Source organism: Falco rusticolus, chromosome 1 (genome assembly GCF_015220075.1).
Source record: "Falco rusticolus isolate bFalRus1 chromosome 1, bFalRus1.pri, whole genome shotgun sequence".
NCBI lineage: Eukaryota > Metazoa > Chordata > Aves > Falconiformes > Falconidae > Falco > Falco rusticolus.
Window position 1 is genome coordinate 73,525,405 of NC_051187.1, and position 144,179 is coordinate 73,669,583.

The 144,179-nt window shown below is 38.2% G+C and overlaps 1 protein-coding gene across 2 annotated transcripts; it reads left to right on the forward strand.

Moving 5' to 3' along the window:
• The first annotated feature begins 12,153 nt into the window (after positions 1–12,153).
• Positions 12,154–78,245, forward strand: RAB28 (RAB28, member RAS oncogene family). 2 transcript variants are annotated; one of them, XM_037384674.1, is made up of 8 exons: positions 12,154–12,586; positions 19,904–20,000; positions 25,176–25,264; positions 33,933–34,062; positions 67,267–67,370; positions 70,192–70,269; positions 76,549–76,649; positions 77,542–78,245. In XM_037384674.1, the coding sequence occupies exons 1-7, from the start codon at positions 12,509–12,511 to the stop codon at positions 76,642–76,644; spliced, it is 672 nt and encodes a 223-aa protein (XP_037240571.1). In that variant the 5' UTR covers positions 12,154–12,508; the 3' UTR covers positions 76,645–76,649; positions 77,542–78,245. The 2 variants fall into 2 exon arrangements, with proteins under 2 accessions (XP_037240571.1, XP_037240579.1); XM_037384682.1 differs by lacking the exon at positions 76,549–76,649 and having other exon boundaries at positions 12,156–12,586.
• Positions 78,246–144,179: the final 65,934 nt, after the last annotated feature.

The following is a 144,179-nucleotide window of genomic DNA, read 5'->3' on the forward strand; positions in this document are numbered from 1 at the left end:
TCAAGCGCAATCCAACTGCTGTTCAGTGTTCTAAACTATGAGTTATTCAGCATTTCAAACTGACAGCTTGTAAATGTAAATTTTATTAAATGTAGAGCAATAAAATTTTGTAAGTTTCTGTCATTTTGAATTTTAGTGGCTCACATTGAAGCCTCCAGCCCTTTAAATCACAACTTGTACGAGCACAGCTCTAAAGTATGCACATTCTTAAATGTGTGTTTTTCAAAACTTCATTATTGCCTTTGCTCACAAAATATCCTTGTCAGGATCCAGGTATGCATGTCTCATGTCAAGGATAGGCTGACAGGCTCATGCCCTCTGTTGTGTTTACATTGTATACTGTATAAAGCTTTCTTCTCTTCATTCTCACTAGGCAGAAAATAAAACAGGGTTAACAGTGATATCACCCTTCAGACTAGCCAGATTTTCCCCTTTGATCTCCAAAAAATTTCTTTGCATGTGCATGGCAAGAGTCTGGCTCAAGGATCTTTGTTTTACACTTGAGACAGACATCGAATGATTCAGGACAAATGAAAACATACTAACACCTATCAGTTAAAGCTGAAATCTAGCAGGGATTATTTTGGAAAAATTCCTGCATGACAAAGTGGGATCAGTGGAGATCTCTGGCAACATTTTAATGGATAACAGAGCTTGAGGAGAAGGCAGTTTTGTGTAGGCAAAGGATCACAGCAACTTGGCCAAACAACTCAGACATTTATGAGACCAGTTTTTTTTCCAGAAAATTACAGCTGCCACTGAAGCACCAAAGCAAAGTGACAGAATTGCACAGCATCCAGCAAGTCTGTGTTTGCCAGTGGGGATCTAAAATCCAGCCACTTCACTTGATGTACTCCAGCAGTCACAGATACATACATCAGCGTGTGTGGCTGTGGGTGTGAGTGTACATTTGTCCATTTGAAAGGAACACTATCAACTTGAATATCATATTTTCTTCTAAAAATGCATACTCTAATTACAAGTAAGCATAGAAAATCACTCCAAAATTTCAAATTGTGTTGCACGGTGAGAAAGATCAAAGATCCAGCATCTCTAATTGTAAGTCTGAATCTGGGTTCTCATAGAACTCTACATGTGTATTTTTCATATCATTTCATCAGGTTCATGCAATAAGCCATGAAAACTCTTAATTAATTTAATATATTGCCAAGCTGAACACGAATTTTAGTCTATTATTAACCAGCAAGAATTTTGCCTGAGTGAAGTAAACCCAACAGGATCTGATCCACTATTAGATGCTAAAAGGACATGTCGCGGAATCCTCAAGACACTGCAAATAATACTTAATCTCTTATTAGTAACAGTTGCATTTTCTCAAAACCTTAACTGCAAGGTTTCATCTTGGTGTACTTGAGTACAGATTTAGATATGCAAATTCTGTCACAGTTGTTGCTTTTAAGTTTTCCTGGTATGCTTCTCCAAACCATCTCTTCCTTTCTATTTTCTATATTTACTGGTTTGCTAATACATCTCTACAGTTTGGCTAAACATAGATCTGAGATAATCATGCCATAAAGCTACTCCAGCTCCATCAAGAACGCCTATAGTTTTGGCAGCAGTAAATGAACTGCCCTCAAAGATGTAAAATTTCCTGGGAGGAAATTAGTTTGGGAGCACATAGGCTAGTGTTGAGAAAAGCATTTTGGGTGAGTCATAACTTTTGATACCACATCAGACAAAAATCAGTCCAAAGTAGGGTTTTGAAAATCAGTTATCCCAGATACGTAATTCTGATGGTCATACTCACTTATGGATTATTGGCAGTTAGTTCTGATATTAGTTTGTCATATGCAATTACAGAGATGGACAGGAAAAGTATATGAAATTTTAGCCCTTGTCATTCCAGCTGAGACACATTACCACTGAACTGTGAGCTTTACTGTGTTAAATAATATCAATAATATCCAAGACAGTATGTTTATTAGAGCTATGACGGGCCAGCTGCTGAATCAGACTGTGACGCCCAGCTGCCCTGCCAGGACATCAGCTCTCCACTTCACTGGATGTCACAGTAGCCGAAGCGGCAGTGGGGGTTTGTGCCCGGCCTCACTGCCCTTGTTATGGCTTATGTCACTGATGAAGATGAGTTCATGTGAAGGCATGAGGCTGTGGTGTGGGTGAGGTGTGGGTGCACATCCGTTGCTGCCAGATCTGTCATTGTGGTGGTAACCACGGGCAGAGGTGTGGTAGCAAATAACAGAGGGGGTGGGGATGATAAATAACATCATGAACTGCTGCAGATGTCTGCTCTCTGAATGTGAGTCAGAGCCCTCTGCCACGCTGGGTAGTGACATGAATGCCTGTCGGGCACAATAGACATTTCAAAGCTGATTGAGACATGTTATATTTAATTATTCAAATGGGGATCATTTTCTGGCAGAGTACACTGGGGTAGTTAGTGCTTCAGTCATCTTTGCCATCACTTGCTGACATGTTGCAGTGGAATGGCACAGCTGATGAATGGCTGGATGGTTTGTGACGGTAACGCAAGGCTCCATCCCTTCTTGCCCTGTATCTTATATGAAGTCTAACAGCAGCACATAGCTGAGTAGGAGGCTACTAAATGACACTTTACAGACATTTCAAATTCATTTTGGACTGTAATAGTTGCCTACTCAAGAAAATCATGCCCAGGTATCTGCAGTCAGTGCAAACCCACCTTTCCCATGAAAGTATCACAGGAAAGTGTGCATCCAGCTGACTAATTTCAGACCGAGGGGTGCACCTAACTGTATGGCTCGTATATTCACAGCAGCTAAAATCAGTAGTCAGGCATGATGATCTCAGTTTACTAAGTGATGTACACAGGTATAGCCAATAGATCATATTTGTTCCTTAAAAATTGCAAATTGCAATCTAGGGATAAGGAAAGAAACAGAAACTTGCCACAGTCATGGGGAAGAACCAAGAAACCATGAGACAATTCTATTCAATATGATAGACAACTGTAGTGGATCATCAGTACTTTCCAGCTGCCAAGATACTTATAGACAAGGAGGTCAAGCAGTGAAGGAGCAGAGGAGTAGGCTCTCTTCACACCTGAGTCCTTGTGTAATTGGGCTGGTAATGTTTTTTCCCATGCAGTATGGGAGCTTCTTGAAGAGCTATGCAGACGCATAACCAAAATAATTCGAAGTCTAGAGAAAACTCTTTCTGGAAAAAAAGCTCCTGGAACAGGGATTCAAGTTTTGCCAAGTGATCACAACCCAGAATATTTTTCTATGCTATACAGAGACTAGTAAAATAAAGCCTAGGAGTCTGGGGAACTAATTAGGCTTGAGCACACTGAAAGCATGGTTGGTATGTACTGCAGTGAACACAGAACTGCATGTTTAGGTATAACAGTCATGACTATAACATCTGCGGTTTAGTGTTGGAGATAAATGTATTTTTGTAGAAGTGGAGGTAGGAAACCCTGAGATCTAATCTTGCCTTTGAGGCTGATGTCGTATATAACTTTGAACAGGTCAGCTAGATGTGGCAGAAATGGGATTTCAGTGGGTTTCTCATGTCAGGATTCATTCAGCTTGTGTATGTGCTGTTCCTTGGATGGAGATCAATAGCAAATGATTATTGTTGGAGAGGCTGATCATACAAATGCTGAAAGGGATATATTCACTATCATGGGAGTCCTAAAAATCGTTTGCAATTAATAATTTATTCAGAAAATTGAGTTTGTTTGTCTTCTTGTGAACTGATCACAAATAGATCATATCTCCACAGTTTGATAGATTATATAAGGCATTTACTAATGTACTTCCAATGGATTTCTCTTGGCATAAAGTTCAACGCAAAAAAGAGTATTAATAAGGACCTCCAGGCAAGTGTAAAATAGGATACATTGCAACACAGGTTTACTTCATCTGTCAAATTAATGTGAATTTTCTTTGCTGAAAGATTTTTTAGACAAGGGTGACATGGTAGTATATTCGGTTTGCGTGGCAAGGTTTTGGTAGTGGGGGGGCTACAGGGTGGCTTCTGTGAGAAGTTGCTAGAAGCCTTACCTGTGTCTGACAGAGCCAATGCCAGCTGGCTCCAGGATGGACCCGCCGCTGGGCAAGGCCGAGCCCATCAGTGACAGTGGCAGTGCCTCTGGGATAGCAAATTTAAGAATGGAGGGGGGGGGGCGGAAATTTTGCACAAAAAAAATGCAGTGGAAGAGAGGAGTGAGCAGGTGTGCGAGCAGCAGCCCCGCAGACACCCGGTGGGTGCAGGCAGGGCCGGAGGGGCTCCAGGCGCCGGAGCAGAGGTTCCCCCCCAGCCCGCGGTGAAGGCCGCGGCGAGGCCGGCTGTGCCCTCAGCCCATGGAGCCCGCGGGGAGCAGGGACCCACCGGCCGCCCAGGGAGGGCCCCAGGCCGGGGCAGGGGGTGCCCAAGGAGGCTGCGCCCCCGGGGGGGGGGCGGGCTGGGGCAGGGGCAGCGTGTGGGGACCCTCCCCCTGGGGGGAAGGGGCGGCAGGGGCAGCTGTGAGGGACTGACCCCAGCCCCATTCCCGGTCCCCTGTGCCGCTCGGGGGGAGCAGGGAGAGACATCGGGAGTGAGGCTGAGCCCGGGAAGGAGGGAGGGGTGGGGTGGGGTGTGTGAGGGTGTGAAGGTGTTCTTAAGATTTGGTTTTAGTTCTCATTATCCTATTCTGATTTGATTGGTAATAAATTAATTTCCCTAAGTCAAGTCTGTTTTGCCCATTACTGTAACTGGTGAGTGATGTCTCCCTGTCCTTATCTTGACCCATGAGCTATTCGTTATATTTTCTCTCCCCTGCCCAGCTGAGGAGGGCAGTGATACCAGCAGCTCTGGTGGGGTACCTGGCATCCAGCCAGAGTCAGCCCACCCCAGGCAGGTATCATCTGTGTGGACTTCGATAGAGAGTAGCTACTAAGTCAGAAAGGTACAAATCAGCAGGTAAAGTGAAGATGGGGAGAACTAGCTAAAAAGAAAATCATGATATATACTACTGAAAGAAGTATCAGGTTGCAGGGGATGGGCTACCTCAATGATAAGCTTCAGGTACAATCTTGTGTGATGCATTTCTTAATGAGCTGCCCACTAAGAGCAGCATCAGGCTGATTAACCAGTAAGAGGACGTTGGGAAGCTATATAGGAGGCTCAAGGTATTGGGCCAAAAGAACTGGATAACTCTGTGCTCTGAAACACTTGATGTGGGGTAAGATTCAGCCATATAAAGTGCAAGGTCACACACTTGGACACTACCAACTATATCGTCAGGAGAAGATATTATAGCTAACAATTTAAGAGGAGAATAAGATGGCTACTAGATCTATTGGAAATGTGATTTATTTGTAAAAAAAGCAAATGCAATTGTAGTGCTTAGTAATAAAATATGAGGGAAAGGAGAAGGAGGGACATTTGAGGTTATGGCATTTGTCTTCCCAAGTAACTGTTACGCATGCTGAGGCTCTGCGCTTTCAGGAATCATCTACACATCTACCTGCTGATGGGACACAGTGAATAAATTCCCTTTTTTGCTTTGCTTGTGTGTTTAGCTTTGTTTCACTTATTAAACTGTCATTATTTCAATCTTCATTTCTTGCTTTTGTCCTTCTGATTCTGTCCCCCATCCTGCTGAGGAAGAGTAAGCAAGTGACCAGGTGGAAGTGTATCTGCCAGGTGGGTCAATCCACCACATGGAGTCAAACCACTAGGCTCTAGAACAAGTAAGAGTGGTGGGGGCAAATGACTTCCCTGCTTTTGTGATGGAACTTGATGGTTTCCTTCAGGAATTCAACAACAGGACACCAGTGATTCAGGTGGGTCCTTTCAAACCTGCAGTTCTACATGTTAGAAAATAATCCTAGAATTATTTTCCACATTGTTATAAAAGGAAGAAAAAATTAAGGACTTTTTATTGGATGGGTAACAGGTCAACACTGTGAGAAAGACAGCTTTCTCCGTTATTCTAATGAGCATTGTGGTTTGGAGACAGAACAGTTCACAGTGATCCTCTGTGTTCAGGTGGGAAACTTCAAATTTACACAACCCTCTCGGCAGAAGTTAGTTGTACTTTGTGTAAATTCCAGTTGTCTCTTTTATAAATTAATTCTTGTTCTGAAGATCTTTTTCGCCTCTTTACTTTCTCTAACTTATTTAGACTGGCTATTGCTGGATTTTCTACTTTGAGCTGGTGAGTGTGCTTTCCTTCAACAGTGATAAAAAGTGTTTACCACACTGAAAATGTGGTGTGGCTTTACTAGTAAATTCAGCTAGTGGAAAGACCAGAAAACATGTTTGTGCATTCACACAACTGGGGAGCAAGTTTCCAATGTGGGTTTTTCATGTTAGCTGTGGCCAGAATTACTGTTCATGTCTTTAATATTAGCCAAGTGTCAGCTAGCTACTTCCCTTTCCACAATGCAGGGAAAATTTAGCACCTTACACAAAGAAAAAAGCTACTACTTACTTTACTCTTCTCTCCCCAGCACAGACAGTATAGAAGGAGGTACTTTTTTTGGGACCACATGCCTTGGTCACTCTTGCAGGAGGGAGGATGCGGTTAGCCTTCTCCCAGACACTTAGCTTGGCCTTCATAGCCTCATGCTTGGTGAACCTCACTGGTCCTGTTTTACTGGATAGTTTGTGGGGAACAGCTGGCTAGTGGTTCTTCCCTGTTTTATTAGGCAATGTAGTTCATAAAACTTGTGGCCTTCAGTTTAACCATATTCCTGTGTGGAAAGTCTTGTTCACTGCAGTGTCTGGGCCAGAGACGTTTATATCACTGTAATCAACAAGCACTTAAAGCAGTTATTCCTTAAATGACCTTAGGCTAGCAGGAAGCAAGATGGAGGAATGCCCTTCCAAAAGCAAGGATTTCCAACTTGAGCAGGAACTGTTTTTTACATGTATAAAAACAAGTGATTATTTACCATTTCTACTCAGTCGTCAGTCTAGTCAGCCACATTAATCATTGAGTCTCACTCAGGGCACAGTAATCAAGCAGTGCAAAAGAAAAGACTATCTGGTAAAGACATTAGAGATGACACTGATGAAGAAGAAACAGTTAATTTTTTATTTGCAAATTTCTAATGCAATTAAAAGTAATAGCTGCTTTCTACTCTGCTCCAGAGTTGAGTGGCAAAATCAACACAATAACACAAGTAAATCTCCTATATATTTTTTAAAATGCACATTGCACTTTTTTTGGCAACAACTTTGCTTTTCTTTTCAAGAAGGACACTTCCCTTCTTCAAACATATGTAATGGCAATTTTCACCTTGAAGAAAGGGAGGGTCTGTGGATCCCAGCTATAGAGACCTGAAATAGAAAACCTGATATGAATGAAACACAAAAGAAATTGTGTTTGTATAAGCACAGGAAGAAACAGCAGAACAGAAGTTAAAAGATTGGCTTGTATTGGTAACAGAAGACACAGCTCCCGTTGACCACTGCACAATGTGTTGTTTCCATTAAGTGCTGAAGGCACAGATGACTTGCTAGCTGACGACCCCTGCATTCCTGACGAGGATGGCAAAAAGGTTGCAGGCTCTCACACATGCCGTTCCTTTTTCTGTCAACCCAGAATTCCACCTCATTCAGCTTGATCAGCACCTTTTCTCAGAGCTTGGGAGAAGCATATCGCTATTCCCTATGTAAATAGTAATTTTTGGTTCTTTTGTAGATACTTGCACGTAAGAAATGCAACCTTATACTATAGTTTAAAAAATTCACACCTCCACAAAAGTCTAGTTTGCATTTGTACAATGTGCACTTGCAAATATAGTAGACTGTGTATGCCACAATTATTTAGTCAGGGTAGCTTAAGAGCAAGGGAGCAAAGAAACCAAATCTGAAAGTGTGCTATTTCTCCTTCAAACTGAAACTGATTACCAACAATTGTTTTCTAATTAAACTGGAACAAAATGCTGGAAAAAAGGAGTATTTCTGATTGCCAGCTCAAAACAGGAGCAGAAATGAAAAGCAATGGCTTGCATCAAAAAATGTGACCAGGGGGTGTAGGGAAAGATGTGAAAGAGGGAGCTGGTGGCATCCAAGAGAGGCACAGAAACAAACAGGTGCCAGGAAGGAAAGTTTCTTTGATCCAGATGAGGAGTAAGCTGGGTACGTGACTCTGTCTCCCACGATGGAGGAAGATGTTGCACTGGAAGGGTGGACTGCAGAGGGTGAATAGTAAGACCCCAGCACTTGTCTCTGGCCCTCAGAAATTCCCATAGATCTTTCCCAGCACTAGATTCCTTCAACACCCACTCAACACTTCCAGCCCCACTTCCCCACCTACATAAAACCCAACTCCTCCAGCACTGCCTGTCTCCTCTCCTAAACCTCTCTGGCCCCTCCTGTCACACTTTATTACCTCAGTCACCCCCAAACTCAATTCAGCAGTTATAGTGATTCCACTTAGGGAGAGCTGTCAAGCCTTCAGATACTTGGGCTTTTTCAGCTAAACTGAACTGGAACAATTTTAGTGATAATCTGAAGAACTAAATCAAACGAAAACATTTATTAAACTCGCTGCCCATCTGATAAAGGTGGAAGATTCAGCAGTGGCATACAGCAGCAGCAACCATCAGTCTTACAGACTTAAAAATCCTCAACTGAAAGTGAAAATGCATGTAGGCTAAATATAAGCCTTCTGGGTTTGCTTTTCTCAGCAACCTTCCATGGACTCCTGCGAGGTGTTTTCAAATGCCCAGGGGTCCACTGATCAAGAAGCGTTGGTTCAGGGAATTTATACCAAGTCATATAGCTCTTCCCTCCCTTTTTCTGAAGTATAGAGATAGGAAACTGTCTATACCATTTGGTTTCACATATTAAGAAGTCAATTTAATTCAGTAGAAAATGCTCAGGCCAAGTAATAGGCCAAAACGTGACAGAGAATGGGAATACAATTACTTCCTTATTTGAAGCCTAAATGAAATATGAGAATTTTTAAATTGTTGGCATCTCACTTACCACTTTTTCAATTATATTTTCAATTATCAGTGGATTATCAGTGAAATTTCTTCATAAAGAAATAATATAAAGAATATAGAAAATACAATGAAAAACAAAAGAGCAAATATCAAAATATTGATTCAATGACCACTAAACAATATGCATTTATTTTGTTTCATTGGGTGACCCAGGCATTTTTCAGTGAAAGCTCTGTTCAAAGGCAGTGCTCAAGGACTTTTTTCTTAGTATTCTAAAAATGCAAAAGAGCTTCAAATTATTTGCATACTGCCATCAATGCAAAAAAAAAAAAAGACTGCAGTGCATTTTTTTAAATTTCACTGCTTTTCAACATACTTCACTTATTTCCTTTACCTGTAAAGGATCAAGCAGTTCAAGACTAGTTTCCTTTAATCTATAAAATGTTCTTATTTAGCAAATAGCAAACTATTTAAGATTGCAATGACAAAAACATTTCAGTGGGAAAACCTCCCTAGGGGGGCTGTGCTGGTACCAGCAATCTGTACCACTCCACATAAAATAACCACACCACACCGTTAATGTGTTTGCTGAACATCAACAAATAAGATGTATAAAGATTTGTAGTCTGATTTCTCTGCTATGCTAGAATAAAGTGAAACAATGGTAAATGACACTCCATTGTAATGTTATTGTTAATTAAGGCATTAACTCCACCAAGCAGCTTTAATCTTGAATACCGGGACCGAGTTGCCTGATTACATTACTATGCTGTCTCCTAGGGTAGTTTCCAGTCATCTTGGCACTCAACAGCAAACATGCATGTTTATACATATCAAGTATTCTTTGTATTTCCAAAATTATGCCTTAATATCTAAGTGCTTATTTAAATAGATCAGATACACAGCCTCAAGACATCTTTAAACCCATGAATGACATATTCAAGATGAAACATTGTTTCTATATTGTTCACTCATTTACATGATGATAACTTTTAACAAGCTCTGGTGATTTGTCGAGGAAAAATGAATATATTCTAAGAAGAAATTTTTCTTCTTAGTTTGGGCATGTGTATTATAACACATATTCCTTTATCATATTTTGAATGAGAATACATGGAGACCTAGAGAACCTTCCTTTCTGATCATTCTGCTTTTGCACATGCAGCCCAGACCCTGCTAATTCTCATCTTGAAGGCTGAATAGAACCCTGTTTCTCCCTAAAAGTGCCAGGAGTCTTTGAATTAATAATTTGTGTTTTTTCTTAATGTGACTGAGGCAGGATAGGCAGAATATGAACAGTTGTATCAACAGTGGTTTATCAATCACGTGTATTTGAGATATGGAGCTTTTAAATGTCTAATGCCAACTGTACAACTGTTCAGTATGTCAGAAATCATAAAGGAAAATTCCATGTTTGTCCCTGTGGCTCTTCCTTCCAAGAAATGCTGTTCAGCTGAGTCCTGAAGCTGATCTTGCTGAAGATCGTAGCTGAGAGAGCTTGCAGTATAACTAGGCTAAAAGATGATTTGAAGTGGAAAATAGTTGATGAGTAACATGCTTAATTTGTTTTGAAGTATGAAGAAAGTGAAAAAGATGTGTGTCTGGTTTTCCATCAGAAATTAAGGGGTTTTTTTGCCTTTTTTTGCCTTTTTTCAGAATGTCATTGGGAAAACATTTGGCTTCAGTTCTGCAAACACTTGAACACATGAGTAATAAAGAGTCTTCTTGATCCTGCTGAGGACTGAGCGAAATGGTGCATTTTTAATATTGGAAATTTCTGACATACTTTTCAAAAAGAAAAACTGAAAGACTGAAACAGCAGTGATTTCTATTCAGGCATTACATAAAGTTGTTTTAGAAATTCTTAGCTTGATATTGAATCCATTAAAATACATCTACACTTTAAACAGTTCTAGCTGTCTCTCTTTTGTTCAAATTGTGTAAACTACTACGCCCCAAGAATTGCTATCAGTTGTCATATGGGAAGGATATGTCAAATAGGGGCTTGCTGAGTTGTGGTACTATTGGTTACCATTATCAGAGACTTTGGAATAGAGAATGTGATTCTTAAGGTGGCAGATACAGCCAAGCTAGAAGGGACGGCATGCATTTTGGAGGACAGTATTATAAATAAAATTATAGTGACAGATTGTGCAAGTATCCTGAAATATAGGATGAAATTCAACAGGGACAAGCAGAAAGCACTACAGTTGAACAGGAATAAAACCTCAGAGTGCCTGAAGTTCTGATAACAGGAGGGGATTCAGAAGTTTTTTAGTAAATCAGAAACAGTATGAGTCAGCAATGTCATACCGTGACAAAACCAAACATCATACTGGGATATAAAAACAGAGGTCTTGTATATAAGACACATGAACTAATACTTACACCCTGCTCAGCAAGGCCTCAACCAAGGTACTGTATCCAGTTTTTGGCACACCACTTCAAGAAAGTGGAGGGAGGCCAAAAGGCAAGCAAGGAGAATAATCAGAAGTCCAGAAAAGACAACCGCGGGGAAAGACTGAATGATGAGTTGTTTAGTTTACAGAAGAGGACAGACCGATGACACCCTAACAGCTTTCAAGTATGTGAAAGACTGCTGCAAAAGATGAACTTACGCTGTCCTCCATGGTCATTGTGCACAATAAAATAATGATTTAAAATTCAGTTAGGGCTATGTCAACAAATTTTCTTACTGCTTGCCGGCATGGGTAGAAAAGTTTGTCGCAGATCACATAAGAAGGCTGTCGCATCCCTGTCTGGTGGGTTTAGGGGAAAGTCAGGCAAAGGGCTGTCAGGGCCATGGGGAAGGTAGGCTGGGCTCGGCTCAGCGCTTGCTGTGCAATCTGCTTGCTGTATTAGCAATTTCTTTAAAAATATTAATACATCTTGTTGCAGCGCAGAAGCCCAGCCAAGAAAGGGACTCGCCACGGACGTAGCGAGAACGCACGCAACTCCTTGGCAGACGCGGCCCGCCTCCGCCAGGCAGCACGGCTGCGCGCGGGTTTTCTGCTCGCAGGGGAAACCTCCTCAGGAAATTGCCCGGCCTCTCCTCTCCCCCGTAAGCCTCCCGGTCGCCTGCCGCAGCTGCCCTGCCCAGGAGGCCTGCGGCCAGCGCCGGCAGCAGGGCGAGAGCCCCGCGCAGGCCGCCCCGCCCCGCGCCGCCACCAGCCCCGCCCCCCCCACCTCTGACCCCACGTTCCTTAGTTACCGCGCGGGGCGTCACTCCGGGGCTATGCCGCTGCTGCGCGTGGCGGCGAGTCGGGCTGAACCATTCACCCCGCCGCTGGGGGGACAGCGGAAGTGAGGGCGCGGCGGGTACTCCCGGCTTGCGCCGGCAGCGGCGGTTGGACTCGTTGCTGTAACTCCCTCCTGCGAGCTACCCTCTCCCCCTCCTCTCCGCGCTCTCGTTGGTTTCGTCCCGTAGGGGCCATAGCGACGGCGGGCGCGCTCGGGGAAGATGGCGGCTCCGGCCTCTGCGCCGCTGCCCGCTCCGTGAGCACGGCGTTCGCTCCTTTCCCCCTTCCCCTCCTGGCTCCTGCACCCCGTCCCTCCCGGCTGCCCTCCGCCTCTTCTCCTTCCCCTCCGGGGGCGTAGGGATCATGTCGGACTCGGAGGAGGAGGAGAGTCCGGACCGCCAGCTCAAGCTAGTGGTGCTGGGGGATGGCACCACTGGCAAGGTCAGTGCCGGCCCCCGCCGGCGGCACCCCGCTCTTCTCCGTCGCCGCGGTGCCCCGATCCCGTTCCCTGGCCGCCCCCCTCAGCGTTTCCCGCCAGCTCTCCTGCTCAGGAGGGAGCAGCCCGCCGCGGCTTGCAGTCTGTCGCGCAGCCGTTGTCGCGATACCCGGCGGCGTGACGCCGGCTGACCGCTCCCCCTTCACTCCCGGCCCTGCGCTTCTCCCTCTCCGTAGCGTGTGGGGCGGGGGCGTAGCGGAGCGCCGGGACGGGCCCCGCCGCTGCCCGGCCGGCGGGCTGAGGCGGGCGTCTCGCCGGGGAGCTGCGCTGCCGGGCCGCCCGCACCTGCTCCGTGCTCGGCAGCGAACCCCCTGGCAGGGCGTCCGCACCCCCGCGGAACCCGAAGAGGCTTCATCAGCCTTTAGACGTGTACGACTTTAATCCAATTTTCTTGAGCCTTAATAAAAGGAGCGGCTAATAACGTGACTGACGGTGGGGCTGCCTGGTACGGAGTTTCCGGCTGATCCGCGCAGAGCGGGTGCCTGGAGCGGCCGGAGCGGCCCGCGGGTGCTGCCGGTGCCGGCGGGGGCCGAGGCCGGGCCAAGCACGGGAATTCGCGGTTCCCACCGAAGCGAGGAGCCGGGGAGCTTGTTTAGCTGGGTCTCCACGCTCTCCTCATTTGGGTTTCAGAGCTCGTACCCCCCCCCCCCCCCCCGAGGTAGACAGAACAGTTTGCATCGGTTTGAGTTACTGTTTCAAAGTTTGGAAAGGTACTTCAGGGTCAGTTTGCTTTTTTGTTTGTGACTTTATGGTTTTTTCCTATCTATAATAGACATAATTAAGTACTATTCATAAAAGCTTTTTCATAAACAAGTTATACTTGTCTTCTTAAAAGAGAAATTTTGACAGAGACCAAAGAAGGCAAAAGGGAGGCTGCTTTCTTACCCATTTAAATAGCCACTGTACTTTACACGCATGAACATACCTAGTGCCGTATGTAGCCTGAATCCTTTTGTGAGATACACCTGAAAAGAGCAATACTATTGTGTGTGTGAAGGAATACAGTTTTTCTTCCATCATTAACTTTTGAAAACGTGGGGAGACAGAAAGTCTGCCAGCATCACAGTTTATATGAAAAGTAGAGGTATTAGTAGAGGTGGTTTAAATGTACTGCCTGCCATTAATAGAAATAAGCTCTTAGGGAAAGTTCATGCGTGGTTTTGCTCACTTACTTCTGCAGAGCTCTATGAGGAAATAAAACATGTTTTTATCTCCAGTGATTCTAAACCCAGTCTGAGGTGGTACTGTATTCATCTGAGTCAGTAGATGGCAATTCCAAGCAGCTATGTGATCACAGGATTGACAGCTGAAGTGCTGTTTCATTGGTAGCATTCCCCAGGAGTTTTCAGTTCAAACTGAGGAATCCTTTCTCTACTGCTGTTTAGCACCTTGTGACAAGACCTCTCGCCAAACATGGATTTTCAAGCATTCTTGAGTTTTGATGTATATTCCTTCTGGTTCCTACCTCTCTCTTGGGAGCTGCCACTCACTGGATCTCCTACGGGCTCTAAGAATACTGTGCTTCAAGTGCAGTTTATCTTGCATGAGGAGCAGCTGTGCTATGGTGGGCTGCTTTTCCTTCTGTCCCCCCTAGATGATGCTGTAATAGAGGCTTCTTCCAGCCATCCTGATAGCCTAGCAGCAAACACTTGCAGTAATAGATTTATTGTAAGATCTTGTAAAAATACAAGAAGTGATTGGGTCATAGAATGGAAGGGTAAAATGTACCTAGTACTATTTGAAGCACCTCAGAAGATGAAATTGTTGAGGTTCCTCTCCTTTGTTGGCTACCTGCTCTGCTTACCTGTTGAAGTGTGTATGTCTGTATGTCTTCAACAATATAAATAGTCTGCCTCATATCTGGTTCACAGCTGATCTTTACATGGCTGCATACTTAGCCTCGCATTTACTGTGCAAGACATTGGTTTTTCTCTTCTGTCACTGGGATCTTTGAACAGGAGGCGTGTGGGAAACAATGGAATATATCTTAGAAATATGTCTTGTGTTTAGTGGGAGATGTTGATATTTGACTTCTTTCTATTGTTTGCCTTCCTGCCAAGAAAAGAAAAAAAAGTTTTATGTTCTCCCATTTTTCTCCCATTTGGCCATCTGGGGCTGCCTTGTCTTCAGTTCTCCGGGGGTGGGGTGGGGGGGGTGGGGGGGTGGGAAATGTCCTTGTGAGTCAGCTGGCTGAAGGTGTAAACTTGTTTTCTTTTTCCTTGCTCATTGTTTAGACAAAACGTGATTCGGGTTCTATGCAAGGGTTGGTAGCAGTTTAAAAACAAATCGGTGTCAGTTCAAGCTAAGAGTAATGTTTACATTTCCAGTAACTAGGGATTGCTCTATCCATGAGGCAAGGGAGCGGTATCATGCTGCTGTTCATTTGTTTTGTGGTGGCTGAATGGATAATTGGATTCTTCAAATTTTAAGGGTAGGAATAAGCACTGCTGGAGCAAGCTGTAAGAAGAGAAGAGTAAAAAGGGAAGAAGCAATGAAAGGAGTGAGACAGAGTAGAATCTGAATAAGTATTAGGGTAAAAGAGATGGTAAGGGAACAGTAAATTGTTGAAAAGCTGATGAAGGCAAGGTTGGTTAGTAGGAAGATAATAGAGAATGATTTTAATGAACTAGACAAACTAGGAAAAAAATCTGAAATCAGAAGTAGGAAAAATATGAGATGAAAATAAACAGCAGTTATTAATAGCAGTTGGCTTCTTTGATTTTGATTACAGGAAGGAATGTATGCAACACAGCAGCCTTATGCATCTAGATTTTAAATCAACCCACTCTTTCTGAGCCAAAATGCTTTTCCTTTAAAATAAACCAGCAGTACTAGTATGGATTGAAAAAAAATGACATTATGGTCCAGGTATTTCTACTCTTGCTATGAACAGGTTGGCTTAGCATTGTTATATACTTCAGTATTCATTTGAGCTAGAACTACTCTGATTTGCTACTGTTGAAAAAGTTTTGGGCCTCTGGAAACAAATCTTGGAGCTATTCATGGGAAGGGAGGTACTGAAAAATAGGTATGCAGGAGGAGCAAAGCAGCCAAGGTTCTGCCTTTCTGCCATCAGCTGCAGCTGAGACTAAACTATGGTAGCAGAAACATCCTACCTTTTCCTTCTTTTAACAATGGATGGTGAAAATGAAAGAGCAAATGCTTGACCTGGTATGAGAATTTGCAGGAGCAGAAGCATAGGCTGGAATACAGAGTGGTGTCCTGCTTGCTTTAGGATTTTTTAGGATGTCAGATTTTTAAGCATTGAGCCAATTTTGGATCTTGTTGTTGCACATGGTCTCAAAAACTTAATCAGTGTTGACAAAAACATTGTTACTGTTCAGTCTTACAAATGGAAAATTGCAAGTGTCCTGTGCGGATTGGCGTAGCTTCATAGATCCATGTCTAACGTAAAAAAATCTTGGTAATTTTCTCTTTATTCAGTACTTGGGAGTGGGGTGGAAAGACATCAGCTTCAGATGACAGAGCTACTTCCTTTGTTTGCAAGATATTTTGTCCCCCCATAAAGCCAGACTGTTCTCAGTGAGAAGTTCTCTTGTGTTGGACAGTTAATGCGTTTTTATGCTAGTTAAAGCATTGTTACTTAGTCTAGCGTTTCTTTTCATTTTGCTTGTCTTAAAATTCTTGCCAGTAGGGATAGGACATGACTGAGGGATGAATGTTGCTGTTCTTGGAGAACAGCAGTGACATTCTGGAAGGGAGTGAGGGAAGGGATGGATAGATATTTGCTTTTTGGAGAGTGGGTTCTCAAATGGCTGGTAAAGTTGGTATATGAATAGAAATTCATAGCTTTGGAACTATGTGCTTGTATCCCATTGAATTTTGGTTTTAGTTTTCTTTCAACTAAGATGCTGTACTTCGGTGTTGCTTTCTGAAAGCTTTCTTCTGTAGGATTTTACTCTTAAGAATTGTCATTGATGGGGTTTCCTCTACAAGCTTCCCTGTTGACCTGGTGAGTAGTCAGTGTCAGTTAGAACTGGCTGTTATTGCTTGTTCTGTTTGATTTTCAATTTATTTCATAAATACTGTTTGCTATTTTTTTTTCAATTTACTCTGTATGTAGGTGTTTAGGAACAGCGTGTCAGCAGTTTGTACTGTTGATGTTGTAAAATAGAAGCAAGAAATTGTCTTGCCTCACCTGTGAGGTTTAATTGCATCTGTTTCCAAAAGAACCTTCCCAAATATCCCATTGTATTTTGCACATAGAATAGTATAAATGTTATGTACTATTTTTTACAGCTGTCTTGATTGCTGTATGTTAGAACCAAAAGATTATTTTTTTTGTCTGAAAGGAGAGGGTTTGTAATGCCAACCTTCAGTAGTGTATTGCTATTTAGAACAGCATGTGAGTGTTTGCTTTGAAGTATTCAAGACAAATGTGTGAACCTGCCAAACTTGGTCTCATGGAAAGTTTGCTATGAAAGGTGGCGTCCTGTTTGTCTTAGTAGAGATTTGAAGGAGCAAGGTCTTCTTGATATCATGCTGTCCTCTGATCTCTACATTAATGGCTGAAATTTTATGGATAGATGATAATTTTTTTATAAATGGTCAGTGATCACTGATTACTCTTTACAGCTACAGTTCTACTGAAACATTATTTAACTTTAGTTATTTTTTATGTAGATTGTACTCAACATATCCTTACAGGCAAAACTGTCATGCAGAGTCTTTTATGGCAAGCGTGGCAGAGAACAATTTTAGGATTAAAGGGAGTATTTGTATTGTAGGGGTACTTGAATATGCACTGACATAACTTCTTTGCTTACTGTTGTGGAGAAGTTTGAACTGTTGCTCTTAGCTTAGTATTTTGTGGACAAATACTTGTTCTGTGAATAAATAGAGGACTCTACTCTGGTAATTCAACACCTTCCTTGAGCTCTAAGGTTTATTAGAAAAAAAAAATTAAAAAGGAGTTAGTCAATGATTTTCTGCTATAAATTCCTTTGCATTCAAGAGCAGAGGAAAACTGTTTAATAGAACTTTGCCATGCTGTTGATTACTTGCTGCTCTTATTGGTTGGCTGTTAATTGAATGTATGTTGTTTGTTTTTACTAACACCCCTAGAAGCCCTCAGGGAATATTGAGTGTCACAGAGTGATAAAGCTAACATTTACTGAGCCCTTAAAACAAGAAGGGAGTGGTTGCTTATTTAATGGGGATCTAAATTAGTGTGTTGGAGAACGTAGAATTCCATGATATAGTCAGATGACATTTTAATCTGTACTCTGGGTACTGGTTACTTTTCTGAAAAGGATAATTTCAAGAAGACTGGTATACTCCTGCAATGCTTTTATTCTTATCTACATTTTTAAGATCATGATGGATTAAAAATAATGTCTTTGTAATCTTGACATGCTAACTACTGATTAAAAGAATCAGTTCTACTGACTTTTTCAGGGCTACAGTCTAAATCTGTATTGAATTTTATTTTGTGCATGTTGTTAGTATTACTGTCACATAGCTGTAGGCAGAAGAATCTTCTCACGATTCATCCTCTGTGGTCTTCACCCTCTCCACAGTGATCTAAATATATAAGCATACTCATGCTATTTCTAGTTTACTTGCTTTTTTTTCTCTATTTATTTATTTTTTTTTAATCCTCTTGGGGTTTGAGTTCAGTGAAGTAAATGAAAATGTTGCCATAATCTTTAATTGATTTTTTGCATTACTTCCTAAACATATCTTCTCATATCAAAATATATTTTTTTAAATACATATATATATATGACAATGGTAGGAATATAAATGTGAGATAGAAACAAGAAAACAGTAAATCTTATGTTATTTACTTAACAGATAATTTAATAGTTGAATAAATGTTTGCCTATTCGTACTAGAGCTTTAATGCTGGAGCTCTGGTGATCGTGTTTTCATGCAAAAAAAAAGTTACAATTTCTTCCTGTGTACATTTGACATTATCAGTATAATTTAGATCTGTGTTATAACTGTTCTATTAATAGAACTTGCCTATTCTAATTTTTCAGAACTATTGGCATTATTTTGCTATTGCATTTTGAACTAAATGTGCTCCAACAATAATTTTTAATAAAAATTTATGTGACTTATCTCTTTGGATCTTGGTGAATGGAAAGCTGACAAAAAAAATTCCTTCTTGCCCATTTTGAGTTTTCTCTGACAGTGTGGTTTTTTTTGGGATGTTAGGATTTCTTTCCCCTGTTTATATAAATGCATATTTAGATTTTTTTTTCTGCAATTACTTTGTTTTTATAATTTCACATCATGTCAACATGAGATTTTTAAGTGTATGCCACTGATTTGATATAGGATGTATTGTATCTGTGTCATTCATTTTTAATATAGTATTTAATTTTCTCCACAATACAAACCTTTGTATGCTTTAGAATTGCACCTCTCTTCCCCCTTCCCTGCCCCCCCCATCCCTTTTTTTTTTGGCTTTAAACTTTAGATTGTGGGACGCCTTTTTTTCTTTCCTTTTTTTTACCCGCCTACTTAGAGAAGTTAAATTGCTGGTGAAAGAACTAAATGCCTTGCTCCAATACATTGTGTAGGTTAGTTGTGTATCCTTTTAGTAGTATGTAGTAAAAGCTGATTGTTATGTCAACAGTGTATTGTTCTACTTTCATAAATCCACAAATATAAATTGAAGAAATAAGTTTCCAAAGTTCCCCTTAAAGGAATGATTCTGCAAATGTGTGTTCTTAACATGAATTTAGTTTTTCCTGTGTCCAAGAAAGTACTTTTCATATCTTAGATTTCATGTGATCCTGAAATTCTGATGTATTTCTGACATACTTTGGAGCCCCTGTGGGACTCTGCATGATGCAGATCTCTGTTCCCTCCCAGAAAGTTCATCTGGGATCAAGGTGTTCTGTACCAGAGAAGGAGCCTTTTTGCAAATGAATGTTTTTTAAAAATAACAAGCTCTTCATGTATGGATACTGTCACTTTAGATTTGTGTCTGTTTGAGCATACTAATGATACCTCATTCAGTTTTGTGTAGTATTTTGTAATATGACTGTCACAGTACCTTTGAAATACAAAGAAAATATGCACCTTGCTGCTTTGTGCATAAATCAGTAGCCTTTGCCACCTCCTCTTACTGTGTTGAAGCTGGCTGGAATGCTTGTCAATCCAAATCCATGAACGCTGTTACCATGCATTGATGTAAAAAGTGCTTGACTGTATTTCATGCTTCTGGTTTGACATCAAGATTTTTGCTGTTTAAAATGACAATTTAATTTGATATTGTTCTGTTTCAGACGTCCTTAGCTACACGTTTTGCTCAAGAAACGTTTGGAAAACAGTACAAACAAACCATAGGACTGGACTTCTTCTTGAAAAGGATAGTATTGCCAGGTAAGAGAATAAAAACTAACACTGAAAGGTTGGGCAGAGTAAGACTTGCACAAACAGATTCTTCAAAGTAACGTGTACTAAATAAGCTTAGTGCAGTGCTTTTTATGGCAAAATAGCTTATTCAGAGAAAAAGTTGTTAGTATGTTCTTGCCAGGTGACAAAAGGTTATGCATTTACAACATAGATCTTAAAGTAGAACACTGGATTCAAATAAAAGGAATGTTATCTATATTAATGATTTTTATTAGCTTTATTTGAGTGTACTTGCTGTCCATGTGGCTAGTGTAACATACAACAATGAACTGGAACTTTAAAAATACTCATTGAAAAAGTATATGTGTTTTGAAAGAAACATATATATATATTTTTAAATGAAATATACAACTTATATTTGAGTTGTGTGAGAGAAGCATAATGCAGCTATGGAATTGCAGTGCTCTAATATGTGAATGCTGTTTTATGCAAGGCAGCATGAAATTGCTGGCATTTAATAGACCACTAAAATTTAGGGTCCCTCGGCACTCATAAAAATACAGTTTGAGCATTCAAGATGTTTCACTTCACGACGGCAAAGAAACTATTTAGATGCCAGTTGTAGCACACTGCATGGAAAATGCAAAGAAATAATTAAAACAGAATAGTTGCTGGTAGAAATTTGTCTCTGAACAATTGGGGGTTTGAAATAAGTCTTTTCACTGATTTGTGGCTGCTCTAAGTATGAAAGTTTTTCATTAAATGCATTTTCTTCTGGCTTCACAAATGAGAAGAAGTTAGAAAAAGTTTAGGTAATTATTAAAAGTTGTGAGATTTGATGAAGTTGATGCAAATTGGGTTATTCTGTCTTTTTTTCCTTGCGGAGAGCGGAATGGGAAGCAAATCCAGAAATGAAACATTTTAGCTATAACCTGAAGTTCTAAGAAAATATATACAGTTCTTAAACTTATTTTGTTAAAATTATATTGCCAATAATTTCTTGATTATGTTTATATATTTTCTTAAGTGAAACAGAATAATATTTTCAGACTATTCCTGCATTCACTATTTTGGTTTGGCCATTGCTGTACTTTTTTAGTATCTGGTGAGTGATAAAGTACCAAATTTCAGTGCTTATTTATCCTTAAAATCAACAGAGAAATTTGTTATTGTCCTGGTTATGCCTCTAAAAATACCAGTGTACATAATACTTAGCAGCAGTACTTGCAAGTGGAATGTGTACACAAATCATGCAGTGTGCATGCTGAGAACTTGTATTTTGCAAGTTTTTTTCCAGCTGTTAAGCATACAGAAGCTAGTAGTACATTACTGGGATTCTAAATATCCTTGTTGTGTAGAAAATTTGGAAAAATATCAACTATTGATTCATTCAAGTTTTACTTTTTTTCTAGTTTATTTTGTAATAAAATCAGAAAGTAGATGAAAACAGCACCAAACCAGCAACACTGTCTGCACATCTATTTTCCTCATTTATCATTAAAAAAGTAATAACTTTCATGGAATATATTCATATTCAGGAAGAAGCATTTTTGGTAGGCTATCATATTTTTGCCTATGTGTTTAGGTAAATGGATTTCTCTGTTTTATAGGTAAGCTGAACTGGTGGTGGGGAGTGAGAGGGAAGGAAGAGGGAGGGAGTAAAATTTCTAAATACTGGAGTGGGAAGCATTACTTAGGGAAGCGGATTTTTCTAATTTCTTGATTAGTTCTGGGTTTGCAGAGCTGCTGTGTTTACTTGAAAAGTTAATTCATACCGCTGCACAGAAATTATGTGTGTATCAGTAGGAAAAAAAAGTCTCAATTTCTTTTCTTTAGTAGGGGAACTGACAAATAACTATGGTTCAGTAGTTCAATTTTTTTCTCCTTCTTTAAATATCAGCAAAGATTCCAGAAGTTAAAATTACTGATTTCTCAAATTGTACAGAAGTTTACATTAGGCTGCATTAGAAATGCATTTTAGCTTGTAAAATAAAATACTGTTTTTTCTGGGTTTTTTTCTTTTTAAAAATAATACTAGTGTTTTTCTCCAGTTGTTTTAGTAACTGGTGCAGTTTTGCAGTGAAGTAAATATTTTACATGGTAATACCATATGGTTTAATACAAATCATAAATCCTTTGACTAATTTTGAACAATGTAACTTTTAGTGTTCCACTGTTAACAAATTCTCTTCATGCAGCTTGTTCAAAATATGTTTTTCAAATGCAAATCAGTTTCAGTATATTTGTTGATGCAGTATCTTGTATAGTCTGGATGCAAACACGGTGTAGATTTTACTGTTTAAATAGTGTATCTGTTAGTCAGAGGGTCTGCTGATAGAGATTCTTAAGAGCCACAGTTGAATACTTTTAGGAAGGCTGTGCGTTCAGTTCAATAAACGGGATTCTTCTGTTAAAATTCTTTTGTCAGTGCAAAAAGTGAGCAGACTTGTGTTTTTAGTTCCATCTTGACTGTGCAGCACTTGAAGTAAGGTTAACCAGTGCACCAAGTATACTTCTGCAAGATTACTACTGAGTCAGCCCAGTGGCTTCAGTTCATACTAGAAACTGTCTAGGTACTTCCACTGTGTTGCCTCAGTTATTTTAACTTCACACTTGTGTGCATTTTCTACAGAGGAAGGTGCTAGTATTCTACAGAGCGCTAGTGTTTTCTTGTTCCTTATCAATATATTACTTATTATTTTTATGCCATTCTTCAGAATTGTGTATGTTAACCTTATTTCTAAGAACTGTCTTATTATTATGTTGTCATTCTCCAGTTTCTGTGTTCCTCTTAAAACTGTGGAAAAATAGATTCCAATTTTTTTGCAGAAAACTTTATGTGGTAATATCACAGTTGTTAATTATATATTTGCTAGGGAAATTGTCCAGAGTTTTTCCTCCTGTCAGAATAATCCTAACATCCTTCTTTCTCTCCCAAAATCAATTTGAGCACAAAGCAGATATTACAGGACCCAACTGGACAAAAGGAAAAATGAAACATTTTGCACTGGAGAGGATCAGCATGGATTTCAGTAGTTAGCGAAGTCTTAATTAACAACCATGTCACCTTAAATGAACATTGCAACCCTTTTTTCCCAATTTCTTGTTTCTGTTGTTAGTGAAGTAAATCATTCGTAATGGTAGATTTTTAAGTTGAACAGTCACTGTTACACAATTTAATTTAACTTCCTGCATGAAAGTTTCTCAGATAATTTCATGGAGTTATCCAGATACTAAGCCCAGTATGCTGTGCATGATTGCTGCTCTTAAGAGCAGATGGAAGTTAGAAACTTCCTAAACCATTTGAACACAAAATTAGGCATCTAAAAATTGTTGAGTTTGAAAGTGATAGTATTTATAAAGCGAGAATATTTATAAAGCTTTTTTTCCAAGTAGCTGGCATGAATGACATAATAAATTTCCAGTAGAATACATACAACCAAATTAAGGGTAGAATACTGCAGCACAGTGAGCTTTTGTGCATGTTTAGTTTGTTTACCCACTAAGGATGCATAGTCATTTCAGACTGCGGATTCACCAGTTTATCCATGCCAGATGCTTTATGGAAGGCTTTCCTGCATTATTTGCAGTCACTTATGTGCTAAGCTTTAGAAGTAATTAATATATAATACATACACTGTCAAAGCAAGTAAGATTTTTATTCTATGAAAGGTTGCCTTTATCAAACTGGAGTGTTTATGATGTAACTACTAAGCTCCATGTAGAAATTCTTTATCTTAAGTATCAGATAAAACTCAGTGTAGCTTAAAGGTACTGTGAATAGGTTGTCTTGCATTCATCTCTATATATTTGAGACCAAAGTAGCAGTTTAGGAAATCTGCACTTTTAACTAGATTAAAGCAAGATTCATCATAAAAATATAATGTGGTATATTTAATATCACAAGTAGTGTATTCAGCTATATAGTTCTAACTTGCTGTTTATATTCACCTAGTGCTGGGATATATTTCCACAGAGCACACTTCCTTGCATAACCAATGTGTGTTAGTTATAAATTGATGGCAGAATAGATCACATTCTGTAAAATAAGGTTGTTAATAACATAAAATAGTTGAATTAAGAGTGTATCTTTCTTAGCAACTCAAAATAATGTGTTCTTTTTCACTCAAATATTGTGATATGGAATATGTTGCATTTTTTTCCCTAAATCCAGGAATAAAATTAACAGGCAGTTATAATTATTTGTGAGTACGTAGAATTGTTATTAACATGTAAGTCATGTGAGTTGTATGTAGATTAGAAAATTCGTCATCAGCCCTTAGTGTATTAGAGTTTGGTGCTTCCAGGTAGTCATACAATTTTGAAAACAGTTCTCTCCATGCAAAATGAGCCAAATCCTATTAATATGTTTGTATGCATGTGGTGACAAACTTTGTTGTGTGTATGTTTAGGCTGTGAGTTTGAGTTGTTAGCTGGCAGAGTATGTATTTAGACTGATTTCTTGTTACTTTGTTTTTTAAAACCTGTTAACAGTTTCAACATAGCTTGACTGTTTAGAGTAGAAAGGAAGATGTTTTCTTGATGTAGATTCTTTGAAGATGAAGTTATGCAGATTGTGTCCAATTTAGTTGTCTGCTTTGGGGTGGTGCCTGGAGGAAGTAATCATGCTTTGCATCTCAACTTGTATGTGTGTCAGTATTTCCATTTTTTAATCTGTGAACTATATAATTCTTTATAGTACTAAGAGCATCACTACCAAAATGCAATTAGTGTGAAGTTTTTCTCTGCTTCGAGATTTGTAAAGAAAATTTGTAGGGGTGTGTATGATACGGTATGAAATAATGTGGTCAAATTGACATTTATTGTGTTGCCTTTCAATTTAAAGTACTGTGCTATAGAGCTTTGTCCAAGTTTTACATATTTCTCTGGTGCAATATCTTATATAATTTCTGGTCAGAATGTTATACTTTATATGATTCCAATTCTTTTAATATTCAGCATGTTGATATCTAGCTATAGTTTTACTGCATCTTAATGACTTAACTGGACACAAGTGACTTTTTTCCAAATAATACGTTCATCTTTGTGTTGAAATTTAGTTACTATTTATTGAATACTGGTAAAAAGCTATTGTTATTGATAAGCTAGAGCTGTATTACCTGCTGTGATAATATATCTTTAATTTTATTAGGATCTAAACTTTCCAGGTTACACTATATCTGTATCATTTCTTTTTCCCAGGAAATCTGAATGTTACTCTTCAAGTGTGGGATGTAGGGGGACAAACGATAGGAGGCAAAATGCTGGATAAATATATTTATGGAGCTCAGGTACAGTATAACTGCTACTAATAATTGTATCTATAGTAGTTATATAAAATTCACTGAAACATTTTTCTTAAAATTATATGTATCTTACAGGTTGTTTTTTTTTTTTTTTTAAATCTCAAAAATGTTGAATCTCTGCTTAGGCTAAACGTAATTTATATTCACATGCAAGTCTAATTTTGGTGTGTGGTTAGTTTTTTAGAGTTGACTTAAAAAGCAATGCAAGAGTGCATTTGTAGATCTGTGTAACTCTCAAGAAAATATGTATGTTTTCGGTGCTTTGTGTCCTGAGTTAAGAAAAGCACTCACAGTAAAGAGTAAAGTCTATTTGGATATCCACATGGTAGATAGAGTGGCTGCTTTAGAACAGATGCCCCCTGGGGGGAAAAAGTAGAAGGAGGAAATTAAGAGCAATCCTACACCGTTAAACTCATACATGCAACTGGGGTTATAAGAGGGCAAACAAAAGGAGGCAACCAGGTAGCTAAATATTTTTGCAGAACTTCTACCAATGAGAATTAATTTTATCTTGAGGCTAACTAAGCAACTTAAAGTGAAGGATTAAGTAAGAGCTAAAGATTATAACAGTATCTTGGGTTATGATATGATTTAGGAGGATGTACTATATGCCAAATTTCTTAACGTGAGTGATCCTAGAATGTACTCAGTTCTTTAATTTGGAGTTTGTAACAAGAACAATAGCCATAACATGTTTTATTATGTATTGTTGTATTTGTCTGAAAAGAAAACAAACACACTTATTTTTTCCTCCCAATATTTCAAGCAATAGGAATGAGGAATCCTAAAACTTTTGTTGGACAGAAACTTTGTACTAGTAAGTACAGCACAGGAATGGCTAATTAAGGAGATTAGGATTTATTAGTTAAAGGGATAAACCCAAACTTGTCTATTTAACATTTTTTCACTTTCAAAATACGTCTGAATGTTTTAGCTGTTGCATCTGTTTTATAGCCTTTTCTTATTTTTTAATAAAAAATGTTGTGCTGTCCTGTTAAAGACCTACCAAGCAACAGGAGAAAGTGGCTTCTGTGACAGAGGGAATTTGATTAATCACAAATTGTTGCCATATGCCCAAAGTAAACTCAATGAAAGAAATAAAAGGCTATTAACTTTTTCTGTATTGAATTTGGTGATAAACTTAGAAGTTTCTTATCAGCAATAGCAGGTCAAAAAGTTAATAGCAATGCCCCAAAGTAGTGAAAAAGTTGGTATCAGCAAGTTTAAAGTTACAAAAGTTTGATTTTTTGATCATTCCAAACGAATTATCAAGAAAACCCCCTACATCTAATCTCTTCTCCTTTAATCCTCCCCCAGCCCTCATTGTAACCCTAATTTTTTTTAATGAACTAATGGCTATTCTGTCTCCCATTGTTGGCATGTGTTGCCAGTGTCTGTAATAGGCTTCTTACCATCAAAGCTGGTTTGTAACACACTCTTCTGCTAGCTTTTTAACAGCACCTGTTAAAGACACATAAAACTATCTTCATTTTCCTCTATTCATGAAACAGCATCAATAGTTCAGAAAGGCACTGCTTTCAGTTTATTTCTAGGCAGGAGCTTATTTCATGTTGAACATCTGTAGCTTTTTAGAAGAAAGTTTTTTTTAAAGTATGTATAAAAATTCCTGTGAATGGGCAGCAAAGCAGCAAGAAAGTAATTGGGAAGAGCTAGCATGGAATTAGCAAGGGTAAATTGTGCCCAACCAACTTGATTGCCTTCTGTTGTCAGATGATTGTCTCTGTGGAGAGGAGAGCAGTGGATGTTATTTACTTTGACTAAAGCAAGGCCTTTGACATTATCTTCCACAGTATTATTACAGAGAAAATGTAAAGATAACAGACTGAATGGGTGGGTCTTAACGTGACTGAAAACCTGAATGGACAGCTGGACTTAAAGATGGCCCATGGCTGAATGTCTGATTGGTGCCTGGTTATAGTTATATTCCTTAGGGGCTGGTACTGGAGTTGTGTCTTTTTGTTAATTCTTTGAAAAATGGAACAAAACATTATTTGTAAGTTTGCAAATGGCACCAGACTGGGGAGAAATGGTCATTGTGCTGAAGAGTAGAACTGTTATTGAGAGAGACTATGACCAGCTGAAGGAGTGGACCAACAGAAAACTTGTGAAGTACACTGAAGACAAATGCCAAGTCCCCTGTACCTGGAACAGAGTAACCTTGTGTAGGCTGGAAGTCAACTGTCAAGTGTCCAGCGAAGGGCCATAAAGCTGAGTAATGGACTGGAACATCTCTGCTATGAGGAAAGGCTGAGAAATCTGGATTCTCAACCTGGAGAAGAGAAGGCTTATCTGGGGAAGGGTGCAAAGAAGATGGAGTCAATCTCTTTTCAGTGATGCGCAGTGACAGGACAAGAAGCAGTGGGCACAAACTGATACAACAGGAGGTTTTGTCTGAACATCAGGAAACACTTTTTCACTGTGAGCATTACCAAGCACTGGCATAAGTGGCCCAGAGAGGTTGTAGAACCTCTGTCCTCAGAGATATTCAAAAGCCATCTGGACATTGTCCTGGGCAGCTGGCTTTACGTGACACTGCTTGAACAGGGGCATTAGACCAAATGAGCTCTAAAGGTCCTTTCCAACCTCAGTCATTCTATGAAATGGCTTTGAAGAAAAGAAAGCAGAGGTCCTACTGGAAAAAAAACCACCCAACAGTTGATGAGTCAGCAATGCACCCCTGCAACAGTAAAAGCTAACTGAATACTGGGCTGCATTAGTAAGAATGCAGTAGGCAAATCAAATAAAATTATTATCATCCTGCCTGATATATTTGAGGCTATATTTGGAGCACTGTGTTCAGTTTTGGGTTCTCCGGTACAAGAAAGCCTTTAAAATACTAAAGTAACTGTAGCGAAAGTTGCTATAAAAGAAGTATGCATACCTATGGTGTGTTGCACTTGGTCAGCATGTGTGGTGCAACTGGGATTTTAAACATCTTGTTTGTAAAGTACATAAGCTGTACATACATAGAGTGGATGATTTGGACCTGTTGCAGAAATGGTGTTCATCTGTATGTATTTTCCAAATCTCAATCATTCAGAGTTAAAGTACGTGGGTAGAATAACTTGTAGCATGTCTACAGTATGCATCATGCTTTTATCCCGTATCTGCTGATGTCCATAGTCTTGTATAGACTCATCTGGTTGATCATTGTAAGGTTCAGAAATCACAAGTGGCTGAATTCTTGGTTTTGTACTCAGAAATCCAAATGTATGATAGACCTACTTATAAAATACTATGATCAACTAGAGATGGAAGTTTTGAGAATCTACAGTAACTGAAAGGGTTATCTACAGTCTACAGTTCACTTGATCTCTGCTGAAATTTGATCTAATAGTGGAGCATCCATCTATACTTTGCTGCAAACCTTGGCACTGGAGGTTTCCTTCTTTTTGAATGGGAGCTGAATCAATTATGTAGGGTTGATCTTTTGGCTTAAGTTACTGTTAAGGTGCCATTTTTTGACTGAGATCCCTGATTTCTTGTGGCATGTTTTAAATAAGAGTGCTAGATTTGAGAATGAGAACCTACTTAATTTGCTTGCATGGTTGCAGTTGGAGAAATTGCAGTTCACTTGCTGTCTTGAAGCAGTTGTTCTTCTGCCTCCCCCCCCCCCCGTTTTTTTCTGTCTGGTGTTGCTCATCCAGAACAATGTAGTTGCCACATCCCGTCTTGGTAGCTGAATTTCGCTGGTGGGTCAGAACAACTCTGCAAGTTGTGGGGTAAAGGAGCTCTTTGATCTTTATAAACAAAAAATGCTAATAAACAGCTTTCTGTCAGTGTTGATTAAAACTGATATCTCAGAATTGAGAGAGGCTAAGAGTAGTTTCATAGTCCGTTACCACAGCTGAACCGATAGTCAGTAGCTTATTCCATTATGGCAACTCAATTGCGTGTAGTTGCGTGACCATATCCTCAATATCAGCAAAGACAACAGTGGTTAAGTATATGTAGACTGTAAACTGTTTTCACTTGTAAAAATAGCATTTCTGCAGATGGGCAAGATATTGTAATGAAGTTACTCTTTGCTAAATAGACTATTTTGTGACTAGAAAATGTATTTTAGAGTTTTGGTCTGATATTTAATGAATATTAATAAAAATTTGAAAGTTAATCTAGTTCCTTCATACTAAAGTCAGTCATAGAATGAGGGCAACTGAGGATAAGCCTGAAGAAGAAAACATGGTTTCTGTAGCTTTCTTTTATTGTGACAAATCTTGACATAAACTTGACACCTGTTAAATGTTGATTGCCTAGTGTGAATATATTGCCTAGGTGCAACACTTCTGTAATAGCAGTTCTGCTGTATAGTAGCGCTGCTGCTGTTTGTGTGGTAAATATTCCAGAACAAGTCCCATCTCTTACCTGTAACTGCTGCCCCTACCCGCATATCTAGTTTAAAGTATCCTTAAGAGGTGGCATATGCTACTTGATAAATTGGCTTGTTAATAGAGAAAGAGTACTGCAGACTCTACCTTCTCCAGAGACCAGCAAATAATTTCTGCAATATTCTCAGTTTCCAGTGACCTATTTTTGAAAATGCTGTATAATTCCAAAACAAAAAGCACTCGCATATACACTAATGTAGGCAAAACTCCTCTTACTAGAGGAGTGCAATTATGTAAGCAGGGACTATTTGCCACGTCGCTGGAGACTAGAGAATTAACGTGCTGTTCTTGGCATGTTGTCTGCCATGTGTTGCAAACCTTTTTCAGGGCAGGGAAATGTGCTACTTTTGTGTAAAAAGGCCAGTGTTCATTTTCTGTCTTAATTCCTCATACATAATAGGGAAACAACAGCTTTAATCCCCTCTACCCATTCTGTACTCCATATACTGTAAGTGTGAAAAATATGTTGTATTTTTGTGAAAGCAATGATGGAATTTGTGTTAAAAAAAGGTAAAATAAATTTTACTTATGGATCCATTAATTTTCTGTATCATACTAAGTTGCTTATAGAGTGCTGTTGTGGCAAAAATCTAAGCAAGGAGTATTCTTTATGACCTGGATGCCAAGCTGCCTTTTTTTTTCCCCACATCTCTAAGATGTCATACCTGCTGTCTGTGTTTCTTAAGTATAACAAATATTAGTAAGATTCAAAACCAAGATGGTTAAGGAAAGAATATGCTTTAGAGGCAGTATTTTAGATCATGGAGAAGTGGGGGGACCAGAAGGAAGTTAGGTGAAGCTTTAGTTGTGAACTTTGTTCGGTGATTTCTTTCATGATAAATCCACTGTAAATGCCCTCTCTTTTTTTCTTCCAAAGGTGCAGGTAGGCTGCAGTTGGCTACAGGACGTGTAGCAGAGTAGCATTTTGATGAAGAATTAGTTACAGATAGAGTTGGCCAACATTAAATGCTCAGCTTTTGTTAACTTTATCTTACATTTAATGCTGATTAAACCCTTCAGTGCTGAAGATGGTTTAGATAGTCTGCTTTGCTTTTCTGCAAGTTGGTAAGAGAACTTGACTACTGGTGAAAGCAGCATGCCATGCACTTTTTCGTTTACAGCTTTCAGCCTAACATTTGTTTGGGTTTTTTTAACCTTTACAATACCTGTCCCTCAGTTTGAGTTTCATCTTTTCCACTGAGCATTCAATAACATCAGTATGTTCTGCCTAGAGCAAGGCTTATATTATGAAAGGCAAATATATACATGCACAGGCATTTGGGTAGTTAGGAAAATAGGTAGGAGAAGTTAACTGAGATGTACAATTTATTCCTTAGTATCTTGCAACAGTTGGAAGAGTGAAGTGTATGTTTAATACTAGATTTGATTAGTAAAGTGAAGGAGGAAAGATAGCAAGAGAAAAGATAGGTGTCATAATTCTTAATTTTCTTGAAGGAACTGGTGAAAGCTGTTCCTCAGAAATTAATAGCAGCCATATAAATATAAGGAAGAAAAACTAATTTTGCCAAGGAGTTGATGGCATCAAAGGAGAAGAGATAGATTTTTATTGCTGTCAAGGGGAAGTAGGACTTGAAGGGATCTCAATAGGATCTCTTATACCTGTATAATATCTATTTCATTTTTATCAGCCTTCAGAAATCCTCCAATGTTGGTGACTCTGCTGTCCCTGAAGGTGTATATCAGAGCTTTGCGATTCTTACTGTCTAAGTGTTTGTGTTTTTTTTTTTTTTTTTCCCCTAGTATGTACCCTTGCTATAATCTTCTTGTTGTAAGTTAAACCTATTGCTACATGCTGTATTGAACACAGAATAGTAAGAGAGGTTCAGGATGGAGGGGATCTTAGGAGGTCTCTAATGAAACCTTGTGCTCAAAGTAGGGTCAGCTATGAGGTGAGACTAGGTTGTTCAAGGCTTTATCCAGTCCATTCCTGTAAAGCGTTAAGGATGGAGACTAAGCAATGTCTTTGGCGTCCCTATTCCACTGCATGATTCTCCTCATGGTGAAGAAGCTTTTCCTTTTATATCTAGTTTGAATTTCTCTAGTTTCAACTTAGGTCTGTTGTGTTTCATACTCCTGCCATGCACTACTGTGAAGAGCCTGGCTCCATCTTCTTCATAGCTTCCCCATGAGTATGGGAAAGCTGCTTTTAGGTCCTCCCAGGGCCATCTCATCTCCAGGTTGAGGAATCCTCATCTTTTCCTCACAGGACAAGTGCTTCAGTCTCTCTTCATCTTGGTGGCCTTCTGCCGAACTTACTCCACTTTACTGATGCCTTGAGGGGCCTAGGCTGGGTGTATTACTTTGGATATGCTCTAACAAGTGCTGGAATAGATACCTTGGTCTAGTGGCTGTGCTTCTGCTAATACAGCCCAGGCTCATGTTGTCTATCCTTGCTGCAAGGGAACATTGCTAGCTCATATTTGGCTTGCTCTCTACCAAGACCTGAGGTAATTTTCAGTTGCTCCCCAGCCTGTGTTGTTTATTCCTGCCAAGCTGCAGAGCTTTGCATTTGTCCTTGTTGAATGATGAAAGATTCCTGTTTGCCCATTCCTTGAGTATGTGTACATACCTCTGAATGGCAGCCTCATGCATGTTGGCTGGTTCTCCCAGTTTAGTGTCAGCTGCAAACTATATATGAGCATTTAAAAAGAAAATTTCTGTTATCTTCTTCTGAAACTTTTGACAGCATCATCATGCCTGCTATCAGTCTTGTGTTTGTTGAAACAGTCCATTTTTTTCAATTTTCTGATGTCAGTCATGGTTTCTAAACCTCTGATGTTACTACTGGTCTCTTCTAGTCTACCCTTTTTTTGACTTTCAGTGTCCAAAGCTGGATGCATTATTTCACCTGGAATGTTTCATGCCAGTGTGAAATTTTCCTTTTTGCTACAAAATAAGCTTGACATATTCAACTGTGATCTATTTTAACTCCTTGATCCTATGATATGGAACCTGTTCCAAAGCCAGATGTTTCCTATTGTGCAGTTGATTATTGCTTCCTTTGAACTTCATGGTACTTATTGAATTGCATCCTATTATTTTTATTTCTCATCATATAATGTAAACTCTCCTCAAATAATCTTGCAGTCTCTACTAGTTTGTTGTCATCTGTGAAATTAATAAGCTTCCACTATGTTCTGTGATCTAAGACACTCCACATGAAACTATCAAGTAAAACTGGGCCCAGACAAATACCTGAAAAAAAATTTACTTGAAAAATCTTTTCTCTTCACAGTGGGTCATTGAACCAGCTGATTTTGTATGCATTGTATTGTTTTTTTAGAATATTTGTGAAAATTTCATGTGAGGAGCAGTGCAGCTGCAGGGATTTCCACCCCTCCCCGCCATGTGAACTCCATGAGAACAAGTGCAACGGAAGATAATTCTGACATTATTCCTTATTTACGAGATACTGCCTTTAGTCTAGTGGAAGGCAGGGCAGAAGACTCAATAATTGAGAGGAGAGTGATTTGTGATTGCTGATCTTAGAATTATGGAGGGAGAAGGTGGATATTTGGGCTGTGCTTTATAGTAATGGATGTTAGCTTTGAGGAATCCCCAGTAAAGCCTGTTTTGAGTATTTGTTACTCATACCCTGGCCCCAAAACCTATGAAATACTACCTTCTTTTTGACTTCTGACCATATCTTTAGTTTATCCTTTGAAAATGTAAAGCTTGCCAGCACTTCTTGCTTGTCTTCTGCAACAGTGAAGGAAGGGATCTGGCCTTTCTCCCTCAAGGAGAGCAGAGACATGACAGCTGGGCAGTGTGCAGAAATGTATGATTTAACTGCTTTTATTTTTATTTTTTCAAAAAGGGAATAGTGAAAGTACAAGTAATATTGGCTAAAATAAAAGTCCTTCTCTAGTGTGATTTTTATCTTACTATTAATGTGAAGTGCTTTTTGGGTTTTTCATAAAGTATATGCAGTTTGGATTATTTCTAATATAACTAACTGTGCTCTTTACTAAATTGCTATTTCTTTCTGCCCTTGTAGTTCAATTAGTATCTGAATTTGGAACATATGGAATGCAGGAGAAATACTGTAATAATATCTGTTTATTACAGAAACTTATAATTCCTTTAATATTTCCCGAAAAGATACAATGCCATTATTTCTCAGTGCTATATTTTATGATGATAATGATTTAGACTGAAACAAATTTTACCATGTTAATATGTTTTTACAGTCTGTTACACTTTAAATATATCTTTTTATTTAGGGTATTCTCTTGGTTTATGATATTACCAATGGCCAGAGTTTTGACAATTTAGAAGACTGGTATAATGTGGTAAAAAAAGTGAATGAAGAATCAGAAACACAGCCACTTGTGGCCTTGGTTGGAAATAAAAGTAAGTTATTCATATTTAAAAATTAATTGAAATACTCTGAATGTTGCTCTATTGAAGAAATGGCACAGGTCATATACCTTTAGTAAAATGAAACTGAATATTGTCTTGTGTGTTGTTGTGTACAGATGATATTTGGGTGTACCTTGGGATTCTTGTTGTGGGTGGTTAGGTTGAGGGGCTTGCTGCATCATGCTTTGCCTAGCCTGCCTCCCTGTTTTCTTTTCTTGAAGAGATTTCTCTCACCCGTGTTTGAATTTGATAGGGCCTCAGGATATAGCCATAGCATGCATCTAGAACACAGAACTAGGAAACATTCCTGGATCTAATGACAGGTATATTTCATGGTTCTGTATGTCCAGACACTGCTAAATTCACTGCTGGTATATATTATTTAACTAAACTACGCACTATGCATAGTACTTATGAGTTGCTTATTAGGCTTTTTTTGCCTGTTATCTGTAGTTCTGCATGTGAGGTTACTTAATTCCTGTTGTTTTGGGATTTTTTTTTTTAACCTGTCCTCTTTTTGATCATGTAAGTATCATATAACTGTTTTCTTCCGGCCACCAGAATATGCCACTTTAAGTAACCATCACCTAGTTAGTTTCCTAATTAGATGGTTTCCAATTTCCCTCATTTCCAGCTAAGAAATCTTATAGAAACATCTTTATTAGTATACCTGAGGTCTTGATCCTAGCTCTTTTACCCTTTTTCTATTGAAGATGATAAAAGCAACATAAAGCCATTTCAGAAAGTGGTGGAAACAGATACAGAATCTTTTAAAAATGTATATATATTTACTTGAACAACAAAAAACAAATATTTTTTTTGACTTTCCAAGTAATTTGTGTTTGTATCACAATGTCTGAATCATGAAGAAACCTGAAAAAAAGACCTCATTCAGCCAGTTAGTGTTGTTTAAAAGCATTTGAAAACAATGTAGAGACATCACTTTGATTCAGAACCATTAACTGTAATGTTGCTACTGTGATGCTGCAGAATTTTATGATATTAATTATGAAAGATTACTTATTTTCTGGGAAGAAAGCAGAGAAGCTCTTGGAGTAAAATAGCACTTCTGAAAGTATAACTTAAACAGTGTTGTACTCTAGCAGACCAGAGTTAATAGTACGGATTCTGTTGAAATTAAAATGAGAAATATTTTTCACTGATTTATATTTTGCCCCAAAATTGGACTTCCTAGCTGAAATTCTGCAAATCTTAGGTAGTATTTATGGTAAGATGCACTTTAACATAGGAATAAATAACATTCTTTTGCTGGAATGACACCATAGAAGTAGAAAATCAGACACTAGTTTCCATTTGAAAGAGTTTTATTTCTGTTATATACCTTAAATATATATCTTTTTCTCATATACATACCTGCAGTTCTTTAATATCAAGTATTTTCTTGGGAGCATCTGCAAACAGATTCTAGTTTTGTAGGTGAGTTTTCAATTAAAGACTGACAAAGGGCTTTAATTTTATGAAAATAGCAGTTGAAGGAACAGTGTGTTTGCTAGCTTGTTTTCCTTCAGAAGCTGCATGTAAAGAAAAATTACAAACTGTTGCTTTCATGTGATCCTAAGGATGTTTGTTGTTATTGTTGCACATGTTGAGCATGCAGGGGTTGCTGTTTCCAGAGGTCTTTTTTCACTTTATTTTTATTTCAGCATGATAAAAATTGAGCCTTTAGAAGTGTATTGCTTTTCTGAATTCTATAATAGGAGAAGAATATCTAGGAGGGCTTCTACCCCAATACCTTAATGGCCTGCGAGAGGTAACTGTAGTCAGGCTTCTATTGTTACATAAATAGAAAACAAGGTAAGTATTCATATAGAAGCATGGTGTTGACTCTTGCATATTATGAAAGGATAAAGCTACCAGTAATAGCAAGTTCTTCAGCTGGAATCACTGTGTTCAGAATAGCTCAACTTCTTTGCTCAGTAAGTGACAAGACACTTGTATGCAACGCAAGAGCAATAATAGGTTTAAAGCCAAGAAAAGCCATTTGATGAACTTACTTGACCTCATGCATCGTACAGGAGAAATACTACAGTCAGTAGTTTCTGTCTCAGGATTGTACTTGGCTTTTGAGCTATACATGTCTTTTAGGAAAATACCTGAGTGTGCTCTATTAAAGACTAGAAACATCTATATCATGGCAAGTTATTCTAACACTTTTTCTGATAAAAAATTGCCAGGAATGCAGTTATTTTCATTCATAGCAACTGGGAAGCATTGGACCAGTATTTAGACAACTGGGTAAGAATTTGGAAGTCCAGCTGAAACCATCCATTTTACAACCTTGGCCTGAATTTAGTGCTGCTCTCTTAAGTAGACTTTGCTTGAGCTTAGGCATTCATTTGCCCATTTTCACTTCCTAATACTGAATAAAATGTGTACTTTTCCGTTTTGGGGTACATACACCTGGGATCTCTGCTGTAATGCTTTAGAGCACAGCTACTAGCTGTTAAATTATCTATAAAACTGCATGATTTATTAGTGGTTTTTTTGTATCAATTTGTAGTCATTCTATTAAATGTGTTGTTTGCAGGAATTTCTTCAGTATTCCACCAAACTTGAAGAAATTGTTCGGTGCCGTTTTAAATGAATCAGTGCTAGTTTTGACTACTCTATTTTATTGTACATTGCAATAGATTAGAAGCATGAACACAGTAAGCTACTGTGTCTGTTTAAAGCATGATAATGAACTTTACAGTGGGGGCAATTTATTAAAGTGTCCTGTTCTGATTTTAAGAGTTTTAAGATTTAGTCATGAAACACTGGAAAGGTAATTTCTACATAGAAAGCTTCCATCAGTCTCTAGTCTTTCATCCATCAGAAATTTATTTGAAAATAATAAGAATAGTATGAATTGAGATCTCCTAAATTCCGGACCTTCCCACCCCTCCTTTTTTTTTTTTTTTTTCCCCCCTCCCATCTTTTTTTTCTTTTTTTTTTTTTTTTCTTCAGGACTAGCTAAAATGAAGGACTGTCATTGACCACTAATTTATTAAAAATAATTGGGAGAACAAGAGCTTCAGAGATGTAGTCTTCCTTTGTGAAAGCAGTACTTTATTTAAGGTGACTGTCTTCTTCCTGGGTGCTTAGTTTTATTTTTCATTCTTTCCATACATTTTTTTTTTTTTTGTACATAGTCTGACCTACACATTTGGTCAGAGAGAGTAGAAAACTGATTTGAGCCAAGATCTTGCCAGATCTGCCTCATGCACTCAAGTTTGACTATCAGTTAATTCTCTGTCTTTTCCCATATATTTTTGTCTGTGCATTTGGTAAACAGTAAAAGGAATTGTAAAATTGAATGTAGAATTTTTCTTTTTCATATTAATTGTAAGTCATAAGGTCTTAATAATCCTAAAATTTACAGTTGGTGTTGAATCTTAAATTTAGTTTCTTTGTAACTTTGTGGTATTTTAATCTTATTTTAGACAAAGTATATTTGAAATGTGCTTATTTCTCTGTTGTTAACACCGCTTCATTTGCACCAAAAATAGGAGAGTAAACCTTATGAAGATTGACAAAGACTTTTGAATTTCATTGCAGTAACTTAAAACTTGTATAGATATGTTGCTGTCAAATACTTTGACTTATATTGTATAGTATAAATGAAACTATAGTTACCAAGTGAATGAATTGTGTTTTGTGCACTTAGTATCTTTGCTTAAATTTGGTGTTGACAAAGTTCAGTAATTGCAATGGATCACACTAGTTGTTAGTGTGAATTAGAGAGGTTTTACTGTGTTTTGTATGACTGATGTGTTTTTTTTCCTTTCTACCTTGACTACTTTATATATTTTCCTCTGCACTAATCCGTAAGTATGCTCCTCAAGTGTCGTACCAACATTTTCAGTGGATATATTGCAAACAAAAATTAACCCAGATTGCATGGGAGCTACACTTACTTTGATTTATAGCTACCAAGATGGTCTTAGGGCGGTGGTTATCTGTAGCTTATATAGGGGGTAGGAATTATCAGGTACCAGTGTATAGTGGATGGATGAATGATTGTTCTTAGAGATATTAACCAGATCCACTCTTCAATAAAGACTAATAACTCAGATTGTTAAACAGTATTCATGACAGATGAGGGCACAGAGGAGAATGCATCAACACTAATTAAGAATGTTGACTGTTTGTTCGTCTTAGCTGTGATTAATTGATCTTGGAGTGCTATCTCTGAACAGGAAGTGGTGTGCTGTTACATTGTGAAGTTTAAAGGTTACATTTTAGTGTACCCTTTAACTTGCCTTTACATACAACATAAAATGTTTTTACCTATCTTATCTGAACACAGAAAGAAACATTTTCCAGCCCAGATGCGAATGAATGTTTGGCGTACTGTGTACTAATGTGAATCTGGCTGGTAACAGGACATACCCAGTCTGCTTTTGGACTCTGTTACTGCCTTATATACTTAGTCTCCCCAGTTGTACTCAGAAAATATCTTCATTAATACTGGTTTTGAGATTCTGGCTTATTAAAATTCAGAACTACATGTTCATTCTCTTGTCCCTCCCAACCTTCCCCAGCTGTTTTCTCTTCTTGTTCCCTGTGGGCTTGCACTTGTTAGGTCCTTCACCTGTAATTAAGACAAGTGTTGAGCAGCAAATGCAAAGACCCCTGTTCTTTTGAGTCTTATTGATTAATCTAAGGTTCCTGCATGCCTGACAGCAGATCCAGTCACCTGAGCCTCACACAAGCTCCTGGGATGGGAGGGTAAACTACATGTAGAGACTCCTTTAAAAAGAAAACCTTGTCCTGTGCTACGGTCAATTTACCAACTAATTTGAATAAATGTAGAATGCTACCCTGTTTTAAAATATGTATAGAATGTTTGTTTCAACAAACTTGTAAGATTAATAGAAAATAGCAGTCTTATGGATTTGTGTGTTTCAATGGTCGGGTAACTTTTTTTAATAATTATTTTTAACAAATGTAAATTAATGAAAGGGAAAATCACAGGTGAAAATGATCTTTTATTTACCATAATAATATATTTCAAACCTAGTGTCTGAATGTGCTCTGTATTATTTTAGGGATGGAAGCAACGTAGAAACATACATTTTTGAGTGAGAAAATTACCTTGCTTGTCTGAGAAAGCATCTGTCTGGCAAGGTTTTGATCCTAAATCATGCTTGGCTTAATATTGATGGTGCTGGCTATGATCACTGCCAAAGTGACCTATTTATGTCTGTTAAATTGCCACGTGGGTAGGTCTATTAAGCTATGATATATGCCACACAGAGATATGTAAATGGAGTCTGAGCCTCAAGTATTGTTCTTTATAAAGTAGCTGAGCTCACAGAAGATTATACGGAACAAAAGAAGGAAGATTTATTGCTGTTGTGTAATATTTACTTAAACATATTCCATTGGCTGAGAAGGGAAAACACCTGGCAGGATAGATCACAAGGATACGGGCATATGTACTCCATTCAGGCCCCAACCTTCATTTAGTCTTGCTGTGATAAATGTATCTGTTGCATCTGGTTGCAAATCAGCCCATGTTTTACTTGGACCTTTCTTTCAGAATCCTTCATAAAATGATCTCTTGGATGGCAAGTCACAGTGGACACAGCGCTTGCTAAATCACCTGGTTAAAAGCAGACTTTTAGACTTCTGATTTCCTTCCAGTGCTGCAGCCATTAGTGGAGCATGTATACAGGATAGGTTTTGATGGTGGCTCTCAAAAGCCAAGTATCCAGTGCCAGAGTACTAAATAAAAATAAAATAAAAAGAAGAGGAAATTTTTTCTGTCCTGCTGAAAAGATAATTAATAATCGTTATCAAAATTGCTGCCCTGCCTGTCTTAAGACCAGTTTCTGATACTCAGCACAGATAGGATTAACTATTAGTGAGCTTGCTTTTTGATTTGTGTTCTGCTGCAGTATGGGATTGAGTACAGGGGTGAAGCTGAATAATATATACGTCTTGCACACAGAAGATATATTACTGTTACACCACTTGTCTGAGTTTGAGATTTGTGCAGCTAGACGAGACCTGATATAAAGAGGTGTAATTCTGTGAAAATCAATGAATTTGCATTCATTTGAACCAGGGCAGATTAGATACTGTACAAACTGTTTGCTGAAATTAATGTTTTCTTATGCAGATCATATGGTGCTTTAAACAGAAATTGAGGATAGTTATGAACTAGTCCAACTGATAAGTAGTTTTTATGTTAGGCTTTTTTATTTTAGTGACGATGAGTAACCTGGTTTCTTCTTCCTGCACTTAAAATCTTGAGGCTGGACTTCAGTTTTTTATTTGCACACATAAGTTTTGCCTGTTAAGACCAAGTTCAAGGACCTGACAGAATACTGTTAGTGTAGTTGAACTCAAATGCCAATATGACAGAGGTGCCAGTAAATAATATATTCTCATTCACTACCGGTTATGCTTATATTCACAAAAATCTTTAAAGATGTCATTGAAAAATTGAAGTAGAAGTAAACCATTTAAATACAAAGGTTAGAACAGCGTATGTATCCTATTTTAATAATAATCCCCAAATGAAATGCTGAGAGATCTCTTAATGTTTCCATGGATTTTGTCTGTAGTTTATTTAGCAATGTAGACATACGTCTAATAAAAAAGATGCTGCATAAACCATAGTCCAGGCTGAATGTGCTTCTGTTTTTGGTTTAGGTAGAAATGTTTTTTCTGGCTGCGTCCTTCATACTTGGGTCTTCTTACAACAAATGGAAAGCCCTTAATTGTGCCTAAGGGAATAGTTAATCTACGGTGGACATATGGTGGACAAAAGCTGAGTCTAGTAAATGAAAAAAATTATAAACAGAGAATGTGTGAATGTCTGCACAGTCTGAGTCATGGGAGATATGGTACTGTTGGATTGTAGCTTATTTTAAATTAATTTTCTGTTCTTTTCTATTAGTATATTAATAGAAGTCAGTGCAGCATAATATATATAGTTTTAAAAACCAATCAATTTTGTGTCTATTTTATTGGATTGAAAAAATAAAAACAAAAACCCAACACATTTTTAAGACAGGACAAAATTTCTTTGCAAGTTGTCCTGCTCCCACCTTTGCCATATGACATAAATGCAATCTGATTTCATTAGTGAAGTGCTCTGAAATTTTTAAAAGTTAAAACATTTGATTGGGGGCAGTTAATCAGTGTTAACCCTGAGCAGCTCTTGGGCTTTATGGATTCAAGCATTATATGTGGTTGCACTGCTCCAGCAAAAGGTTAAGTATTAATGGAAAATGTTCACAGCTCTTTTACTCAAAGAAAACATGTTACTTGTAAGTTTTCTTTTGATTTTACTTTTACAGTTACATTGAATGTCTTCATTCATTTAGCCATCCATAAAGCAAATATTGTTGCACATGCAGTGGATAATAAGTCTTTTTAGGACTACTTGTGTGGTATGTCACAGATCATTAACTGCAAGTAACCACCTGACTTGAGGGAAGTCTGGAAGCATCATTACAGTGAAATAAGCTTTTATTTCTGTATCACTGCAGCACATTGATTTGTAGGAATGTCTCCATTAGCTACTGTGGAAATATATTCTCATATATTATTATTGAAGTTGATGAGAGAGGATAACCAAATTTCAAGTGTGAATAGGGCATTAGTATTAGGATTTTGGACAAAGTGGGGAAAAAGAGAAGTGCTATTGTAGCATTATTTTCTATTTAAAAACTAGGTAAGTCAGTAGATTAATCTTTTTGTAATGCTTCACAGTTTGAGTCAGACACATAGTAACAGTTATGCAGTATTTATGTGTACACTGCAACTTCAACTGAAATGCATGTAGTAATTGAGTATGTTTACAGGCAGAAAGCGTAGAAGTTTCTTCCTAATCAGCAGGGAAAACTTAAGCTTTTTCTATTTATTTCAATGAACCAGAAACGTTAAAGATTTTTATTGGAAGTAGCCGGTAATTATTTCAGCTCAATTTAGAGGATGGATGATAGCCCGTGTTAATATGGGGAATAATCATAATAGATGACCTCCATTAATATGATTAATAGGAGTTTGTAGTATGAAAAGTGCAATTTGAAACATTGTCCTGAAAATATTTTAGAAAATTTGAAGTTCTTACAGAGATTCAAGTTAGGATAATACTGTAGGATTATCTTGCTATGTTGTTGTCAGATCCTGTAGGAGTAAAATACAATAGAAGATGGATAAATGAGTAGAGTGTTCAAATCAGCCTCTCTTAGTGGTATACTATGAACTGTGTGCATGCAGACTTAAGAATGAAGAGGAAAAAATATGGGGAATGCATTATATGTATATTTTAAAATTGTGTAATTGTAGGACATTATAATGTTTATTGAGGATTTGCAAGAGAAGCAGAAATTAATGGTGCTTTTTCAAGTTTAGTCCACAATTGTAGCTTCATATACTTGATGTAATGAGACATTCTGAGTTTATGATTCCCATTTCAATATAAGAGCATGTATACTCTGCTAAATGTGTGGCACTTTTGATAGATCTTTAAGCATATTAATGTCTTAATGACATTAGCACCTCTCGTTATGAATTCTTCATTGTTCCAATATTTGAGGTGGTACATCTTGAGGTTCTGAAAGAGCTGCCATTTCTTTCTGCTGTCTACTTTGGTTTATTTTATAGCTCAGGGTTTTTTGAGGGGGGGAAAAAAAGATATTTGAAAAAAGGTATTTAATTATTTGTCTGTGTAATACGAGACTGTGAAGATGTTACTATGGGAGTAACTGCTAGACCAGTATCAAACTTTGTTTGATCTTAATAGTTCACTGAGATAAATCAGGTAGTTTAAATGCAGACAGCGTTGTTATTGCTGTTATTTACACTCTGTGCTTTCAGCCCTAATGATATGGAGGATAGCCTTAAAATACGTTTGTTGTTTTCAAGAGACAGATCTAAGATTATCTAGTACCAAAAAATGAATGTTAAAAATCAATTAAGATTTGCTGAAACATGTTGCTTAAGGAGGTGGACGACAGTGGTGATGAATGGTAAATTAGAAATCTACTTGCATTATTTAAAATAAGGTCTTACAAGAGGAGGGCTTTATGTGCATTGTACATAGTTTCTATTTAAAAACCACTGAGTTCCCTATGAAATTTTCATGATATATTTTAGGTTTTTAAATATTTTTTTTTTTCAGAAGTAGTGCTTTCAGAGTTTTCTTTCCCTTGTTTAACAATGCACCATATAGTTTTCTGGATATGAGAAGGGAATTATAAGTATGTAACTTCTGCTGAACCTTTTCAGGTTTCATTTCATTCCATCCATTTGTCCTTTGACGCTCTGACCAGAAGGAGTAACCATCCCATCTCATCCACATTAGTATTTTTAACAAAATTTTTTACAACTGTAAAATGAGTTATATCACATTTGCCATACCACATTCTTTTGTTTAGTGTGGGGAATCACTGACCATAAGATAAAAATTTTGGCTGTTTACACAGGTGTAAATCTAGAGCACATTTAGTGATTTCAGATGAGCTGCTCCAAGTTTACTCTGTTGTTTTCATGACTAGCCCCTGAATTAGAATATTCTTTTGGATTACTTTTTTTATATATATATGTACCATGTGGTCTTTCTTTTGTGGTGAGTGTTGTCCAATATGTTTATTTAAATATGTGTGATAATATGAATATATCGTACTCATATAATATTAGTATATCATGGTAGAATTCATTAAAGTTTTGAAATATGTGTATGGAAAGAGGAACATTACCTTTTTCTGACTTTGACTAGAGAACTCATTCCCAAGTTTTCTGACATAATGCCATTTGGAAACTGCCATCAGGATCATTGTCCTTTTGATTGAGGTGCTAAATAAACACAAATTAAAAAAAAAAAAAAGCTGCAGACTAAATGGTTGAATGGAACACAGAGAACAGTAAAATGTCTTCAGACTTGCTTTTGAAAAATACTGGGATATAATCATTATATTTATTGAGGGCATCTTCAAGTTTAAAATGGTAGATTTTGCAACCTTAAGCATTTTTTGTGGTAGATACTTTAAAATGGAGGCTGGAATGAGTAAGTTTTTTACAGATGTACCTTTTATACTGTGGAAAGAGATACTCTCAGATACTAAGAACTTACTTTATACATTTACAGGAGAAGTTTGAAAAGTAATTTTCTGTAGGCATGCAGAAGGAAGAAAGCAGTGTGTAGGAGTTGGTCAGGCTGTTAAGTTGAACTGTTTCAAAAATACTTTTATGTTCTGCTGCCCACATAGAAAATGGTGGTGTTTTGGAGTCTACTTCTCAGTCCCCCTTCAAAACCATTACAGAAAAGCTTGAAGTATTTTAGTTTGTATAGGTGCCACTGCTGTGTCTCATGGGAAATGTAGTGCTGATGCTTCTCTTCCCATTATCCTATGGTCTGCTCCTGATGCTATGGATATAAAGGCTGGTTTTGTTTTACTTTTCCCTTTATGTCTTCCCTGATGTATCATATCCTCTTAGGTATGACAGAACTTTGAGAGTAATGCGTTATGGATACTGTCCAACTTGCAAATCCAAACTTGTGAGAAAATAACAGTATAAGACAAATAACCCCCCTTGTCATTAGGCACCATACTGATCTTTCTGAATCAAATTGTTCTGTTCTCTTGGTTGGAATTTTTTTAGGGATTTAGTTCTATGTGGAAAAAGGAACCTTTTTGAGCAGAAAAAGCAGTTTTCAGTGTAATTAAAAAAACCTTGGTAGTTCTGACTGATGATTCTGGACTAGCCAACAGTAGAGAGTTTCCAGAGTTTTTGGTTTTGATCCACTGTTCAATTCTAAGAATACTGTTGTGGTAGCTTATTTTAATAAATTACCTTGTACTTGCAGATAGTAGAGGCAAAAAAGCCTAGTCTGGTTATGTTGCAATTCTGTGAGGTTAAAAATGGTTCTGGATGAAGAATATTGAGAATTCTTTCACAACAATATTCAGTAAACAATGCTGTAAAGAAATTTTCTAGAAAGCACTTCATAAAGTTGTGAAATATGGAATACAAGTTCAGGCTGTAGAAAGGTTCTGAGTTTTCCTAAAAGTTACTTGTTATATTCTTTACTCAGTTCTTGTCACGCTACAGTAAATGTAATTTTCTACAGCACTAGTGATGTCTATCAGGAAGAATTACTGAAAATATATGTAGACTTGGTAATGTTTGAGTTTACATGTTTTTATTTTTAATGTGAAGGGGTTTTATTTCTGAATTTTCTCAAGCTACACATAGAAATACAGGAAATGAGGTAATGAAAGAATAAAGAACAGTTGTTGCAGAGATCTCTATTGCCAGCTATTGCATTGCCCAATTAATAATTAACAGTTTTCTTAGGCTGGCTTTTAAAAGTACATATGTTACGATGACCTCCTCTTACACTGTAAGTTTTGCAGTTTCATTCTGGGAATGGTGTATCTGAAAGGTTTTTAGAGAATAGTTACTGGTGTAGTTGCATGTTTAAGTGGTTGATCACTAGGGCAATAATGCTGGTTTCTGAGCACAGCCAGTACTTTTTCCAGCTGCTTTATAGTGATATCTTGAAGCTTAAAATGTAATCTATATGGGTAAGCCACAAAAGCCACTATATATTAAAGCAGACTCTGACAGTAAATCAAAATTGAACAGCTGGCAACACTACTAAAGTCATAAACTTATTTATTAAAAAAACTAAACAGAATTATATTAAAAAGAGAGGAATATGCTCTACAGACCAGTGGATATAGCTTAAAACCTGGAAAGTGCTGCAGATTAAGGGCCCAATTTATGAACATCTGTTCTGGCAGTTTCTGTGAGATTCTCATGTTCTTTACAATAAAAGTGTGAAACATGTTTTTCCCCCCATACTAATCATGCTTTTCTGCAGTTCATAAAACTTGCATTGAGCCTTACGCAACTGGACCTGTCTGCTTTACACACTTGCTAGAGTAATTACTATTCATGAAAGAGCGAGTACTATAGCAACGTCACAGTCCCACGGTATATACTTATCCTGACTTGTTCCAGGTAGTCTCATTGGCTTCAAAAGCAGAGAAAGAACACTGAAGTTTCCTTCACATATTTAGCTTAGAGAATGGCAATGAACTAATAATGGAAGCAGGTCACTAGAGAGCAAAATGGAGAGAAAAATGTCTTGTACGTGTTTTCTCTGAAATTCAAGCATACTTACAAATCTGCTGTTTTGCTTGTTAACAGTCAAAAGTTAAGAATCCTCAGGACAGGAGAATCTCTGTTCTCCTTTTGGGAGATGGCTTCTCATGCATTTAGGGTCATACTGACAGCAGGGAAAAGAGAGAGGTGCTCCGGTATCCTTTGGACAAAGAAATATCATAATTTTAAAATGAATGATCATAGAATCATTATTTTAGTTGTGATGTTTACACTGAGTAGCACCCTACGGTTTTGCTGTATTGACAAGAATATGAGGATAATCTTTAGAATATTCTTGATCTGCTTTGGGAGGGAACTGAAAAATCACAAATTTAAAACCAAGTGTCTAGTTCCACTGCCAGTGGCACTGTTTTGCCTTTGGTGTCAGTGTGACCAAGATTTTAGCTACAGGCCTTGTTTTATAATCAGGCTTGATCTGCATGGCACAGGTGGTAATATTTTGCTCTCTAACTCTTGCTTCAATCAGACTGAACTAGAATAGATCATTGTGAGAGGAAAGGCCGTCAGTTTTTCTCTCAGGCAGCGCAGACTCTACTTATATCCCAAGCCCTTGCTGCCATTACAAGACAAAGTCAGTCTCTCAACAGTCAGAGATTAGGAAACCAAGGTGCAAAGGGAACACTGAGCAAACATGTAATAAACCCACTTTCCTTGTCCTGAGCAGAGTATATTGCTTTATTGATGAAAATGGTTATGCTTTCTTTCCATTTGAAATTGATTAGTTTCACTGTTTTATGCCTTTATTTATTAGCTTGCAGAACCACATGCTTTTATAGTTGTTTAACCCGAGGAGAACACGTCCAGCTAAGAATCCTCAAGACAGGAAGATCTCTGTGCTCCTTATGAGAGAAGGCTTCTCATATGTTTCGGGTCATACACAGCAGGGAAGAGAAAGAGGATTTCTGGTATCCTTTGGATAAAGAAATATCTTACAGGAACAAGGCATTTTCTGTTTCCATGCCATCCATTTTTGAGCGTTTTATGGTGCGGGTGCATCTCTGTGGTCTTATTTGTAGCGTGTATCCATTTCTGAGGTTGCTTAGCCAACTTTTTTTTCAGCTATCTTGTGGAATATTAAGGAACTGTGTTTCTGCCAAATGTATATTGGTCATTGATAGTTCCTCTTGTCTTTTCATTTAGCGTTAACTTTTATAATTGATTTATGTATATTTGTAGTGCTGAGGGCAGTACTGTTAGGGAACTAAACAAAAAGTGACTTATAACCACTCCATAATTATAGAAGTTGAATTTTCTTTCTGTTACGTCTAATATGAAACGTTTTGTTAATTGGTGCACCAATTAGTGCAATATAAAAAATCATTTTATCTGTCAGTGGCATGTAGTATATTAATCTCAGTTCTTAAAGCATGGTTTTATTTGTAGAAGGTTCAGAAACATTAATGCTATATTTGCTTTATTGGTGTGTTTACCAGTGGTGAACTTTCATTTGTTATGTTTGATGTGTAAAAGTGCACAAATGTAACTTATATGCACCTGCATAAAATGTTTTACTTGTGACCTGGGTTTCATTTGTCAAACTGTGCTTTGGATTCAGCAAGGAACTAACCCAACAGAAATCAAGGCTTCATATCATCAAAGACAATATCAAGTTATGTCCCAGAGGAACCCTAGGCAGGGATCCAGGTTGTAGTGTTTTTTATTGGAACTGACTAGAATATTCTGGATTCCTGGTTTTGATTAGCTCAGATTTTCATATTTGTTATGAGTGCTTTGTTTCTCATCCTTGAGTCTCTTATGTGTGGGTGGACAAGAGAGGCAAACAATGTCTGCATCACTAAATTTTCCACTTGCCTCCTGCTATTAGGCTCTGCTGTCCAGGCTGTATTACGTGTGTCTTGCACTTTTTTATCCTCTCCATTCTCTGTACGCCTAGTCCCGTGTGCTGGGTGGAAAGGGAGTGCTTTTAATGTTGTTGGTTTTCTTTTTCATTCATAGATCTCTGGGAGTGGTGCTTCATCAGCCCACATAACCCGATATGGACACCAAGTTTTTGTTCTTTTTTAAAAAAAGTTATGTTTTGAGAAGAGTGCGTTACTTTGCATACTTTTTTACTATATTAGGCATCTTATAAAAATGCTAGCATTTTCTTTGACTGAATAAATTTGATGGATGAACTACTAAGGTCTTTTGGTTTGAATAGTAGCTGTACTAGGGCACTGGAAAAGATTTCTTTTGGAGCTGTTAGTCTACAGGGTATATAATCTACATGGATTATTGTGGCATTTCCTTCATAATCCTGTGAATTTTCTGCCTTAAAAATACTTTTATGTGTTTCTTAAGAGTTTTAGTCGAAGAGACCATTTAAATATGTGGCAATATCTAGAATTATTATATTGGCATTGTGTGCTTTTGTGTGTAAGGTATACAAGTAGAAATAAATAGTGGCATTTATATTCTCCTGTTTTTTCCGTGGGTTTTTTGTTTGTTTGAACTTGGTATCTAGTGCTATGTATTAAGTAATTAGGCCAAGAGGGCAGAACTTTTGTGAGTATGCTGGTGCTTAAAAATGTAGACTGCTGTCTGGTGGGCTTTTCAAACATGGTTAAACCATTGCCAAGTTGCCCAGTAGTTACTTGGTACTTTAAAAAGTCCCACTAGGAATGCCTACTTGCATCTTTCAGTGTCTTAGTACCATTGCAAATCTGATTCTAAAGGTTTAATTATTCCAAGATGATATCTAAATGCAGAGGAAGTTAAATTCTTTGGAGAACCCAAACCAGTAAATTTATGGCAATATCATTGAGCTAGTTCTGAGTTTTGTGTCCGAGTTTTCTGAGTTTCTAGATGTATTCGGGAAAAATATTGGAACCTGTGAAGCCACTTCATTCTGGAATTAATTTTAGGATTGCTCTGAGGGAAAAACATAGTAGGTAGAAAAATTCTATTATATTTCTGAAGAAACATGAAGTTAACTTTCCATTAGCTAATAAAATTACTTAAGTGTGGTGCGCATTTAGTTTTTGAAACTTATTTTGTGTGTTTACTCTACCTCACTTCTTGTTCTGGAATTCTTTTCCCTAGCATCAGCACAGCTGCATCATCCATTTCCATGGTCCTTTTAACCTCCACTTTTAATTAAAAAAAAATTAAATCAGATGCTGTTTAAAGCTTCCCATTTAGTTTTGGGAAAATAAAAGTTCACATCTAGCTTAGGCGTGTGTGAACAGCTGTTAAAAGCCACAAGCAAAACGATACTTATAAAAGTGGTGGGGGGAATTTTAAGAGCAAGCTGCCAGTTTGACTGTACTTTTCAATAGCTCTTCACTTTCAGCCAAATGGTTTTAACAATAATTTTCTTTGAAAAAAACCTGTGTTTTATAGAAGCAGCAGCCCAAGCAGTTAGGCCAGTGGTAATAGGAGGCAACTTGCCATTTCTCTTTAACTTTTTATGAAATTTTTCTTTGAATCTGGGGAAATTGCTCATTAGTGAGGTTGGAGGGGCTGATGTCCACACGTGCCCACCCACCATGTAGGTACATCTGTCCCCATCTGATTCTAATGAGGGATCTTGTTCACTGAAATTCCCAAGTTCCAAGACTAAGTGTAGAAGGATAATACTTCCCTTGTGCCATATTTTGCAGGCATTATAGTCCTGCTCATGACTTAAGCATTTTGAGGTAATCATAATATTTCTTTTTTGGTTCTGAGTTACCAAACCTGACTAATCACTTGGACAGAAACATGCAGGGAATTTATCAGATGTTGAATATTTAAAAGAAAGAGGAAGGATTTAGACTGTTTTTTCTTCAATCCAGTTTCTGTACTGTAAGGAGCTTTTTTATTTTTTTTTTTTTTTGGTGGGGAGTTTCTTCAAGAACACTTTGTCTTTATGGATGTGGGGTGGGGGCTAGAGTATAAATTGGTCTGTGACTTAATAACCGTATATATGTATATCTGGAATTCATTTAGTCAATTTTTTTTGGGCCATTCCATGAGCGAGATGTCATTGCTGCAGTGCCTTCCCAGATCTATGGTGTCAGTGTGTGTGAACAGGCGTGACGTGTCCCACCAGGTTACCCTGTGGTAGGGTGACAAGAAGTTCACATAGCTCAAGCGTACTGTGTCAGTATGCACTGATATTCATTCAGAGCATGCATCTGGATGTGGAATTGTCTTCATACAGTTTGGAAGCCTGGCAGAATCAATGGCTGTAGTACAGGCCTGGGCTACATGTGGCATATAAGGTATAACCTTGTACGTGTGAGTGTGACAGAACAAGTTCTGCATGGTAACTTGTGCTGATTCACTGAGGTGTGATGTCATCTGAGCTGTGCTGTCTACTTAAATCATTTTACTTTTTCATGGGGCAGCAGAATGATAAAAATCATAAATGCTTTTGAAGTTTCTTCAAAGTGGCATTTTTTTTTTTTTCAAATTGAGGTTGTTGAGGTGTCTCTCGTCTTTTAAAATTAGCAGATTATAGCCTGCATTAACTGGTGCCATCACTAAAATAGTCTGTCTTGGTATTTGTTGCTTTGTTACATTTCTAACTGCTGTGTTGGGGTTTCCACGCTGGTGTTATACCTTCAGTATCGCTTTTGTCCCCAGCAGTGTTGCCTGCATTGTGCAGCCTAATTTCAGGTTTGGAGGTTTGGTATAGCTTTCATTTGACACATCTGTCTTTGCAACATGCACATGTTCTCTTTGCATGGGCAACTAGTGAAAATGAGTTGGGTAGCAATGTAAATTCTTGTAAAGCTGTTTTGTTGTTTTTTTCTGCTTATATGTGTAACTTCCAGTTTCTTGGATGTCTCATTTTTGCATTGTTTAGTTAGAATTCCCTAAAATTTTCCCACTATCATTTCTGAAAGGAAAAGAAGAAAGAAGTAGGACAAACAAAATGCCAGATGCCAAATTTTCTTCTGTTACAGTGAGTATCCCTGATGTAACTGTAAAGTTCTTATAGGACTCTGTCTATGCTTATTAGAATTTTGGGTATAAATCACAGAATTGTCCTCAATAGTTGGGAGAAGTTTAGGTGGTTCCAGTCAACACAGCGCAGGGCAATAATGACCATGGGAATGAAAAAACTTTATAGGGAGGTGGGATGAGATAGATTGCATTCCTTAGCAGTAAGAACAAGGCAAATAGTTGCATAAAACCATGGAAAGAGACTACAGAATACACATATAGCATCTTTTCAGTACAAACCTGAGGAAATGTCATGCCTTTTTATTAAACAGCAGGTTTAAAATAAACAGATTAAACTAAACTACTTTTTCACATTGTGATTAATTTGTGGAAGTCCTTTTAATTGACTGTTGTAGAAGCCAAAAGTGCACATGGGTTCAGAAAGGAACTGCAGAGATTTGTGAAGGGCTGGTCTGTCAGTGGCTATGAAACATTTCAGCTGTATTCATGGCAACCTGGAGATGTAGTGTTAGGCTGAGCAACGCAGACTGCATGAAAAGTGAAGTGTGTATTGAGGAGTGATCATTTAGTTTTACTGTTTCTTATTTTCCTGCCTCAATACCTGCTGTTGACTGCTCCTTGAGGCAGGTTACTGGCATGGATTATACCAGACCTTGAAATATCAGATTTAAAATACCAAATTCCTGACCTTGAGCTGTTACAGCTCCTGATCCTCCATTCCACCTCAAACACCCCCCAGCCCCGCCCCCCATAACAGCAAGCAAAACACCTGCCCTTGCCATTTTGCCCCCAGTGCCTTAGGTTGTGTAGCTGTATTTATATATATATATATATATTACTTTGTAGCTTGTTGATGGGAACAGTGCAGGTGAGAGAACGTGACTTGTATTCTGGTGGTTGCTCTAGTCTCATTTATTTTTCAATACAACAGTCATTGGATAAAGCAATTAAGGCATCTGTGGGATAGAGGGAGATACTGAGTATCTGAGTAATCCCTAGTGATTAATTGAAGGCCCTCAAGGTCTTTACAGTATCTGCTCTTAACAAATTCAACTGTGTTAGTCACACAGACCCTTCTGAAAACCCCACTTGCCTAGGCTTAATTTAAACAAGTTTGTTCTGCTGAAATGTTCTAAAAATCTAACGTTGTTCAATATATTTTTATAAATATGTTTTAAATGGAAGTATGGTGGTGACAACATTTTTCAGAGTGCTCAATGATGGCCTAAACAAATGTGTCACCATTAAGTGAAGTCTCTACTATCCTAATTCTGAAAACTTCGTCCATGGAAATTACACCTGTGGAAACTCCATGCCCTCCTAATGTGTATTAGGAGTGTACTAAGTCACAGAGAAACTAGGTCATCATCAGGGCCATGCTGAAATTTTAATAGATAATATCTTGGGATTATTTGCCAGGGACTTGTTAACTTCTTGACGCATATTCTCCCTTTAGTATTCAAACCTAACAAAGGAAGTGCTGCTTATTCTTGAGGACTCCTGACTACAAAAAATACACTGGGTTTGTTTAACTGCTTGAGGTCATGACTGACCAAATTATTTGGCAAGATACACTTTTAACATCTAAACTCTGCTGTAAGTCAGATGTAGCTGATTTCTTTAATGTCAATAAAAATTGAACAAAGCAGGAACTGTTAAAATCATCTTTGGTTATAGGAAGTGTTAGGAAAAAAAAAGTTAATGTTTACAAAAAAAAATCCCAACTGAACCGTAACTTGCTTGCTTAATATTTTCAGATTAAAGTGAATCCTGACAAAAATTCTTAAGAGTGCATACATGTGTCTGAATTCAGCTGTTCTCAGTGTTGCATTCCCAACAACTCTCAGTCCAGTTTCAGGAGGTGGTTTTGCAATTAACTTAAACCAGTTCATCTTTTGTCAACTGTAGTTGTGGTAGCATTGCCCAGAGAGGTGTTTCAGTTCACTGATCCAGCCTAAGCTGAACAGAACAATGGCAAGAGTTCTTGTTTGAATGAACTCCTGGATTCCTTTTATTCTGCAGTGGTACTATCACACGAGAAGGTTTGGAAGTGCTTAACTAGCAGCAAAAGGAAAGCCAGGACCATCTATTTGATTTGCAATTATGGTAGCTTAAGAGCTGCTGAAGAAGCTACCACTTTTCTAACTCTTAATTTCAGGCCAGCCCCTTTCACTGAACTATCTACTTTCTTCAAAAAAGTTATTTTGGTGTGAGGTTTTGTGGGTTTGGTGGTTTTTTGTTATTGTTTTGTTTTTGTTTGTTTGCTTTTTCCTTGTGTGTGTGTGTATGAGGGAGACAAGAAGAAGGTATTAGAGGGAGCTGGATTGCTCTGCACAGCCAGATGGCCATGTTCGCTCTGAGAAGAGTATGGACTCTGCTTTGTTAGATTGCTAACAATCAAATTACGTACAAAGTACTTTTCTTATTCCTTTGGGTCCTTTATGCAATATGTAGCTTTAAGTCTTGGACAAAGTTGTTAATGATTTCTGTTCAGCCCCTTGAGTTTGTTCCTCTTGCTCAGCTGAGACTGGTTAGTACTGTAAGGTTGCAATATTAGTATATTCTGTCTTAGTATATGCGCTATTTGAAGTTTTTAATTTGTTTGGAAAAATAGTAGATACAAATATTGCAGAAGAGCTTTTGTAGCTTTTCCTCAGTATCTGACTCAATTATAGTCTTCTGTTAAATTGATGGCTTGGACCAAAGCGTTCACATCATAGTAGAAATTTATGTCAGGAAGAATGAAGCTATATGCTCATTCTGCTTGGAGACAAGAACAGTTCTTCAGTACAATGGTGAACCAATGATTGATATATTGATTTAAAATCAGGTGGGTTTTTTTGCATGGGTGACTAGTTAGTAATAATGAGATATCTGAGTTGGCAAATTTTACAGTCCCATTTCTGCTGTCTGGTTTGAAATCATATTGTTGAAATATGGTTTGAATTCAGTTCTTTGTAGCCTTTGAAATGTTGTGGCTCAATTTAGGAAATAGCTGATAAATTTACTATCAGTGATCTGAATATGTTTGGTTTTCATTTCTCCTTTTATAGTTAATTGGAGTATGTTACCTTTCTTTACTAAGCAGTCTTAATTTTTTCTTATAAAAAGTAATTTAATATAAAGTTGAGTTGTACAATTAATTTTTTAACTGCCAGTTGAAAACAGTTTGGCTCAGTAGTAGCTAGTTACAAAAGCTTCCAAATGGAAGAAAAATTGGGCTGCTGTCAAACAGATTTGATACACATGGAACAGTTAAGCAGTAATAAATTGCCTAGTAACTGAGTAATTTCACTCAGATATGTGCCAATCTAGCCTCTACATTGAAGAAGTTTGGAAGAAGAACTGATGTTTGAAATTGCTTAATGCTGGAGGTTTATTGTAATAACAATAATACTGACTTGGCCTGATCTTTGAACATTTAAGGTTTGTTTTTATATCCCAGTGAATGATTTCATGTTCATTTATAATTTTTGTTGTGGGAGAGCTCCCAGAGGGGTATGTGGGAGAAGCACTAAGTATCTCCAACTCTTTATTACATCTGCTGGAAGCAACAATGGAATCAGGCATAGAAGGGCCCTGGAGGTGATCTGGGTTGGCTCTGTTAGCAGCAAGTAATTCAGAGTACTGGATAAAAGCATCACACTTGAGATGATAGCCAGTTTTTTAACATGGCTGTTTGACGTCAAGTCAGCAGAAGTATACCTGTGGAAACGGTCTATATAGATGGATGCAACAGTGGCCATCAAGAATGCTAGAGTGGGTCCTGTGTGGAATTGTTATTTATTAAGTGAATGCTTTTTATAGGAAGAAATTTTGTATTAATAGTTCATTTCCATGGCTTCATGAAATATATTGCTCTGGGATATATTCCTATGCATTATTTTGAGAACACTGTTTTAGGAACTGCTATGTAAGGATAAAGCTTTTTGCTTGATGTTATCCTATGTCCAGATTTACTATTTTTGGAAGAAATTACTTGTACAACTGTACCTGGTTTGCAAGGTGCTGTAGAATGTTTGAATTATAGGCAGTGCTGCAAATGTGTCTAACATTTTATGGGGTTTTGGAGCGGGAAGGTAGTTGAGGTTTGTTTTGTATTCTGTCTATAACTACAGACTGCATGTAATTTCTTAATAAGGAGATACCTGCCTTTAATAACATGAAAAATATAGTTTTTCGTATGCAGTAGTGAGACTGACTTGGTTAAATTGCCTGCCCTTTTGAATGCTGACCAGGAATTCAGCCCTTGCGAGCTCACAGAAGCTTCAGTTCCATGATGGCTGGTTTTGTGGTGAAGCCAGTTTACAGCTTGAAGTAAGCACTGCAACCCCATGGGAAATCAGATCTGTGACTTGATCTGGGTTAAGTAGAACATTGCAAAAAAAAAAAAAGAGGCTGTTTTTAATGTATGAGTTGTGTGGCCTCCGAAGTAGGTGAGGAGAGAATAGTGCGCCGTGGCATGAGGGTGGGAACGAGCAACCAGGAGTGGGACAGGTTGGTGAGATTTTCCGAGCTTTGGTGCTGTCATCGGTAGGTCTTGAAACTGTGACTGGAAACTCTTGCTGTTGACTGCAAAAGGGGACAGATGTGAGTGATTAAAGATAGGATCTAAGAAATGTTGTATGAATTTTCATTAAGACCCCAAGACATTGAATTTATGAAATTATAGTAAGCTTTATATTTTATGGCTGTCAATTCACTAAATCTTTGTGAATTTTAGAATGAGAGATCATTTAATAGTGTTCTTCGTATTTAAATGAAGATGACTGTACCTTGTCCTGGGATTGATAAATTCAGTGATGATGTACTAGATACATCAAAATTAGAGAAAATATTTGAGAGATGAAAAAAAGCTGATCTATCCATGGCTTGCAGATATATTGGACTAGCACCATCTTCTGAATGTTTAGTACATTACAGCTTTATGTTTTCACTAAGGTGTTAAAGAATGTTTTAAAAAAATTAATTCAACTTCGAATATCAGTAATCACAGTGCTGTCATATGTTTTTGACACTGTTAAGTTTATGAAATTATTAAATTAAACCAAAACAAAGGATATCTATTGTTGAATTAGTGAGAAATTAAGATATTTTTTAAAAATACTTTTTAAACTTCTGTCCTAAAAAGTAGATTTAATATTACAAGAAGGGGAACTATTGTTTGAAAAAAAGCTATTGAAATCCAGCAATTTGTCACTAGCAGTTCAGATAAATCAATTTAAGCAGCTTTTTGAAAGTTTCAGTTATCCTGATAAAAATTGTTCCATGTTGAATCAAAGAAGAGTCTGTTGTTTTTCTGTCAGCAAGCTTTGTTTCAGAGTGCTTGGGCAGTCATTAAATTTTGATATAGTGAAGTTTGGGAACTACCTGCAAAAATGGTAGGTAATGCGTAATGGAGAAATGTATTTTTTGAAGTCAACTATTATTTGGTCAAAATAATTTGTCCAGAGGAGTTCATATTAACATTTAAAAATATGTATTGCAGTTACTGTGGTGTTAAAAATATTATTACAAGACTGTGAATCAAGTAATTATGTGTTTTTCATGTGTTGCTTTGTAAAGGGTAACGTTATATTGGTGAGAGGTGTAGATTGTAAATGGTGTAACTTTTTTATTTTAGTGACTAAAACATTGGCAATGAGAAAATGACATATCACTTGAAACTTGTTTTTTTCCAATTTGTGTGTTTAATTAGTGTGTTTGAAGTATGCTGGATCCAAAACATGAAATAGTATGTTTATTACTTGTAAAAACTTTTAAGAATGTGAGAAGAAATGCTGCAGCTGGAGTTTCAGATATACAAAATAATTATTACATATGTTTATGCTCTATTGTATTTGACTTATGGTACTTAATTAACAAAATTGTAATTTCTCTGAAATGGTCACTGTAATGCTATTACTGTATCATTTATAATTTCATTAGATATTTCATTATCTAATGCCAGTGTGTTAAACTGTGTGCCTGTGAGGACTGGAATTCCAGCTGTTGTTGGGCATCCTGGGTCATGCTTTGTGTGAGTACAGGTTAGTTTGTTTTGTTTTCTCAGTTCATGTTCAGCTGTGTTCCTGTGCTGTGCTGGTCACTGTGACTGCCCAGTGATTTTTATAATTGAATAAATACAGTGAGAAAAATCCATCTGGGGGGCCCATCCCTGCTATTTTCTCATTTCTCCTTGTCTCCAGGAAGCAGCTATTTATAAAGATGTTTGAGTCCAGATTAACAGCTTTAATTTAATAAAGAAGTAAAACTAATTGCTATCAAATTTCTCATTGGCACAAAGATTAGGAAGGCCGAATAGAAGTGTTGAAGAAGATGAAAGGAAAGATGATTTAGTGCACAAAGCAATGAGTTAATGGTTCAGTGAAACTTCATGTGATCTTAGGCAAGGCTTTAAATTTATCTTTTCATACCATGTTTCATTTTTCCATGTGTAAAAATAAGAATAGTATTTGCCTAATTTACTGGGAAGAGAATTAATCAGCAAATGATCTGTTGGTAATTGCGGGATGCTTTTTGCAGGGAGGTAATTGCAGGCCCATGTGAGTCTGACTGACTGGATAAAAAGCAACAGTGAACAAACTGTCTTCTTTTGAGGAGGAGCTTGTAATCTTAGGATATGTTTCTCTATGGAAAGTAAAAAAAATAACCAAAGGTGTCAAATTAAAGATCATTAAAGTCCTGTGAGATGATGCTTTTCAGAGGCATTAATTTGTGGAAGCTGGGCTGTTCATTCTCCATAAGTTCATTGTCCAGTATGCACAAAAGAGTTTGTTCTTTTGTTCACATCCCCACTTCATTTAACTTACCCTAAGGGTGTGTTTATTTAGGTCTGTACACTGCAGACAGTAAACAGGTAAAATGTAGTAAAATCATCTGCACAGAAGTCTGTGCTGCCACCTCTAAACTCCTAGTGCCCAGATTAATGCATTTCAAGTTGACTTGGTCATCTCTTTGCGATGCCACTGTCCGCTGTCTAGATAAGTCTTCAGTGTACTCAGTCACTTGAGTTGCAGGGTGGGGAGATAACAGTCAAGACATGCCTTTCACCCTCCTCTCTTACTTTCTGTGTCCTTATATACCCTTTTAAAAAGGCAAAAAAGGGCAGAGTTGTTCAAATTATGTTTTAATCCTAAAATAATATTACAAGGTGACTCAGTTGTGTGTATTTGTTTAATAATATGATCTTTTTTGACTATTTGTTTCAAAAAATGCCTGCATTAGGGGTAGGGATAAGGAGTATAGGTACCTAACAGAAGGGATCAGATTCTGTTAGTGTAATCTGAAGTCTGTTTGTCAAATGATGATAAATGCTTACAAGAACTTCTGCCAAGAATTTATTAAAAAATTTAAATGGGAAATGTCTAGCTGAGGGAAAAAATATTCTTATTTTCTCTTTATGTATCTCTTCAAGCTGTGTAAGCCAGTCATCTGTCATCCTAGTTTTGAAAAGAAACTTGGGTGTGTTCTTTTTTTCTTCATAAGAATTTTACTCTCATATGAAAAGATGCCTGCTGTTTGTATTTGTAAAGGTTAACATATCTTCTTAAAAATGACCTGTCATCTACCAAACATACATGCTTGTTATTAGGTGAGAATCTTTTCATGGTATGTCCTCTATATTTAGTTGAACATGTGCTGAGATGGAGGCATTTGCTTCTGGGTGCTCTTGTTTTTTGTTAAAACCTGTTTTAGATCTGGGAAATGTTAACCTCACTAACCTTTTGTCTTCTAAAGATACTCAAGAACCACTGTGTTTTATAGCTTTAGAAAGAAATGCTGTTATTCTTTATTGTTTAATAGTTTTAGAAAGTCTCATTTAAGATGGGCTGTTTTTATCTAGAAAACTTTAATATAAAGACTACAGCTACTTCTATAAATAAAAATCAAAGAGAACCTGTCCTGCTGAAACATTCTTTTTTATTTTCTGTGCTAAAACACTTTTCATCAATGTAATTTTGTGTGAATTACCCTTATTCTAAGAAGCTCATCGCAGATTTTGTCTTCCTTTGTCATTCTGTAAGAGGAAAGAGAATTCCACATAGGCTTTGTAAAAATAAGTGGAGGCCCATAAGAGAGGTATGCATAAACCCAGGCAAACCTCACTTCACAGGCAAAAGATGCCTTTCTGTTTTTAATTGGAGACCTAGGAATTGGTCACCTTTCCTTTCCCATATTAGGCATACACTTTCTTGTTTTGTATCTGTAGGAATTTGTGTTTTGGTTTAGAAGGTGCTCAGATCATAGATTAGGCATTTAGAAAGTTATATTTTTCTTTAATAATTGGGAAGAATATTTGCTGATAAATCTGGGGTTTTTTTTAGGGAAGCGTTAGTGTTTTGTGTAAATTACAAGTCTTTAAGCTATCATTTTTTTTGCTTTCTGAAACCAGTAATTTCCTGTTGTAACTGGAAATGTTAAGTATAGTTTTTAAAGTATTAAAATGCAGCACCAGCTATTATTATTCTGCCTTAACAAGTCTTCTAATACAACATCTGATTTGTTACTGTGTCCTCATAGGGAAGCATCAGGAGTAGTGTGCATGACAGTGAGAAAGTAAACACATGCTTGCAATCAAATTAATGTATTTCATCTGTCTTCAACTAATAACAATCTGTCATGCTATCTATCTGAGAAGAGGCATAAACAGTTTATTTTGTGTTTGGAATAACTTCCTGGAGGTAGTTAATGTGACATGTAGTTTGTCTGACATGAGTATAACCAGATCAACACTCTAGATGTTTTCTTGATAACCTGAAAAAATTACTGAGAAAATCTGTACTGGAACTATATTTATATTTCTGTTTGAGCTTCCTTAAATCAGAGTAGTGGCATAGTTTTCAGGACTTCCATGAAAGAATTTCCTTTTCTTGGTGGTTATACAATTTTAGTGCGAGGAAAAAGATTGAAAGTATTAATAAAAATTTAACTACAAAAAGCTGCAGTTTGCACTCTGACATTGAGGTTTGAGTATTTGAGAAGTGTTTACTGTAGTAATTTAACAGTACCAAGTCAAAACTGATTTTTAAAAAGCTAGGTAATACATAAAGTGTGATAGTACTGCAGACTCAGTAAAGTTTGTTGTCAAATTAATTATGATTTCTGCATAACTCTGGTTATGCTTATGTTATATCAGATAATAATAATTAATATCACTTATTTGTAATGTCAGATTATTTTTTTATTTACACAGAAAGAACCTTTGTGTCTAATTGTGAAAGTGCACTTGCTTGAAGTTCTAAGTAACCCATTCAAATATTCTTTAAAAGCTAAGGCATAGTGAAATAGCTCCATCTTTTAGTGGGAAAGCAGTAGGTTACTGGTAAGCTGAGCAATAAAAATCTGGGGAGGTTTTTTTGTTGCTTTTTTAATCTTATTTTCTTTGGAGTGATGGTAGAATTAGAATTAAAACTGGGTTATATTGCTTATGGCAGAGGAGGCCTGAAAGGGGTCCCTTCTGGCCAGAGCGGTGGGACCGGCTAAGCTGTGCTCTGCTGAGGTGCTGTGGGGCAGAGGTCTGATAAACCAGGCAGTGAAGCCAGTAAAGCCCAGAATGCTGCCTCCAGTCTTCATCCAAATTTCTGGTTTGTCCCTTAGAATAGTAGATATTTGGCACCTCTTAAAGAAGTCCTTCTTTTATTCCACTTTTGCTTGTGCATGGGAGAAGCAGAACCTTCACGCTCTGAAATTAAACTGACTGCAGTTGTTGAGCAGTGTGTACTGCACGAGGGTAATTCTGTGTAACAGTATTGTCGTCTTCAGTTTGTTAGGTTTTCAGCTGTTCAGGCTGGGTTTGTCCTTAAGAAATCATTGTGAAATTATAGCAAAAAATAGGATGAAAAAAAGGTAGTCATATACAGCCCCCTTTTCTATGACCCTGGAGTATTTTCAGAAGAGAAAATGTGTACATAATTTTAAGCACATGTAAATCAAATTAATAAATTATTAAAGCATTTTACTTGTCATGTCTGTGTGGGCTAATTGTGATAGCTCATTATTTAAACATTATGTAATTTTATACCTTGTGTGAACAGCTGCAAATACTTTGCAGAAAGATTTATATTTCATTTTTCACAGCATACTATAAAAGAATATATTTTTGTGTGGTACCATAGATTAATACAGATGTTTACTCATAACTTCAAAACTACCTTTAATGATATTAAAAGATGAAAAAGTTATAAAATGCACGATAACTGCAAAACTAGATAGTTGTAAAGTCATTTATGTGTTAATACCAGTTTTAATGGCAATTACTGTAATTATGAATGAAAAAAAAGTTCAGCTTGGACAGGAGAACTGCCCATTTGTAACGGACTCCCTCGTGGTTACTGCAGTTGCAAGGTTTGAAAGTGAAAGACGGTCAGATCTGGGTGGATAGGTGTCCCTTTACTGAAATTCTCTGAACTGTCTCTTTCATGTTGCTTTTCATACATATGGTTTAGAAAGTGGTTAGGTTAGTTATCACTGGTATAATCATCTAAAATGTCTGCATAGTTTTCAAGTGTAATCTCATGATCCAGGAGAAATACCCACAAACTATTAAACAGTCGGACTTGCTTAACATGCATTATGCATGCCACTCAGCTGTTTAGACCATTCTGAACAAGTACTGTCACTATTTTTTCAGCTGCTTGGAAGTACCTGTACAACTTTTATATTTGTGTTTCTTCCAGAATTACCCGAAAGGAAGATTCATGTAAAATGGATGTTTTCCGACTTAAAAAAACCCTGTAGTTTTACATGGAGTTCTTCTCCACTGATGTTATGAAAGAAGAGACTGGCAGCCCTGTGGGAAAGGGAGATAAATAGCATGAGGAGCAGCCTTTACATTTTGCAAAAATGGTGTTCTGTTGTCTTTTTAGAGTATGTGCAGTTATTTGCTTGTGTGACAATATTTAAATCAAAATATTCTATTATTACATTTTTGGCATTTTGAAAGAATATAAAACTGGAACATTGATCTCTTCTAACTGTTGATACATATTTTAAAATTCTTACTGCCTTTGTGTTTGTGCCAGTTGTATTACTCTGGTAAATTGTTACACATATTTTATTATTGCCTTAATTTGAAGACAATACAGCTGTGGGATTTGATACCACACTTTATTCCTTGAAGCAAACTCTGATGAGCTAATCATATTTGTTCTAGTTCATTTCAATGAAGCAGGTGAGCTAAAGTGGTATTTAAGCTGTTTGTTGGTTTTCCCCGTATATATGGTGTAATGGAATGGAAATGATTGTCCCTGCACAGTGGTGCTATGTGGCTTGTTGCAGGCTTTTTTTATCTTATGGAATGGTACGTATATCTGAATAGCGTAAGAGAAACATATTTGGCATTATTTTATTTACCATTAGTGGTTTCAGAGTCTCAGGTAAAAAGTAGCAGAATCATTCAATCAAGACTGAATTGCTCTTGAAGCACCCATTTGTGTTTTATCCAGCACTTCCTCGTGTTTTTCCCTTGCTCCTACCCAGTAAACTAAAATTTCAGTGACTTACTCTTAATTTCTCAAGAAAAGTTATGTAGAGATTTTTCTTTGAATAACTATTTATACTGTCTCAAGTGTTTGCTCAGAATTTTTCTATTTGATATCTAGCCTTTCAGACAGTCATTGAAAATAGGGTTTCCTTTTCCATTTTGAGTTACCACTATTAGCTTTTCACTGCAAATAAGTAATGTATAGCAGCAGTTCAAAAGATAATGAAAATGTTTTTTGTATAAATCACCTGAAGGTGTGACCTAATCAAATCTCTCTGGTCCTAACTTAAAATGACTGTTTTGTCCTTCTTCCAAATGTCACTTGCTCTCCACAGAGGTGTTTACTTCATGATGGTGTTTACTTCGTTTTCCTTACCTAAATTCTGCAATATTTTTACCTATTTTTCTTCTCACATCTTCAGGAATGCCTTAAAGGGAATATCTTTGGGATTTCTGTGGGAGTTCCATACTTCTCTCATAGGATTCTGTTTTCTTTTTTCACCTCACTAGAACTCTGTTTAGTCTCACCTACAAATCAAAACGGAATTCTCTAGAGTTCATGAGAAGCAAGTATTTTAGTAAGTCTTACCTACTTTTGCTACAGCAGACACTGATCTATGCTGGTTTCATCTTTGAGGGGAGATTTTCACTTGGATCTGTTTGGGTTGGTGGCAGTCGTGTCTGAATTCCTGAGGTTCCTAATCTATTTTTGTTGTGCCAGTATCTTTATGGGATACCTGTACATACAAACGTGTGTAGATCTGTTACTTATGGAGCAGCAATTTGTCTTGCTAGTTTTAATTAAAATTACTCTTCACACTAGACAAGCTTAAAGGTGAATGTTTAATTGTATTCCAGGGAAGCAAAAAGCTGGGCTCTTGACTAGTTGGTTGGAAACAGAGTTGCAGGAGGGGAAACATCCTCCAAAAAAATTCTCCATTCTCTCCATATATCTGTCAACTATGGGTTGCCAATCAGGCGAACAATACTATGACCTATCTCCCCTCACCATTGTTCGTGATGTCTGTCTGCTTCTTCCAATTTCAGTTTTCATGTGGTTCATTTCAGTATTCTATTTAATGCAAATAAACGGAGTGGTTCCTCTATAGTCAAGGAATTAGCAAGGTACTCCTTTTACACTTTAACTATGGCTTTGGTAACTTACACCTTTAACTGCCATTCCTACATGTTGGTCCCATTTTTAAGAGCTTTAGAATATTAGAAGTGCTAGATCAAAGAAATAATCTCACCGCATTCTGTAAGATTTACACATTTTAGGGTTGCTTTAGCTTTTCATGATCAGAAAACATAATTTATTAATGTAGATAGCAGTTTGTGTTCCAGCACTTAACCCAAAGTACTAATTTGTAACATTTGTGTTCTTTAGAGAGTCACCGTTTGCAAATGGTTAAGTCTCTTTTCACTTTTCCAACAAAAATCCTTGTGTCACCTTTAGACATCCCATTGTGAATTTCTAGGCATCAGTTTATATTCTACTTGGTAAAAATGGAGCTATTAAGTTTTCCCCTGCTATTGTAGTCTTTCTCATTCTGTTCAGATGAGGAGGATGACTGTACCATCTGGCATGTAAGCTTCATTTTGGGCCGTTCTCTAAATGTTTGTGTTTGATGTGTATCCAAATCTTACAGATTCTTTCTTTGAGACCTTTGTTAGATATGGCCTATCATAACCATTACCACAGTTCAGATGTTCTTATTTTGCATCTTAATTTCAGTATTTCCTTTTCCTTGGCCAATGCAATGTTATCTAGTCATTTTAGAATATTCTGCAAGATTGTTTTCTTGGTTTGTAAAAATCAAAATGTATTTATGTATCTGATTCTCTTTCTTTTTATCCAGAACTTACTTCTCTTTGCCTTTACACTTTTCATGGGCTTAAGTGCCTTCTAGTACCATCCTTCATCCCAAGATATCTATTCCTGCTGTTAATTGGCTCATCATATGAGCCTGCATTGGCCAGCTGTTAGTTTTCTGTCTATGAAGTCCCTGCATTTCTTCTAAACATCTTTTTAGAAAATCATTTTTCTCCCCCAAATTCCTCCTTAAAGTCTTTTTGCTGCTATGTCTAAATAAAAGCTGGACAAGACTTATCTCCTGGTGTGCTAAGAATTCTGCCTGTCGAGCTGACCAATGTCAGATGTTCAAAAAAAAGGACCACAGCATACCATTCACCCTGTTTTAGCTGATCTTCAGTAACTATGATCGTGCCCTTAGCCTGTAGCAATGCAAAGTAATTTGAACTAGCATAGTCATTGACTGCAAACTGCAGCTTTGTATGGTTAAATATTTATTAATGCTTGAAACCCTTTTCTTGTACTAAAACTGTGCTCTCTTTCATTGAGAGCTAATGTAACATGAATTGCCTTGCATTTACAGAGGACTGAGAGTGTGCACATGCACAGCTATCTGGCAGTTATCTAGCATAACAGTAGCCATACAGTTCATAGCAGGCTGCCCATCATTCAGAAGGCACAAGGTGAAATACTTGTAAGTGGGGAGAGGGACTGAGAATTATGCAAAATTCAGAAACATAATTTAATTTAATTTTCACTTCCAGTCCGTTAGACTTTTAATTTCTCTACTGTAGTAAAGTACATGCTCCACTAACCATCTATTATTATTGATGTTTCTTTGAATAGAACATAGGAGGCGTTTGAGGATATGGTTTCCGGTATGGCAGTGACATTGTCTTCCTGGAAATTCATCAACCTTTTAGAATGCTGTTGTGTTTTTCTACTTCCTTTTCTTTCCTTCCTGGGAAAGAGAGTTTGAGAGACTGTAACTTGTGAGCTTGTGTTTATGGACTTACATAAGCACACCATGGTATTTTAGAGCAATCAGTGTAAATGCTATCTATCTATTTATTTATTTCTGTTGTAATCGTGTGTAGGTTTTTAGAGTTGGGTATAGTTGAAGAAATACAGTGAGTGAAACTTGGAGGTGGGGTTAAGGTTCTTTTAAGAAGCTCATCAAATAAAAATAAAGAAAATATATTTATTTTTCCCAAAAGAGTAATCTCACTGTTGTGCTTTCCAAGCTGCACTTAAAGCTAGTATGTGAAGAGTAAAAATAATGTTAATAATGATATGGTTTAGGCAGTATGCTGTGTTTTATTCTTAAAAGTGTTTTAAGAGGCTCTTTTCTGGTAGTTATTTTTCAGAGAAAAAAGTTAAGTAGCTATTACATAGACTGCTTGAGTTTTTAACAAAATTGTTATTGACTTTGGGGTTTATCTTAGTAGATGTATTTGTTCTTCCTATTTTTTGTGAAACTATATATTCTGCGTTTAGTATTACGAAAAACTGTACTGCAAACATTAGTGTTAATAGCTTAGTATTTTAGTCCTTCACAAATTAATGCCTGTGGTAACTGGATGATTTTAGGCCTGTTCTTATAAACAAGGCTTTACTGATGTGCAAGGAACAGTAATAATTGGCAAAAACTCCACATTAACCAAGGTAAGCAGTATAAATGGGGTGTAGGAATCCCCTGTTAGACTAAAAATCTCCAAGAGAAAATCTCCAGAGCTTACAAATTAAAGACCTCCAGTATCATTGTAAAATAAAGCCTTTTATGTAGTAGGAGAGCATTTTTTCAGCTGATAATCAAATGACACTATTATGCAGACTTACTAGATTTGCAAATTTACAAGTTTTTACAAGTCAGTTGGGTCCCTTCCTCAGGAAATCAGTTTAAGTTTTTTTTTCCTGTATTGACTGAAAGAGCCTGGTTGTCCTTAAATCCTTCTGAATATATTTGCCTTATAATTTGTCAGCATTGAGTCAACACCCTTATAGGAACTGTAATGCAATAAAAGAGAGAAACTGTTCAATATAGTTTCCAGTTACCTTAGGATCAGATTTGGAGAAACTGGAATGTACACAATAAAATCTGTGCAAGATTTGAGTTCCATGTTGTTTTGGAAGCAACTGGTGTTTTTAAACATAAAATACCATTTGAAAGCTTCGCTCTATTTGCAATGGTTGTAAAATGATAAAAATGAAAATGCGTGTGACACGTGAAATTTTACTGTTTTTAATTTTCTGAACCATACCTTTGTGGAATTGAAAGCTTCATGTGCAAGTAACTAAGCATCAGTGTTTTTACTCGGTTAATTTTTATTATAGGGAATGTTTTTGCTCTACCATGTACTACAATAAAGTTCTTTATAACTTGTTTACATTTTTTACTGAGGAAAAAATATGTAGATTCAGATGTGCTTGGTGAACTCTGTTTTGTAAAAGTCTTTAGATTACACTGGAATCTCCAATATGCATCATGCTTGCAAAAAAGAATGTGCAAAATTTAGTTATGTCTCAGATTTTTGCATGTAGTTAGCAGTAAAATTGTTACAAATTGTTTGTGTATCCAGAATTATATTTGTCCTTTATTTCAGATAAGAATTTGTTGCATTTGACTGTACAATTTAAATTGTGGTTTCAATTTAGTTTGCAAATAAAATTAATCTAATGTTTTTACTTATTTTTATTTTAGCAAATGATTATAAAAAGAAAGAAACTTGGATTTGCATACACCTGTGAAGGAACAGATTACATCTCATATGTTTCCAATGAAAAATTTCAAAGACAGGTAACTGAATGGGCTCCACTGTAGTAATTTTTCCTTTCTTCAAATTATTTTTAGTTGACCTGGAGCATATGCGCACAGTGAAAGTTGACAAGCACCAGCGATTTTGTCAGGAAAACAATTTCAGTAGCCATTTTGTGTCGGCCAAGACAGGAGATTCTGTGAGTAAGAAAAATAAAACCCTTGTAGATTTTTTTTGTTTTTGTTTTAAAGATGCTATTTTATTATACTCCACATATCAAACCATTGAGAACTTGGGCTGCTGCAGGTCCTTTTTGCCCTGCCTAGTTCCATGAAAAATAATCTTTGTATGAGTGTATATATTCTTTATTAGTTACAGCGGCTTCTCATCTGATTTGAAGTTTGAAGTATAGATTTTAATATGGAAATGATCTAGTTTATACATCAACAAGATGACTGAGACCAGCTGGATCTCTGTTTGCTATCTGTCTGTAGTTAAATGTATTTCTTCATTTCAGATGGATTCCCGTCTTATAGACTATCAATATAGGAACTTTCAACAGTTGATAACATCACAGGACCCTATTGCAATCAAAGTTTTTATTATGGGTCCTGAGCCATGAGAGACACTCCCTCTGCAGGTCCATTGAAATATGAACATTATGGTATTTATAATCCTTTGCAGAGTATGTTTATGAAGAGTCTTTTGACTCTGAGCTGAGTGGTTTGTTTTAGTTGGAAATGTATGGAAGAAAAGGTTCTTTTTCAGTTGACTGTATCAGTCAAATTAAATGACATCATATTGTTTTGCTAGATATCTGTCATGTGCATAATGTCACATTCCCATAAAACAGTCCTGTATCTATCTCCTTAATGTTACTTATTGACAACATAATTTATTTTTAATGTTATTGAACAGTAAGACCATGTTTAATTGTATGAGGGTATAATCCATAATCCTGTAATAGAAATGGAATCCTTATTATAAGACCTTTGATGAAACTTATACAATGGACTGCCTAATTTTATAATGTAATGTTTTTTCTGTGAAGTCTTAACAATACTGCTATTACAAACACAGTGAGTGCTGATTCTCCTTATAGTTTGTATAAAATCTTCGGCATAATTTTTAGTTTTCAGTGTGAAAAGTTGAGCTTTTTTGTAACTTTATAATACTTCACTCAATGAAATGTGCATCTGATAAAATATCTTCCTTTCTCAAGGAGACAACCTTTTTGTGGGATTTGGTAATAGGAAGAAAAACCAGTTCTTTTTATAAGGTTCAAATCTTTAACATTAAAAATTATGAATGAATCTATCTTTTTAATTGATTCATGAATTACACATCCCACTATATATGCTGATTGTACTTTTTTAAACTGTTTAAAAACAAAAGTGAATGTGAACATACCTAGAAAGCATTAGCCAGAAATCTCTGTTTAAATATCTACTAACAAAAGAAGGTATGAGTTTACAGTCATTCATTTTTAGTTTCAATATAAATTTGAATGAACTCTTTCACTGTTACCGCATAGTGGCCTTTCAAAATCTTCATGTATTTTGGTAGTTATGCAGGAAAGACAGGGTGTTTACCCTAGACAGGACAGAAGAAGAGGCCATCCATTGCTGCTGTGGATATAGTCTAGAAGAGTCTTAAATACTCAGTTAAGACAAATTATTTGTTTTGTTTACCTCAGATCTTTCCAACAAAATTGTTTGCAAAAGATAATTTAATGTACATAGAAAAGCCCGAAAGTCTCCTCAGGGGAGAAAAAAAGTCAGGAAAGATTTAGTATAGCTGTCATACTGTCCATCAAATTTCATAGCTAAAGCACTGAATTTGTGCCTAATGTTTTATGCACAAAGCATCCTTGTGGCAGACGATCTAGCTCAGTACACCTGAGAGCCTGATGCGGGTTAAAGTAGGTGTCTGGAGAAGGGAAGCCTGTTCAGGATTTCCTTTCTTGCTGTGGGGATGCCAGTAGAATAGACCAGGTAGTTCAGAGAAATAGAAATTATTTTGGAATTGACCATGGTTGTGCCATGTTGGTTGGTTGTGCCACTAATCCGTTACTGGTTTCAGTGTCAGGTATAAGGAGACATTGTGTAAATGGTAATTTTTTGATTTTTCATTGAAAATTACTAAAAGCCCTTACACAGGACTTCCCTTTTGGGAGTGGCAGCTGCATGATGAAGAGCAATGTTAGTAGTTCAGATTTTGAGCTCAGTCAAACAACGTGTAGCTTGACAGTAGTGTTCAGCCGCAGTGCAAGCTTAAGCTCCTCTCTTTAACATCTCTTGTGTTCTTTAATCTCATTTAAAATCCAGCTGCCTAAACAGTAAGATTGGTGGACTGGATTGAGATGAAGTAAAGGTGTTATTTAAGATAGTATTGCCACCCAATGTTATCTGTCAAACCGTGTCCAAACTCTAACTCTGCCAGGCTGCTGCATGCCATACAAATCTTGTTTCCTAGATGCTTCTATTCACTGCAACAACCAGAATGTTTTATAAGACTTTTCAGAACAAATGTATTATTGCTTGGCTTTTGTAATGCTAATGTTTTTTAAATGTGTGTAGTAGAGATTTTGGTGAACTTGATGCTCAGTTCTGTTGTTCTCAATTCCAGAAACCTACACCTCTGTTGCACAATATGCTGGTGATATATTTTTGTGCTAAACGTTAGTGAATACCCTTATTCATATTTTATAGCACTGAGAGTAGTATTTGAGAGGTGGGTTGTGTAAAAGCTTGTTTAAACTTCGGTCTCTGGAGGCACAGTAGAAGTTTTGCTTAACAATCCAGCATACTGTTCATTCCTTGTACTATTGTTGAGTTATTTTCTCCAATTTTTAAACAAAATTGAATGTACCAGATGAGGTTATTTTCAGATCTGTTTTGCACAGGTCATAATTTTGTATATCCCATTGTTTACAGTTCAAAAATGGTATGATACATTTGAAAGAACCTCAAGGATGTCTGTTTTTAATCATTTAAATGCAATTTAATTTTTTTCCATAGGTCTTCCTGTGTTTTCAGAGAATTGCTGCTGATATACTTGGCATCAAATTAAACAAAGCAGAATTGGAACAATCACAGGTGATTTTCCACAAATACGTATTTTTTCTTAGTATTTTATTTAGTATTAAAGGACAGTTATTTGCAATGAGTTTTTTTTTAAAGCAGCTGCATTTGTTGGTCTGAAGACAATTATTTACTTTCACAACAGCTTTTAAATAATATAATTCTATATTTATCCATCATGATAAACTTGATGAAAGAAGAAAATATATGTTCAAAAAATTAGAATAAAACCCTTTAGTTTGAGAGCTGTTTCTTTAAAAATAGTGCTTAGAATTGGTTTAGAGGTTAAAACATCTGTATGTATGCATGTAATGTACAGGTAGCATGGAAGATACTCTTATGTATACATTAAATACTGTATATTGATGTCAGATACAGTTTTTATGACAATTGTTCTTTTTTAATTCTTTACGTATTTAAAACCAAATTTCATTTTAGAACACTAAACATGTAAGTGATAGAGCATGTAAGCTTCTGTGAGTAGAAATTTTCCAAATCTATCTTCATTGTAATTATACAGTAAAAATATTAGTTGTCAGAGAGTCAGGAATTAACTATATCAAATCTTACGTTCGATAATCTCAGATTTTAGTCTTCATTGTGTACCTGTATAATACAGGACCTCAGCTGTGACTGTCTGACTCTGGGAAGGGATATTGACTTTGTAAGGTCACTATTTCCCATTTTATCCTGATATGCAAATGAGAAATTAATCCTATTCTGGTTCAGTATACCCATTCTTAGTGGCAGGCAGACCTGTGGAGTCACGCGTTTGGGGAGCTATTATGGCTCCCTGGCATCTGTGATTATTTTTCTCACCCTACCAGTCCCAAATAATTGCCCCCTAAAGGAGCAGCATGATTTCTGCTCTTGCATTTTGTGTTTTGTTCTTTGCATTATGAGTGTTATCTAGGGGATTTTCTGCCATTTCCTCTGCAGTTAGAAAGGACTGAGAGAGGGGAGAACGTTCCACTGCACTAGGTGGGAAGGTCGTCAAGAAGATTGTCTCCCATTCTCTTAGATGGGTTAGCAGTCAGTTAGGGATGTGAATATAGTGATTTCACTGTGAACACATGGCAAAACCCTGCTCCATGTATGTCCTGCTGTGGACTGTAGCAGAGCTTTGCTGCAGTTGATGCTGTTCAGTAATTGCTGTATGCAAAATGGCCCTAATGAAAGCATTGTTTTAGGACCTTACAAATTAATTGGGAAAAGATGGTTTTGCCGTTTTTAAAAATTTGAGCTGTAACTATGTTAATTAAAATGTGAGTCCTTGCTTTACTATGTCTGTCAGAGTTGGAAGTCACTGAGTTTTTACCACGGAAAGTTAGGAGAGCAAAAATGTGTTAATTGTTCAAGAAAGCAAGCAAGCAAGAGCGTTTCTAATATAACCCCCTTTTTCTTACCACCACCTTCTTCTAGTTCCTGCTTCTAAAAATAATTTTCCTGCCAGTAAGACTGTGTGCATAGGTTTAAACCAGAAAGATTTTATGCGAACCCAGTTTCAGAAACCTCAAAACCAGAAGATTGTCCTACTGAGGCAACCCTTACTATAATGACGTTTGAGATTACAATACACTTATTTTAAATTTACTTACTGAACCAAAAAGTAGCTGTTCTAGTGGTATAATATACTGGAACTTCTAGTTTTACCAACATTAAACAAGTACCACAAAATAAGTCAACAAGTTTATTTAAAAAAAAAAAAAAGCAAAACATTTCTTAGGTAAGCTTGGTCTCCTGCTTTTTGAAATGTACAATAAATATGTAATTTCTGAAAGTGTTTTGCCACAGCAGTGTTTACAATCTGTGTTGAAGTGGTTAACTAGAAAACTGTATTGCAAACAGTAAAATGGTAAAATACACTTACAATGCATATCTAACATGCAAAGCTAAGGTGCTTTGAAAAGATGTAATTTATAGGTAGAGAAATATTGAGTGTGTCTTTTCAATAATCCTTTACTACTAAGGCACCATCCATCTATTGTTCTGAGCTCCATGTTTATTTGCATATAAATAATTCAGCACATAAGAGTTCTTTAATTTTTCTTCGGTTGTTTAGCTAGCACTGGAACATTAGTCTTAGACCTCTCTGTGCTGTGTCGTGTTGTGTTCTGGTAACTCAGGTGTAAGCTTGTAGACAGGTATTCAAATACCTTAAAAAGAGAATATAATAAATGGGGTTATACAGAAAATGGTAGCTTTCTAAAGAAAGTGTGTATTTTTACGTTTTTTTTTAAAGTAAGAATCTTAATACAGCCCTGACTCAAGAATACATAGCTACTTATGTCAAATTGGTATCAGCTTTAAGTAGGCTTCCTCTTACCTTAGCATTGTAATTACAGTTTTTAATTTTGTTGAGCGGATCAATGCAATATGCAATACGTGGATCAGACAAAGTTTGTATTATGCAAAATTGCAGTAGCAATAGCCTATGAATAGCTAATATGCATAAATTAAATACTCACTGTGGCCCACATATTGCTGTTAATGCGTTTCCAAGCTATAGTGATAAAACTAAAAAAGATAAAAGAATTCCCAAACCCTAAAGAACCAAGAACAACAAAAGAAGAAAGAAAGAAACAAAGCCAGAAAACGGAGCTGGACAGAAAAACTTCATTGTCGCCATTCAGGTACAGCAGAAGTCTCTACGTGGTGCTACACTGTGCATGCAGCTAGAGAGAGAATGCTGGAAAGCAGCTGCCTGACTTTGCAAAGTTCTGCTAATCGAGCATAGCTTCAATCTACTCCGAACAAGCAACGGTTGTTACCAGTAAAACATTTGCTTCCTTTGAGAGTGCTATTTTGAGTGGGCTGTAAGAATTGCCCCCATTTAACTTAGTGAGAAACCAATGGGAACTGTATTGGAGGGTCTGTTGGTTGTATCTTAAGATTCATTGTTGTATGGAACCAAATACCCTGGTCACTTAAGATAGAAAAGGGAAATCTTTGCATAAAACTGGAGAAGGAAAACTAATCTTCATGTCCTCAGGGAGATGAATAGAGGGATATGTCTTGAGAGAAATTAATTAGTCTAGAGTGGAAAAGCCTAATTGGAGTAATGTGTAGATGCTGTTTCCCAATAGCATGGAGCTGATCTCTTGGCTGGAAGGACGTGGTGTGAGATGATGTTGTCATTACTAGGTTTCTGATTGACCACAGACTTTCCCTCCATCTGTAGAATAGGCATAGGGCTTTCTTAAGTTGTGGAACAGTTATGTGAGTGTGTTCCTTAAAATTTTTAGGCATTTAATACTCTAGCTATTGGACTATAAAAGTGGATAGATGGATACTAGATAAAAGCTATAAAGAAACAAATAAAACCAATACAATAGTAAGTGTGACTCATCCTTAAATCAGTAAGTACGCAAGTGTTGACTTGGATTTAATCTTTAAACAGAGTAAAATACATTTTAGTTTTTACAGATGTGCACTACTTATACGCTGGATTATATCTTTGCATTTTTCATATTTGTGTAACATGAGATTTCCTCATTTTGAAAAATTACAAGGTTGCTGCTTGAATATGCTTGTCAGAGAACATCAGATGTCTTCATTCAGTCTAGGTGGTAACAAAATATAAAATGAAATACTAAGTTTGTGTAAAATGCCAACAATGAAATCCTACATGTCAATTAAGTTTTATTACATATTTCTTCATTGTTACTGATTGTCTAATATTGAGACTACTCTTTAAAACATTGTTTCTAGCACTTTTGATTTTATGCCTGAAAATCATATTTCTTGTGTTTAAAATCAATTATAATTGTCACAGTCACTAGGAAGATCTTAGAAGTGACTTACAGGTGGCTAGAAATGAGTAATAGGAATTACAAACAAATCATTTTAACTTGTATGGATTTGTAGGGCTTGGCTCATGGCTTTTGAGCTTTGATGACTGGCAGAACTGCAGAAGCTCTGTGAAAAGTGGATGGGGTTCTTGGTTCCCTTCAAAGTAACAGTGCAACTTCTGTTAATTAACTGCAAGAACAAGCCTTAGAAACTGAATTATTTACCATGCATTGTTTTAGAAAACAGCTGCAGCAGTTTAAGATATTAATGCAACCCAAGCTATTTGTTACTGCCCTTTTGCTGGAATTTATCACTCCCACAGCAGAATCAGAAAATGGAAGGTGAACATGTGCCTTGGCCACATCAGGGTGAAGTTGTGCAGCTTAGCTTAAACTGCTGCTGAAAGTTGTTTTTAAGTGAAGCTGCCAGACTTTGTGCTGAAGCGGATGAGGTGCAAGTACACGTTACATTCCACCAGCTCTCCTTTGGCAGCAGTGATCTCCAGCAGAGGAATAGGACAGACATTTGGGGGTGGTAAGTTTTTAAACTATCTCAGCTAGAGCTACTAAACCTTGTCTGTTAACATGCTGAGATGACTGTTAATCAAACCTTTATTTGGACAAAACTGTGGTGAAACAAAGAACTAGGTTACTTTTTATGCGTGACTGGAAAGTAGAGCATGTTTTTGAAATGGAGCAGTTCCAAAGTAAAAAATTTGCAGATTCTGACTTTCAGTCCTCAAAATACTCTCCCTTTTAAATCACAAGGATCTGATGAAATTTAAGGAAATAGCTCCTTCACTATAATGAAATGGTTTTTTTCTATATTTTGTACTTTCAACCGTACTATAAAAACTGCATGGGGTATAGCTTTGTTCCTTGGCATTGTCAAGAGCTCGCATTTTTGTAAGTGATGTGTAGTTTTCTGTTTAACTAAATGCCAGTTAAGCAAACTAGGGTGTGTGTGCCAGCTTTTTACAATAAAATATTTGGCAGAGAAGTCAGATCTGGAATTCAGAGAACCTGCACCAAGAAAGGTTATTTCTCGTTATTGACAGTGCTTTGAACCATGGCAATTATATGCTTGACATAGAAACTGATACAAAGACGACAAAATTTTTAGTTACCATGACGTTAATAAAAGAAATATTGCAGCAGTATTTTTTTACTCTTATTTAGATGAAATTCCTTTAGAAAATCCAAGTCATTTATGATAGTCAGTTTCTTGCTACAGCATGCCTAAGCATGGGTCACTAACCTGCCTGTGTTTACAGGATGGGATTTAGACCAATGTTTCAAGGAACAATTAATTGCCTATTGATTGCAAGACTTCCCTCCCGCACCCACCCCCACCCCAGCTCCAGTCAAAAGATTGGTATGAAGAAACTAGGTCTTGTGAGGTCGGATAACACTGTTTAATGCTAAAACTCCTACTACTGCCTTACATGGGATTTAGCAACCTTTGCCTTGAAAACATCAGGCCAGGAGTCCAGTAAATCATGAGTGTGTCCCCTAGATAAGATAATATGAATGTGATCAATTAAACTCAAGAAGAATACATCAGCAGCTAATAAATCCAGATCCCTTACCAGTCAGTTCACTCTTGCTTGACGGATGGGTTTTATTTGCAGAGGTATCTTTAACATACGTGGTTTATATATTCATATAATCCGGTTTATATATTGTTTCCTTTAAAAAAACAGTATTTCTGCATTTCTCCATTCAGTTTATGCTGGAAAATATGTTGTGTAAAAGTTGAAGTATTTAAAAAAAAAACCACTAAACTGGTTTAGGATATCTATCATAGCAGACCTACCTGTTCTGTGACTTCTTTGCTGAAATTGTTCTGAGAATTTTTCTCCCCTTTGCATGAATACTACTAATAGCGACAAAACTTTCAACAGTTTTGTTTGTCTTTAAGGGGAAAAATGAGAGCCTTTTATTTTTATGTGAAGTAAAGAAAAACCAAAGCTTGCAGCACTCAGATGTGAGGTTGTTAGTTTGTTACTGTTTTTTATTCTATATTTGGTTATAACGTGATAGTTAATGTGATGGAAAAGATCCATGTGTACATCTAATGCACTTGTAACAATTGTTGCTAGGAAGCTAACTGATGTAATATTTAGATACCCTAGACTGAAAAGATTAGGCCATTGTCATCTTTTCTTCCACTGAGTTGCCTTCCTTTTTATTCCCTTCCTTCTCTTGCTTTAATACACTTTCATTGGTTGCACGTTTGAACGTTTCCCTTCAGTGCTTTGAAAGGGCATGTCCTTGAAGAAGCTTGAGAAGCAGCCCTGATGCTGGTAGTGACGCTTTCGGCTAGACACACTGCTCTTGTATCATATGGCCTGAAAACAAATGTGCTTTTGTTTTGCTTTGCGTAGTCTTATATCATTCATTCATTCTTTGCAACTACTGATGAATATCTCCATTTTTTTTCCTTCTCTTTTAACATTCTTCTCCTTGCTCGCTATCCATTACGTTGATACATGATTAACAGCATGTTGTCAGGGCAGAACTAGTGAAATATCCTGAAGAAGATAATCAACAGCACAACACTTCCAACTGCCAGAGCAAAGTCTGCTCAATGCAGTAGTTCAGGTATTGATGGAAAACTTGGGGTTTTGTTTTGTTCTTGTTTTTTCTAAGCTGCATTACTTTTACCTGTTGCAATACGTTTGATTGGAAAAATATATTTTGTATTTGTAAGCACTTGTAATACTTAACATATTAATTTGGAACTCTGTGTACAATTACATGGTGTTTCTGAGAGAAACCATGAGAGTTCATAGCAAATTTGAAATACTTCATGTTACTGTATTAGGAAGGTCCTTCAGTGCTGTATATTCAAAATGTTAGATAGCTGCCTCAAATGGACACTAAATTGGAATCTCATTTCCTTCTTATATAGGAGAGACCAACAGTCTTATCAAATGCTTTGTAAATAGAATGGGTAGTATCTGTTGGTTCTGTATTAGAAAAGAAACATTAGTCAGTTTGACTATCAAAACTTGTTTGAAATATAGTTATGTTTGGAATTTACTTTGAATTCTGTCCATATTTTCCTGTGAAGTGTTTGGAGTAAAGATGGAAAGACAAACTTACATACAATTTCCAGTTACAATTTAGGCAGTTATTCTTAAAGAATGCATACCATAGTCTTTGCAAACAAATACTGCTTTATTGTTTCCATACAGAACAACTTTCATGGAAGTAAAACTGTATTTGTTGCTTTTGCAAAAAAGTCATGTTCCATTTGTAGTGTTGTGAAAACCTACCAAGGCATTTCCTTCTGCTTAGTGTGGATTAACTGGTATTTAGAATGAGAATTAGCATCTGATAAGGGTTTCTGTGAAGTAATGAAAAAAAACCCCAAAGCAGTGGCTGTTTTGCCCAGTTTTTCCCCCCTCATATTTTATAGTAAAATATCTGTTGAATGCTTTGTCAGCATGAGGATATTATCTGATTGTTACTGTGTTTTCTTTTATGACAGAGGGTGGTGAAGGCAGATATTGTCAACTACAGTCAAGAGCCTGTGACAAGAACCGTTAATCCTCCTAGAAGCTCAATGTGTGCAGTTCAGTGACTGTGCTATTCTTCTCTGGTTTGGTACTTTTGGTGGTCCTCCTACCTTAAGCAGGCTCTGGAATTACCAGAAAGAAACTTTGTTTTAACAGTGACCATTGCAACAATGCAACTAGAGGTTTCAAAAACATATTGCACCACCGTACGTTGAGAAGCAGCAGGCAGTTTTTTGACCGGCTGAAATTCAAACGTGAGACCACACACTTTGAAAAATTAAGACCTGTATTCTTTAAAATTATATTTAAATAAAGCAGTATAACTGTATTATATATGCTTCCTCCTATCTATTTGACAGATACTGGAATAAAAATGGATGAAGAAGTCCTGCATTAAAAATACTTTTAAAGACATCAGCATGGAAGGGTATTTTACCAAAGCAGTTTTAAATTTTTTTTCTCTTTCTTTTTATTTTTTTTCCTCCTGTGATCTGAACTAGCACTCCGCAAAATGTAACTTGGAAGAGCCATTGCTGGAATAATTTTAAGCACGTAATATATTTTATCTAGGGATGATTTTTTTAAGTATTCTGTTAATATATATACATAGTGGAAAATGTGTAAATTGTATCCAGTAAGAAACAGTGCTTGAAATAAAGCTGTAATATAAAAATAATTACTTTTCTGAAGTCTCAAGTTGTCTCCATGGATGCTCTGAAGTATGCTCGTGTGTTTGTGTATTTTTATTACTACATCAGCTTTACTTCTTGCAGTAGTTGTTACGCTCATATATCTTCATGAATATGGATGAAGCTCAGTCAACAGTTTGGGGTGTAAATGTTGAGTGATATATTCAGCATGCATTAGAAACTGTTGATAGATCAGTTAGCATCAGTCATTTTTAATAACTAACTGAATGACTTTTGGCCTGGTACTCTTTTCTTTCTAGTTCAGAGTAAATGACAAATAAAAAGCTGCCTGCTCTGTGACCATCACATTTCTCCTCTGTTCCTTTTCTAGCAGTCTCTTTCAGACATGCAGTTCTTTGCTGGCACATCTGAATAGAAAGCTAAAGAGAGAAAATTTAAGCAAACTTGATTCCGAACTAGAAATATTTTCCTATTCTAACTCTAGAATCTATTTTCCTAAAAATTCCAGCAAAACATTTGGAGATTTAGAAAATGAATGAGGCTGAGTGAAGGAAGCTTGTATATTAAGTGAAAATGATAAGGTCCTTCAAGTGAGTGTTCCTATTAAGCTGTTCAAGTAAGCACTTAATAGTTGGACTATTAACCTATTAGTAGTTAATAACATAGTTAAACTATTTTAGCACGTTAAATAAAAAAAGATTGCAGATGGTAAAATGTGCTATTTGTTATTATTTTGGTATATTCCCAAGTTCATTGAAAAAGCTAAGTTTGTTTTTAAACTATTCCACATGCAACTTGACACATAATGTTATAACTACATGATAATGACAGTGTTGTAATATTTTGTCATTCAAATGTGGGAAATTTTAAGAAACAAGCTGAGATATTGAGAAATTTTTCTACACTAAGGTAGGTGTGAATTTTTCATTCTAGGGTTACAGTCTGTGTTCTTGCTCCTGTCCCATGGAGTTTGTGCCCTACTGCATATCTTTACTTTATGGTTAAATGCAAACTGAAAGGTGAACTATCTCCACTAGCAGCAGATGAGAACTTCTGTTCGAACAGTTTTTCTGAAGTAGCTGGTAAGTTTACAAGTTCATGCCCTCCAAAGCATGTGGTAAGTTCTCTTGAAACCTCAGGTTTCTTGGTGTATGTGTGTCCCAAACTCAGCTTACATATTCAAATATCCATGAGAACTGCCCCCTCTTGGAGGAGCGGAGCAGGCCCTGGCTCAACTTGGTGGCCAGAGCCATCTTTCTCTAGTGCGTGTGAGTCGACTTCATAAACCTGCTTCCCAAGTAATATGTTGCATGATCTTAGAAACAAAACAGTGTTTTTCTCTAAAAAAATTATGTAATCTTACTTTTCAGAAGAAAATCTTTTTTCATAGTTTGATATGCAAAGCCCATTGTTGCTCTGAATAATGAAAAAAATATTATTTTAACATTTGGGGTAATCTTGCAGTATGAAGGCTGTGATACATGTCCCAGTCCAAGCTATTTTACAGATGGATTTTTATGTCTGTCTCATCACAATCTTTTATTGTCAGTGCCTGTTTTTCTAGCTGTCTTTGACTTGTACAGCCCTTTGTGCTTTGTTCCCATTGATCTTTTCACCATTTTCTATGTTAAAGCCCTACCTCCCCTGAAGAGATTTTTGTTTACATTTCCAAGCTGCTTTCATTCTTTCTCCCTAACATACATGTATATTATTTATGCTAACTGGGAATCTCTTGTCTTCTGTGCCCCCAGCCCCTCCTTTTGCTGCCCCTCTTAACCTTCTCAGATTTTCTGTATTGTATACTGACTTCCACTCTCCCTGCCTTTCCCTACCCTTCTTGCCCCATTTAGATCCATTACCTGTCCACCTTTTAATCCTTACAAATGAGCTTTGCTCTTTCTGCTTGGCCCTGGGGACCCCACCTTGAGCCTTTGGATTCCAGCTGCAGCCTAAATCCTTGGCTGTGGTGGCTGCCTTGGAAGTGAGGCAGCAGCTGTGGCTGAAGGTGTAGGGGCGCCTTTGCCATCGCCATGGCCTGAGTTCCACCAGGCTAGAGCAGAAAGGTCAGAGGGAGTTCTGGAGGACTGCGTGACACGGAGCGAGGGAATAGGCACTGTTTGCAGGGAAGGCAAGGGCTCTCAGGAGACTAGAGGGATAGAAACAAGTCCAGTGAGAGAGGTGTTTTAGGGGAGGCAGGCAAGCCACCGCCCAGTGCCTGTGCTCCCTCCCTAAGTCATGTCCCTCTCCTGATCCACACGATTCACATATGGTGGAGTTTAAGCATGTGCCATATTAATGCACTTAAAAGTTTTTTGCAAGATGAGAACTGGTTGAAAGCAGTTCAGCAAACAGTAATGAAGTTAAATAAGGCAACACTTTCCAAAAGTGAGGCAACATATGCTTAATGTCCATTGACATGGGGAGAGGGGGAAGCATGTTTTTTCCTGAAGCTGAGGCCAGATGAAGGGAAGAAATGTGTTCAGGCCCTGATCTTACACAGATCCACGCTGGTGAAGTGATGTGCCTGCTTAGAGCTGTTGTAACTAATCATTTCAGCAACAGCTCCACACCTAAAAATTGTTTCTAAGTTCAGCTCCTTGCTAGGGTCAGTCTGCTGTGATGTGGTGGATGCCGATAGGTATGTCGTGTCTGGCTGTACATTAGATCACCAGTGCTTTTAAAACATGTGTTTGATGCGTTACTAGATTCATGCAGCTTGTCTTTTGTGATTCTGAAACTTGGTGGGGTCAAGTTGAGTCTTTCACAAACAGAAGTGTAAAGGCATTTTATTTTCCCTTATTAATGGCTGCTGTGAGTGCCAGAACCTGCAATGAGTTCATGATCTCCTCTCTGAATACATCATTATTTTGACAGTTCATAAAAGTTATGAAAACATGAGGCTTCTTTTTTAACCAGAATAACTTTAAAAAAAATTAAAGGACACATACAAAATCACTAGAAAAATTAATGCGGTGTGCTCTTTTGAGGGATTTGAAAATTGTCTGTGCCATCTACCTGCAAACACGAGGTGTCTATTTACCAAAAAAAAACCTGATCCATAAAGCACTGTTTGGGTTTCATTGGAACTAAAGGTCTTTTCCATCAAGTGGCTTCTTTTAAATGCAGAACTAATTTGCTTGTCAGAGTAAACACTGGCAAATGCACCTGATAATGAATGTGGTAGCCAGAATTTATTATAATTTTCTAATGAAAAATATTGTAGCAATATTTAAAGCTGGCTGTTCTTTTGGGTTTGATTATGATGGCAATTCAAATAGTTGAAATAACATTTTCCTTTTTACATTTATTTTTATATAGGAATATGGCTGCTTTTCACAAAGAAGGTTTGTTATCTTTGTTTCATGACAATCATGACCTTTTCTTACAAGCTGTAGTAGAGAGTACTGCTTAGAAGATGTCTGTATTCCATGTGTTGATCTGAGACCAAAGATGTAGGTGTCGCAGGGAAGACGAAGTGGCGCCGAAGCCCTGTCAGGATGTCCCTGTGCCATGCCGGGAGCACTGCTCCGAGCTGGCCTGGCCGCTGTAACTGACTGCAAGCAAAACAAAATCCCCCATAACTTGTTGTCTTCAGTGCTTTCAAATTAAATCTTGGTACAGCTGACTAGAACCGTACTATCCCATGTATCTTTTGTCATTGACAGAAGACTAAATTGCTGCTCCTTAACATAATTAACAATTTTCTAATAATGGGAAATTTTCTGCAGAAGATTTTTTTCCTCTTTAGAATACTTGCATTCATTTCTGATGCAGCTTAAGAGTTTGTATGAGGGGCCTGATAGATGTATTTAAAGCAGCATTGACTTTTATAGAAATTGTATTTACAAAGCTGACGTTGTTAACTACTTTTCCTTCTGGAATTTGAGCATTATTTCCTAAGCAAAGAGGTTATTCTACAATGTTGTATTCTTTTCTTTCTCAGTTCAAGTACTACTGCTCAACATGTTATCTGATTTCTTTAGGCTGTCTTTATTTAAAAGCAACTCATAACCACTTAAAATGTCAAAATAGCTGAATGCTGTTGAAAAGAAAAAGCCAAAATTTATCCATGTTTGCATAGGGGTAATGGCATACATGTGAGATTAAAACTCTCAGTCCAGGTAATTATCCATAGGAAGCAAATTTATACTCTTGATTTCAGATGCTATGAATAGAATGAGATTAGAATTTAATGTGTTACAGTTTTATTTGCAAAATACACAGGTCCTATATAAAACCTCTTTTTATAAAGTACTCTCTAGAAGCCTTGGGGATCCCTGTTTAACTTGCAAATGCCGAAGTTTGATCTTCCCCAAATAGAAGATAGTGAAGCTCCTGAGTTCCATGAACTGATTTCTATTTTCAGCTTCCCATAGAGAGCTGACTGTTCAGCCAATTTAAACTTTTTTTTTTTTAACTCCACTTCATCTTCGTTCATTTTGGCACTATTTTGAACTGGAAAACTTCCAGTTAGCTAATTGGCCATTTGCCTTGTTTTATGTGGGGGTGATGTCAAGTGCTGAAATAACCAATTGACTGAAAGCAATCTTGTTTCAAAGGCTGGTCAGGACCAAACCTCAGAAGGTACCAATTTCAGGTTTGTTTTGTATTTAACTGTTACACAGCATTCCTTATCCTAGTGGACGAACCTCGGAGAAGAATATAGATTTGAGGTCAAGAGCTTGTGTTTGCTCAGATACCACATTTAGAGCACAGAATTCTGGAGGAAATAGGAATCCAGATCTTTTTTTAATTTCACTTTCAAGACTTTTTCTGCCTCTGCTCTCTAATGTCATATTGGCAATCAATGCTTTTATAAAAATATTAATTCAAGTCCCCATTTAAAAAACAAGATGTGGTAATTGTGCTTTGGTTCAAGAAAGTTTTTCTTTTAAGGATGAGTGGAAAAAACTGTTTGTTGTATGAGGTATCACTGGCATGGATGAAGGTGTTTAATACACGTTAATAGTAATCTTCATGTCTTATGGTCTGCAAAATATCCTATATTCTGCTTTCTACTTTACTTATTTAAAATAGTCTTTAGAATGATAACGATTATAAATACAAAATAAACCACCGAACTGCTTTAAACTAATCTGTGCCTCAGAAAACTAGTCCTGTAGACTGCTCCAGGCAAACATTTTTTCTTTGCTAGCTAAACTCCATTTCTGCCCTTTCCTGGGCTGATCCATACCAGGTAGCTTGCAGGATCATGACCTACTAATCCTTTTTGATTTCTGGTGAGCTTTTAAAAACAAAGTAGACTAAGCAACATCAAAGGAGGATTGAAAGACACACACCGTGCTTTGGAAAGCATTCTCTCCTCTACAAAGAGGTGAATGCTGTGGTTCAATACTATTCACTAAAAGCACTTAAGCGTATCTCAAAATTAAGCATGTATTTAAGTTCCCTTGAAGTCTACATGGTTTAAGTACACACTTGAAGCTAAATACATTCTGGCATACTTTGCTGACACAGAAATTCTGGCTCCATTGAAATAATGCCTTTGAGGCTAAAGTTCTTCCAGGAATTTCAGTGTTGTTCTTAAATTTTCTACCCATTATGAAGGGTATAAACTAAAGCCACTCCCAAGTTAAAAAGAAAAAAAAATGAAAGGAGGTGCTTCTCATATATTGAGTTGTTTTTCTGATACTCTTGCCTAGCATGAATGATATAGAAGCTGCAGCAACAACAAAAAAAAGTTGAAATGTGGTTTGGTTGTGATCAGAGCATTAACTTGACATTGGGCAAGTTGCTGTTTTTGGAACAAATGCTCCTCAGATCCATAATATATCAGAAACAGAGAATGGAATCTGAAAGAATAGAGATGCTTGGCAAGTCTCACTGCAAACTGAATACTGACTGATAGTGCAGGAGAAAATATCAAGCTCCCATTTTGTGTCTGGATTGCAGATCTGACATGGAGGATAAACAGGAGCTGGTACTTCTTGCTCAGATTTGGGGATGTATTTGATCACCATCTTGGAAAAAATGAATTGTGATTTCTGGATATATTCCAGTATTTGTCAAAGATTGGTGAGGCAATGTTTAACTGCATAATGGAAACTGGAGAGAAATTTTGACATCCCACTCATCAATCCAATTGCTTTTTTTATCTCCCCACTGTCTTGGAAAGAGAGCAAAGTGTAAACCAACATTTGGCACAAATGGGCTGCCTGTGCCATTTAGCAGCAATTTGCATGTAATTGGTAACAATTATACAGACAACCCATTTATAACAGCGAGTGAGCTCTCAACCTAGGGTAAACTACAAGAAAACTAATCATATCCCCCAGGAATCACACACTGATGTAAGAAAGGAAATGGAAGTCTTTCAGTTTAACTTCTTTCCTGCTTTTATTACCCAGAAAATCAGGCATGCAAATAAGTCTGTACTCAACAGGTTACACATTCTCAAATTAAAAGCACAATTGGTGTTTGTGCCAATTAAGGTTGAATATAATCAAGAGTCTTAAAGAGATTGCTCCCTTTTTTCATTGTGGTTCTGCTAATCTTTCTGACTAAATGGCCAGCCTTTGAAGGTCAGGGTTTAACTCTGTCTCCTTGTGGTCAACATCTGAGTTGGCTGGACAGCTTTCCAATCTCCTCTGTCAAGGGCACTTGGTGGCCAGCCAGGTCCCCAGAAGCAGAGACTGGGGTGACAGCTGGTGGTGGTGCTGAAGCACAGCTGAGCATGCTTAGAGAAGCTTCAGCCAGATTTTGCAATCACAGAAATGTAAGTTAATTGAGATATAATTAGTTTGATTTGTACATATCACTAGCAGTTGAATTTATTCCATTGTCTTTTGGATAAGACACAAACTTACTTTTAAAAAATATAATTTTTCTTTAGGTGAGTGGAAGTTTACTGTAGTTGTTTAGTTGTGACGAGGTTGGATGTTTCTGCACTCATCTAGGTGTGGGTCTAGTCTTTTTTCCTCTTTGGTTGAGAAACTTGTTGCAGTGCAGATCACTAACCGTGCTGATTCAGGTTGGATGCTACCCAGGCTGTGCAAGTCTGGAAACAGCAGGTGAATGTTCCCATTCCACGTGCAGAGCAAATCCAGTTCTTTGCCGCTGTTATTTAGCTACTTACATGACACCTGTGCTGCTGCATTACGTCTAATGCTATCTGCTATTGCTATCTGTGTATGTACTGCAAAAAGATGGATTTGAGTTCATATAATTTTGCCCTGTTAATAGAGTTTCATTAAAATACATACAAGGGGAAAACCTCAGCATGATTGATACCGGGGAGTGGGAAATCTGTGCCCTCCAGAGACAAAACAGACTCAAGGAAAATGCTACAATTTCAAAATAAAGGTGGATTTGTGCATATATACTCATCTCCATAGCAGTATAAATCATGCACATGAAAGAAGGCTGTTATCAGGGTCCATGCAGGGTCTTCTGTATCATGTAAGTCCTACACTGATCTGTGGAGTGGCGTAGAGAAATGCTCAGTGGGATCAGCACAAGAATTGGTCTGTTGGCTCTGCATTTTGTTATACGATAATGTCCTATAACTCCTTTTGTATTGAGATACTTCAAAGTGGGTGCTCATAAATTATTACTACAGCCTGTGCACATGAAACTCCATTATTCAGCACATTTTGTGGCTTTTGTGAGCAAAAGTTCAGGTTTTCTGAATCAGATTCTTAGCATTTTGCAGTTTCCTAGGCTGGAGTAGCAGGGCTGAGGCCAAACCTCTCCAAAAAGAGTAAAAATGTTGATTCCAATGTCTGTTGTTAATCTGAGGAGGAATTACTGGTACCACACTCCAAGTGTGCTTGGAGATATTTGTCCAAACAGGTAAACACAACAACTTTCAGCATTTTCTGACAACTAACCGGAAACCAGTATAAGAGGCACAAGTCTGCTAAGTCATGGCACAGAAATTTGCAACCATGGATTTGCCCATTCTGGCAAAATGTTTATGCTGCCAACAGAATATGGTAGATTATGGCAACTGTAGGGTCCTTGAAGATCCCCAAATGATTAACAATAATCTTCTACTGATAAAAATCTTGTCATTTGGCATATGAAAAATAACTTTCCTGGCAGCTTACAGAGGGCTACATGGAAGCCAAGTTCTTGGAAGCATTGTTATTTGTTTCTGGATATGAAGTTAATCAAAGCTGTGTGCTGTACCTGGCTTGAATCATCATCAGGGAACTTAACGGGGAAGAAAGGATGAGAGTGAAGGGGCTTGTTGGAGATCAATTTATGTGTGGAAACTGCATTTTGCAGCTTACCTTTATTTCTCTTTGGAATTTTACAGATCCACAGATCTGTTACCATGGCAGGTTTTTCAGACATTAAAGATTTCCTACAAAAAAGAGGTGAATTATTCTCCAATATAGAAGATATTCTGATCATGACCACTGAATGTGACTCAGCTTTGAGAAAGTTTGAATCCAGATCCTTGTGCGGGCACTGACCTCATTAGCCAGCTCTGAGTGACATTCAGTATGATGCTGCAATATGCATTAAAAAAGGATGATATAAGTAGCTGGTGGTAATTCTGATCATTGTGATTGTTTCTTTATTCTTCCCCCCCATGCCTTACTCCAGCATGGTGGAAGTGCTGGGCAATGAAAATTAACAAATAGCTAAATATTCATGGGCTTTTCTGTGGTTGTGTTGTTGTGTTTTGTTTTCCCTGCTTATAGGACTTTACTAGTCTAATTGACACTGACTAAGAAATTCACATGATAACGTGATTTCTGTAAGGTTATTTGGAACGGATATTCCGTATGAGTGTTTTCAACAGAAATGGGCAGAATGGCTTGTCTGGCTTTCAGCTGGAGGAGGTGCAAATGCTTCCTGTGTGCCTTTGTACAAACCCCTTAAAGTGCCTGTGTCTTGGGACTGTGCAGGGTGACCATAACGCTCCAACCGACAGGACTGCTGTGGGCACTCGTGGGGATGTCCTGTGCTTGTGTACTGTGGTGAGGTTGTAGTTTTGACTGATACCTTGTTCAGACATGGGAGGCATCGAGCAATATTATCTAGGATTCTTGTTAATGCTTCCGTTGTGCAACTGTGGAGTCTGGTGGTGTCCATCTTATAGCCAAATACATGAGAGAGACCTGTGTATTTTGGGTAACAAACAGGTTCAAGTTTGTAAAAGTTATCCCAGCAAGGATAGCTGACTGCTTACATCATACAAGCCATAAACATTAAAAAATGTCCATTTCTGCTTAGAAGACACGCAAATGACAGCTGAAGGCTAATGCAAGTGATCACTGGGATATTCTGGCGTAGCCTAGGGATGGATGGATGCTTTGTCTGACTGGTGAGTCATGTAAATCAATCTTGGGATTCTTTTGAATTAATGAAAAAAGATTAGTCTTTTTAATGGTCCTTAATTATTCTAGTAACCCCCAAAAAGCTACCAAAACCACTTCCAAAACCACTTTTTTCTTTTCTTTTTTTTTTTTCTTCTTTCTTTAAATGTTCAACTCATTAGACCAGTGGTTTGTGTTGTATACTTGTTGTATACTTGGCAACTGCAGTCATCCCCAATAGCAACCATTCTGAGCCTGATTCTTCTGTTGCTGTGCACTTCAGTAGGATGTTATATTGCTTACACACACATATGTCTATGTGTATATAAATACATATATAAGCCTGCATACACTTGTGCACATATATATGTCTTTGTAGTTGGTGCTAGCAAAGTTGTAGATAGATGTTTGGTTCTTTCCTCACTTGTCTCTATTTACTATTTTAAGCTAAATGCTTCAGTACTGCTAGAAGCATGTATTAGATCATGTGGCTAGAACTTGGAAACCTACAATTATGAAATAGTATGTGTTAAATATAGCTGTCTCTAGGCTATATTAACTACATCAACACAGTAAATTAAGGAGGTCCTAGGAGTTGTGCAGAGCATGGGAACATTAATGCTCACAGTGCTCTGGTGCAGAAGTGACATGCCTGCTCAGAGCTCACCTTCTGCTTTTAAGTACATGGTGTAATAAGAGCTGCAGTGGAAAGCAGGGAAATGGAAGATGCCTGGAGAGTAGATATGCAAAGTAGCTCTCAGCATTTCACCAAAGCATTTGGACTTGGATGTTCCCAGTAGTATCAGCCTACAGCGTTTCAAATCCTCCCTCCACTCCACTGTCACTAAGGCATCACATTTATATGGCCATGTAATAATCTGGACTGGAAAGATGATCCAGCTTAAAAAAAATGTGGAAGAGGAGCATAAAATAATCAGTTTTTATTAGAAGCCATGATCAATGTGGCCTGGCACACATTCTCTAAGCACAGCTGAGGCAACAGTGAGCTGGGGCACAGCAGCACCACTGGTCAGTGTTTAGGTGGAGACAGCTTCTCATGCATTCACAGACCTGGGAAAATGTACAGCTCTTTATGGCTTGCATTCCTCAGGCCATGCAGAAGTAAAGAAAAGTGACCTTTTTCTCATCCTGGTCACCATTGTTGGACCTCCTCTTGACATCAGTTCCACCTGGAGAAAGTCAGTCTGCAAACATGCCCTTTCCTGGGCTCCCAGATACTCAGTCCACATTGTTTTCTTTGGATGTTGCTATTAATGGCAGAAACACAGCAGATAATAATGATTTTCAAGATTTTCCTCCTTTTTTTGCCAAGCCAGCTGCCTCATCAAAGAACATCTGGCACCAAAAGACAGACCTGACTGTGTGCCATATAGGGGATATTTCAGAGATGCCTAAATTGAGACACTGAATACCTGAACATCTGATTACAGGGCTAAGGTTACCCCAAGTTTTGAAAATTATCTCCCTAACTTCTTTCTCTTTTTTTTTTTTTTTTAATTCAGTGAAGAAAGATTATTACCTTAAATATAATATGACCTGCCCCTTTTCTGTACCTCTATAGTGGTTTCTTCAAACAGCAGAGTAAAGAGAGAAGAAAGGCATAGGGATGTCCTTTCAGCTGCTCTGAAGTCTGTTGCAAAGAAATATGTTATGTTCCTCCTTGGGTTTTCTGGCACTTTTTTCACAAAAGGGGCAGTTGTTATAATAAATGGAGCTGTTTTTAACATACCTGGCTTTTCTCTTCTGTCTGATGGTAAGTGACTTGAGGAAGGCAGTGTAACTTAATGGCAAAGATGGCTCCATACTGATTCGAAGCTTTCTTATGTAGTTTTGCTCGTGAATTAAAAACTTCTTTGTGTGAGAAAAGCATATGTGTTTAGCATATGGGTTTAACTGACACTAATGTAATTGTGCCTACATGCATCAAAGCTGGTTGCCCTCTTATGTGGAAGATACAATCCCTGGGCCTCTTAATTTCTATTTGCTGTGTAAGTATGTTATGTATGTAAATGCTTATGCCACGGAAATGGTATACATTTGGTCAAATCATTCAAATCTAAGCAATCCTCTTTCTTTTGTGCTTTGGTGGGATTTTGTTTGTTTGCTAGGGGAAACATGGAAGGATAGGTATTTTTCTTTATCAAAAAATGCTAAAAACCCAACTGTGATCTGGAATTCCTGAAGCCTGATGCTGTTCAAATGCAGAAGCAGACGGTGGTCTTGCCCCGAAGAGCAACCATTGTAAGCAGGAGTCAGGAGCCAGAGGTGGGTGTGGAGAGGTAAGGGTGAGGTGAGGTACACATGCGTCTTCAGAGGTGGAAGTGAGAAGCTCTGTAAGTTGGATTTTGACAAAACAACACCCCACTCTTCTGCAAGATCTGTGACGCTTTGTGACACTGATTTTGCTCATTAAAATTACCCATATGACTGGTAAAGGCTGAGTAGCCTTTCTGGTTCCACTTCTCAAGGTGGAGGCCAAATGAGGGCTCCTGGATTCCCAGAGAGACCAAAGGGGGTGCCCGTCCTCAAATTCCTACTATTCAGAATGTGTAGTGTAAATGGTAATAGCCACAATACATGTTCAGTGTGAAGAAGCTGCATGATGGTGTTACAACACTTTTGGAGTAGGAGGCAAGAGCTGGGACACGACTGGCATGTTTGATGACATTGCCTGGGCCATCATTGCTGGGATCCGAGAATGCGGTAACTGTACAGGAATTTCTGTGGTATTGACTGAAAAATTTCAGCGCTAAACAGTGATGTCTGGGCAGATAACCAGTCAGAAATTCTGGTTAAATGCTGTTGACCAGGTGTTTAAAAAGAGCACCAGCTTCCATGGATGGAGCCCTCAAATCAGTGCCAGGAGACCTGGGCATGCCGTTAACACCTTGAGAAATCCATCCCTGTTGTGTGGTGAGATCACAAGGTTTCTTTTCCTTTGGATCAATACTTCACAACCTGAGGAGATAGCTGAGAGTATAATAAGGAGGGCTCATGCCCCTCACCTGATGAGAGCCCATTTTAGAAACTGTTAAAACCACAAGTGGTGCAAGTAATTATGGCAAAGAAGCGGATGCGTCTTGATTAAGGTTTTTTCTACACTAAGCTGGCGTGGCCTTCAAAACATGTGCTATCTTTTAATAAACACTAGATGCATAAAGGACTAAGGGCTTATCCGTGCAGCTACACAGTACTTAATCTCCTACTTATAGAGTCGGGAGATGGATTTCATAATAGTTGGAGTCCTGCCCTTGATTACTAATTGGTTACCATTTAAACTCAGAGTCATTGACCTTTCAATTTGTAATTTATGAGAGAGTCTTACATCTGATGATACTTGAAAATATTTTAGATCTTACTTTTTATCCAGTTCAGCTGAATAAATGTTCTAAAAACTCACTGGGATTTCATAAAGCTGAAATAAACCCAAGCCCATCTCTTTTTTTTTTTTTTTTAACTTGAGATATTATGCTTGGTCTTAACATTGTAAGCAGGGAAAGTTTATCTGCCTTGTTCTCTGATGTTAGGAGGGTAGCGAGGCTTCCCGTGAAGACTGAGTGCTCCTGGTTGCTGCGAGATCTTTAGAAGCTGACATTGCAGGGATGATTCTTGTGTGAATTATTTGATAAAAGAAAAAGTTAATTTTGCCTCACACCTCTGACAGAGGTTTGCTACCAGAACTGGGACTGCACAATGGTAGGCCAGTACCTCTGTGCTGTCATGGCATTGTTTGGGCTATGTGAGTTAAAGTGCTGTGCTGCTGATCGTGTTGGGTGCTTGCGAGGTGCTGAGCTGCACCGTTACCCCAGGAAGGGGGGCTTGCCAGGGACAGCAGTGGCTGAAGGAGTGCAGACAGGCCCCCAGCCTCAACCATTTGGATTGAAGGCCTCCAGTCTTGGTCCTTGAGCATCTACAGGGCCGAGCATCTATACTCAGTGACCTCTGAGATGCAGAGGCAGTGCCAGGATTTACTTCAACTCCAAGGTTTAAAGTAACTGCTGGAGACTCTGAGAGGCATTTGCTCAGAGGTCAGAAGAGCGCAGGCTGCTAGGTTTTAGGACTGTAAAGATTTAAATTAGCACAGTATTCCTCACACTGCTCTATGGTTTCCTTTTAGGAGCTGATGTAATTTGTGCTCAGAGATACTGCAGGAGAGACGTGTCTGACCCAAGGTGTGCACACGCAGCTGATCTGTCTGGGTTATCTGAGTTGTGTCCTGTTGAGGAGAACCTGCAGACGGGGATGCAGAGAAACACAGTCTTTACAAAAGGCATTTGGTTTTGTGCGAGTGAGCAGCTCATGAACGCAGGTTGTTCCTTGACATGCAGGAGTGTGTTGATTTGACCACCAAAACACGTGATAATTGGAGAAAATTTCCAAGAATATTTTTTCCAGTTACTGTAGAGACAAGAAGTTTTGACATTACATTTGAACTTAAAAAAACCCCAACCCCAAACCCCAGTTTTGAGGTGTAATTTCATATTACTGTTATTACATATACATAATCTGAAAATACAGCCAGTTAATTCAGAATATGTAATATATTTTGCTTTTTGGATTAGAAAATACTCATAAAAACCCACTTTTCACTACAACTGTTAAGTTTGCCTGCTTTGCATAAAATTACCTTTCTTTCTGTGGCATGTTTTGTCGGGAACTGGCCCTTAACGTGGTGCAAAATGAAGCATCCCTAACTTTGAAAGTGGCTTTTGTGAGTGCTTCTCTCTATCCAGGGGGTGTTTTTAACCCCATGTGATTTTTATTTTTTTTTTTTCTCTGTTCATATTCCTTTTTTCCTAGAAGCTGGTGTCTTCTGTAAGAACTGTCAGCAGAGCTGCTACAACTTCTTCTGTAAAGAGTTACCATGTTACATTATCCCTTCTATTTCCCTGTATTCAGTTAGTAAAAGCTTTGCTAAATTTTGGCTGCTCAAGCTGGCATTTCTCCTCTTGAGTGGGTCCACAGGAGACCAAGAGGAGCTTCATCAGAAGGGGTTCAAGGAAGTCCAGATTAAACCCCACCTTTAATTTTTTTTTTTTTTTTTTTTTTTTGCTGGAGTTATAACTTGGATGGAAACCTCATTCTCTAGGTGTGGCTGAGACCAAGATTACATGAGAAATTGGGTAACTGGGGCGTGAAACTGTGGAAGGCAACAGCCTGCCAAAGGGATTGGGACCAAGCAGAGTGATGGAGGATGGAGACCGGGTGTTGCAAAAATACGTGCGCGGTTGAAGGACTCAGTTACTATGGGGATGTGCAACACCACACTCACCAATCAGGAAATTAATCCTGCCCTCACAGCAAGGCTTTCACACAGTAAATAACAGAACGTGTCGCAGCTTTCTGGGTGAGGCAGAGAGAAAATGTGCAATATCTGGGGAAGAGTCTCTTTGGGGAAAAGAGTAAGTGGTCGTGTAATGGAGACAGTGCCAAAATGTATCTCCATGAGCAGGCAGTGCTGTGGTGGAACAGAGAACTTTAACTCTGGCTTTTTGCTAATTTTTCAGTGTTTGACTTCAGAGCCTTAAGGTTCTTACATAAGATTTTTTTGAATATAATGTAATACAATATGCAGGTATAAATAAATACCCTATGGTGGAGCCAAGACTGCCATGTGATGCTTAGTAGACTTTAAAGTAAATTGTCTTATAGTTTAGTTGGTTTTTCTGTTAGAGTGAACTAATAAAATCGTAAATAGGGACCTTTTCAGCTCCTTAAAATACATCCCTCAAGATTATTCCAAGTTACCACAAACAGGTTGAGCTGGGACTGTGTTCTTGTTCTTAAAGTTCACTCAGTAATCTGGGTAAATTCATTTTAGTCTGTGGTTTTTTTTCTTATACTGGTTGCTGCAAGTTATTCATGCCATAGGATCATGTGTTGGTTTTGCATATAATTCTTTCTGTTTCCTTATAGAAAGCTTAAGAATGAAAAATGTGTTATCTTGTTCTCTTTTTCCAACTTGCTTAAGGATTTGTGACGGTGATTTCTATGCTGTGAAATAAGAGCTTTCTTTTTTTTTTTTTCCTCCTGTGAATGCAAAGGTTGCCTGCATGCATCCATGGCTTGCAGGAGACAGCTTCTGATCCATGCATAGTCCCACTGGCTGGCTCCCTGTGAGCAGTAAGTTCTGAACATAAGGACTAGCAGGAATCAAGGCTGAAGTAAACAAGCAGGGTGCAAATACCAGTGCAGTGAATCAGAGGAAGAAATAATCAACAAGGGAATAGTATTTGCAAATAAGTTTTGATGTATTTGTCTAGCACTATTAAATAAAAGATCTGGAAAAATGAACCGCTATGGTTATCTGACAGGCGAGCAAAATTGCCAATAGGCAGTACCCGTTGAGCTTGGAACTAGTTAGTCATAGCAGACTTGAAGGGTAAAAAAATTAAAGCACCAATATAAAATGCCAAATATAACTGCAGATAAAACAGAATGTTAAGCTTTATTTTTCTTCTTTTTTCTTTTTTTTTTTTTTCCTGGCCTCCTTGCCCCTCCCCATCTGGTATTAATTTTGATTTGATTTGATTTTAAATAATCTTTAAGACATCAAGGACTTTGTAGCATTAGAGCACTAGGTCTGCTTTTCACATTGAAGTGAAAAGAGCATACCTTTGAAGTATACTCATGGTTCAGAAAGGAGTACCCTCACCCCCTCTTTTAGGGTAGAACGAACCTCAGATGTTTTTAAATATTGGCTTGATATGTTAAGTTTGAAGATGTTTTGAAGCAGTTTTGTTTCCTCTTGAGCTATGTATCAGCTTTGAGGGGTGTGCTGCTGACTCAGAGTATTTGTATTTAACAAGTAGAAGATTTAAATGAAATTTTTGCTCCCATCCAATTGTAGACTGCACAGTCTGGATTGCACTGCGTGTTGCTGGCTCCTTAATTGTCATCGAAGCCCCTGTAACTTCTCAGAGTGCAGAATGCTGAAGGTCAAAGCCAAGAGACTACACTTTTATGCCAAACCTCCTTCCTGTGGCTTCCTGTTCATGTGCTTTAAAAAGTATTACCTGTCACTCAAATGTACCTAATCTTAAAGTGTACTGTGACAGCAGCAGTGTGCTCTACTAGTGAATAAGGTTTTATTTTAAAGGTTGTCCAAATAGTGCATGATTAGGCACTCCACTTAGACATGGTGCTCATTCTCATAGCAGGGGAGAGATGCACATTTTATTCTTTCCTTTTTGCTGAACCTGTTAAGCTGGTCCATAGGAACATGCCATTACTCAGCGGGTCACCAGCATCTCTGTACAAGGCAGCGGTTCTGGCTGTTTCTGAGGCTTGCAGGAATTCAGCTAGAACAGGAGCCCCATCCTCGGTGGGACCCGCAGTTGGTCAGGTGTCTCACGCCTCTGGAGGAGGATGGCCCAGAGTTCCTGTGGGTGCTGCAACTGTGAATGTCTCTGCGGTTCAGATTTTGGTTTTGTATTAAAATTTTTTGCATTTTTCCCCCTAATTTTAATGGAAAATATGAAATTAGGGAAGTGTCTCTGCTTTGATAGTGTGCTGTGATATTAAATGGTAACTGTGGTGTCTGCCTTTTGGGCAATTTTACTATTTGCTTATTAGTGTTAATGTGAATTAATTAGCAGGAGTGCAGAGCTATGAAGTTCTTTATATGACTAAAAGAAAATGATTTAACAAGCATAATCTGTATTTTAAACTTATCCTTTCTTTGTCATGGTTAAGAATGCTACATCGTTAATGTTCTCCATTTAGCAGATAATTTTGTGGGGAAGGGAGCTATTGTAAATGTAAGATTTACAATTCCTTTGTCTAACTTTGTGAAACAATATCAATTTCTCAAGCTACTGCCTGAAAGAAAACATGCCACTGCTGATTTATAGCCTTTCGTCAAATACTGGTGTAGAGTTTGATCTGTCTGTTAGATTGTGCAAATTTTTAGAAAGCTTAATTGAAGCATATAAATTACATCTTGTTGAGATTTCTCTGTGTCTAGCTACGCGTCTGTCAAATAGATAGTTACACTGATTAAGTTTGTCAAAGAAAAGGAATTCTAACCAGATGTATGAATAAATGTTTTGTACTGTTATAGGAATTAATATCTTCGGTTGAGGCAACAACTTAAGGAAGCATTGAATTTATTAGATGTAATAAAAAGGGGGTATTTCCATGAAACCACCCACGAGATTTTATAGCCATGAAAATATTTAAGATATTTGTTACATTACATTACGATAGTTTCATTTTTCTCTCCACGTTTCTCTCAGTGCATATACAAATACAGTACTCTGAACAAAAAATTGTTCACCTGTTTTTGGTAATCACATGTTCAGATGGGTAATGTCAGACCTGTGGTACTAAATATGTTATGCAGTGGTGAGTTTATGGAGTGGATTGCTATATTTATTTGGGAAGCAATAAAGTCCTTAACTAATAACAGAATATGAAACTATAGGAATCTCATAGACTTTCATACCCTATGGAAAGCAGATGGGCCTTGTAGACTCTGCATGAAGTCTTTCCATAAAGACTGATCTAAACTTCTCAGCAAATGTTTAATACATTCTGAATTTCTACCATGACATTGTTTGGTTATCAGACAAATATTAGAGCATACTGTTTCCCAGTGAGGAGCGAGAAGTAAGATTCACAAAGTTTAAAAACTTATGTGTATAATTTTGTCATTTACAGAGTTGTGCTGGGGAAAGGCAGCCTGGATGTGTTAAAGCATAGGAGTGTAGTAGGAATGTGGAGACTGAGAACAACAAACTCAATTATGGGCTCTCAGAGCCAAATATTTCACGCTAGCACCATGTGAATTTTACTTTCAACTTCAGTAAGAGAAAATATCCTAGATCTGCTATCACATCATAAGTAATACAATGTACAGGAGTTCGGAAGCACATCTTTACATTTACTTACAATTGGGCAAGAACATCTTGGCAAAAGGAATTTTATATAAGAATGTAATAAAAAAGGAGCAAAAGGTGATTCTGTTGAATAGTGAGAAGGTGAGAGACTAAAACATGCAACGATAATTGTCCTGACTTCTTCGTAGTTTGATGTGAATAGTTCCAGTAATTGCAGTGAGACTGCTTATGGCAGTGAAGTGTTTGCCTGCACTTGTGGCTCTGTTCATTTATTCTGTTGCTATGCTTTCACAGCTATATGAGACACGGGAAATGTATATTAGACACAGGAAATGTAAGGTTATCTGTTGTATATTCTCAATCTTCTGAAGTTAGGTCCGAGTCTGTGTCTGCACCCCACCCCCCACAACTTGTATTGAAAAAGCCTGTAAGATTTTAGCTGTAAGATTCTAGATTCACCACGAATGCAGTTTGGCTAATTCAAAATCTGTATGTTTCTGTTGGATGCCTTTAGAAGGTGAGAATAAAACTATTGTCTTTTGAGAAGACACGAGAAGCTCAGCAGAAGTATTTAATCTCCAAATTTTAGTGGGAATTAAGCATAGAAATTTGGATATGAGCGGATAAACATGCTTGTGGAATTGGCCCCAGCTGAATTTCAAAGAAACCACTGAAAAAGTGTGTGCAAACACAACAGACTGTTCGGTATCTTCAGCTGGATGCGTGCGTAGCATAAGCTCAACAAAAATAGGCTTAAAAATAGATTATTCAGTTAGTTATTGTGATTTAAAAATAGTATGCTTATGTTTCTGACTGTGCACTCCAGTAGAATTTAAGATAACTGATCCAAACACTGAACTCCTGAATCCTTCTGGAAGAATACACGATCCTGCTGTTTTGGATGCTCAGAAAACTGAGGAAAATATTTATTGCTTTTACTGTAATTCAGTACTGGGAATGGAATATTGTGTTTAGTCTTACAACTGGATTTCATCAAAATGACTTAAAGTCCTGTAGATCTATCCTTTTAAGGGAAGTGCTCTTTTGGGGCTAGTTTTGCCAGAGTTTATTTCAGCACTGGGGTAACTCCACCTTTAATAATTTGTTATAAGCTATCTTCGTCTTTTGAGCAAAATTAATCTTTATTGAAACTCCAAATCAGGGACATGTATCATGCAATATTTTTCTTATATTTGTATATGTGGAATAATAATAATTTCTGGCTAATACTGTATTATTATATAGAATTCAGGGACTTGCAGTCTGCTTGCTTGTCATTCACGGCATGGTAAAATTTAGTCTTGCTGAATTGCTAACCGCTATTTCTGGATAGAAGAACAGAAGAATTTGAGTCAGTTGGGTTTTTACAGTAAACTTGAGAAACACTCAGCTTCTAAGAGTAAGTGTAACTAGATTATGTCGATGTGCCTAACAGTACATAGAAGACAAATTAGTTATTTTTAGTCCTGTCAATCATAAAGAATTTTACATGACAGCTGGCTGATGAGGCATAAATTGGCATTCTTCAGTGTAACTGAGACGACCCTTCTTTGCTTCCAATCTTTGCAGTGCCTCTGCTAATCTGACAGCTCAACAAAGGTGACCGGTGTCTTTGGTTTTTAAAAGAGTTCAGGTGATCTAAGCCCAACAGCTGTGTGTTTTCTCCCATGAACATCTGGCACTCATTGTGGTATGTATTGTTTTATGTTTTGTTTAACATGTGCCAATACTGCCTTAAAGCTACTAGAAGGCCAAAGTTTCTTTTGGCTGAGTAGTCAGCTATTTAGAATACACAATAATATAAAACTGCTCATTTCCCTCCAAACTCCCACAGCTGTTTTGATAAGTTATAAAGCAAAGAGGAAAAACTAGACATGACTGTAACTATAAGATGGATTCTCTGATGCATCTGCAGCAGGCTCACAGCTTGGGTGGTTGCAGGTCAGATATATAAAGGAAAGGGGATCGTTTCACACTGGTATCCATCATTAGTAGTACCTTAGGACAAATATTAATATTAGTGAAATCAAAGCTCCTTGAGTTTTAAATGGGCTAGTTACATGTAATAAACTACTTAAACATGACAAATAGCTTTAAAATCGTAGCCTTTTCAGCAATTAAATGTCCATTAAATAATTTTTTGGATCTCTTCAATCACCAGAACCAATTATTTAAAATTCAAGATATTAAGATGAAAAAGCTGACGGCAGTAAGGGTAAACCTGCCACTGGTTAAAACGTGGAGCGTTTTCCTGAGCAATGCACATGTGACAGAAGGATGATTCTGAGGTATTCTTTCATCATAATGACCTCTAAATAAATTGTGACTGTAATAGCTTCTCTGATAGGGGAAGAAAAGATAAATTTTTAAACCAAGTAAGAATCTCCACCAAGGATAGATTTATGCAACTTCGATCCATGAGTTAAACCTTCAGTCTAAATACGATTCCTGAAAGAAAAAGGTCAAGTCATAAAAGGTCTGTTAGTGGGTGATGAAGAGAAACTGTTCTGGTCTGTTCTGCAGAAATTCGTATTTAATGTCTTGGTATGAATTTACTCAGTGGTCTGCGATGGAAACTTCAGGTGGTAGACTCCCTTGTTTGCTTTCACATATCCATCACAGATTACAGACCTGCTCAGTTCTGTGTGAGACACGACATGGAAACAGTCCCTTGCTCACGGAGTTCAGTGCTTAAAGGTGTAAAGAGAATATGCACTGGAAACCCCCCTGGAAGTATTAATTTTCAAGTTATATTTTTAGACAGAAGACGATGGAATTAATTCAGAAGTGAAGGTGGCATCATATTTATCATAAACTCCAGTTTTGTTTCTCTTTTATGGAATGTGTCAAGCTGTCGGTTGGACCAGCCATTTCGGAATTATAGGTCTTACAGGACCTGCCATCTTTGGGTATACCGTAAGACCAAAAAAAGGCAATTTAGCATAGCACAGAAACCTCCTCGAGCTTACATGTAGGAAGGAGAAACTAGTTTGGGACAGAAGTATTTTAAAGGGGATTCTGCCTGACGTTCCAGTAACTTTATGGTAGTGTGGAAGAAAACACAATCAGAAATGGGCAGCTAGAAGACACTGCTGTCTGGGCAAAGGAATGAGGCGATTGTTAAGAGATGCCTCGAAGGTAAAGACAGGCTCTGGTTTTTGTTGGGAAGGCTTAATGTCAAGGTGTTAGGAGAAAACAGTAGTGGGTGTTTGTGTTAAATGGACTGCAAGGAAAAGGCATGGGAAAGTTGGGTGTGTTTTAAATGTTTCTACATTGTACTTTTACTTTCAAAGCTGTTATCCTGCCTCTTGGGTAAATAATATTTTGAACGTATTTATAACATATACAGTCAACTTGATGTTTAGGTCTTTCAGAGCCTAGAAAATAAAAGGAAGTAGCGGTAGTGTTAACATAGTTCAACCCTTGTGTACTTAAATTGTAAACTCATGGAGGAAGAATTTTACAGGGATATGTTTGCACAGTGCTTGATACAGTGGGTCCCTGGCTTCTGTATCATATTATACTACAAATAGCAGACAAGAAGCATAACTACATTACAGTCACTGTATTTTAGAATTATAGTTCAGACAGTAGTGAACAAACCAGTGGTAAAATGGGATTTCAGTCTGTTTTTGCACATGTATAATTTGAAATTAAATCCTCAAATAAGCCAGGAGAACTATAGCTGTAGGGGGAGCAGATGATGGGAGTTCAGAGGCCAGATAGTTAGTGGAATGAAAAATGGGCTCTGGGGTTTCCTTTGTTTCACCCATATATATCCATAACCCATACAGCTGCAAAATTGCCTTAGTTTGGCCATCTACTGCTTCCCTCTTCTCTTCCCCTCTCCCAGCACATGGCTTCTCTCTACTCACAAACTACAGCTGTAGAGCAAGTAGCGTGCAACAGGGTGACACTAGTCTTGTTGTTCCTATGCTTATTCTTTTCAGTACCTGTGTGTAGCCTTTGTGTCTGGATTTTTCTAAAGCCTTATCCATTTTTAAGCGCTTTTGGGTAGTGTTCTTAACACATACTTGAGATATTATGTTGAAAGACACAGGACAGTATCTTTCCTCATCCAGCAAAAATGTTGTGTGTTATTTGTTTGGTTTTTTTTTTTTTAAATGATAAAATTAGCAGACATAATCTTGGTGAAGCAGCACAGTCAAGCTGTGAAATCTGTTCACAAGCTTTTCCTGTTCTTCCATGTGTATGACTGCAACGGGGTACTTGCATTTTTGATGCTGGTGGGAGGTGGGTGTTTCAATAATAGTACCCATTCTAGTCATCCTGGGTAGCATTGTTAAAAATCTAACTTCTTCCCCTCAGGAATCACAGAGATCTCAGCTCTGCTATTCTGCCTGCTCCACTTGAGTGGGAAACCCCACCAGCTCTGCCCACAGGAGGAGAGCAAACAGCAGAGAGATGAAACCCAGTGTGCATGTGAAAGAGAATTTTGCTTAAGGCATCTCAAGTATTGTGGGAGGCTTAAGATAAAAGTTGTTTTTGTGTTTGGAGTGCAGCTGTGGAATATCTGACCTCAGGCTCAATAGCTACCAGGGACTTTTAGCTTCATCATTTGATGGTATAAAGTTTCAAGAACGTTGATTCTGTACTGCTAACATTTTAGATGTAGTGGATGTTCTTTAGCTGAGTTTGCTGGAGGGCATGAACTCAAGAATTTTTCTTCTTGTATTATTGGGTAGGAGAGACTGACACTAGCTTTACGTGCAGATGAATTTTAAGTATCATTTCTTAAAATTCTGTTTTTCCACAAAGCCTACAAAAAGAGTAGCAGGAACCTGGCAAGCTGGGACTGCTGCCCTTCAAGATGACTCATGCAGTTTTCGTCATACTGTCCCATCTGCATTTCTCTGTACCTTCTTGTTTGATACTGGAATTGCAATGTTTCTGTTGCAGCAGTCATTCTTCTGCTCAGGGTCAGGCTACACTTAACACACTGATGTCCATGTCCAGCACTTGCTTTCCCTGCAGCTAATTCAAATACAAACAAAAATGGGTTGAACAACACTTCAGGAACTGCAGTTAGCACCTCTCGCTCTGCAGATGCCTATGATCGCTGTTGCTTACATATGCAGGCTAAATCCTCACAGATTAATTCCTCTTGTATGCATATTTATGCTCATATGAGACTCACTACAATGCTTCATGTTACTAGAGACCTGAGACTGTACTATTTTCAGAGGAAAGCAAAAAGATATTCCCTGTCTTTGCAGGGTGCACAGCCTGAAGCTGGCCCTATCAGGCCAAACTGCAAAAATGGTACTCGTGGTATTTTATCTTTTGCTTTTTTATAGCCACCATCCAGGAGCGATGTGAGCTGGTAGACTGATGGCTTAAAAAATGTCTATATTCTTTAAGAGTCCCAGATGAAGTGTGGGCTCTGTATGAGCTCTCTCAACACTGGAAACTCTCTGCAGTGAAGTACAAAATCCTTCTGCAATGATTCAGTATCCCAGATGCTGCACACGTTGCTTGTAAAAATATTCTGTGTTTTTGGAAAACATAAGTTGGTCTCCCTATCTCTGTAAACAGGTTGACATCTTTTCCCAAGCAGCTGAATGAGGGGAAAACTCATTTTGTCTAATTTCAAATCCACTCAGATATCATCACTTTCAAGGTTCAACTCAAGCTTGAATGTTATTAGGTTCATGTTTCATTTCAAGATTGTTGTAAAGGGTCAGGGGAAAAAATCAGTGACAATATAAAGCAAAAAAGTTTATGCAGTGCTTCTCTCTGGAATAAACAAATATGGAGCTTGAGAGTGATAAGGAAACAGGACTAGGAAGGGCAGAAATTTGCAAATGTCAGCAACTCTGTACTATATGGGCCAGTGACTGTGCTGGGTTTGGAGAAGTTTTCTTATCAATGAACAACAGGTTTCTATTTAACATCACAGTTAACAGAATAAATTGCCCCTAACACAATAAAAAAGGTTCCAAGATGGAGGGAAGACAAATTTTGAAAACTTTGATCTCTTTTACTACCAGTGTTCACCAGGAAGATTTTTCACAAACTCTTGGGAACAAGAGCTGGGAAAACTCCAGCAAGCTTGGGAACACTTGTCCATCTCATTGATTTTTCTTTATTTCTTTGGTATTCCAATTGGGCAGTTGCTGCATGTCCGAGTCTGGCTGGCTAAGGTGGGATAATACTAGCTTTCAACACTTACTTGAGAGTCTCAAGTATCTCTTTTGCCTAGTTCTTACCCTTCCTCACTGCATAATGTGTTATATGGCAACTCCAGTGCTACTTGTTAAATTTCCTTGGTAAAAAAAAAATAATATGCAAGTATATTTGGCTTGCATATTTTGCTGGCTTGCTTGTTTTATTGCAATATGTTGCTTGTATTCCTTACTTGCAAAATTGTCATGATTTCTTGCTTGTGCTGACTATAGTGTAGCTATATCCAAAGGACTGGCTGGGAACAGCTGAAGGTGGGAAAATTTGTTCTGCTTTCAGCTGAGCTTTCCTCTGAACTTTGCCTTACATTGTGGGATCTCTCTTCTGTTCAGGTGCATGGTGAGGGAAATGTGGAAGCCCTTGGAAAGAAGATTGGAAGATCCAGGATTTGATACTTCAATGAATGTACTCAATTCTTCTCTCAAAAAAAATATCATTTCTGGACCTTAATATTTTCTCCATTTTGTAGACCAAGCTAGCTGGGCAGGTTCATAGTTTTGTGACTGCATCTACCCATTCTGTACCAGTGTCAGCCTGGCAGAAGAGTTGACAATAACCATGGTTTTTTATTCCCACTGTCAAAATATCATAAGGTTCATTAATCTTTTCATCCCACACCCCTAGATTTTACTTTCACGATATATTTTAACCAATTTGTAATATAACAGAACCTCTCTCTCTATGGACCCTGATGCTATAATCCTGTAATGGTATTTAGGGGCAATGGTGTTCTGATTAGCTTCCAGTGGTGATTAATCCTTTTTTTCCCCCCAAATGGCAGTTGTTTATATCATTGGCAGTGTTCTCAATTCTGACCAGCCTTTTTTTATCAGTCAAAGCCTTTTTCAACACCTGGACCTGGGAATGGATTTTATGCATCAATGCCTAAGAGCTATTTTAGAGCCATTAACCACACCAGTGCTTAGAAATATGTGTTGCACTCTCCGAGCAGCATCCTGCTTCCCAGTTCCCTATATTCCCCTTCCTTCCTCTCCTCTCCCTGTCCCCATCAGCTCAAATTATTTTAAAGTAATCCTGTGATTCAGACTAGCCTGAGATCTTCAGCAGTCTGTACTGCCTTTCTAGTTTCCAGCCATGCATTGACTTCGAGGGGGGGGGGGGGGGGGGCTGGGGAAAGAAAGAAAAAAACAAGAAGGAAACAAAAAGAGTTTTTACTTTACTGAGGCTAGCTTAAACGTCTGCCTACACTTGGCACTGTCATGACCTGGAAATTTAACAATGCTGTACTCTGAGCTGGCCAGTAGGTGTCAAAATAACCTGTCATTTGAACAACTGCAGTGTGTTACTGATGGGAAACATAATCTTTTGTCTTGTCTAGGGCTTATGAAGAGCTGGGCTCAGCGGGTATCTTTTGTCTTTACCCAAGAATAGAGCTGATGTTGCAGCAACTTACTGAGAGTTTGGCGCTGCTGTAAATGATAGTATTACAGATGCTGTCTTGAGTCTAGTGAAACCAGTAGACACTGGAAGTTCACTCAGGCTAGTACTGCTGTAGAAAACCGTATACTTTTCTGAGTGCCTTTCCCTCTCCCCCAGTAATACTTAGCAAACTGGATATATGCTTTCTAATAGTCTGCATGTAGTGCTGTGATAAACTGAGATGAACACTTCATTTGCTGGTCTTGTTGGCTTTGCTTTCAGTCCTTTTGCCCCACCACATTCGACCTTGAACCCGATTTTTCTGAATGCCTTGTACCCGAGAGCAGACCTGAGAGGATGAGTTTTGCCCTCAGGGGTGCAAGGTGGCTCCTGCTGACTTTAGCACTCAATGTGACCCAATGAAGTGAAATAGTTTAGGCATTGCATTCAGTGTCTCACTGAAAGGTTAGTTTAGAACAGAGAAAAATAATTGATGTTTTTGTGCTGTCCTCAAAATCAGCAGCTCGCATAACATTCATGTATGTGCTTATGCTTTTCAGCCTGAAATGTTCCTACTTGCTAATGCATAAGGATACATTCTGCAGTCTTAGTTTACCAGGATGAATGTAAGCACAGGTTTGCTGCCCTAAAACTTTACATGCTTGTACAATTCTAGTTTAGTACTGTGAAGGAGAAAATTTACCTAGGTCTATAACTGCAGACTTCATAAACCAATTTTTTTGCTGTTTCAGTTTACTGATGAAACAGAGTAAAAACATAAGCAATGAAGAGAGATTTAACTTTTCTCCTCTGAGCTGGAGTTTTATCTGACTTTCTAGTTCCCTCTAAATGCTGTATGTGAGTCTGTATATAGTTGACCTGATCTTTGTGAAGGGCACTGTTACTATTGAGTTTATTTCAAATTTGGTCACCCACATGTGGCAAAATGGGCAGCCAAACAGCAGCCCTTTGGCTTCAATGGGGATTCCAGGCACAGGTCTGCCTGGGAGAGGAAAATCAGCTCCCCCCTGCTTCTGTTCATGATGGTGATGCACCGAATTAGCTACAGTAAGTGAGAGAACTAATGCCTTAGCAGACGCTTACTGAGAAGAAAATTCTGCTTCTGTTTGGGCTTTTCACTGGGAGAGAAATTAAAAGCCGAGAACTGCAGTGACATGAACAACAGACAGATGTAGATTTGTCATAAAAATGCAGTCAGGCTGGAAATGAGAAGGTTCCCACCCATCAGAACAGTGAATTTCTGAAACAGTCTTCCAACAAAATGAATGGGAGAAAACCCCATGAAAACGAAGCAAGCCACAGATTATTTGAGGCGATTTATATAAAAACAATTACCTGAATTGGTGCTTACGAGAGCCAGGACTGGGTCTGATGACCTGAAGGGTCCTTCCCAGTCTGTTTCCCTTGAAAAGAATGCCTGAAGCCATGTGTTTCCTCTCTGAGGCTACAAAAGAGCCTGTGTTCATGCCACAGGATTGCCTGGTGCTGGGTACATGCAGGCTTAGATGAGCAATTGGTTGAAATCTATTGGTTCTTCTCTCTGTCAGAGCATGTCACACTGGCGGAAAAGAGGCATGGAAACATCTCACCCAACAGTGGGCAACTTGTCAAAACCGGGGCTGTTTATTGTTGGTCTGACCTATGCCACCTCTTCAGCTTATATATTTGTGGCTTATCACAGTGTGGATTCCTCCTTACTGCTTTATGTGCATGGGTGATTGTGGTGGAAAACTTGTTTTCAGTTAGTACAAGACCCAAACCAGTAGAAAATTAACCCAAGACAAGTCCAGAAAGTGCCTCGTGTAGGAGGTGAACCAAAGCACAGAGGCCAGTCAAAGTGAGTCTCTTCAGCTGAGCAGACTGGCCAGGTAGGATCTGGTTTGAACCAGAGAGATCTGATTGATGAGATCTTAGAAGATGTCACATGTCTGGAGGATCTGTTGGTTCCTTGACCTGATGAGTAAATATAATTTATTTCAGTAAGATTTTAAATTGAAATACAATGTAAATTGCCTCCTGCACTTTCAGCTTTCACTTATTTCAGAGGAGTGTCTGTTCCTCAATGCCACACTATAGCAACAATAAAAAAAGTCTTTTTAATACCTTATAGTAGCTGCCAGTAATAACACTGGTTTATAATGAAGCCAACAAATACTGAAATTTGAACAATTTGTGAAGTCAGTAGAAAATCTGTAACCACATACTCAGGCAAATAGGCTTTTCTTATATAATAATCACCCTACTCTTATAAAAAGCAGATGCAATTTCAAAGCAATAGAAAATGTGTGCTGCATATCAGAATATGCTTGTTTAAGAAATCATCTCCTGAAAAGTCCATGGCTTTGTATTTACTGTCTCCATCTCCTTTTCTCAGTGAAGTTGTTCCCTGGTTCCCCCCTCACCCCCCATCGGAGGTGCACACCACCCACCACGATTATGCTCCATTAAGCTCTTGTGCTAAACAAAAAAGTTCTACAGAGCTTTCATTTACCAGCCTTCCCCCAAAGTGCTTTATGTGTTTCGTCAGGGAATTGCAAAACGATTCACAGCTTCAGAAGCACGGCACTTGAGCACCATGATAGATAGGAGAGGAACTCAATAACCTCCCAATGCTGTTGGGCAATCCTGGTAGCGGTTTGGGACAGGAAGTGAATGAGCAGAAGATAATGAGCTAAGAGGTAGTCGATTAGGACCTCATTTAAAATGGATTGGGATTTTTAAGTGCTCTTGGCAGTTAGAGCCTCCCTTTTAAGTCTCATTCAAAAAATGTTATTTTTGAGAAAAATTTAATTTAGCACATTGCTGGGTTTTGGTTCAGGCTTGTCACAAGTAGGTGTTTTACCTGGTAAAGAGGTGAAGTGAAAAAATACTGAATTATCACAAAGTACCTCATTTATTTGTATACACTCATTTTACAAAGATGATATTTCACTGAAGAACAGTGATAAATACACATGTAAGATCGTGCACAAGGTGGATAGTACTGTTTCAAGGAACAGTGGTGCCCTGTAAGCACAAAGCCTTGTTATCTGGATTTACCTTAGTGCTCTCAGAGTACAGTTGCAGCTTAGCACTGCTGATTTTAGCTATCCTATTAAAATAGAAATGCATTCATAGGCAACACTTCCCCTTCCCTCTTTCAGAGGCAGGACTGGTGTAGCGTGGTGTGATCTTTCAATCCTGGAATAAAAGGGTTTGCTCTTGCATGTGTCAGTCTGAGCTCCTTTATTCTGCACTGTAGATGTCTGGAAAACTGCCGTGTCTCCTCAGCTGGGTATTCTCATTGCTTAGCACATTCCCTGCAGCCCCTGACAAGAATGTTACTGTGGGAACAGGGGAATGTCCAAAGCACACGATGTTCTGGCAAATCCCAGCTGGCAGGCAGCCCTCTGGTGTCACAGCTAGCCAGATGTGACATGGGCTGCTCTAAATCAGACCATTGGCAAGCTCGAAGGGCCAAGAAGTTTTTTGCTGTATCTACTTACCCCCAGCAGATACAGGGGCAGCTAAGGTTAGAGGCTAACATAGTGCTGCTTAGCAATTTTGAGGTGGAACATCTATCACTGGTTTCCATGAAGAATTAAATGGTACGTTCAGTTTATTGAAGTGAGAGGCTATATAAAAACATGTTCTCTCATACATGAGAGAGAAAATTATGATGCTTAAAGCATTCATTTAATCCACAGTTTCTATCACAAAAACAAGGGGCTGACAGCAACGTTGTTTACAGTTTTCTTTAACTTGGAGTTAAATGGAACTGTTCTTGTGGCTGGCCACAGTTAATGATGAAGTCGCTATAATTAGAAGTTGAATTTCTGAATCTCATAAGCAGGGTTAGGGTCCTGTTGTGCTAGGTTATTTATAAACACAAAATAGAAAGTTCTTTCTGGGCATCTAATGGCAAAAAAAGACAAGATGTGACATGAGTAGATAATCAAACAAAATACAATAATTAAGTGAAAGTAATTATATGAATGAAGGAGATGATCCTTACAGCCCTATGTTAATGTTCATGATCATAGGTGAAATTGTGATTACTATGAACACTCCATAGCTGGGTTTTAAAATTGCTGTACATTCTATTTAAACAAAATACTGTTCGAATGAAGACTCTGAAGAATTTTATTATATTTTCTTCATTACAGTTTTTTAATTCTTATGCAGACAATATTTGTCTTATATTATAAATAGCTATTTGCCATATATTTTATCATTAAATCAGCCATGATTTTTATTGTCTTTTAAATTTCTTTGAGTTGTTTAGTTTAGTTGTGTGTTAATCACAACCCTAGTCAAGTGGTAAAGAATAAATAGGAGATAACAATGATGAATGAAGTTGAGTATCACAAAAAGTAGGTGTCTGATCTAGTTTCTGCTGAAACCCAGGAATAGATTACTATTGGCCATAGTGAAAACAAATGGAGAAATGATCTTTCTATTCAAGTTGCAAGCTCTATGAAAAATTAGTCTGTATAGTGAAATCCTCATAAACCCTCAGTCAGGAGTCACAATAGTACTATAATTTTTAGACCTGAAAGGGCTTATTAGCTGGGAAGCAGTTTTATTTGTCTGAGAATAGTAGAGTTGTCCTTTTATGTTATTGATTATGGGTAATTTAGGAAGACCTGGGTGGTCTTATAAAGGACAAAATAAGTTACGGCAGAGTAGAAGTATGTGTAGATGAGGTTTAACTGTATGGCATGCCATGTAACTGCCATATGACAGTGAAATATATATTGCTTTTTTAACTTATTGCCTAAAAATACTGTAACAATTTTCAGATTATAATTTTATATGATAAGAGAACAAGAATGGAAAGAAAGAAAAAAGAATGGTTCTGTGTCCTGTGCAGTCTAGAAGTGTTGCTTATTTACAGAATGTAATGCCACTTATTTTGAATGTTGGTGAGTTTGCTTCTTTCATACACAGCTGATAAAATCATTCTGCTCAAGAACCTTACCTGGATTGCAAATATAACTCTAGTCACATTCTTCTTCTGTTTTTTTGCTGACCAATCTCTCTGAAACAAGTTTGTTTCCAGCTTTGAGACAGAGTATTTTCCTGCATATATCTATTGGCCATACAAAACTCCTGAAGTTCGGTTTGACAAAAGCCAGAATTTGTATATGACTGACCAGTTTTCATGCTGAAGACTGCAGCAGCTCTAGGAGAGAAGTTGAGGTAAGTGTTGACCAAAGGCTCTTTGACACGTGGCAGAAAATTTGTGGAAACAGCAAAGACATGAAAAGCAAAGATATGAAGTGATGTACACTTAAGGAAAGCTTTTGGATCAAAACCCAAATGATATTTTGACGATGTAAGAAGAAAGCAAGTGGAACACTTTAGACACAAACATTAAATGTATAACCTGGCCATAGTGAAAATTATTCTTACAAACAAGTAAAGGACATGGCAACTTGATAGAGAGAATAGATTGTGCTAAACTTATTATGGTTCCCCACATAGAAGAAGGCCATCCAGTAAGTGGTTTTGGACAGATGAAGGCAACTCTGCAAGGGGGATGTAGGCTGGAGAGATGGTGGAGATAAAAATGACAGATAAAGATAGGTATGGAAGCTGAAGGAGAAAAGGTATAGGCAGAGGATGGAGTCTTGGGATCCTTTGTTGAAAGTGGGAAGGAAAAGGAAGGAGAGATATTGAATAAGATGTTGAATGCCTAATCAAAAGGCAAAAAGCAAAGGATAGTTGGATGTAAAGAGGAGAAACATGACCATGAGTTTGTAAGAGCAGATGAAGGTTGAGGGGCAATGAGGGTGGAGCAAGAACATGTGGGTTCAGGTGGGAAGTGTGCTTCACTGTAACTGGAAGGACGTAATTTCAAGGGAGAAGCGAGACTGGACTGAGTGAAGGATGAGGTCAGTGGGGAAGAGTTTGGTACAACTGCTCATGGCAACTGTTGAGAAGGCAGGATAAAAGGATGGAAGCCAGAGAGGTTTTTGTGTCTTTCTTCACACAGTGTAGGAGAGTAAGGCACATTTCTGTCAAAAATGCTGGGAAACCAAAGAGAGTGAGAGGTTAAGGAAAGGCAGGGAGAGTAATAGGACAGCAGGGAGAATGGACTGGGTCACTGTCTGATGGTGGGAGTTACAGGGGTAGTAGCAAGTCCTGCAGATACTGTGGCAGACTGAAAGGAAAATAAATTCAATATTAATAGCCTTCCCTTCAAATGAGCTGCCATTTCTCTAATGGCTTTGCTTTACAACACTGCTGATAGCCTCGTGACTCTCCCTGATGTCACAGATAAACCTATGCACAGGTCATAGGCTCTTCCCCTGCTATGCATACAATGCAGACTGTTCCCGTGTTGTGTCCAACATTAACATTAAAGGAAGGCTCTGCTTTTTATTTGCAAGGACTTGGGCTTTCAAGGATTTAGACTGAGTGCCAAAACCAATTCATCTTGAATGCTTTACAACTCAGTGATACAAAACCTGTTTAGGGTACAGATCACCCACAAGACAGAGTTTGGGGAGGAAGTATGTAAAGCACTGGTTGACCTCAGCATGATTAATGGTTTTTAACACATTGAACTCCATTGCTTATGATGTGAGTTTTATGCTGGATCGCCTATGGTTGTTTATTTTTATTTTTTGAAGGACGGGGAACTTCCATTTGTGAAACTTTCATTCATTTAGAAGTTAATGACAGTCCATATTTAACAGCAAAATATTTATATTGAGACACAACTGTCCCAGCTGATTCTACTTCTCCTCAGCAGTTTGTTCCCTTCAAATGCAGCCTTTAGAAATTACAGACCTTGCAGGGTTTTTGTCAATCATGTCTTTTGTGAAAAGGTCATTTTTGGGGTGTGAAGCTCATTTCTTGGACTGGAGAAATGGATGAGATCTCTTCTATAACTATAAAGCCACCCAGTCTCAGCTCCTTGGGTTAAGAATATCCTGAGTTGGAAGGGACCCCCGAGGATCATTGAACCGAAATCATGTCGCCACACAGGGCAACCTAAAAATTAAACCATATGTCTAAAAGCGTTGTCCAATCGACAGGCTTGGGGCCTTGACCATTTCCCTGAGGAGCTTGTTCCAGTGCTTCACCCCCTACTCAGCGAAGAACTTTTTCCTAAAGGAGACGAAGTAATTTTGATTTCCTGGGCTAACACAGGCCCAGCAATGGTTAATAGGCCTGATTAGGTCAGTGAGACTCAGAAAGCCCTTTATTTGTGCCTCAGGAAGTGAAAAAGCCCCAGTTACTACAGTTGCATTTGTTGCCCTACATCTAGTGTATCTGTATGATGCTGTCTGCTTGTAGCTATGAGCTACATCTATTTGCATGTAGTGAGTGAATTCATCCTTCCTCCTGAGCCTGCTTACCCAGGAGCTTGCTCCTGTCAACTGCTGGGTTCATGTGGCTTGCCAAGAAGTCACCAAACAAGCAGAAAGTGCTCCATGGTGAAGAGACTCATCATCTTGCCTAATCCAGTCCATCCTTGTACTCAGTCTTTCTAAGTCCTGACACATGGGATGACATAATTTTCAATTACAGACCATTTAGAATCATAGAATCATTTAGATTGGAAAAGACCTTTAAGATCATCAAGTCTAACTGTTAACCCGGCACTGCCAAGTCCATCACTAAATCATGTCCCCAAGCACCGCACCTATGCATCTTGTAAATACCTCCAGGGATAGTGATTCCACCACCTCCCTGGGCAGCCTGTTCCAATGCTTGACCACCCTTTCAGTGAAGATTTTTTTCTGAATACCCAGTCTAAACCTCCGCTGGCACAACCTGAGGCTGTTTCCTTTTGTCCTGTTGCTTGTTACTTGGGAAAAAAGACTGACGCCCACCTCGCTACAACCTCCTTTCAGGTAGCTGTAGAGAGCAATAAGGACACAGTTCGTCCTTCTGGTTGCAGCAGATCCTGCATTCAGAGGCACTTGGTCACCTGCACACAGTGCGTGGGTTTTGCTTGTGATGTGCTGTAACTGAAATGAACAGGGCTGAACCCATTTCTGCTGACAGTGGATGGATCCTGCTTTTCCTGTGTTCTTCTGGGATGAGGCTGTGAGGCAGCTGGCAGCATGAGAGCTTCCAGCCTGTGATTCAAGCACTCCAAGGCTGTCCTGGACTGTGCACTGTGCACCAGCCATGTGCTCAGTTGTCTTGGTACTGGGTACACCAGGCCTGGACACACTGCACAGTGGAGGTAGTGCTGCTGCTTATGCCTTCTAAGCTGATTCATCGTCTTTTTGACAGGACTTAGGAACTTCCAAAACCAAAGGACTCCTTGCCTTGTCCTAGTTTCAAGGAGGCCAAAGAGATCATAATTCTTTCTGGGCTTAGCTTCAGAGGGGATATGTTCTCTTTCTTAGCAATATTGAGAAGGGAGAATAAACCAGGGGTGTGCTGTAGCCATGAATCATGTATGCAGTCAGCTGGAGGGCTGGTTCTCTTCCAGAGGTTTGTGCATCAGGTTGAAGAATTAGAGCTCCACCCTCCTTCAAGGTTCTTCAGTGTCACAGTAGAGAAAACCAGCAGCAGAAAAAAACCTACTGTATTCAAAATGCTCTGGTATTAGGTGAAAAGGAGGAAACTGGCACCTGTTTCATAGGTATGTACCTTTAACCTAGAGCTACAGCTTTTTTCTTACATAAGCAAAAAGTTCAGACCTGTTCCTGTAAGCTCATACTATCCATTCATCTCCCAATAAGACAGTCTCCACATTTCACCTTAGCTCTGATTACTGTTACTTGTTAATCCTGAGCTAAGTTTAGCAGAGTGAACTTGTTACACAAGGCTTATACAAGCTAGTTGAAGTCCTTTAGCAGCTGGTAACTTGGTCAATTCACTTAATGAATGAGAAAAAAAAGAAATTTTTACTCTCCTTCCTACTTTTTTCTTCTTGCAAGTGTTAAAACTCCAACTCTTCACTTTTCATATATGCATTGACATTTTTTATAATTGCTTAAGTGCAAGTTCAAAAGTTACATGTTCAAGCTCCTTAGAAACAGAGATGTTTCTAGAAACATTACCTAAAATTTTGGAGAGTTTAATGCCTGCTCTTTTTCTTACGGAAATCATGCAGTTGAAATCTGAAAAGTGCTTATGCACAGGAGTATCCATTTGATGTTTCGGGGTGGTAATTCAGAGTCGTGACATTATGAGACAGTATTGAAAAATATTAAAATCAATGTAAAAAAAATTATGGATAGTTTTTCAAGTAGTTAATACAACCATCATCACTGTAGCATTTCATACCTGTTTTCTATACAAACCATCCTAACCATGTGATCTACATTTTAAATATCAGGCATAATCTAGAAAAAAATGATATTATACAGAAATATTTATATTCTTTTAGGTGGTGACAGCCAAAGAATAATAGTGTCTCATCAGACCTACAACAAATTGTTTTGCCAAGAGCCCCCAAACTCCTGAGTTTTATCACATCATCTACCTTTCCTTCTGAAGGTTTCCCTGGACTGCATGTTTGTGCCCAAACGTGAGGCTAATGCCTAGAGAGAACATGGAGCGTGCGTGTGGACACAAGGGGAACTGGTGAGAAATGTAAATTTTGTCAAGCAAAAAAGATAATGGAGGCACTGAAATGAAAGGTCATGTTTCAGATGACGTAATTGCCTTGTGATGTCAGTGTGCAATAGGATACTTTTGGGGAGGGTAGGGAAGAGGGAGAGGGCATAATGCAGGGCAGAAGCCTTGAGGCTTATTTCAGGATTTAGGAGTTGCCCAAGGTAGGCCGCTGCTTTGTTGAGCACTGACACCAATCAGATATCTAGGTTCTTATCTTCTCAGTTCTGGAAATGACAATTACAGCTTATAAGATATATTCTGATTACACATTTATTGTTGGAAAACAACAGAATAGAAAGGAAAGCAAATGACCTTATCTAAAGAATAAGGTTACAATTTTTTTTTTTAAAAAAGCACTTGTTTTTCCTGTTCAACCATTTTCCAAATGAAAGGTTTTTTTTCTTTTACTTCCAATATAAAGTAGGTTTGTTTTGAAACTTTAGTTGGGTTGTGAGGGGGAAAAAAATCCATATATTTAACAGGTTAAACAGCAATCAGCATGAAGCATTCAATTGACCTGCATGCTATTATTTGTTTATTAATGTTTTCAATGTCATGGCTTTTCATCCTGTTTTGGACTGGGCAGCCATTTTGTTGTCTATGTGGAGCACTTTTACAAGACCAATGACTATTTAGAGTTTCTGTTCTATTTGTGCTTAGAACTCCTGACTTTGTACGTATTTGCTGCTTTCTGAAGCAAAGTAAATGAAAAAGCTAGACTTTTTCTTTGAGTTACCTGCTGTGAATGGGATAGGGATGTGACAGGTATTATAGGTGAATGGACGTTTTGAATTCTGGAATATCCTCTGCGTTTTGTTACAGCCATCAGAATACGAGACCATGGTTTGGTTTCTGGTGTCCATTTGTAAATGGAGGGTGGATACAGTGGCAATAAAGGTGACGTACCTTTGGAGTTAACAGAATGCCATGGTGACACCTGGTATAAATCCTGTCTACTTCTGGTTCAAATGGGGCACTGAAGCAAGAGTAAGTGCAAATGCCATGTGTCTGTTCCCCTCCTCTCTCTGTGTTTTGTAGTCTGAAGTCACCCAAATTCAGGGTCTGGGTACTGCTGAGCCCTAGCAAAAGGGTAGGTTACTGGTTGATGGCAGACTCCTAAGTGTTGAGCAAAAGGTGTTTCTCCTAAAATTCCGATTGTGCACCATGAAAAATCATGGTATTAATTTCAGCCCTGGTTTATGTCTCTAATTTCTCCAAAATACTGGGCTTTCTTTCCTTGTAAGTCTCCCATCTTAAAGGTTGATCACTTTAACTATTAATTCAAAATGAAACTCTGGCCCACTATGTCTGCTTCTGGAAAAGGGAAGGGAAAAGAAAAATAATTGAAACCTCAAATAGAGGATTCACTTCCATTATTGAATTTTATAAGGTGATATGTGGCATATAAAAGTCTGTATTGGTAGCTTGGGATCACATGCTTGTGTTTCTGCTCTCTCTAATCTGGAATGAGCTTAGACTATCAGTGTTATGGTTTGGACTGGAGATGGTTTTTCCCTTTCTCTTAAATTGGTGACTACAGGATGTGGCAGTTCTGATTATACTGAAAATTGCTGTAATTGTTATCAGGCAATAAACATTCAATATATTTTTGTAAGATGTAGAGCTTAGTGGAAGTTTTCCAGTATTTGAGAAAATAACTAGAAGCAAAATGGTAAGGATACAAATTGAATTTGGACTTTGAATACTGAGAAAGTTGGCCTGACTTATTCTGTTAAGAAACTGAGGATTACTGTAACACTCACAGCAATGTAAGAAATCTTCTCAGCTAGGAATTAATATGAATGTCTTTTTCATATAAAACCACATTGTAAGTAGTTCAGGAATGTGTACCTGTCATAAGCACAACTGCTGTACAGAAAACAGAACACCAATGTGAATTAAATGTCCGTACAAAGGACATAATTTTCTTCTTTGGTTCTCTTGTAGGCCATATATGGTCAACTTCTATCAAATGAGCCTGCAATAAAAACTGTATTCTGCATTCACCTTTAAAGTGACCAAAAGATAATCTCAAATAATTTAGGTGAGAGCTTTTATTTATTGCTCTGCAATTATATTACTTTTTAAAGTACTTCATATGTGTAGATGGGAGTGAAGATTCTTAAGTTGTTAACATTTGATCTCCTGTTATAATTAATCAGATCCAGAATGTAGCTTAAATAATGTGTTTATATAGTGTTGTCTAAGAGTTTTACTTACAGTCTTGCTTTGGCACTGTCTGTATTGAATGGGACTAAATATAGGTGTGCTCTTTTTTCCTTTTGATAAAACACATTTCCACCGGATATTCCTCTTACTTTATTTTAAGAACTGATGATTTTAGAAAAGGCAAAACTAATTCAGAAATCCTGTAAGTATTTTATCGACCTAGTAATGTCCACAACTCACTACTTGAAATGTTGCAGGATGAGAATTAGGTTCTTGGATTAAAAAGCTCCTTTTAAAAATAAACAGGAGGAAATGTAGGGGAGAGACAGAAGAGTGTAACTTGTTTGACATTTAACAAGACTCTTGATCCATTTTCTGGACCAGTTGCCATACTTTTGAAGATAAAAGCAATTGCATTGGATATGGGGGTGGTTTTCATGCACTGGGGGTTGAAAGAATTTTGGTTCTTTACAGAAGCAGGAATGTGAATGCTTGGCTCTGCCTCTAGGGTGATTTTTTGACCATTTTTCTGAGTACATCTGGGAAAGATCCAGACCTCACTGAAATCAGTGAGACTTTGCTCGTTGCCTTTAACAGGGCCAGGATTTTGTCTGTGAATGTTCAAGCCTTCAGTCACTGGCCAGCTCCACTGGAGCTATATTTAAGCTTTTCTTTTTTACTACTGCAAGTTGCCTCATCCTGGCCCTACATTGGAAAATGACTCCCAAGAAATTTTCTTTCTGGAAAGTACATCATTGATGATCTTAGCATGGGTCCTTGTTAGCTGAAGCATGCCGATATTTTGATGAAAGACTGGGGGCCCAGTGATGAAGTCTGAATATACACTAGACAGTAGATTATATTTGACTGAGTTGGGTCAAAGCGCTGTCTTGTACATCTTGGCCAACCAGTGGGAAGCTTCTGCATGGGAACCTAATGTTAAACAGAGGGCCTCGGTCAATATTGGGATCTCTGACAATGCTGTAACAAAACTGACAGTGATAACGGGTCATGCGAGAGGAGATTTGAAATCTGTGGGTGTCTAACAGAATGAGGGTTTGCTTTATACTGCCTCTGCAGAGAGAGACATACGTGACTGATGCAAATTCATTCAGCTTGGTCCTCTGACGTGCTTGGCTCCAAAAGGGTTTGAAGGAAAAAAATTACAGAAGTCAACTTGGACATGTAGAAACTTAAGACATGGTTTTGAAAGTTTCAGGGGTGTTTAGACCTAACCTTATTGCAGATCAGTGGATCCTGAGGTCCTTGATGCTTAATTTGTGTCTGACAAATGGAGGTGGACACCAAAGTCATCTATCTACTGATAAGCAAAGATAAAGAGAGGATTCAGTGTTCTTGGCAATTCAGTGTTCTTGGCATTGTCTATGCCTGACTTCTGGGCTCTGTTTTTTTGAAGAGAAATTTTCAAATTAAGGTAGATGCCAGAAGTCACCCCAGACACTGAGTAAGGGTGCCCAGGAATGAGTTAGCAAGAGGTGACTGAGAGATGAGTTTTTTTCCATTTGTCTACCAAGCTGCTGTTTGGTCCTACCTGAGACTTGGATGTAGAATTCCTAGTTTGGAGGTCTCTTATGAGGTTGTGCACAGGAGGTTGCTGCTGGAGATATTCAGGAAGCCAAGGTGACCTGAGAGCAGGTGGGTCAGGCAGTGCCCTGGCCATGCAGGCTGCTCACAACACTCACTGCCAGCCAGTATGTTTTCCCTGTTCAGTTTGTATTCCCTCTACTTACCATTGGGCTTCTGTCTTTTCAGGTCTGACCTGAAGGCTGTGGGTTACTTTCTTTGGATTTCTTTAAGGAAAAATAGGGTTGAAGGAAAAGTGAATTTTGTAAGTCCTTTCCTTGTGATGTATATTCAGCACAAGAGGAAGCTCTCTTCTGAGACAACTCAAATATCATTCAACACAATGGTTGTATTCAGATTTCAAGTTACTCTCCTAATAAAGTTATAACTCCATTGCACAGTCATCTTGTGGTTGCATATTATAGTAGCATTTCCCAGGAGTTTCTGCTGGTCACAATATGTTCCATCATTCTGGGGTGTTATGCAAAATTCAGAGGTTGGTTCTGGTATCATTTTCTTATCTTGTATAGTTACTGGAAAGCACGAAGAAATAGGTGGTGGTATGCAGTTTTTCTGTAATATAGGGGTGTTGAAAAGTTAATTTTAAGTTGTTCTGAGTGCAGAAGAAGGTAAAATATATTGGAAGTTTTTTTTTTTTTTTTAAAAGCAGAGCTCTACAGTGGACACTATCTAACCTATGGCTTTCAGTCACCTTAAGATAAGCAAAGATTTAAAGTTCTGAATACTCTGTGTATATAAAATTGTATGTTTAAAATGTAAGCCTTCAAGAAGACACGTCATTTGCCCCTACTATCTTCCCCTCAGAACTGGTAATGTGTTTTGGATTAAACATACTCAAACAATTTATGTGTCTGCAGAAACTACTCCAGTCTCCACTACGTGTTGCCAGTTTGCCACTCTGCCATTCAAGTTTCAAATCTGATGCAGTAAATAGAAATGTGAGTTTTACTTTCCTTAGTTTCTGTGCAGCTTACCAGCCTGCTGTGTGTTAGCCACACAAGTAACTCTGTGGCAGGACAAAAGGAAAGTAGGCAACTTTACAGCTAGGACACCCTTTGCAAACAACGTAGGCTATTCCCTTCTCTTTCCTGGATGGCACTGGAGTTTTCCAGGTCCTTGCAACTCCTGGGTTTTTTTCCTCCTCTGCTGAGTCTCTCTGCCTGTGCCTTGGGTTTCTGGGTTCCTCTGTTCCTTTACCTACCAGAAGCAGCTAAGGGCAGGTCTGTGAAGGAAGGCAAAGTGCTGCTTGTGAGGGGACAGTGTTTTTCAGATAGAGGAGTGAAGGGTATGAAGTGGCTCGATATATTACTCCAGGAGGGGTTTGTTGGAGCCAGGAAAATCCAGCTCGTCCAGACTGGCTCTGCTTTCCTTTCACCCCCTCCTGTGAGTAATGCGAGTTGTTTATTTCTTCATCCCTGCCCTTGCAGAGAGCAACTAGGCATTCATTCCTCTTCCCACCTCCTCCTCTCCTAGGCCTCTCTTTGTTCCTTGGAGAAGCGGGAAGGGACAGGGGAAGGGAAAGACTGCAAGAAAAACCACTTTCACTCCTTTTCCTTGCTGGATCACAAGCCAGCGGGGGCAGAACCAGATGAACTGGCTGAGCATGGGGAAAAGCAGGGCACAGTGACATGCAGAGCCAATGTCTCCCTGGCTGGGCCATGCCACCTGCCCCAGCACCGCTCCTTCTTCCAGCCCCTGAGCAGTCACAGCCCCTTTGCTGTTGGGTTAGATTCCTTTGCTGCTGCCTATGTGTTTCCATGCAATACCCTACTGGAGATTTCAGCTAGAACAGATTTTAAAATGAATTAGAAGCTTAGATTCCTCTTCCTTTAGTAGTTCTCTCTTGTAATTTCATCCATCTGTTTTTAAATTTCTAAGTAATTACTGAAATAGATGTTCATTTGATAATTTACAGCTTAAAGAGGAGTTTGAAAATAAATGAATCTCATTAAATGGGAAGACACTATGTAATCTTCTCAGACATACCGAGTTTCCTCTTAATATTTTACAGTCTTTTTGCTGTTTACTTTGTATCTCTTTTCTTGAAAGTGTTTATTTTGGGAAGGTCAAAACAAAATTCTCCCTGTGTCTCTCATCAGCTGTAAGATGAATGCATACAGTTGGAACAAGTTCCATTGAAGCTCTCATGCAGAATAAACAAAGTCATGACCAAAGGCTTGACTTATGATAGAACTTTAATGACTATTGTCATGAAAAAGTAGTTAACATATTCTCCACCAAAAAAAAAAAGGGTGTAGCTTTGCTGTGGAGTCAGCAACACATCACGATAGGGGCAGCCGAGGGAGAGATTCAAAGGGCAAGGCTGATACGGAGCCGATGGGCATTGGAAAGAACATTAGCAGCTGTGTGTTCATTAAAGAGGGCAATGCAAGTGTGCTGGGGAGGTCAAGTATGTCACAGGGAATTTCTGCTGTTACGGGGTCAGGCTTTTCAAAGGGAATCGGCCTACAGAAACGGGTATTACAGTACGGTGTTGTAAGTGTGTAGTCACTACTTAAGCTTTTGTAGGCTGTATTCATACTATCTTGTGGTAAAGCAATTTTGCCTCAAATGTTCCTGTGCTCTGTGGGGAATCTTGGGGATTATTTTGGGAAGGGAGGTTTGGTATTTCTGTAGATGGAGCTAGAGAGAAGGGACATACCTATTAAATTACTGCACATCCTTAAACAAAGCAGATCTGTTTCCACTGCCTTTTCTACTTGTGTGACAGTTAGCGTAACACTTGGCAGTCAACAAACGCTGCATGCTGCTCTTGTCATCATGTGGTGGGGCAGGAAAACTGCTGACATGGAAAAGTGCAGACAAAATCAAGCAAAATGATTCATGGCTTGGAAGGCTCAGTGTCCTGGGGAAAGATTAATCAAAACTGGCCCCGAGAGCTCAGGGATAGTAATATGCATGCATATTATAGTTACTGGGTGATAGAAAAATATCTTTGGATGAGTTGGGCCAGATTCACAGATGCTATTTTAGGAGGTACATTTATTACTTTTTGCTGTTAAGAAAGGTCTCTCTTGTAAAAGTCTAATCTCTCTGTGAGTGAGGGGCTAGGAAACCTGTGTTGTATAGCTTACAGACCTATAGATTTCACAAACAGTCCTAAGGAGGACTGAGTGGAAAGTCCAAGAAAATTACACTTTCAGGCCATTGCTTAGTGAAGGAAAGATGCTATGAGAGCTGTGGGACAAGCTTATCAAACGGAAATAAAACACTTTGGTCCTTGAAGAGTTCAAGCATCTGAGAGTGGTTTAGACTGTGATCTCATTCTTGGTGGCAGTGAAAAATTAAAAATCTTATTTTAATTTTAGTGCTATATGATAACTGATATATTTTGGAAGGTATGCGTTTATGTTTCTCCAGCCCTAACTACCTTTGAGATGAAGACGACGGTGATTGGAATGGTACTACTTAGAAGAATAAAAGAGGAAGCTTCCTTTTAACTGAGGGGAAAATATACAAGATGGTCTGAGAAGACTAAATTTCTGAAGGAATGTGTCTAATAAAATAATTCACTGAGCACGATTAGAGATTTTTTTTCCAAAGAAACTTCTGAACTCATTGGCCAATTTTAATTGAATTTAAGTGCCACTGTTTTCTCAAAATTCTTAAGTTCCTGTTTACTGCAAGGAAACTGGAGCTAGGAAAGACATTAGCACACCTATAGAAGGAAAAGTTTCAGCACAGATATCCTGGCCAAGTAACCAGTATGCACAGTGTTTGGAAACAAGCACGGTGTGTGCTGCCTCTTGCTTGACCTGAAGCTGATGGATATGGGAGGGATGGAGGGCAGTGTGGATTGTAGGGTGGGGAATTTATCAAAGGAATATGGAAAAGGGGCTTGAGCTGTTGCAGTATGGAGGGCGGAATGATGCAAGCCACAAATCTGTAGGAAACCAGGCTTTATTAGTTCCACTGCTTTTGGAACAACTTGTTTAAACTTCCCTTGTAGGTAATTAACTTTCTAATGGCACTGTGAGATAGGCCACCTGCAGAACCCTTGGGCAGGGGGATTCACAGGCATGTACAGTTCAAAATAGGGCCTCATGGAAAACTAGGCAAAAGTGTGTTAGAATAATATTTACGTTCAGTAGCATTAAGTACATCTGTTTGTTATTAGTGGGAGGCTGAACTGGCTAAAAATCTTCCACAAGAGAGTGACCCAGCAGCAGAAAGCCAGGTACCTCTGACAGCTTTTGTACAGCTACCAGTAGACTGTTTTCGAAAGCATGATAAGACTTCCCTCTCCACATCAATTTGAATACAAAGGAGATTAAATTTTGATTCCTGGAATATATAGATGTTTCAGTTCTGTCCCTTTAGGTCTCTGGTTTTGTACTTATTTTCTCTGTCACTCCCGTGTTTACGTGGGTGTGAGGTTTCCTTACAAACTAAGGGAGTGCAGCTCTAGTTGAAATCAGGGCAAGCCAAAGATGGTCAGCCTGTTTGAAGAATCAACAGTGATAGATGACAGTCTTAAACCTAATAATTTTAAAATTCCCTAGGATATTATTCAACGGAAAAATATTATTGCTGCTTATTTAGTCAAACAAAGACACAGAACATGAGATTTTTATCTGTTCAGTACTCTTGACATCATAATTTTGATGTCTGAAGATTGCACACAATAGCTAACAAGGATTACTGATTTCAATGTAGTTATGATGATTTAAGCTACCTGGAGAGAAGGTTTGACTTCAAGTAGAAAAGCTTTGGCATAACGAAAAATAGAGTCTAGATCTTTTGATCCTATGTCTTAGACATAGGTTATGTACGTGTGTGTTTGCACAAACCAGTTTTAGGGAGATGGGCTATTCTTGCATAAGGTTTAAAGGAATTCCACTGATCTGAAATTCAGGCAATTGGGTTCAATTTCCTGTTCCACTATGGATTTGTTCAATGTAAAATTTAGTAGCCATTCCCCCAACTGGACTGTTATCTGTATCTCTTTCTCTTTTCTGTTTAAATTTGTAAGAGCCTGAAGGACAAGGAAGAGAAGGTATTCTGTATATGTGTGTTTATACGTAGCACACAGCACATAAAACCATGAAGACCCCCCACCTTTGCTAATCAACTTTTTCATTAAGTATCCACAAATTGCAGAGAGATTTCTAACTCTGAAAGCTGTTATAGTAAACTTCTTTAACCACAGGTTATTGTTGTCTTTCCTCTAAACTATTAAAAAAGATCTCTCCATCCAGTCCTTCTGCATGTTTCCTTTAGCTTTCCCTTTAGATTCACACTCACTGTCAAGAACTGCCTTGCTTTCTGGTCTAGCGTCTGCTGTCTCCAATCACTGAATGTTTGTGTCAACCGGTATTTCCTGGCCAGTCTACATCTTAAGTGGTCTTCAAGGTATAAATATGCTGAGACATTACATGGCACCTTTGTCTTGCACCTATAAATTCTTGTCATGTACACTCTGTGGGATGAAGGCTGCTCAGGTTTTTGTTTGCACAGCATGTTGAAAGCCTGATATAAATGGAGTGACAGGCATCATATAGGAGCTCTGAAGGACTCGGGTGCCACTGAAAAGGTGTGTCCTTTCTTGGAGACGAGGGGATGCCCAAAGTTATCTCTGGTGGCACTCAGTGCTGTTACTCACTCACCTCAAATCACACAAACAAACATTTATGTATCTTCCTACAGTTAAAACCTGCCCTGTGGAAATAATTTCTGAAGTGAAGAATAAGCAAAAAATCCTTTTGATTTGGCCAAATCTGGAATAAATCTATCTCAGTTATGCTCAAAGAGAAATGAACATTGGCAAGCAAAACATCCCCAAAGAGAATTAACACAATAGCAACAGATGTAAAGAGCTAGGTGTCTGGAGCTTAGCAGCAGAAGTAACCACCTTATCATGAGACTCAGAGTGTTGTTTTGTGGTTTAGGAAAAGCAAGTAGGTATGACCAAAATTTCTGTCCTTTGGGAAGATGGAGTCAAAGGGCACATGCTTGAGAGCCACAAATATGAGCTATTCAGAAAACAAACAAAGACCTCTAAACTAAAATGTGCAGGTGACTGAAAAGGTCACCCTGTGAAAAGCCCAAAGAATGAAGCAAAGGAAGGTGATGAGGTGTGTTTGAAATGGTTGCTGCATCTCCGGTGTAAGTGCACCAGATAAGGAGCAATGTGGGTCAGTAGATCCCACACTGAAGTTGGGATACTCCAAACTCCTCCAGTCTGCATGAGGCCTTGGGACACAGCTGCTCATTTAATGACTAGTAATGTGGGTGGGTAATGCCTTCAAAATGTGTTGGTTTCTAGAGCTATGCTATTTAAACAGTGCAGAACGGTAAGACTTTGAAACAAATCTTAACATTTTATAAGCTGTGTAGCTGTCTGAAAAAATGAAGCAAATATTAATTAAAAAATGGGAGACCACCTACTTAAAATGTAACTCTGCAAGTAAAACAAGCATTTCTTAAATAAACTTAAATGCAAGCAATGAGTCACACTTTTGCTGCTAAAGTATTTTGTGTATCGTGTTTCTATTGAAAGTCGCTTGGTTTCAAAAGGGTGTAGGCCTGGTTCTCTGCTTTTTTGTACTAATTGCTATTAGCACAAAGTAGGTACATAACTCATTCGAGGATTTTTCTTGTGGAAGGACTTCTCTTCATCTCCCTGCCAGCTGAAAGCTTTCTGTTCTGATATTGTCCTCTGATACCAGCTGTAGGCATAAACTGTTTTCATGCTTATGTGAAACCTGATGGCTCTGCTGAAATCAGACATCCTTTTTGAAACCAAGTGGTTTCTTGGTTTTATATAAATAAGGTGAACTGGGTTCCACTCAGACCTACCAGGCCTGCTGTAGCATAGTATTATGCTTGCTTTTCAGATTTCTTTTCTTTACTTTACTCCAGCTTTTGTTTCCCTCTTTTTTTTTTTTGGTGTTTATTTTTTGTTTGTTTGTTTGTTTTCAGACAGTTACATCTGTTCTATTTTGATGAGTCTCATTTTGTTATGTGTGGTCACTTATCTGTTGCAACTGCTTACTGGCTTCCACATGTTGCTAAAATGTGTTTGGAAGAGGGGATTAAGTTACTGTTTCTAGCTGTGAGTTTGTTTGGTCACTTGGACACATTCACTGGGATGTGAGATCCTAGAGTCCATACAGAGCTTTCCAACTGGAGATTTTCTATTTTCTTTCTTCACTGTGGGGGACCTCACACAGGCTTCCCCTGTGAGCCCTGCTGCAAGGAAATGCACGTAGCTTCATCCCTTTACTAAAGCAAAGTGAAAGCTCTTCAACCCGGCTCCTGGTATTCACTGTCTTTGCGATATTACTTGACATGCCTCCCTCCAGAGGTAAAAGAGAGAAACCAGGATGTTGAAAGCTCTCTCAATGCCCATAATGTCCATTGCAGAAACATTTCTGGAATAATTCCCGACAAAACTGGTTCAGTAAGTAAAGCCCATCCTTGCTTTTGGTTGAGTTAAAATTGAGGAATTAGGAAATCAAATAGCATGTTTACCTACAACTGACCAGAAGAACTCCAGTTTCCAGAAGATTTTTAAAAAAATGAATGTTCCTTATTAGAGTTATTTCCCACTAAATACAGTGCTACTTTGAGTATATCGGTGTTGTAAGTATTGATTAGTTTATATTTCAAATATGTTTCCTTGTGAATGCTGTGACTGGTTTAGATTCCACTATCAGCTTTTTGCTGATGCCTTCATACGACCATTTTTTGTACTTGAGTGTTTTTGGAAAGATGGGTTTTCTTGTGATTCTTAGCAGTTCATAAAAATAAACAACACACAGTGAGTTTGTTTTTGCACAAACAGGGATATTTACATTATACGGTTCTGTATAATTGGCTTTGAGCATAGCTTCGGGAGTGAGGAGCTAAGACAGAGGCAGAGATGAAGAATCTGTTTAACCTGCTTGATTATTTCAAGCCAAGTAAATATACTGAAGCAGCACAGCAAAGAGAAGACGACTCGTTGGTCCCCCCTCCCAGTGGTGTTTTGCATGGATTATGCACATGCCTCAAGTATCCACAGTGTAGCCACACGCTAGAGGAGAACCCTCTTCACAGACAAACGTAGCATTATGCACAAGGTGAAGTCACATAGGTTTATCCTTTCTATCCTGTTTCAAATAGACTGTTCTTCTGGGTTTTCTACAGTTCTGTTCTTCCAGCATCCTTGGAAGATACCTTAATTACTTTTGCATGATGTTGTGTGAGATTGAACTCAGTACCTTTGAAATTAAAAAACACCCAAAAGAAGCTACTATTTTCTTTACAAATGTTGTATATGATACAGCAATAAATGGTTGCTAATGAAATGCATACCAGTGAATTCAGTCTCTGCTCTTGAGTGGCAAAGTATCTGAATATTTATAATAGCATGAATATGTCAAGAATTTGAAGGTAACTTTCACATCTAGGACTGTGTATGCACAGGCAATTACTTGTGTGAATGCGCAGAGGAAAACAGAATGTAATGTCTGCTAGGTAGCCAATAAACTTGAATTATATCTTTCTGCTTCCCTCAGCCAGGAAGCCACCCAGCTATTTTTAAATCTGTATCCATGAACATAGACATAAAACTCTTTCTTGAGGAAAAAAAGGACAGGAAAAGATCTTAAATATCTTGAAATTTCCCACCCCTCTTTATCTCTTGCTGCCTCTCTCTTTCTGTCAGAGGGTTTACAGGTCTTTCCAGCCTAAAGACAAGAGTCCAGGAGTTCTTCCCAGCACCCCTGCATTTGGAAAGGGTCCCTATAAAGCAAATAGGCAACCAGTGAATCTTTCACTCAAGTGTTTCTACCGCTGACATGTGGTCCATCTCTTGGCAAGTTCCTAGGAAGTTTGCTAATATTTAGATACTAGAGGATGGTGATGACAGTCAGATGACAGCAGTTTGTCACTAGATTGTCACTACTTTCTAGAGTACTAGACCATGAGGAAACACGGTGTATGAACTGTTCTGTCATCTGCACTTTGCAAATGGGAAAATGAGGATTTAAAGATTTGATCTCTTAAAGGTTTCACATGGAATCCACCTCTAGGTTTTCCTTCTGTTTAACATTGTAAAAGAAAGCTGAGCAGGTTAGTTAAATCTCTGGGCTTTAATTTGGGCAATCTAGGCTCATTTTCTAGCTCTAGTACAGATATAAGATGGGATTTTGAACAAAGTTATTCAGAACTCGATCACATAGTGGTAACTGTTAAGGTAGTGTCTATAACTTGTACAGTCCACAGCACAAATGAAAGTCTGTCTTCAACAGTTATCTGAAATCACAGAAAAGGCAATCGTAATAGGAAAAACATGCCCCATGGTATATGATATCCTGTTAGTGTATGTCTGCAACATCTTTGTAGCAAACAAATAAGTGTGCTAATGAAGGGGAATACCAAAAAGATATGGAAGGACCATGTGAAATCAGGAGAGGAAAGAGGTAGAAAAGAAGAGTCAGAGAAAAAGACAGTAGACGATAGACATCTGGGCTGGTCAGTAAGTCTTTGATGTTTCTTACTTGTTTCTAATACTGGAGTTTAATTTTCTTTACATCCATATGACTGGTGCCCAGGGTGGAAGGCAATCTTTGCTCTTTGTGAGCAGAATGCCCCTGCATTCTTCTGTGCATTGATTTATATTCCTATCACTGCAAAATCATTGCTTTATTTCTGACAAGCAGGATATTATCCTCACTGGGTTCATGAGAGGTTCAAATTTGCATTAAGCACTCATATACTAGTGATTAGTGGACACTTGGGTATAAAACCCAGAATCACATACATAAGACTATTAATTTCTTTTACGGTTCAACTTTTTTTTTTTTTTTAAAAAAAAAAAACAAAACCTGACCCACCAAAACCTAACCAAATACCAAAAGCAAAGCTGGAAGGCCTTCTCATGACTTGTGCAGAAGTTTACCTGTATCTTTGTCACAACACTACTATTCACATGGGAAAAGCTTAAACTGTACAGTCTTTTCAGCACTCTATAGACTCTATTTTTAGTGATAGCTTGGATCCTTTGCACCCTTTCTCATTGGTTACTGAATGGATTGTGGAGAGCAAGGATCTGGGAATTCCTGGATCCTCTCAGTACTTCAGGAGTGCTAGCCAACATCAGAATATCTTGCCTGAAAATAACAGCCCCACTCAGTAGATGTTTCTACTGTACCACATTGTTGTTATTCTCCTGTGCCAGGCTTTCACTCTCTAGGGTCTGGAATGGGAAAACACTCCATTAACAGCTCACTTGGAGAGAGTTACGAAGCTGCTACCTACCCAGTCCCCATACTCCAATGACTGGCTGCAAATCTGTACATCGGAATTATGCCATACCCTATTACACTATCAGGCATGACAAAGGAATCTATGGGCTCCTAGAAGAATAGTCTTTTAGCACAACAATGGTCCCAGAACCTCAAGAAAAGAAGAGTAAAATCATAAACCCTTTTAAAGTGTGCTCATTAGAAATGGTTAGATAGTCTGAAATATGCTAAAGTTAACATAATGAAGACTTAGGAATTTTCTGGTGAAACACTTTACATCAGAAAATTCCAGCTTGTGGAAAGAGAAGCTGTCTGTGAGAAAAATACAGTTTAGTTAAGCCTCCTAAGGTGATTTTTTTTTTTAAGAGTTATGGAAATTTTGAAATAGCCTTCTGACCTTTCTGGAAGCAAACAAATCCCTTTTCCAGAAAACTTTTTTGTTATGAAATTGTTATGTATAGTTCCCTAAAAGTTTTCTTGATCTGAATTTTTGTTCTGATTTGATATGGAAAAACATTCAAACTATTGAAAAACTTTTATGGAGTAACAAGCCAGATTCAACATAGTTGTTTTGAAGGTCTAAGCTCAGAGATTATCTGATGGGTAAAAAAATGTTTTCCTTTCAAGCAAGCTGAGTTAAGTCAGATTTCTTTATGCATGTTTGATAATTCTACTAAATATTTTAAATGAAAAAAAATGATTTACAATAAATGTGTTCATTTTAATGTCGTTAATTTCCTACCAAAGGCACAGAGATGTTGCTTGCCACAAAGCGGCGTTTATTAGTAGTTATGGAAGGATGGGTCGTGTTCATTTACAGTTTTCTCAAGGTTTATTTTCTAAGCATGGACTTGCTTAAAAATCTGTACTATGAGTGATCATAGTTTAATAGCAATGCATGTTTGTGCTAGAACTTGGGCTAGTCATGGGATATGTTCTGTCACACGTCTCTGCATGTTGTAGTTTCTGTTTCAGTCTGGATTTGGAATCTATCATCTCCTAATCTACTAGTTTAGTAACTGAATACAGTCAGGAGTTCTGAGATGTTCTCAGTATCACATATCCCTGGCCAGATGTAACTAAAAAATATGTATTTATTAATGAAAGCAATTATTAGTTATTTTTATGAAATACACATTGCTCATGTAGTTACTTAATATGTGTATCACTCATATCGTTAGAGAGGAACTTTCACATATTTCAGTACTCAGTGTAGCATATATTAAAAATACCCACCTATGAACCACTTCTTTTGCCTTCTCACATGGTGAGGGCTGTCAGGATTAGTCCAGCATTGGAAAACGGGTTGATATTTCTGTTTAAGAAGCAGAGTAAATAAAACACAGTCCCTGGAGTGGATACCTCTGCCATGTTCCCTTGGAAGGCTCCTAATTGGACAGAGGTGCTCTCTGTACACACACAGAGCCCGGTGATCAAACACACGTGGGGAATTAATTCCAGCAGACTTTATAGCCACCTCTGCACAATAACAATAAATAATGAAATAAATGCAGGGCACTTTTGCTGGTTGGTTCTCAAAGCAGTCTACAGACCACTTAAACAGTAGAGCATTGATTTTTCTCACCCTTGGAATACAGCAATCCTGTGTGAAAACATGGCTGCTGTTTAAAAGCACATAGCAAAATTACACAGTGTTTGGGACAGGAATTAATACTCATGGTAAAAACTACAGGATATTTTTAAGGATGCAAAATATAAGTGTTATAGTATAAGGGCTATGCCTTTTTTGCTGTATGTCTGTCATTGCTGTTTGACTTCAGAGCCAGAAAAGAATTTTGCAGAAAATGGCTATGTTATTGATCCTTAGTCACTTAGCCAAGGAACTTCTCTTGCTCTTCTGTGGTTTCTTTCTTTCTTTTTTTTTTTTTTTTTTTTTAATTTACAGTTCTGAACAACATACATTGTGCATACCTACAGTGTAATCAATACCAATAGCTGAACCTGACCAAGGCTGGAAAAAGCAATTGTAGTATTGTTGGCCAAATCTCTTAATTTTATCAATCTAGTTGGATACTGAAGTCAAAGAAACAGAGGATGGGAACTCCAAATACCACAGGAAAGAGCCTGATCCCCATCTGTGCTTGAACAGCCTGCAATGAAGTCTGTGCTTTCAGTGCTTAGCTGCTCTTGATACCTAAGCTAGGTTGATGTAAGTTGTCTGAGCACGGCATGCTCTGTTGTGACCATGCTTCCGAGAACACTGTGAAGCCCATCCCTCGTAAGGTGGTTTTGAATGTGTCACAGATAGCATTGAACTCCTTTACAGATGTTACCGCGAACTGTCAGCCCTTCTCCAGGAACTTGGAGCTACCAATTAAAAGGCCTTATTCAATATGCCTTCTTTGATCCAGATGTATTTGTTTGCATTTTCTTAGATTAAATGCAGATTTTTTTACTTGAAAATCTTGGTATCTTTTGGTTCTTCCACATCTATCTTAATATTTCTTTTCAGTGTAGTCAGAGGTGCCTGTGATAATTTCCTTGGTTTTCCTTTCCCTTTTTCATGGGAAATTATCCCAATTATTCAGTTTATAGGAAGATACCCCAGTTTGTTTTTCAAAACTCTCTTTCCAATAGTAGCTTACAACTTTTCCTAAGCTCTGAAATCCTGCATTAGAAATTTGAATTTCAGTACTTTATGGTTTCTAGTACCAAGTTGCCTCACACCACCATGTTTTCCGTTGGCTTCTCACTTATTTATAAGAAACCGATGGAAAAAAAATGACAAAATTGGCCATGTTTTTATTTTTTTACCATTAAGGGGATGAGAGTGTCAAAGTCTGAGCAGTGTGTTTTTCTCTACTCGTGTTTTCCTTGAGCCCTGAAAGAATATCCTTGATAATGAAGGCTCTATCATTCATTGTTCAGAAGTAATACAGTTTAGACTCTTACCTCAGATTAAAGTGTAAGATATTATTGATTTCTATTCCCAGCAGTTTAAAGATGCAAGGTTTGGGTGTTTTTTTTCATGGTAAGCTCCAATGACACACTGTTAGAGGAACTACTGTGTGTTCAGTAGTGAGGAATGAAGCTCTAAAGGTCTGGAAGTTTGGAAAAGTTCAGATGCCTCAAAATGCTTGGATTCCTCTCAAAATTTTTTTCTTAGCTGTATAAATCTACCACCCAGCTGTCATCCTCTGAGGAATTAGCAAAAAAAGTGTATTCATAAGACAAATCGTTTGGCTGATGGAGAGAAATATGTTAACAATATTTTTTTGATTCACATTTGAAAGTAGAATATTTCTTCCATTGCAGTCAGAAGTCAGGGCTACAAGTAGGTTCTTTCCAACAAACTTACAAAAGCCTTTTTCTTTCTGCAGGCATTTAGCCACACCACCACGGGCTGTGATCTTGTCAGTTCTCATAAGCTAGTAACACCAATGGTAACAAAATACTTTCCCTAGTTATAGGATGTACATTTCCATGAATTGGTTTGGTTCATCTCACATATGAAGTGTCAAATCTTTTTTTTTTGAAAGCATGAAGAACAGTGGAGGAATTTTGAGCAGTTTTCTCACTATTAAAAGCTGGTCATGCGAGAGGAAGCCATTCCTTATAACTGGTTCAGTAATGGCAAAAATCTGTTGGGCGCAGACATAGCCTGAAGGGCTGGTAGCACCTCTCTCTGTGGCTGTCCTGGTGAGGCAAACTGACTAAGTGGGACAGGATCAGGCCCAAAGCATGTAAACAAGCTGGTAATTTGTGGTGCAAGATTTTGCACCTTCTGCAACGCAACCCAGCATCTGCATTAATAACATGAGAAAAGACAAACTAAATGTGAACTCTCCCTCCTTTGCTATATAAGCAATTATCATTCAGGTGGATTTAAAAGGGCTTTACAGCCTAGCTCATTTATACAATGTGTTAATGTGTGTTACTTCTCCTGCCACTGAAAGCCAGCCACTTACGAACTGAAACATGGCATTAGTTCAACAGCATGTAGCAGCAAACTGCAGCATGGCAGGCACCGAGCACAGCAAACATCTCCAGCTGAAACAGCCCGGAGAGCGGCAGGAGGGAGAATTTAAATTGAGCAGTGTGTATTTAGATAGGGCTTGCAACTTGATGTGACTGGTGGAAAAAATTACCTGGGGTTGTTGGTGATCAGTGATCAGGACAAGCTTGATCCTGAGCTGCACTTAGATGATGGCACTGTTAATGGTGCGGCACTCCCTGGCACTGTAGCGTGGCGGCGTATCGTTGTTGACTCAAAAGGAAAAGAATCTTTGGAATATGTCGCCAGCACTGCTAGCAAGAGCAGCTGAGTTTTCTCCTCTTAAATAAACCCTGCAGACATAAGTAGAGCTCAACATCTGAGTTTCTCTGACAACTTTATTTTAATTTTGTAATATTTCAATTGGTGATACTTCTTTGAATAGGTAGGTTATTGAAGAGAGATGCATTTGCTGCTCTGCAGCAATAGGTCTCCCTGTGAAAGCCAAGCATTATGAATGCAAAAGACTTTTCTTGCTAACACCGTTGAGAGGATGGAAGTTCTGGTGGGAACACTTCCAAGTGAAACTTTGGCTTCACTCAGCTGGAGTGGCACAGTCTCCGTACTAACAGCACCTTTCCCTGCCTCCCACCCACTCCCCCCCCTTTTTTTTTTTTAAACCACAAACTTCCCCGTGTCACAGCTCTGTGCAAATATTTCCCATATGTCAGCTGGCTGATCCAGTAATCACTTAGGGCTGGAGTGTAAATTACACAAGCAGCAACACACACACAAATATCTGACTTGTAGGATTCTGTAATTTGATGAAATTTAACTATGGTGAATTGAACAAATGTTAAATTTAAAACTTTCTTTTAATAGCTGTATAGATTCAGTGCTAGAAGGGCTGTTATTCTGTCTCTCACTTTATGCCTAGCCAATGTAGAATGTCTTGTTTGTGTATTAATGGTGCCTCTCTTGCTGTTTGCTTTCTCCATTTGCTTTCATTTCTATCCAGTGTCCTGTCGTTATGCCATGAACTAGATTCGTTCAGTAGCAACTATCTTTTTCGAACATCTAGAATATGCATGGCATTTCATTAATTAATTAATAGCGTATGCTATTGTTTATTTTACATCTGTAATACTGCTCTTGAGCACTTGACTGTAATGTTTCAGATGGGGTAACAGCCAGAGAGTATTTTGATTTTAGGGAATTCTGGGAGGCTTTAAATTAATCTTTTCCTTCAAGGTGGTGGGAGTGCACTCCTCAGCACAACACTGGCCGAGTATACACTGGCATTCATGGGAGGCAGAAGAAATATAATGGTGTGGGGGACCTGGGATTTCTGAGAGTTTTCAAAAAGAAGATCTTTTCAGAAAAGTATGCTTTGAACAGCCTTGGCTGTAGGTTTCACTCTCTGCTTGTGTGTGCGTGCCTGTGTGCACAGGGTTCCTCTGTCCCCCAGCAGTGACCATGCCGCATGGGGCTGGGGGGAGACGATGGCTGGCTCTGGGTAGCAGTGCAGGGGGCTGAGGAGCCCCTGCTCCTAACTTCACAGCTGTTAGGAGCAAGACCTCTTGCTGACGGACTCACCTTCTCCCAGCTCATCAACCACTTTTAGTGTTACTCTCTCTGAACCCACAAAGATTTAAAAATATCTTTGCAGACACTTTTGCTGACCAGTCTTTACACTGGCTGTAGCAGTTCCCATGCAAGCCTTATGCTTGTCCCCCTTCCCTCTTGCTTTCCTTTCTTCAGTTTCCTATTTTTCTTGGGTTTCCGCATTTCCAATTTCTTTTATTCTGTCTCACTTTTCTCCCTTTTTTTAGTTTCTTTTTCTCCCTTCTTCCTCTTTTATTCCTTTATTCCCCAACACTTGTTCTTTGTAGTACAGTTGCAGGCATGGACATTGAATGCTGCGGAAAAAATAGAATAAAACTGTTTTCTACATTGGAGATTTATTAGTCTCATTTGTCCTTTCTCACCAGCTCACCTTCATGTTCTCTTTCAGAGTTGTATCAATTAGAAAAGCATGTATTTTGCACAGAATAGTACTGTGAATGTAGCCAACAGTATGTCGTAAGCAGATTCAGTCACAAGGACTGAAGGTCTTGTTGGGTTATAGCTGTCAATAAGAGGTTGTAATTGTGACATTTGAGTTGTATTGCTTAGCTGCCATTTTTAAGTCTTTTCTTTTCTTCTTTCCTTCTTTTTTTTTGTTTCTTTGTTTCTGGAAGTAAAAAAGATGCAAGCTCTCTTCCATAGTTTTGGACAATATTTTTACCTGATTGTGTAAAAGAATCAATGATTGAAGGTAGGCTTTAGCCTTATCCTCAAGATTTAGGAGGAAAAAAGCCCAGGCCCAAGAGGCAACTTGGTAGTGTTTCCACATTATCAATCACATTTGATATGAATTGGCTGAGCAGCACACCCCTGATAAGGACAACCACCTATGTGGACCTCTACATGATGTAAATCTTTGAGATGCTTGCAACTTTTCCTTCTCTGGGTGGCTGCCACAATCCAAAGATTTAGTGGAATTGGCTTAGATAAGATTACCTAAACCAAGCTGGCTGCTACCAGTAGACAAGGCTTGTTCTATGCATCCCCAGGAAGATTTCTGCATTGTCCTGAAGCTTCTTTGGGAGTGACTCTGAGTTTAGGGGAGCTTTAAAGTGTGTGGGGAAGTGGAAGTGCTGTGTGATTTTTCCTTGGGTAGAGAGGAGCCCTCGCAGACAGCAGTAGTCCTTGATCATGCCTCAAGGTGCAAAGTGCATCCCCCTGCACCTGCTGGAATAAAACTGGCCTTAGATGTGCTTTTTAGAAGTTTCTTTTAATGTCTCTGTAGTAACTCTGTAGAAATCATGTAGGAAAATGAAATTCCTGTTGCCTTCAGTTGCAATGGGAAGAAGCAGAGCAATTCTTTACCATACTTTCTATAACTTGGAATTATTTACTATAGCAATCATTTCTGGGAGTTCAGAGTAATTTTAGGATCTCTTTTTTTTTTTTTTTTTTTTTTTTTCTCCCTGGCAAAAAGCCTGCAGAGATAAAAATGGCTCTTGCCACACTAGTACAGTGGCAACCACTGCAAAGCAAAGTGCTCCCCTGAGATGTGAAACTCAGCAGTTTCCCACTGAGTGCTGGACCAGCTGTGGAAGGAGGTGGAATAAAAGGTGATATGAGTTAGATTTATGCTGATGTATGAGGTGAGTGTAGATTTTTTGCTTAGAAGTTGCTAGAAGGTCATGGTATTTTACCAACTGAGATTTATACATTTGAAAATGAACCTCCAAATGGGAATGTTTCCAAAGTCTAATAAAGCAGAGCTATGCTCATACACTGACCTTGGCAAGCCTGCAGGTAAGTTCCACAACTTCTACCACCTTATAAACACTAAGATGGGTTATACAGAAAAAACTATAGAGGCTCTATTTAGAGACTTATGGTAGCAAGTAGGCAGAAAAACTTCAAAACCACCAATTTAATTTATTGAAGGTCTCAACAGGAATATATAGGAAAAAATTCTGTCTTCCACTGCAAATATTCCCCCAGTAACCCAATCTACCTGCCAAGAGTACCCAGAATTGAAGGCAAGGGTTGGGGGAACCAGGCTAAACCTATTCAGTAATACCACTAAACAAAACTCAATGGGTGAACATGAACCTGAATCTGGATTTTACCTGATTAGCTCAGCAAGGAAGCATATGGCTGGGAGGTTTTTCGAACTGCACTTTAACATTTCTGTGATTGTATATCATGGTTGTAGACAACACAAGAGAACACCCTTTGGGACTTAGGTATATTTTTTAAAGTTTTCCAGTCTGTCTCTGGATTTCATAAAGGTTCTTAAAAGTTCCTTTTGTGGATCCAAGTTAGGAAAACACAGGTGAGATCAAGCAGTTGTTACTAGTTCCAACTAAAATGCAGGTAATGCTGTTTTAGGGTTCAGGATTTCAGCTTCCAGGGAGGCAGAACATGCCAGAAAAGTAGATGCAGACCAGAAGTGGAGCCTGGACCACTCCAGGGCACAAATTAGAGCAGTTTCAGGAAATGGCCACTCCCACCAGCATCCTCCCAGCTTGCTGGTGCAGCAGGGCACCTTGGCTCTGCCTCTGCTGGCTGTCTGCCACTCCTGAACTCTAGGAATTTCTAGAGGCCAATTTATGCTGTCTTTGCTATATTGCAGCAGGATAAAGAGGCCACAGTGTGTGAGGGAATTATTTACCCATATAATTCCAGAAAGTGACAGGAATCAGAGTCCTCACACCCATTTGTAATGATTTTTTATGAAACCATCACTAGGTTCTTCATTAAATCATTTTTTGAAGTGTATTTTTTTTTCTTGCATTGCCTTTCCATTATCAGAAGAAAGCCAAATAATAATTTATAGTAGTCAGGCAATAATGGTGTTTTAAATCTTGGTATATCTTGTGACATGTTTTGTTTTTAGACTTTGTAAACCCAAGATGTACTATACCTGCGATACATTTCAACGTGAAAAGTACTAAAAGGGGCTCTTCTAAATAGCTAGGTACTGGTAATGGGTCTATTGTGTTTGCATGCAACCTTCTGCTATAATAAACCTGAAAAGCTACCCCCTCCATCACCTTCCAAGTTGTTTGTCTCAGAGACATATAATATTTCAGCACGAATAAGAGGTAGAGTGCACAATATGATCTGAATAAGCATGTGTGCTCTTTGGAGCTGCCAGTGTACTCTGCCTGAGCAGAAGGGATGGGATTATGGACATGGTCCCAACTGCAAGGATTTTGCTTATATTAGCAACTACTATAACTGTTTCCTAGTTTTTCCTTATTGTTTTTCTATAAGTTATTTTTTGTTATATTTTTAACTTAGTAAAATATACAAGAGGTTGCTGTTCAGCTTAGGAGTCTATCTTGTGTAGCTCCAACAAACTGGTTCATACTTTAGGGTTGGGTTTAGTTTCTGGGGGTATATTTCACTATGAAAAGTGATTTGAGTTGTGGACTTTTGCCAGTACTACTCATAAAGTGGACTCTAATGTAACATAAACTTTTTAGGGCTTATCCTACATCTGCAGTTCACAATTTGTGGAACACACAGACCATGTGCTGGGGGATGTATGGAACTCCCAGCTGGTTTCATTAATGTAGGTTTCCAGTTGTGTGTTGGAGATCTACTTTTGTCCATGTTGAGCGATGTTTTTGCAATGATTTTGGCTCTTCTAGCAGCAAGTCTTTGAAATGGTGAAATTTATACTTGATTATATTAATAGAAAAAAAAAGGGCGGATTTTTTTTCCAAAGTCCTATTATTGCTCTTGTAAAGGAAGCATCATTCACCAGATATTGATCCCTTTCCTCTGGTTAGAAGGCCTGGTCTTCCAGTTCCATGAAACAATTTCTGGCACAGCAAATAGGAACCTTTTGCATTTAAATGTAATTGGTCTCTCATGAAAACAGAGAATAGTACCAAAGAGGAGTTGTGCCTGGACTCCATACCTTTTAACAGAAAAGACTGAAACTTGCCTCTCTTTTGGTGTGTGGTGGTGTTTTGCTTTTTTTTTTTTTTTTTTGGTGTTTTTTTAGTTTTGGTTTCTTTGTTTTTGTTTTCGTTTTAAATTTTTATTTAAACAATATTTAAGTAATACAGCCAACTTTGAGTAGGAGATCTTACTTTATTCCAATGCTCTTTTGAGTCTTGCTGACTATATTGGCTTTGTATTTTTGGACTCAGACCTGCACTCAAACTCAAATTTGTCTTTTTTCCAAACTGTGTGAATGTAAGCCCATAAATTGGTGTGGCCTTAAGTAAACCTCAGTGCATGCCAGGTGAAACATCCTGGGACTATGATATCTATCAGTACAGATCTGAGTTTGTCCCTCTCTGGAGAGAGGAACTGCCAGGTGCATTGCAATCACAGCTCTCCTGTGGTACTCACACATGGTTCACGCCAGGCAGGTAAGGTAGACGCAGGGTTCTCCTAGAAGAATACCAGGGTGATAAGTGGGGTATTTAGGCAACATGTGCCAAGGCTGACCTCATAGTTTAGAGGATACAGTGCCCTGAACAACAGCATGGCAATTTGGGTGCTTAAAGCTAGATCAAGTTGTCTTTCAGGCTTTAGTATATTTTTTTATTTATATATTATATATATATATTTATATTTAGATGCTTTCCTAATCTGTAACAACCTTATAAAGCAACACCTTTGTAACCAAAACAACTGTTTTGTGAAATGCAGAGCAGAGGGAACTGAAGGCTATAATACTATGTCTCACTTTTTGCGATCTATTTAATTTCTATTTCCTCTCTGCTATACTTTTTTTCTCTGGAATTGGAGGTAGAAAAGGTCCTGGTTTTGTCTTTCCTTATATTTTGACATTATTTTAACTCAGTATTATTATTATATTGCCTCATTATTAATGTCAAGTGTACTTGCACATTATTTCCTCTCACTTCCACAAAATCCATGATTCTTGACTGGTACAGAATTTTATATATCTTCTCTTATATTCTCTTTTTAAAGTATTTAAAACAGTGAGGCCTAGTATGTTGTCAACAAGTGATTTTGCAGGTCAGTCTGAATTTACTCTTAGAATACAAAGAGGCAGCAGCTTTGAACTGCATGGCTCACTATATCATGTGCAATACAGAGCCACATATACTAACCTTCCTGCAGATGCTTCTCCTGTAGACTTCCACTGTAATTATGGTTCATTGAATATACAAATTCCACATCATCAGACTTTACATTAAAGGCCTTGGAGTTAAAAAACCCCCACAGATTTTATACTTCCCATCAATTTTTTTCGCTTGTCTTTCTGATATAGTACAAAATCTTTCGAGAAGTTTGAATATACTGTCTATATAAATACAGTTTCACCTTGGGAGACAGGTACTATAAAAATGAGAAGGTTAATTGCTCATGTCTTTGGAGATCAGGGTAATAGTTCTACCTTCTCTCAAAGTGTGCATCTACGTTAGTAATTTAGTGTCCTGGAAGAGTGCTTTTGGTGCAGAGAACCACTTTCCTGAAGGAAAAGCGTGTAATGAAAGTTGTGCTATGAACTGAAACTCAGCAGTCCGTCATGGGGCAGCACACTATGTCTGATATTGCTTGTGTTATACTCACAGAAGTCATATGTAGATTGAACTTTTTAAACAAAAAATTTATAACTTCAGTGAGAGTTAATTAATTCACTAGTAACAAATAATTAAAACCACTGAGAGACTGGACTGAAAAACTGTTGTCAGCGCTTGTGAATGACATATAGGATATCTTCGTGAAGCCGTTTGATAATCTGCAACACTACTTTCTTGAGAGTAAAAAAAATCATTTTTCCCATTTTCATATATCTGGAACTTCACATCTAACTGTTCTTAATCATTCTGACAAATCATTCAGACAAAATTATTTTATGAGAGATCAGAAAGAAGGCATCTGAGGTGGGAAGGGTGTGCTTTATGAAAAACCATCATGGAGCAGGTTGAAGCTGTGGATGTGTCAGAGAGTTCAGACCCCTGACTGGGAAGCTGCTACTAAACTTTGTAATGAAGATCTTTTTCCCTGTCCTGACCTCTCTCCCTGAGTCTGGCATTTGACTTTATACCATGTTGGTCAGTTTTTCAGTCAGCATTTCCTCAAACGTTTATAGCTACACTTTAAAGGTGGAATTCTCATCCTGAAGATGATAATCCTTCATCATGTGAAATGACCACACTGTAATAAGATCTTGCAGGGTGCAAATGTGTTATTAGGTGTCAGTCTGCAGGCTCGGGTCATCCACCAGCTGTTATACTGCACAGGTTGTATTTTTTTGCAACATTTGGTGGAACATTTCAGGACTCTGGGATTATCTGAACCAGATGTGAAAAGCCATCTCCCTGACACAAGTGTGCAATTAGTCATAAGTGATTACCCATGACCCCTTATGTGCAAGGGGAGGGAAACTCAGGGTTAGCTGCTGTCTGTACCTTAACTGAAGAGGGCTATAAAAGTTCCTCTTTCTTACTTCTCAAACTTCGTCTAGTTTTCTGCTTGTTCTTGCTTTTGAGATTTTTCAAGGACATGTGAACCAGGAGAAACCTAGAAATCTGATTCCTGCTTGGAAAACTGTAACAGAAAGTCATTGAGAAAGAGACCTGAGTCCTAGTATTTCTGCACCTTTGTTGTTTGCAGTTACAAAGTCAGCCTCAGTTACAGTATCTCAGCCTCTCACCAGTGAAGGGACTGGATCTATTGGCCCAAGGGCAAAAAACACATTAAGGACCTCCCTCTGGCTGGATAACCCTTTCAATTTGTATGGAGTAGGACTTCATTTGAGTTACGTCTGCTGCCAACAGCTTCAGTAATACAACAAAGGGAGGGATGTGAGGCTCTCATGGGGCTTTACCTGTCAACATCAACACCCTAACTCCCTCTGGAAACTGATAAACAGTCAGCACAATTACTAAACCACTGCTCACATACCATTTCCAAGACTTAACACAGCCCAGCTCAGTTTCTGGATAGATCTAAGTGGGAGCTCTATCCCTGTATATCCATAGAGCTCCTAATACCGTGGGCTTCCCCTATCTGCTGAGACATATGTTTGCTGACATAATTAAATAGATGACTTTATAACAATGTGGAAACATTTGTAGAAATCCATTTACATAGTTGTGATGGCATTGGGAACTGTGTGAAGCTTTTTATTATTTGGAGCTAAACGGAAATCTCAAATGCTTTTGGCAAGCTGTATGTTAACTTATGTTCTTTAGTTGATTAATGATTTCCCTTTGTAGGACTGGGGTTCATCTTTACCTCTCCAGTGTGGTTTTCACACCTGCTTTCCCTCAGTTATGCCTGTAGGCTATAAACTAGTCAGGGAACTACATTTATTTAGGAAAGAAAGGGCCACAGCTCAGACACAGTAAGAGAAAAGGTAGCTGGTGCTACATAGGCTTTGAGCAGCAGGTGGAGATATAAGCCCCCACAGGTTGCAAGCTATTGTCACAGAAGGTAGTAGTCAGTCAAAGATAACTAAATTGAATTGTCTTCTACTTTCTTCTCTTCAGCCAAAATTGCCTCAGTTTTATCAAAATTGAACTTTACTCATTAGTTCCCACCTGTGTGTTGAACACAGCTAATCAACAGATAAAGCAGGCTCAGAGGATGAGGGGTAATAGAGCAGTATCATCTGCTTTCTTGGAGACATTGCAGGAAAGCAGAGCTGCTGCCTGACCCTTTCAGAGCACCTATGGCCAAGGAGCCCAGGACAAAGTATATCTTTCATAAGATCCTCAACACTAAGGACAACAATTGCCCATGACTGGCTTTGGAAAAGGAACAGACCTTCACAATTTTGCTGTGGTGGGTAACCTACCCTACAGCACTGCAGCTCCTGGAGCAAATCCCAGGTGTAGCACCAGTCTTTCACCCTCAGCCATGAGGATATGGGCCAACGGACCAGATCATACCTCCTGCCCTATTCAGGCCAAAAGCATGTGGAGAATTAGTTCTTGTGAGAGTTGTCTTTTGTGGACATTGGAAATTTGGATTGTCTGAATGAAATGATGGTTTCTTAAGTGTTTCCTTTACAGGAAACCAAGAGCCTACCTTCCCACAATGAGCTATTTACCAGCCTATCTCTTCTCTTCCTTCACCCGTCAGCGTGGGGTATAAACCACAGCTTGGCCAGTGAAGTCTTCCAGACAGTCTTGGGTTCCCAGTGCTGGCCAGGCTCAGACAAAGAAGCTTTGGCATTTGTCCCCTGGAGAAATTTTCCTTCCCTTCAACAGTGGTCAGTTCTTTCCGAATCTGGATGATTTCAAGTAAGAAGAAACATCTCAGTTTAGATTTAAGCCTTTCATCATCTTTCTTGAAGGTTTGTTTTCCCCTCAAGCGCTTACCATCAAGGCTAGGCTACATGAAACACATTTAACTTCTGAGTTTTCAAGCACTGCCTGCACTGTAAAATTTAATGGACATCAAGGGAAGAATATTTGTTGGTCAAACAACAATTTTTCAAGATTTATAGTTTCTATCACTCCTGGTTATGACCTTACCCTCCATCCCAGCCACCCCTCTCAGCATGCAGCTGAATTTTTCCAGTTTCATGGTACACTTGAAGTTCTTCAGAATTCAGTATTCATACTGAGTCCTGACAAAGCTTCGAGTGTTCACCCAAATGTTCAGATAAATATTAGACCCTAGCACTGCCCTCCAGATGGAGAAAAAAATCAAAACAGCCTTTGGAGGTAAGGTCAGCTCCATCAGTGCTGTCCTGGCCCTAATCCTTCCCTGCAGCCAAATGGCTTTGGGTGCAGCCTGAGCAAAGGACAGGAAAGGGTAGTGACATCTGTGTGTGGACCCGGTCCCTGGGCAGAAAGTGAGTTGCTGTTCCAGTAATAAGGGATTAACACGAGTGAAAGAGAGCTCTGACTGTAATTTCCCTTTGGCAGCTTAGACACACACTTAACTTTGAATGTGGGAGCAGGTTTGTGGAAGCAAAATGGCCTGTTTGCCTCCTTACAGTGCAATACGTGCTGAAGCCTTGCGGGATCAGTGCTTTTGTTTGGATTCCTGAATTCCTGCCAGATCAGGGCATTTAGTTTGGACCATTAGAGAAATAGAAGCTGTTCACAAGGCTTGGGTCCAAATTTCCACGCCATCTGCTGTGTTTGGAGATCAGTGTAGAGGTTTCAGCCTGCCATAAAAGTAGAGGGAATATAAAGTAACTTTTAATAAAGAAATTAAATGAACAGGAAAAACAGGTGATAGAACCCTAAGGCTGTCCTTCCCTGTTCTTGAGTGTCATAAATTAGGAAGGGAGCAGCGCTAAACAGAGGTAAAGGACAGAAAGGTGACAATGGAATGCTAAAACCAAAGGGAAAATGAAGCCAGTTTTCAGTGGTATAGTGGAGGTGAAGGTGACGGGTCCTTGACTGATTACTCACCTAGAGTTGAAAGTTAAGACTAGTGTAGTCTTTGGCAACTTCTGGCTGCAGGTCCTGGTGACTGAGATAGGAAACTGGAGTGTGGTAGCTCTGAGACCCTGGTCTTGCACCAAGACAGTGGGAGCGGCCCAAATCTCTTTTGTTGGGACTGCTCCTGAAATTCCCAGTTTGAGCCCTTTGTGTGTCTGGCTGGAGAAAATCAGAATATGCTTTATGTGAAGAACATGATATTTGGGCAATGGGGCTGATTTATATAAACATAAGACATTGACAATAAAGATTGTCATGATTAATTAAGATTGGAAATTGGAGAATTAGCAAGAAATGTAATTTAGTGATGCTTAACTGGAGTAAGTATTATCTATTAGCCTTTTGAATCTCATTGCAGAAAATTGCCGTCAGATGAAATTACCAAACGCATTAATTGGAAAATTACTTTAAAAAGAAAGATCTCGTTCTTTATAATAAAGGTGGTGTAAATTTTACTGTAGTTCATAACAGCCAAAAAATGAAAAAGATTGGTGGAAACATCCACATGTCATTGCGTAAGAGCCAAATCAGGAACACAGTCATGGGTTTCCTTCTGAGCACCACTTCCTCATTTGGAGTGATTTTCACTGTCATTCCAAAAAAACCTAGGAATGTGCTTCAAAATTTTAAGTTGTCAGTGTGGCAGCAAGAGGTTTAAATACCATTAAAGCCCTTTTAATTCAAAAGAACAAGTAATATTATGTGCTGTCAAACCACAGAACGTAAATGATGACTGAATGACCTGGCACTGTCTCTTTAACTCAAGACCTGCCACATCTGCATGTGTGGGGTGGTTTTATTTTCCTATCTTGGGGCTGCTGCTTCTCCATTCCCTTCTCCTCCTTGTGAGTTTATTTTCCATTCTGTTTTTTGTTGTTTAGGTAGGTGCAGTAATGGCATTCCCAGGGCAATGCTGGGAAGCACTGTCTTCCTTTCTGGAAAAGGAAAGCAAAAGCTATTTCAAAGCTGAAATCTCATTATGCAGAACATGCTGCATTTGGAGCAAATTGTCATGAGGCTAAACATAAAACACTACCATGTACATTTCTTCTAAGGGCCAAGAAGGGATATATATTAAACAATCTGATCTTTAATCCTTGGTATTAGTTTATTTATTTGTTTTAGGCAATGAGGGATGTTATTTGATCTTTTCCTCACTGCCATTTGTCTTGCAGTCTACCCTACAGATGCACTGGGAAAAGATTATGTTCCTTCATCTCCCAAATAAGCTTTTTGTTTGTTTGTCATGGCTTTTGTACAGCTTTCAAGCCTGAATTTCTGCGTGGGCTTAGGTAAATTTCTGTTCTCCTTGAAGCTAAACAATACAGTAACCTGCTTAAAGGAATCAGGCTATGAAAACAGCACCTTTTTCTTGTGCATCCGTTAATCCATGAGATATTTAGAAGCATGGTATTTGCTTGGAAATACCTTTGACAGATAACAGAAATAATTTGATAAAGAGTTAAATGAATGTAAAATACTGAACTAAGACCTTTGCAATGTTCTTTGCAACTTCTCAATACGTGATTTAGAACTTTCGTTAAATAAACACAGTAATGCGTGCCACACGTGGCTTTCTGAAAGCTATAGGACTTCAAAAATAATGGTACCTTTATGTGTTCAAAATATGTAATTCTCAGCCTTACATCTTTATCACTCTTAACTCATTAATCCTCTTACACTCCCCTGAGGAA

Bases quoted from the DNA above. Each gene is read 5' to 3' on its own strand.
- RAB28 (XM_037384674.1), top strand. From the start codon at position 12,509: ATGTCGGACTCGGAGGAGGAGGAGAGTCCGGACCGCCAGCTCAAGCTA. The intron at 34,063-67,266 runs GTAAGTTATTCA...AATTATTTTTAG, and splicing joins GGCCTTGGTTGGAAATAAAA to TTGACCTGGAGCATATGCGC. The intron at 70,270-76,548 runs GTGATTTTCCAC...CATGATTAACAG, and splicing joins CAGAATTGGAACAATCACAG to CATGTTGTCAGGGCAGAACT.